The sequence below is a fragment of the Mus caroli genome, unplaced genomic scaffold (assembly GCF_978045245.1).
Source record: "Mus caroli unplaced genomic scaffold, Mus_caroli_1 scaffold_1, whole genome shotgun sequence".
Lineage (NCBI taxonomy): Eukaryota > Metazoa > Chordata > Mammalia > Rodentia > Muridae > Mus > Mus caroli.
Genome location: NW_028227256.1, coordinates 116587100 through 116711898, shown reverse-complemented (window position 1 = coordinate 116711898; position 124799 = coordinate 116587100). Strand labels below are relative to the sequence as shown.

Sequence of the window (124799 nt, the reverse complement as noted above, 5' to 3'; positions counted from 1 at the left end):
AGCATGGTGGGGTCTGTAAAGAGGAGAGAGCCCACAGGGCAGAAGTGGGGTCTGCTCTGACATCTTCTGGGAACGTGGGAAGGCTGACAGCCCAGCTCTCTGACTCCCAGGCAGGAGGCAGGGAAGGGAGCAGCAGCAAGCAGGAGGGCCGGCTGATACCTGAAACACAATATCCTTCTGTATGAGCTAAAGGTGGGAAAGCCTGCCCTCAGCGTCCCAGGAGGGTGCATGTCAGTGTCTGCGGCAGGAAAGCAGCTGCAAAGCAGAGGCTAGGGCCTCACCTTAATGTTTAAGGTTATGCTTGTCTGTCTGTCTGTATGTGTGTCTGTCTGCCAGTCTGTCTGGTAGAGGGAAGGGAACGTGCATGCATGCTTGCAGAAGTCAGTCCTCTCCTTCCATCATGTGGGCCCCAGGGAGCCAATTCACTCTGGTTGCGGGGCTTGGTGGCAAGTGTCTGACCCACTGGGCCATCCCTCGGGCCCTCTTCTCCATACATTTTGAAGTGACATTAGGCCCTGTGGATTATGAAGGAACCTTTTCATTTTTTCAAAAGCCTTCTCCTCTGACATCTGAAGGATATAAATGATAGTATGATTTTTTTTTAAAGATTTATTTATTATCATATATAAGTACACCGTAGCTGTCTTCAGACGTGCCAGAAGAGGGCATCAGATCTCATTGCGGGTGGTTGTGAGCCACCATGTGGTTGCTGGGATTTGAACTCAGGACCTTCAGAAGAGCAGTCAGTGCTCTTAACCGCTGAGCCATCTCTCCAGCCCCAATAGTATGATTTTTAATGTATGTATATGTTTGTTTATATGTACACAGATGTGCATGCATGCGTGTGGGAGTCAGAGGCCAGCTCTGATGCCCCCCTCAGGAATGCCGTCCAGGTCCTTTGAGACAGGGTCTCTAACTGGCCTGCAGCTCACCTACTTGAAGATGCTGCTGGGCTCGGGCTGCAGGGGTCCTCACACCCTTACATTTTAAAGTGAGTTCTGGGTATTGAATTCAGGTTTCTCTACTTGGAATCCAGGAACTAGAAAATGCTACCCAAGCACTCTAACCTGAACCATACCTCCAGCTCCTATAACCAATTCCTATGCTTAAAGCCCACTGCATTAAAAAGAAAAAGTTAAATCGGGTTTATATGTGTGTTTGTGTGTTTAGCCATGGAGAAGTGTACTGCTCACAGAGGCCAGAAAAGGAGGGTGTCAGATCCCCTAAAGCTGGAGTTACAAGTAGTAGTGAGCTGCTATAGGTGGGTGCTAGGAACTGAACTCAGCTCTCTACAGGAGCAGAATGCACTCCTAACCGCTGAGCCATCCCCTCTGCCCACTTCCCATCATCTTCTAATAAGATTTGTTCTTATCTGGAAGCCTCTCCAGCTGTGGTACCGTATTAAACATCTACAGAGTGATAACAGAACTTGGACTGAACACACTGGGCGAGTCACCAGGCTGATGTGAGCTCCACTCTCAGACTCTACTCTTATCTCTGCCTCTGCTCCCTGTCATCAGCCCCACATGGACTGAGAACAGAGGGACGTGGCACTTGGCTTTTACTCTGGTTGGTACTCATGATGGTTAATCCTAACCGACAGTCCAATGGGAGCTGGAACCACTTAGGAGACGCATCTCTGGGGCATCTGCGAGGCCGAGACTGAGGAGCAGAGAGAAGACCTGTCCTTAGGGCAGGTGCCATCGTCAATGTACGGCCCAAACATGAAGAGGTCCACAGCATGTTGTCAGAGTGCCTTCTAATGCCTATGGTTATGCCTGTAGATTAGTGCTGCTCTCAACCTTGGCCAGAGAAGTTTCCTCCTACGGTGGGCAGCTGTTAGTGCAGAGACTCTGAACTGGTCCCAGTACCAAGAGCAAGTGACTATTGAATGCTCAGCCCTAAAGAGGACACCTATGCCAACAAGCTCAAGACTCAGGAAACATCTCAGAAGGGAGGCAGAAAGAAGGAAGGGGGAGGAGGAGAGCCGAGAAATGCTGTCTTCAGGACATGACACACTCAGTGTGCTAGTGAGCTCACTACAGCTGTAGTCAGCACAAGCCCAGTCAGCATGCCAGCAGGCACCACTGACTGCACAGAGTGGGTTACCAGTAAATAAATAAATAAATAAATAAATAAATAAATAAATAAATAAATAAAAGCTGGGGAGGGAGCGAAAATAAAAAGGAGAGTCATTTTGGGGTGTCTAAGAGAAGTAGAAGGGGGAAGTTGGGGTTCAGATAATCAAAATACATTATTTACTTGCATAAAATTGTCAAAGAATACAGAATATTCTATTACTAAATAAATAAAAAAGAGGTCCAAGGAAAAATCAGTATCGCTTGCCTGCCTCTGCCTCTGCTTCTTGCTGGTGAATGCATCTACCCTGCTGTTGCTGATGCTGCTGCCACTCCACCCTACATTGACATCAGAACCCAGCTTCTTCAGACTTTCACTGTGGATGGAAGTCCAGCATCCCTCCTGTGCCCCTCCAGGACCTCAGCTCCAGATGAGGCATGCAGCTTCCTGGAGTGAATACCTGCTGGTTTCCCAGCTTCTCCAGAATGTAGGCAGCCATTACCGGATGGTCCAGCCTGTCATGTAAACCAATATAGTGAATCCCTTTAAATAATATATATTCATTTTTTTTTTGTTCTCGGTTCTAATACACCTCCTAAGTGTGGAGTTTCTTAGTTGTCAAAGTAAGTGAGAGACAAGCACAGGGTTTTTCTACGAGACATGAGTCAGCTGCAGGACCCCTTAGTATTTAAGACCATTTAGCCTTCAGGAAGAAAAGAGGGGGTGTCCCCTTCTTCAGACTAATTCTCATATTCTTGCCACAGGTGTCCCTGTGCCTCCAAAGCTCTGACACCTGGGTACAAGAGGGCAGCTCCCAGATGCCCTGCTAGGCAGGGGTTATCCTGCCATTGCATATGGAAGCAGTTTACCTTGGAACCTCACAGGCCCAAACAATGGAGGTGCACACCTGCGAATACCAGGAGTCATCATCAGGCTGGGGAGCTTTGAGAAGGCGCTCACCCCTTCAGTCTTCAGCTTTGAAATATGATCCTCAGCAGATAACCAGGGCATTCTGTAAAAAATGTTAGCTCATCCTTCACACTCTCGAAGTCAGCAAGATGGGGGCTGGAGAGGATGGCTCGGTGGGCAAGTGCTGCTGTACTCCTATGAGGGGTCAGGTGGGATCCCAGCACCTATGTGAAGTCAGGAATAGTGGTGCACACCTGCAACCCCAGTACAGGAATGGGGTGGAGGTCGGCAGATAACAGAGCTCCCTGGTCAGTGAGTCTAGCCAATCAGTGAACACCAGGTTCAAAGAGAGACTGTCCCAAAAGGCACCTCATGTCAACTTCTACTCCCTCCACAGACTCACACACACATCTGCACACACTTGCACACAAATACACAGACACATACACACACATATGAATACACACACACACACACACCAGCAATAACAGAGACACAATATAGAAGTTGTGCTATGACTTTAGAATAATCAGGTCCTGACTTTTAAATTAAATCAAAGGTTAGACACTAGCCATCCTGCCACCACTTATGAGCACTGGCAAGTGCCACTACAGTCACAAGCTAAAGGATTTGACTTTGAGCTAAAGAACTCCAAGGCCAGCCACCCTCCGGTGGGCCAACCACCCACTCTAGGTGATGAATAGATGACTCACTGGTTCTGCCCACAGCTTCCGGTCCTTGGCAGACTCTGCTGCCACCTGGTGGCTGACATAGAGCAGACAGGCACCAACTGCTGCCTGGCCTCTGTAAGGAATGTGGGCTAAAAGTCCAGGAAGGTATCACTGGAGGATACCACTGATTCGTGGTGGGGCAGCCAACAGCTGGTCCTGAGCTGCGGATCTAGAAAATTCAAACTGAAAAACTGACCTTGCAAGACTATTCTACCCAGAAACCACATTTGGCCTCTCTCTGTAACCATTTGTCCTATACCTGAACTTGAAGCAAGGTTTGCCCAGAGAACAGAGGAAGTGTCTATTGTTCTGCTGTTTGAAGGAGTCTACTGTTCCTAACTGGAAAACAAAGCAGTCAGAAAAGGTAGATATCAGGTTATGTACTCTGGATTGCCTGCATGCAGGTATAATGTGTCCAGAAAAGAAGACAGAAAGGCAAGGGATTCCTGGAAAACCAACGAGTCCTTCCAGGGCTCTGAGATCATCTGGGCCATTGCAGAGCTGAGTTTGACTGGGAGACACTGGCAAGCAGGGTGGTAGAGGTGCCTACCTCACTGGAAGTCCCAGCATCATAAGTGCCTGCGTGTGTGGAATATAACATTGTGTTCAGCATCTACAGATTCTGTGTGTGTGTGTGTGTGTGTGTGTGTGTGTGGTGTGTGTAGTGTTCATGTGTGTGAATGTGTGCATGAGAGTGCACATTCTTGTAGGGAGGACAGAGGTCAATATCATGTGTCTTTCTCAATTACTCTCTACCTGATCTTCTTTCTTTTTGAAAGACTTACTTTTTGTAATTGTTTAGATGTGTGCATGGGGACATAGGTACCCTTAGAGGCCAGAAGAGAGTGCCAAGTCCCTTGGAACTAGAGTTTCAGGCATTTGTGAGCCATCTACCACAGGTAATGGAAACCAGGCTCACATCCTCTGGGATAGCAGTACCTGCTCCTAACTGTAGAGCCGTCTCTCCAGACCTTCCATCTTGCTCTCTGAAACAGTGTCTTTCTTTCACTGAACCCAGAGTTCCCCGGTTTGGCCAGACTGGCTGGCCAGTGAGCTGCAGGAACCTTTGTGTGGGATTATAGACACACACCACCATGTTCAGCTTTTTTTAATGTGGCTGCTACGGCTGAGAACCCAGGCTTTCATGCTTGCGTGACAAGTCCCCTACCAAATGAACCCTCTCCCCAGCAACAGTGTGCACACTGGGGTGCAGTGAGATGAATGTTGTTAATGAAGCATGGACGAGCCAGAATCACATTATGTGTGCTGCACACTTGGCTCGGTTGTTTCACCTGAGCCCAAAGGCAATCTGAGGTCAGCACAGACATCCCACTTGAATGGAATAGAAGACTGAGGCTTCTGCCCCACCAAGGTCAGACCTCTCGGTTAGTGGTGGTGGGTGCTGGCTCTTCGGGCTGCTGCTGCCTGACTGCACAGCAAATGCTCCTCACGCTTGCCTAAAGCAAACACAGCAAGACAAATAGCTCAGCCCATGCAGGAGTGCACCATTTGCCTTTTGTAATCTGTATGATTTTTAATGTCACCACAAGTTCACTTCTAGGTCACTTCTAAGCAAGCAACTTTGCTTGAAGTCGAGTGAGGGAGACCGCACGGTCGTGTGGACGGTCCTAAAAGCCACTATTGAGCTCTCTGCCCCGCTTTCCAGGGACTGTTCAAGAGGAGACAGATGATAGTCTAAGACATTCCCCTTTCTAATGGTGGGAAAATCAGAATAATGTTTTGTTTTCTGGCTGGCAAAAAAAAAAAATATATCCTCACAAGACACAGAACTGCCTCTGGGCATACAGAGAACTTCTAGGCAGAGAAATACATCTGATACCGGGAGTTGCAGATACAGCCCCGACCAGAGGGAGACTGACATAATCTGTATCCCTCCGTCTCTCTCTTTTGTAGACAAGGTCTCATGAAGCCCAGGCTGACCTTGTTATATAAAGGGTGACTCTGACCTTCCGGTCCTCCTGCCTCCATCTCCCACGTGCTGGGATTATAGACATGCACCATCACGCCCAGTTTACATGGTGCTGGGGATTCTACCCCTGGCTTCGTGCATATTCGGCAAGCAGCCCAACCAACTCAGCCACACCCCAGCCCCTCCAACGCAACTCCTAAACATGTTTTCTCAACTCCTATTAAAATACATAAGCATTCAGGAACACTCAGCATGTTTTCCCAGAGCCCAGTCTATTCAAGTTTATGAAGCTGATTATATAGATATATTCCTTTTATTCAGACCCACTGGTTTATTTCGCTATAAAATGAGTGTCAGAAACCTGCCAAACTTTGTTTTAAAATCCAAACCCAGTCTCCAAGTCACTCACTTATGACACCAAGAGCTGAAGTCAGAGAGTTTGTAGCAGAGAGGTGGCAGGAGCTGGCCACCTAGGACCTCTAAGCCTCCTCAGCTTTGGCTGAAAGGAAGGTGGTGTGTGTGTGTGTGTGTGTGTGTGTGTGTGTGTGTGTGTGTGTGTACACCACAGCATGTATGTGAAGGTCAGAGGACAATCTGAAGAAGCCAGTTCTCTTTCTACCATGTAGGTCCTGATGATCAAACTGAGGTCGTCAGGCTTGGTCACACACATCTTTATCCACTGAGCTCTCTCACTGGCCCACCTGGTTTTTTCTTAAAATAAATATTTTATTTTATGTATATGTATGTGCCTAAGTGTATGCATGTGTATCAGCATACAGGAGCTCACAGAGGGTGTTGAATTACCTGAAACTGGAGTTATGGACAGTTGTGAGCCACCATATGGGTGCTGAGAACTGAACCCAGGTCCTCTGGAAGAGCAGCCAGTGCTCTTAACCACTGAATCATGTCTCCAGCTCATCATCTGGTTTTCTTCAGTGAGTTCTGGGAATCTTCACTCGGATGGGTCCTCAGGCTAGTGGTACAGGAACATTACCCACTGAGTCACGCTCTGCCTTTGCTCATTTCAGTCAGTCATATAGCATTATCTGGACCCGAAGTGGATTTTCTCCATCTTCAGTCTGGCTGCCCACAAAAGTCGTTATTGTCTGAGTCAGTACTCAGAGCAGCACAGAACAGGGCAGGCCACACTCTATAAAACACCATGTAAGCAGGGGACACGCATCCTGGATGCCCCCCCCCCCCAGGCCATTATACACTGTATGATCTCTCCAAGAAAGAGATGAGTCTCCAAAAGCCATTACCTAAATTCTTATGTTCATGTTCTCACCCAAAATGCACATCTAGGAGCAGGAGGCTGATCTCAGGCCTGACTCATTGGATAAATGTTTCAAGTGGAGAAAGATGACAGGTACGCCTTCTCCTCTATTCCTGCACTTCCCAGGATGCCGGAAGCACAGAATGAAGGGGAAGGGAAAAGGAAAGCCACAGGTGTCACTGTGGGGTCGCTGTGAGATGCGGGGGATGCTGAGGCCTGCAGAGCCCTTAGCTGCTTGTCCTATGGCAGAGTTCAAATCACTGTTGAATAAACTAAGAAAGCATTTTCCTATTGAGTTAACGTTCCTAATCAGATTCACCGAGACTTTCTGAGGATAACATGAGGTGAGGCAGCCATCATGAACTGAGCCCATCCCATGAACAAGTACACACAGTGAGAGAAGGATGACAGAAGTCCAGCTGCCCGGGTCAGCGACATGGTCCGCCCCATACAGCACTTGCTGCACAAGCACGAGGACTCAGGTTCGAATCCTCAGGACCCACATAAAGTCGGTGGCAGCAGAGCCTGTCTATGTCTCAGTAGTCATACAGTGAAATGGAATGCAAAGACAGAAGAATTGCCCAGAAATGTGCAGGCCAGCTAGCTTAGGCATCAGAAGCAGCAAACAACAGAGACCCTGTCAAAATACGGTGGACGGTGAGGACGGACATCGCTCACATATACATGCACATGCATGTACATTAAATACATACATACATACATACATACAATGTTGTTTAAAAGCACAAGTATCTTGAGTTCAAAGCCCAGAATCTCTAGAAAAGCCTCTAGAGTAGAGGAGACAGGTGGATCCCTAGGGCTCCATGGCCATAGCCTAATTGGCTAATTCCAGCCCAATGATGGAACCTATTTGTGGGTCTCAGCCTCCACATGCATATGCACATGCGTGCATTCATACCGCCTACATGCACACACACCCTCAACAGGATCATGTATGCACACAGGTGTGCACACACAGTTGCTCAGACAAAGCTGCGTCTGGACTTCTCTGTTTACTAAGAAAGCAATCCAGCAACCCCAGAGCCTGCCACAAATGACAAATGTATTGTCAGAAGGAAGCCCTCCCTTCCTATTCTCCTCAGAGACCCCAGGCTGGGCCACATCCTCAGATGTCACATACGGACAGGATCACTGCCATTGCATATATCTGGAAAAGCATTGAAGTAGACACGTCTGCTGTGGGGAAAAGATCCCCCCCAGGCTCGCACAACCCACGTGGGTAGGGCAGGGTCTGTGTGTTCCTGTGACACGGGAAGAGGCAGCAGGTTCTTCCCATTGAGGATGGCAGTGATGAGTGTTAAGTCTTGTGATGAGCATGGTTGGAAGCTGCCCACTGGTGCAGGGTAGACAACATTCCAGTCGTGTTCGCTGAGTGCCCAATGCTGCTATTTTCAAAGCATCCCTGAAAGTGAGGTATGAAGTCAGAAGCAATGTGCATGTCTGTACATGTGTGTATGCTCTGAACATGGCAGTCATAGGACAGCATGGAGCAAGTGATTTTCTCCTTCTACCATGTGGGGCCTGGGGATCGAACTCAGGAAATCAAGCTTGGCAGCAAGCACCTTTATCTGTTGAGCCATCTTGCCTGCCCCAAGTGTACATATCCATTGACCCAGACAACTCAATTCTTACAATGTAAACAAAAAGAAAACCTCTTTGTGGCTCAGCTGGTGCCATCACCCACGAGGACTTGCGGTCAGTCGATCTCCCTGCAACAGTGTTAAACGGGGGATGGCGACACATGTCTGGAATCCCAACATGTGAGAGGAAAGTGCAAAAAGATCAGGAGTTCAGTTCATCTGTGGTAACAAAGCAAGATTAAGGCTAGCCTAGGCTACAGTATATATTGCATATATTTATAATGCTATAAATGCAATTATTTATAAGATTACATATATATTACCTTCAAGATTGCTTCTAAAAAGTAAATATTACTTGTAAAACGTAAATACATAAAATAAGTACTAAAATATTAATATAGGAAGAAACAATTCAGAGGGAAATAATATAGCAAAATATTCATATGTTCATGACATTTACTTGAGTTTCTTTTTTGTTGTTGTTTCTGCTGCTGTTTTTAAATGAGCTGTATATATAGGAGATGTGCTTTTACTGATTTTGAGTGCAGATATATAATCTGGTAGAATTAAGCCTCATAGACAAGACTCTTCGTGCCTTTGTTTCCTGACCCCAGCTTCCTCCTGTGTGTCCTTCTGCGCACGTGTTTGTTGCATAAGTTATATGTCTTGTTGCTGTAACAAAATTCCCAACAAAGCACCTTAAGGAAGGAAGGGTTTATTAGGCTCACAGTTTCAAGGGCGCAGCCCATCTTGGTGGGGGAGGCAGGGCAGCAGGAGCGAGAGGCAGCTGCTCACACTGCAGCGCAGTCAGGAAGAGAGAGATGGATGTTGGGGCTCAGCTCACTTTCCCTTTTTTCTCAGTCCAGGCCCCCAGCCCATGGGATCATGCTGTCTACAGCTAGTGTGGGCCTTCTCATCACAATTAACCAAATCTAGAAACTCAGACACGCAGAGATTTGTCTCCTAGGTGATTCAGTCAGAGTGAAAATCAATACTGAGCATCATAGCAACCACAGTATTTGCAGACGGCTTGTGGGAGTGAGTTCTCTCCCACCATCATGCGGTCCCTGGGATTGAACTCAGGTCACCAGACTTGGCAGCAAGTGCTTTTACCCACCAAGCCTCATGTCACTGGCGCAATGTACTTTTTAAAGATTTTTATCTCATTTGTTTGAGACCTGTGCAATTTCATCCATCATTATGTCTCAATCTCCATATCACTGAACAACACAATGTTCCCCATTGTTGCTTAACTAGGAATCCAGGACACAGAGGTGCGCAGGTTGGACAGCCTCTCTAATTTAGGCTGGTCACAGTTCCCTATTTTTAACTCTACAGTGAATTCTCTTCTTAGAGATTTCTTAGGAAAAGACTCCAAGAATTGGAACTTCTAGGTGCCTGTAATTTGCAGTTATTTCAGCAGACACTCCTCCAAATGGCCCGTTTAAATGACTGTACAAGACTCATGCTCCCATGACAAGCACAGGCACACAGCACTGCCAGTGTGCTGCCAAACCCGCTCCTTTTTGTGAACCAGTTAATGGAAAGTAGTAGCCTGCTATTTTAACTTCAGTTTCCTTGAAAAACGGGATGTGTATCTTCACATTTGTTTACATATGTGTTCCTTTCATCCTCTCCCTCTTCCCCCGCCTCCTCGCTCTTACTCTGTCTCTGCCTGCCTCTCTCTCTCACTCTCTCTCTCTCTGTCTGTCTCTCTCTCTCTCTCTGCCTGTCTTTATGCTCAGTAGCAAGTCTTTTACTTACTAAGCATCTTGTCTACCCCTCTGTATTCCTTTTATACAAATCTTTCTAAACTTTCATTGTACGGTTGTCTTCTTTTCATTGATTTGCAAGAGTCCTTTAAATATTCTAGAAACCAATTCTCCATTTTACATGTGCAAGTAGATTCTTCCAGTCTTTGTGTTTTGACCTTTAAGTGATTTTTTTAATATTCATTTTTAAATTGTATGTATGTATGTGTGTATGTATGTATGTATGCATGTATGGTTGTGTGTAGCTTTGTGCACGTGAGTGCAGTGCCCACAGAGGCCAGAAGAGGGCATAGGATCCCTTGGAGCTGGAGTTATAGGTGGTTGTGAACCCCTGGAGGTGGGTGCTGAGAACTGAACTAAGGTTCTCTGTAAGAGCTGTATACAACTCTTAACTGCTGAGTCAACTCTCCAGCCGCTGTGACTTTCTTTAACCAAGTGTTTCATATTTGTATGTCAGATCTGATGAAGGTCAGAAGCCACTTTTTAAGTCTCCTCTACCCCAAGGTCATGCACTTTATCCTAACTTTCTTCTAAAATTCTAGTCATTTCCCCATATTTATTTCACTCTCTGAAATCACAGTCCCTGTCTCCAGCCCTTGGGACCTGCATTTTCTACTACGGCTCCAAGCTTTCCCATGCCACTTGATCTATGCACCTCTTAAAACAAAAAACACAAACCAACCAAACAACAACAGCAAAGACAAGACACATTCAGGCTGGAGATGTGGCTCAGTGAATAAAGTGCTCACCAGACAAGCCTCAGAATTCCAGTTCAATCCCCAGAATCTCATGAAACTAGGGAAAAATTGACTCCACAAAGCTGTCCCCCGACCCCCTCATGCACATTGCAGCGACACATGCCCAGCAACAAAACCACCACCATCAGCACCACCATCAGCACCATCACCATTATCATTGCCACCATCATCATCAACACCACCATCATCACTATCACCACCACAACCACCAACTCCTTCCCTCACCAAAAATGTCTATTCAGTTTTTGAAGACAAAGCTTAACTAGGACTTAGAAAAGTAATAAAACAAAACTGTTACCATGCAGAACTCATTACCCCCTTGTCCGTGTTCCCGCGGCAGTGTGTCCTGCCATTCTACTAAAAGCACAGCTAGCTTTCCCACTTACTGAAACAAAAATTATCCGAGGCCATGTGTGTATTCAGCACTTCGCTTAATGAACGAATGAATAAGACAAACAATCTCTGTTTTAAAAAAGGACTCCATTAAACATTTCCGAAGAGCAGAGTGCTGCCGACCATGCTAATCAGACTCTGAGCTGATTCTCTTAAAGAGAAAAACACTAAGCTGGCTCCATCACCACAATGAAACCAGTTTGCCCTGTTGGCAAAATAAGAGGCCAGAAGCAGCAGTCCAGAGCCAGCCTGCCCTTCTAGAGTTCTGAGCAGACTCATGCTAGCTGAGAGACCCCCTTCGACACAGCCAGAGCTCAGCCACCCATGAGCTGAGAAGTTATACTGCTCTGAAAGGATGGGTCTCCCAGGATGCAGACTGCCTCTCCACAACTGACTCTTGGAAGCACACATATCCTACCTTCTTCTGACAAAGGAATCTGGTTCTATTAAACTCTGCTATAATAAAAGTCAGGAAATGTCCCAGAAAAAAAAAAATGCTAGCACCATTATTTGTGTGGCCTGATGCAAAGAAAGACTGGGGGGTGGGGGGAGAAAGAGAGAGGAGAGAGAAGAGAGAGAGAGCAAGCTAAGCATCCCTCTTCAGCAGGAGATCTCCCTAAAATAGCTACTACCCAATGCCTTGGGGGGAAGGGTATACAGCTGACACTCCAGGGGTAAAAGATGGCCTTGGCTGTCCCCTCATGTAATAACTGGCAGCCAAAGACAGTAACAGTTTCTCTAAAGACAATCTTAAGAGAAAAAAAAAAAAAACCAAAAACATAGGACAATATAATTTCAGTCGCACCTTTTTCTAAAAACTCTTTTTTTTTTTTTTTTTTTTGAGACAGGGTTTCTCTGTGTAGCTTTGGCTGTCCTGGAACTCACTCTGTAGACCAGGCTGGCCTCGAACTCAAAAATCTGCCTGCCTCTGCCTCCCAAGTGCTGGGGATTAAAGGCATGCACTACCACTGCCCAGCTCTCTCTCTCTCTGTCTCTGTGTGTGTGTGTGTGTGTGTGTGTGTGTGTGTGTGTGTGTACAGGGGCAGGCACCTACCTAACATGCAGAACTCAGCAGTGGATGCTGGGTGTCCTGCTGCCCCCGTGATTCACTCCTCTGAGAAGAGGTCTCTTGCTGACCCTGGAGCTAGGTTAGTTGCCAGCACACCCCAGTGACATTCTTGTCTCTGTCCTCCACAGCTTTGGGGTTATGGGAGCATCTGGCCATGTCCTGCTTTTCACATGGGTAGTGGGGATTTGAACTCAGTTCCTCACACTTGGGCAGCAAGGCTCATAACCATCTCCTCTGCTCTGGTTGTATCTCTTTAGAGAAGCCAACCTGTTGAGTCACCAAATAGTCCCTAATTTAGGAAACAAAACGATATGTATTTATTTTTGAGACAGGGCCTCACATAGCCTCTACAGACAAGGATGACCTTGAACCCGATTCATTTGGTTTTATGTCTCAAGCGCTGGGTTACAGGCATGTGCCACCACACGGGGATTGTTCATTGCTGGGGACGGAACTCAGGACTTCATGGGTGCAGGCAAGCAAGGTCTCTAACCACTGAGCTATGACCCCTGACCATAAGAAGTAATGTTTTTTAAACAAACACTTAATTTCTAAAATCAAATGTTCTGCTCATTTTATAGCAAGAAAGGAAAGAAAGATGCAAGGGAGGGAGGGAAGAAGGGAAGAAAGGAAGGACGGTAGGAAGGAGGGAAGGAGGGAGGGAAGGAAAGGCAGGGAGAAAAGAGAATGGGAGCAAGGAAATTCTAGAGAGATAAATCAAGCCAAGGCTTTTTAAAAAAGATTTATTTGACAATTTAAAAAACACACAAAACTTGTGGAACAAAGGTATGCAAAGGTGTCCGCAGCCGCTTTCACCAGGACGAGATGGGATTAGCTTTGTATCGCTTATAATCTTCTCCGCAGAAGAATGCAATTTCAGTTTCACTGGCTGAAAAGAAAAATGGAAAAGGAGAGAGAGAAAAACGATTTTAATGTGAAACCAGATTTTAAGCAGGTATGGAAATCCGTATCACATTGGTTTGTTATCATAGGTGCTTAAAATGAAAAGACAAGGTGTGGGTTGGGCTGCAATAATAACTTTTTACCAAACCAGCCAGAAGTTTCAGTGTGGCTACAGGAGATTAAAATTCAAATAATTTAAAAATAAAAGAAGGGATAACTCATGCTGGTGAGATGGCTCAGTGGGTAGAGGAGCTTGCCGCTAAGCCTGGCAGCCTGAGTTCGATCCCTGAGCTCACATGGTGGAAATAAAGAACCAACACTCTCAGCTGTCCTCTAAATTACACATGCACACACGCACACTCACACTCACAGACACACAGACATATACACACACTAAATGTAATTATGTAATTTAAACATTTAAAAACAGTAACTCCTAAAATTAAAACCAAGAGTTAACACAAGAGTGAAGGCTTTCAAGAAATACTAACATTTAAACCCCTGGAAAATACAAAAGCCTTGATCTCTTTCAAATAGGCTAGTCAGTTCCGGAAGGGAAGGGACGCCCCCCGCCCCTCCCCCAAATTAGCCTGTAGGTATAATAATTTAATACTTAGAGGATCAGTGGAATATTTTACAGATCACTTTACATTCTCCCTCATGACCCATCAAAATATGTGTCTGAAGAAGTTAATTTTTGGCCCTGCTCATGATTAATTCATGAGGCTTCAGCAATATGCAAAGTGAAAGACACAAATTGGCTTCTATGCAATCCCTTCAAATGCCTCTAATTATTCACAGGGGAAATGGCTCAGCTAAAGGACCCACAGAGGTTCAGGGCGGCCATGATGCTTTCAACCTAACGGGTCAAGGACTCCAGCTTCTGAAACCATAACTCCGCAGCATTAGTAATTCAGATCTGATGGCGAGCCTTCCCATTATTAAACATGTGCTTCTTCAAGGTGTTGGCGCCCACAAGTTCCACGCCGGGTTCTTTTTTTTTTTTTTTTTTTTTTTTTTAAATTAAACCAGGAGTTAATACAGTCTGCTCAGCTTTCACAGAAGGCAAAAGGGCCCTTGCGAAGCTCAACAAGAAAACAGACATGATTATTCGTAATGAATACTGAGTACTCAATTAACATAGGCGCTCCAAAGAGACAAGTAAAACTCTTCAACCCAAATAAATAGGATGAGGAGTGCAGAGGATTATCGCTGCTCCATGCATAAGGCTCTAATCTCATCATTAGATCCTATCACAAAAGGATGAAATTCAAGAGATTAGCATGACATTTCATTAAGAATGTCTTGTTGTTTGCAAGAATATCTTATGTAGTATCTCTCTACCATAAGCTATCCTGTGCTCTAGAGGAAATAAATATTGAGAGGAGAAAACGGATATGGCCATATCCACAGCTCCTCGGTCCAGATGTACTGTGTCCTTGGGATTAAGTGAAATCCGAGCGCTTGATAATTCGATTGGGAACTCTCATCATATTGAGCCTGGATGGAGGAGACCACAGAGGGAAACTGAGACATAGAGGGGCTGGGAACGGAGACTCCTTAGGCAAAGAGTGGGTCAGTGTGCAGCTCAGCAGCTTGGTAAATAGTCACATTTCAAAGAATGGCTAGGAGGCTCCCTACCAAAGGCTGCCTGTAAAAAGGGGCGGCTGTAGGGGCTGGAGGATGGCTCAGGGGATAAGAGCACTTACTCTGCACGCAAGAGGACCTGAGTTTGAATCCTCAGCACTCATGTAAAAGCTGAGCATCATGTGTAAGCCTGTTCCCCCTGACCAGCCAGCTTAGCTGAAACACTTAAACAACAAAACCCAGAGCTTCTGGGTCAGTAAGAGACCCCGTGTCAAGAATAAGGTGTGGCCTAATAGAGGAAGACAGCGGATGCCCTGCTTGGGACTCACACACGGGCACAAGCACACTGAGGACAGGGAGGGCGAGGTTTCAGAAAACTAGTCATTCTGAGAAGGTACCTGGTGCACTGTCCTTACACAAACCAAAGCAAAGTTCCTCTCTGCAGGCAAGCCCACTCAGGGAGAGCTATAAAACCGACACCTCCCTCTCTCCCTTCTTTTCTTTTGGACAAGGTTTTTAGCCCAGGATAGCTTTGAACTCCCTATGCTGTCAAAGATGACCATAAACTAACTTCTGACCGTCCTGCCTCTACCTCCCCAGCTCCGACTCCAAAATACACGCATGTACCATCAGCCCAGCCCTAGGGATGGGTGTCAGGGCTCTGTGTATGTAGTTAGGTACTCTACCCACTGGGTTATATCCCCAGCCTTCTAGCTGTGTTTCTAGAAGAGAAATCAAAGCCAAATGCTCTTAACAATTACAGGGCAAGACTTCCTCTCAGGATAATAGGAAGAACATAACCCCTGGACAGGCAGCTCAGTTTTGAGGAGTCCTTAGTGAGTAACTCAGTATTTATGGCTTTTGTTTGCCTCTGTTCTGACACAAGATCTCAGTATGTAGCCCAGGCTGGCCTGGAACTCACATAGACCAGGCTGCCTCAATTCACAGAGACTATGTTACTCAAGTTTAGAAACTATTTTTCGGTTTGTCTGTCTATTTTGGGTTTTTAAGGAAACGTTGAACCGTACAATGCAGGCTGATGGCCTGGGACTCATGACGCTTCTGCCTCTGTTTCTGTAATGCTGAGATTACAGGTATGTGTTACCATATCCAGCTGTAACTCAGGAATTATAGTGTGCATAGATACAAAGGTGCAGAATAAAATCACTGAAGATGAAGATTTTATTTTCAGATCAATGTCCCCAGTCTCTCTTCAATAAGTGGGTTAAACTTTATGCTTCAAATTACTATTATTTTTTTAAAAGCTCAACCACAACAATCCAGAAAACACAGACTACAATTTATGCTGACAATTCAAAGGTAAAGCATAAAGGACTAGAGAGATGGCTTCGTGGTTAAGTGTATTTTTTATGCAAGCCTGAGTTTGAATCCGTGGCACCATGTAAATAACTTAGTGTGGTCACATATGCCTATAACCCCAGTTCTGTGGCAGGTAGAGACAGGAGGCTCCCTGGAACGTGGTGGCCACCACCCTACCTCCAGTTCTCAAATAAAGTAGGTGGAGATCAATAGAACAGGACACCCAATGTCCTCCTCTGTCCTTCACGAACACCTGCCCTCTCCATACATGTATGTTACACATATGCACACATACAAAGTAAAGTATAAGACAGCTTAATCTCCATGTGCCTGAAATCTCAGTACTGAGGCAGGAGGATTGTGAGTTCCAGGCCACTGGCCTGGATTACACAGTGAGAATTTTCCTCAAAAACAACAACAACAAAAAATGCAAACAACATAAAAAACTTTCAACTAAACAAACAAACAAACAAAATATAGATTTTACACTTTAGCAACATAGTTTCCCAGTGGAAGAAAAGGTGGTTTTTAAAAATCTGGATATCTGACTGCCTGGGGGGGGGGGGGGCTAAGAACCAGAGGCTGGCTAGCCCAGAGACCTAGGATAGACCCAAACACGACTCACACACACACAAAAGAGGTCATGAAATAATTCCTAATGGCATTCTGTTGTTCTCATAGACTGGTGCCTCGCCCAGTTGTCATCAGAGAGGCTTCACCTACCAACGGATGGAAGCAGATGCAGAGACCACAGCTAAACGTCAAGCAGAGCTTGGGGGAGTCTGTGGAAGAGGAGGGGGAAGGATGGAAGGAGCCAGAGGGATCAAGGAACCACAAGAAAAACCACCGAATCAACTAACCTGGGCCCATAGGGGCTCACAGAGACTGAACCACCAACCAGGGAGCCTGTATGGGACTGACAGAGGCTTTCTGCACACATATTACAGTTGTGTAGCTTGGTCTTCTTGTGGGACTCCTAACAGTGGGAGCAGGAGCCGTCTCTGCCTCTGTTACCTGCCTTTGGGAACCTTTTCCCTGCTGGGTTCCTTCCTCTAGCCTTAGTAGGAAAGGAGGTGCTTAGTCTTATTGCAACTTGATATGCCTGTGACTGGCTGTATCTATGGGAGGCCTGCCCTTTCCTGATGAGAAACAGGAGGAATGAGTAGACAGAGGTGCAGAGGGGAGATGGGGAGGAGGGACTGGGAGGAGGAGAGGGGTGGTGTCTTAGTCAGGGTTTCTATTCCTGCACAAACATCATGACCAAGAAACAAGTTGGGGAGGAAAGGGTTTATTCAGCTTACACTTCCATACTGCTGTTCATCACCAAAGAAAGTCAGGACTGGAACTCAAGCAGGGCAGGAAGCAGGAGATGATGCAGAGGCCATGGAGGGGTGTTTCTTACTGGCTTGCTTCCCCTGGCTTGCTCAGCCTGCTCTCTTCTAGAACCAAGACTACCAGCCCAGAGATGGCACCACCCACAAGGGGCCTTTCCCCCTTGATCACTAATTGAGAAAATGCCTTACAGTTGGATCTCATGGAGGCATTTCCTCAACTGAAGTTCCTTTCTCTGTGATAACTCCAGCTGTGTCAAGTTGACACAAAACTAGCCAGTACAGAGGGGAAACTGCCATCAGAATGTCAAAACAAGCAAACAAACAAACAATCTAGATATCTGTTTGAGACATTTGAGGAAATGAGTTTAGGTATTTAAATTATTTAACAATTTAGCAGAAATTACAAATGATTTTCCTTCTGGGACAAAGCCTCCTGTAGACCAAGTTTTTCTACCAGATGAGGATGACTCTCAACTCCTTATCCTGCCTCCACCTGCTGAATGTTGGGGTGACAAGCACGGGCCACCATGTGCCCGCCCTATGCAATGTTGGGCATCAAGCTGAGGCTCTGTGGGGGCAAGCAGCCACTCTACCAACGGAGCTCCACCGCTGCCCCACACCGATGGCTTTATGGCCACTGCACAATCATACACTCTATTAGTGTCCCCTCACCTCTCCCTCTCCAGGCTGCATTGACAACAGCTCTCCAAGCACAGCAGAGCAGACAAGAACCCACAGGATGGGGTCACCCGGCTTTAAACTTATCGTGCTTAGAGTACAGTCAGGTACAGAGGTCTCTGCATGGCGGTCTGAAGAATGTGAGATCTCATATCCAGGTGTATTCATGTCACTGTCAAATGAAACCAAGGAGAGACCCCAGATATACTGTGGGGCCTCTTAATGCTACCATGCTAGTGTCACATGAGCCAGGACACCCTGACTGTGGATATAAATTTAAGAATTTTAACCAACAATTCAGAACAATACAAACAAACAAACAAACAAACAAACAAAAAACCCACCTAGCTGGGTGTGGTGGCACACACCTTGAACCCTAGCACTCAGAGGCAGAGGCAGGTGAAGCTCTGTTAATTCAAGGTCAGCCTCATCTACAAAGTGAGTCCAGGACAACCAGGCTCTGTTACACAAATAAACCCTGTCAAAAAAGCAAAGCAAAACAAAACAAAACAAAACAAAAAAGCAAAAAAGAGTTTTGATACTTCTAAACAGATCTCTTGCTGTCTCTGCCTCTCTCACACACGACCGATTGCTTTCAAGTGCACACGCGCGTGCACACACACACACACACACACACACACACGCATGTGAACATGTACACACTTCTTTAATGGGAAGCTGATGATTACCTGAACTAGGAGAAAGCAAGAATAATCTATTGTAACTCTGAAATATCAAGAAAACGTAAATACAATATAATTAATCCTCTGACCTATCAAAACAAACTTATCAGCTATCGACAAAGACATAGTACAAGCTCTCTCTATACATTCCTGACCCTAGGCTATGACTTATGTAGTCTGAGAAAAATTGACTTATGTGTGCTGGCTTTATGGAACAACCAGGACAGATTGTCAAGTGATGATAAACTGCATTAAAAAAAATAGTTCTCAGAGCAAACCGAGGTCCAAAGACAAAGGTTCACCCTTTCTTCTGCTCTAGGAAAATATCCTAGGCTTCCTTTTGTATGTATGTTAACGTAAAAATATGTGCATGTATGTGGGAATGTACCTGCAGAGGCCAGAAGTCAAGTCAATCTTATGTGTCATTCCTTAGACACCATACACCTGATTTTGAGATTTATTTCTTCTTATGTGGCCTATGAAGGCCAGAAGATCCCCTGAAATTGGAGTCACAGAGAGTTGCAAGCCACTGTGTGAGTGTTGAAAACTGAACCTGGGTCCTCTGGCAGAGTAGTCAGTGTCTTTGATTGTCGAGCCATCTCTGCAGATCCCACCTAGTTGTTTTTGAGACAGGGTCTCTCGTTGGCTTAGAGCTCACCAGGTAGGCTAGGCTGGCTGGCCAGGAAGCCCTAGTGACCTACCAGCCTCCTCCTTCCCAATACTGGGATTAGAAGTGTACACCACCACACCTACCTAGCTTTTGCACATGGATCATCGAGGATCACACTCAGAGCTGTGAACCCAACAGAGGAGAACTCACAGCTGAGTTCTGCTTCTAAACTTTTATCAGTGGGGACCTAAGCGCGGGGAAGTCTGTCTAGACTACTGGGCTCTTCCTGTCACACTTGCTTTGAATATCTGTTTTGGGTTGGCTGTGTATATCGGTCAACAGAGAGTTTTCAGATAACACATCTTAGACAGCACATAATGAAACATGAGTCTTCACATATATATATGGCACATGCCTGCATGGAGCTAGAAAGGTAAAAGCGTCTCTGCAGAATGCAGTGCGGCCACGGAAAGGATGGAATCCTAGCGCCTGTAGCAGCATGCATGGAACTGGATGCATTAGGATAAGGACGTACACCAGCCACATAAAGTACCCGTGGGGCTCACTCCTATATGAGAGCTAAAATGTACTTCTTGGGCATCAGCGGATGGCTCGGTGTGTAAAGTGCAGTGTGGGATCGCTAGCATCTACGTAAAAAGCCAGGTATGGAGGTGCATATCTACAATCCCAGTCCTGGGTGGGGCGGGCAGGGGCAGGAGGTAGAGACAGGAAGGTCTCTGGAGTCATGGGACAGTCAGCCCAGTTGAGTTCCAAGATCAGTGAGACCCTGTCTCAATAAATTAGGCAGAGATGTTCAGTGCTGATCTCTGGCCTTCACTTGAACATGAACACATGAACTTATACCACACCGTGGTGGTGTGAATCCAAATGCCCCCACCCCCAGAGGTTCATAGGGAGTGGCATTCTTAGGAGTTGTGGCCTGTTGGAGTAGATGTGGCCTTGTTGGAGGAACTGTGTCACAGAGGGTGGCCTCCAAGGTTTCAGAAACTCAAGCCAGGCCCAGGAGCTCAGTCTATCTTTCTGCTATCTGTGAGAGACCAAATCTTTTAAGTTCAGACTCCATTTTAGAGAACTTAAATTCAGGTAAACTAATAGGCTGGTACCTAGCATTAGTTTCCAAATTACCCCCCAACAAAACCTGAGCCTAGCTCCAATTTCTAGGCTAACCCACCACAAGACCTGCATCTCCAGGTTAATCTCCCCCAACAAATCCAGGCCTTGCCTAACAACCACCAGTTCAGAGAGAAGCAGAAGTTAAGTTTATGGTTTGACTCCCTGCACCAGCCAGTTATGCTAAAGGACACAGGAGCACTCCAATTAGATGCTTGCCAGGCTAGAAACACACACACACACACACACACACACACACACACCACCCCACCTGGCTTGCTGCTTTCTATAAAACTTTACCCCAATAGATGTTCAGGGCTCCTCTCTACCAAAACCATGTTGGTGGTGGGCTGAGGGGCCCAAGCCAGCTTGAATAAATAAAGGCCCTGATATGACTGCACCGGATCGGCTCCTGTCTGATCCTTTGGGGTTCATAATACTTCCCTGGCACTACGTCTGCAGATCTGGATGTAGAACTCTCAGCTATCTCTCCAGTACCGTGTCTGCCTGCGTGCTGCCATGCATGACAATGGACTAAACTTCTGAACGATCTGTAGCAATCCCCCATTAAATGCCACGGTCATGGTGTCTCTTCACAGCAATAGAATTCCTAACTAAGACACTCATGCACACAAACACATACATATTCTACACACATTTTAAAATGTTGTTTCCATAGAATCAAGGTTGTAGAGGTCAGGATATGTTGGTTTTTGAAATGGCTAGAAGAAAGGATTTGGCATGTTCCCAACATAAAGAAGTGATTTGTTGTCTAGAGTGACAGGCTTGATCATTTTATATACATATGTGTGTGTGGTGTGTATATATGTGTATGTATATGTGTGTATATGTGCATATATATGCATGTGTATATAAAATGTGTAAATATATGTATGCATTTGTGTGTATGTGTTTGTGTATCAAAATGACACTGTACTCCACAGAGTGCACAAATATTTTTATGCATAAATTTGTAAAAACACATTAAAACATTATATGTCAATAAGTGATACTTAAAAAAAAAAAAAAAAAAAAAACGACAACAAAAAAATCGTCAGGGTTAGAGCTCAGTAATGCAGCGCCTGGCAGTGCGTGCAGGGCACCGGGCTTAATCCCTAGCACTTTGAGATAGGAAAACAAACAGCCTTAAAAGACAGACACTTACACTAACAACGGAGGGTGGCTCAGTTGGTAAAGTGGCCGCCTTGCAAGCTTAAGGGGCTGCTTTTTATTCTTTATTCCTTTCCCAAGGCCACAGAAAAAGGCCAGGCTTGGTGGCAAGTGCTTCGAATTCCAGTGCTATGGAGGCCTGGGTGGTGCCCTGGGCTCATTAGTCTGCTTGATGATTTTCAGGCTAGTGAGAGACCCTGTCTCAACAAAGCAGAGTGGGCAGCTCCCGAAGAACAACCGTTGACGCTGTCCTCTGGCTCTGCACTCACAAGCACACATGTGCACACACACATTCGGGTGTACTGTGGATCTTTTTAGAACCCAGCCAGCACTACTGAGTCTTGTCGGTCACTGTTAGAATATTAATATGAAGAAGAGCCACTGAGACAATGCCAGGAAAGCAAACTTGTCTGTCCCAAGATATTAGTCCCCAAGAAAGGGACAGGAAAGGGCCTTGAACCTGAAGGATCTAAGTCCCACCCTGTGAAGCAGTGGGAGCCAGGGCCATCCACAGCAGTTCTGTAAGACAATGTGATGGAGAGGTTGAGGGTGGGGGTGGGGGCAGGAAGCTGATGGCAGAAGTGACATGTAAAATGAAAACTAACCCCAGGGGAGTCACGGGATTATTACAGAACAAGGTTGGTGCGAGTCCTTCCCCAGAGTCGCAGCGCTGGCGTGCTCCACTTTCTTTACAGTAACGCTCAAGCTGCCCTATGAGCGCTACTAAGGCACGGAGTCCTTCTCAAAACGAAACAGATTTTTAGGGGAACAGCAGAAACACAGAGAAAAATGAAACATAAAATATCGCTGCAGAAGCCTACAAATACTTTTCTTTCTGAGGTGAATTAGTCCATGAAACTTCATCAATGATCAAGAACAACCTTTAAGTCATATAAGTTATATGTGTTGGCAAAACTCCCCCTTCCTTCCTGGAAGGAAATCGTATTTCTCTTTTTGATGTATGTCCGTAGGTGTGTGTGATATTTGCATACATTGCACATAGAGGTCAGAGGTGGGCGCTGATGTCCTGTCCCATCATTCTGCCTTATTTGAGAAGGTCTCTCAGTTAACCTGGGCTAGGCTGGAGGTGGGCAGGCCTCAGCAATCTCCTGTCTTTGTCCCCCACAGCTCTGGGATTATAGGTGAGTGTGGGTGGGCACACCCACCTTTCTACATGGGTGCTAGGGACCTCAGGTCCTCAACAAATGTTCATGCTCAGCGAGTGAGCTTCCCAGCCCTGAAGCAAATTATTTTATTCATACAAGTCCACAAACAAAAATGGGTGCCTGTGTCCAGTGTGGAAGGTAGCCCAGGGTCCCAGTAGAGCGGAAGGCTGTAGAGGAACGGAGTCTTGCTCTGCTCTCTCCGTTCCCCTCCCGGCCCTTCTTCTCCAACTCCTGCAGAAAGTCAGAGTGACATATTTATCACTCTGCGTTATTCCCATGGCAACTGGCTGTGATAGCCGACTGACAGCTCTTCAAGAGATCAAGGAGTGCAAGGGGAGCGAGAGCTGACTTTCAGCTCTGCTCTTAAACCTCTCCGAAGCCCAGCCAGACGCAGGCAGGAAGGAAAATTCCCTGGGAAAATCACACTTGACAACTCCACTCCCACTGGTAATTTCCTGTTGCTCTCGGGGGACCTCGTGTCCTCCCCGGGCTATAACCAAGGCTCGCTCCCCAGAGGACAAGAACACAGCTCTAGGAAGCAGAGGAAATTGTTTCTAGGGAGGGACCCACATGCTGCCTTGCCAGCTCTAGAGGGCATTTTGGGGATCCCTGGATCACTCCAAGCCCAGAGATAAACCCACAAAAAGGACCTGATTTGATCAAACTCTGATCAAAGCATTAAAACAAGAATGGGTAAAGTGCTTGCTTTGTAAGCATCAAAACACAAGTTCTATCCCCCAAATCCACATTTTAAAAAGGCCAGATGGAATGGCACATTCTTGTCACCCCAGCACCGGGAGAATGGGTACAGGCAGGTTTCTGGGGCTCGCTGGCTGGCTGCCTGAGCCTACTTGCTTCTAGCTTCAATAGGAGACCCGGTGTCAAAAATAAGATGAAGATTGAGGAAGGTACCTGTCATCAGCTGCTCGCCTCTAACGCACTCACACAACTCCCGGACATGCTCCCATGTGCAGTACGTACACACACACACACAGCTTTTTTTTAAAAAAATGGTCTTAATTATAGGGAAGGATTTAAATCACAAGAATAATCAGAGAACACAGAGAAGGAAAAAAAAATCAGTCATCCAAGACAGCATCTCTATAACTCTGGCATGCGATCCTTCCTCCATGCAGACTTACAGACACGGATCATGTACATTTTGCTATTTTAAAAAAATATCCAAATATTGTTATGTGTGTGAGTGGGTGTACACATGTGTGTCGGGGGGTGGGTACAGGCAGTGGCCAGAAAGAGGGCATTCAATGCCCTGGAGCTGGAGTTCCAGGCACTCGTGTGAGAGCCAGTCAACTGGTGCTGGGATGCAGACTCCAGTCTTCTGGAAAAGTGCCCGGTGCACTAACTGCTGAGCTTCAGCCCCATGAGCCCCATGTGTGAGTTTTAGAGGAGGAAGAGGAGGAGGAAGAGGTCGTCGCACAGTTTATTCTCCATTCATGGACAAATGTCCACATCAGTGAATGTGACTGGGAACACAGGAGGGAACCCTTCCACCCTGTAGGAAGAAGGTAGACCTGAGGAGGCAGGTTTCTATTGACTTAAAAGATATAAGAGGAAGCTGCCCTGACTATAGAACCTGAGAGGAAGTGCGTGCGCTTAGCAGAGGTGCAGGAGTCACCTCCCTGGGGCTCACCAATTTTATGCATGACTACCTGTCTTATAAGGACTGCTCCATATCTGCACACACACAGACACAGGGACAACATGGTTGTCCGAGGTCACCTGGGTGGACATAAGGGACAGACAAGCTCTGAGCCCAAGCCTTGGGGTCTAGGGTGTGACTCAGTTTCTTGGCTCACACTGCCACCCTACCAGTTGTGTGGAGGTCTTTTTGGCACGCTAACTGTTCCTTCACTCTAGGATCTGCAGAGGATCATTTACATTCATCTTTTCTATACTAACTACAAGGCTGTCTGCATGTTTGTCTTATGGTATGTGCACGTGTGTGCAGGTTCATGTGTGTGTGTGTGTGTTTCTTGACCGTGAGTGAGAAGAAGGCACAAGAGTTGGAGCTATAGGAAGCAGGAAGTTGCCAACATGAGTGTTAGGAACTAAACTTGGGTCTTCTATAAGAGCAGTGTGTACTCTTAGCCACTATGCCATCTCTCCAGCTCCTCTACCTTACTTGTCTGAGACAGGACCTCAAGGATACTGGAGCCCAGCATCTGGCTAGCCTGGCTGGCTCGTGAGCCCTAGGGATCCTCCTGTGTCCATCTCTCCAAGTCCTCAAGAGTACTTCAGTCAGCTTAGCAACTTTTTATCTGTCATTTAACATACTGAACGTATGTATTCACAGTTTGTTACCTTTCCTTTAGGTCTGTGCCTTATTCAGGGTTTTCATTACTGTGATGAAGACCATAAGCACATTGCGGGGGGGGGGGGGGGGAAGCAGATTATTTCAGCTTATAGTCTCACATCATAGTCCACCATCAAGGGAAATCAGGACAGGAAATCAAGTGGGGCTGGAACTTAGAGGCAGGACCTGATACAGAGGCCACGGAAGGACACTGCTTACTGGCTTGCTCCCCATGGCTTGCTCAGCCTGCTTTCTTATAGTACGTGGGACCACTAGCACAGGGGGTGACACCATTCACAGTGAGCTGGACCCTCCCACATTGATTATCAATCAAGAAAATGTAGCACAGGCTTGCCCGCAGGGGCCATTTTCTCTCACTTGAGACTCCTGCTTCCCAAATGACTCTAGCTGGTGTCAAGGAGACACAAAACTAGGCAACACAGTCTACGGACCATTTTCAAGGTCATATTTATCACCATTTCCCCTCTGTAGCATCTTCTCTGAGGACACGAACTCATGTTTTTATGAGATGAGAAGATGGCCCAACTGGTAGAGAACATGCTGTCTGAAGTTCTAAATTCCATTCCCTGGGATCCACATGGTGGGAAGGAAGAACCAGCTTCCACAGGTTGTCATCTAGCTCTGTATGGTTACCACAATGCCCATCACTGCACCCCTCACACATACATGCATACATACATATTACACACATGCATGCATACATACATACAAAATTATGTATATTTTTTTGAGACAGGGTCTCACAGTGTAACCCTGGAACTCACTATGTAGACGAGGCTAGTCTCGAAGTCACAGAGATCCACCTGTCTCTGACTTCCAAGAGTTGGGATGAAAGGTGTGTGCCACTACATCCAGCAAGTTAAATAATTTTTAAGAATTATTTATTTATTTTATGAATATGAGTACAGAGTAGCTGTCTTCAGACACACCAGAAGAGGGCATTGGATCCCATTACAGATGGTTCCGAGACACCATGTGGTTGGTGGGAACTGAACTCAGGACCTCTGGAAGAGCAGTCAGTACTCTTAATCACTGAGCCATCTCTCAAGCCCCAAGTAAAAGTATTTTAAAATGATGTTTACATTGTAACATTAATCCATCTAGAATTTCTTTTTAAATAAAAACTGAGTTAAAGATTTGCAATTCATTTCCTAGAAACTCACATCATTTTTTGGCTAATCTATTTCTTTCTTGTTTATTTGCGAGATATTAGCTTTATTTTCTTGTAGTCTTTTCCAGTTTGCATTGGGTTTTGCATTGCATTGCTTCTCATTGGGCTATTCATCCAGTCTCGCATCAATCCCAGTCTATAACATTCATTTGGACTTCAGATTTTAAAGCAAGCCAGGTTTCCTCTGGTTTCTAGAAGTCTCAGTCAGAGAAGTGCCACCTGCTAGAAAGGCAGCGTTTGATACACCAAGTGTCAAGTTAAAAACATATCTCACTGACACAAAATCAACATTCAATACCCATTTAATGGATGACTTTTTCCAAAAGGCAGAAACATTAATTTATTATTTATTCATTTATAGAAGGCTCTCGGCAGTAGTCTAGACTGGTCTAGCACTTGTTATGCAACCCAGGCTGGCTTGAAATCCATGGTCCTCCAGCCTCAGACTCCCAAATGCCAGGATTAAAGGCATTTAATAATCACCACACCCAGAAAGAAGCCATTAGAAATAGTCTCAAACTTGATTTTACTTCTAGGGAACGAGATCCTGGATGAAGTTACAGAAAACAATACAAGCACCAGAAATTACAATTCACAGAGATAGAAAAATGATTTTTAATTTCAAATAACAATAAATCTACAGTATTTATAACACAAACAGGTACTAATTGTAGTAAGTGGCATAGACTTGAGAGATGAAGTTTATGATTTCAGAACCTGCCATTTATTTATTAAAGGGTGTGTGTGTGTGTGTGTGTGTGTGTGTACAAGTGCCCATGCAGATACAAGGGTCTGTGTGCAGAGGCCAAAAGAGGGCATCAGTTGTCAGCGTGCCACCTTATCCCTTGAGACTCAGTGAACCTGAGCTGGGCTGGCAGCCAGCGAGCCCTAGGGACCCTCCTAACTCCACCTCCTACACTACTATGGTCACAAGTGCACACATGGCCACACCCAGCTTTTTTACAGGGGTTCTGGGGTTCAAATCCAGGTCCTCAAGCTTGCACGGCAAGCTTCACTACCTATAGAGACATCTCCCCAGTGCCTTAACCAATTATTTTAAATTCTATTTCATTGGAAAGAGGTGAATTCCTGACCAAACTGAACAGCTTCCCAGCGTAGCCCTCACAGTCCATGTCTCCCACATACTGTATGTGGGGACTCAGGGAGTGTGCACTGCAACCTTAGAGGTGCGTCCCAGGATGCATGTACCTGATACTCAGAACTGCTCACACTCACATACACCAGCTTAGTGAAGGCAGAAGTAGAATAACAGTGACATCTAATGGCCAGGAGTCACACAGCACTTCTATCAAAGAGAACTGCACACACATTCTAGGTTGAAAGGCTAAATCGGGTGATTTTTCCCACTGTACACACCAGGCGTATAGTTTAAATTCCACAGCTTGGCTGGCCCCGAGAGTCTTGAGTGATTATTAGAAGTTATGCTGCGTGTTGTGCAAACAACATCTCATTTCATTATTCTACATTAGTTCCACTAGGTCCATTTCTCTCCAACAGTGCTGTTAGCGGCCCGCAGTTACTGTGCTAACAACCTGTCAATCATTTAAAATGACCCTCGCCAGAGTGCCGGGCAAACCTGAAAAGGACTATTTGCATTTTGCACATATGCAGAGCAAATGCCAGTGCCCTTGGTCAAATGATCACCACACACAGCTTTCTCAGCACAGGGCATTTACTTTGCAGAGATGCTATCAGCCAGGAGGCCTAGCACACAGGTCAGGAAGCCCAGGATCCTCCCCCACTCAGTCCTTCTCACCTACTCCTGAGTCCTTCAGTGTTCTGTCTTCCTTTAGCAGGAGTGTGTCGTCGTCCTCCAAACCCAACACAAGCTCATTTGTCTAAAGAGAAAGAATCCTCATTTGATCAGTAGGCTTGCTCAAGACATCCTGAGGGTGTCACTTGTACGGGGCTAGGGAAACAGTTCATCCAGGGGAGTATTTGCTCTGCAGGGATTAGGACCTGAATTCAGAACCCCGTGCTATGTAACACCAGTGCTGGGGAGGTGGAGATAGGAGGATTCCCTGGAGCTCACTGGCCAGTCAGCCTAATCAAACAGCAAGCAGGGTCAAAGAGGGTAAGTGAGAGACCCTGTCTCAAAAAGGACGGTGAATGGGACTGAAGAGACAGCTCAGAGGTTAGCGCTTGCTTCTCTATAATGAAGACTGGACTTTAGATCCTAACACCAATGTCAAGCAGCTCACATGTAACTCCAGCTCAAATGGATCTAATGCTCTCTTAGGGACTCTGTAGGCACACCCCTACACACTCATGTGTGTATATATATATGCGTGTGTGCATGTGCAAATAACAAACACAGATATTTTTAAAAGTAAGGTGGACAGTGATAGAGGACGTCACCCAACATCAACTTCTGGCCTACCTATGCATGCATGTATACAGGAGGCCAGCATATACACACACCTATGAACATGGACATACAATGCACACACAGCTACTGTATGGAGTCTCAGCAATAATCTAGGTCATGTTGAATTTTACTGTGGTAAAGGGAGAACAGAGTAGACGCAGAGTACAGACCTACTAAGTGCCAATATTGTGCACTAAATGTTACAGACAGGCTTTGGAGTCAAACTAGGATCACTATACAGGTTCCCTCTGCCTAAACTAAAAACATCTCCAAGCTTCAGTTGCCTTGCAGCTAGAGAAGGGGGAAGGAGTGCAGCTTCCTCTTTCCCTGGTCATAGGGGGTGTGTGATGATCAGTCTGGATCCTCAGTGCTAAATAAGCTTTCTGTGTCTGCTGTCACCATGTGGCATCGTCATCAACACAAGAACCTGGGAAGATTTGCAAACATGCAGGCCCAGGGCACGTGGCTCATCAGGGGTGGCATTGGAGACAAGCTCATGATAATGTGACTTCTGAGAGACGCAAACTGACCTTAGGGCCCCAAGGGCACATGTTTAAAAACCGTGCCCAAGTTGACAAGGATTTCAGCCTGTATCTTATTAACTGTTATGTGGTTTGGTGTGACGGTGGATGCTTGTTCTCCAGTGATGTTTACAAATCTAGTCGGACATCAAGGAAAACAGTTTGGAGTTGTTGTCTTCATCTGAACAGCACACAGTGCTACCTGCCAATCAGAATTCAGCTGGTTAGCCGGCTATTCTGGTGCCATGTATGCGTGCTACCTGCCAATCAGAATTCAGCTGGTTAGCCGGCTATTCTGGTGCCATGTATGCTGTGTACGTGAGTGTGCGGGTACACGGGTAATGCAGGCCAGGAGTCAATGCTAGGTGACTTCCTCAATCTCTACTCCTCCTGATTTTTTGCAAAAGGGTCTTTCACTGAACCTAGAACTCACTGACTAGCTGGACTCGCCGGCTGTGAGCTCCGGGATCTGCCTGTCTCTGTTTCTCCAATGCTGATTGCGTGTTTGCCACCACACCTGGCTTCTATGTGAGTATTGGGGACCTAAACTCTGCTCCCCAGGCTTACAAGACAAACACTTTACTGATTAAACAATATCCCAACCCCAGTCTACCCTATTTCCAGAATACATCTGAGACAGACTCAACAGAAAGGTCTCTCCTCTCTCCAAACAGAAGCCCCATATGCCAGACGCCATATCCCACGGCTCATGAACTTCACTCACTACAGACAAAGAGCCTTGGATCTCCCAGCCTCGACTTGTTTCCCCTTTAATGGGAAAGGAAGATGGGGAAAAAAGGGGGAAAAAAGAAAGTAATACTCCAAAAATAAATTTCTAGCATAGGAGATATTTTAGACACAAAGTCCATTTGTTTATTCCCAATTCCAGCAACATTTGTGGAGGTGGTATAGCAGAAACTCCACCCATCAGAGATACCCCACCCATCAGAAACCCCACCCATCAGATACACCCCTACACACACCTTTGCTTTGTGAGCTTGATGAAGAATCTTTAGTGTATCTGAAAGAAAAACAAAACAAGTTTTTTCTTCACACAAATGCATCTAAAAATTTCTGCTGTAATTATTAGATGAAAAAAACTGGAAAACCAGAAACCCTTTCTTTATGAACATACCTATTTAAAATATGTTCAACTGTAAAAGATAATGCATTTTAGCAAATTATTCAAAGTATAGGAGACCAGAGGTAGAGCTTAGTAGTGAAGCCTTGACTGGCATATGAAAGTCCTGGTAGGAGGAAGGAAGGACAAAAGGGGGGAAGGGGAGAGGAGGAAACAGAGGAGAGAGGAACAGAGAGGGAAAAAGAGAGAAAGAGGGAGAGAGATAGAAAATATTTTCAATTGATAAGTGTCCAACCCTTTGACATTGAGTGATATGACACTGTCATCTACAAAGTTCACAATCAGAAACCACTGAACTGCAAAACACAAATCACAGACAATTTGATAATATTTTGAGTAAGTGTCACTTTTGTATTGGGCCTCACGAGGCCTGTGGGTCAGACATGTGTGTATGGGTTCAAAGTTGAGGCCTTTGGCATGGAACAATGGAACACCGGAAGTCGGAAAAGCAAACACATAACTCCATTTTATCTTCTATAGCCACTAAGAGCCAAGAGTGAACAATTATATATTTTTAAAAATCCATAAATAAATCTTAAATTAAGTGAACAACCAGGCATGGCAGTATACATCTTTATTCAGGAGATAGAGGCTCAAAGATCTCTATGAGTTCCAGACCAGCTTGGTCTACAGGGCAAGTTCTGGCCAGGGCTGCATGGTGAGACCCTGTCTGTAAATAAAAAAGACACAAGTGAGAAAAGTGGCTTATAAAGACCAATCAGCCCTCAGGGCAGTTACAGGGCCTGCAGGTGAAATGCTGTTACCTTCAGAATTCAAACATTAATATTTGGATTACCTACATTATCAGCGGTCACGTGAGCAGGCCAGTGCCCAAAAGACACCAATATCTGTTATGTCTTTGCGTGTCCATGTGTGTGCACATGTGCGTACAGGTACATGTTTATGTGCCTACATATGCATATACTATGAGTATACGCATGTGTGTACATGTGCATGCATGTGTGTATGGATGCATGCACATGTGTGTATACGTGTTGCAGGTGTTTGTGCATGGAGTACATGTATCTATATGCACACACATGGAAGCCTGAGATCGATGTCCCCTCTGGCTAGCCATGCAGAGTCTTTCACTGAACCTGGAATTCACATACTCTGCTTACTTGGTCCTCCAAGTAAGCAAGGCTGGCTAAGCAGCGCACTCCAGGACCCTGCTGGTCTCTACCTCCTCAATGCTACATCTCCAGAGCCCACTACCAGGCTGGGCTTTCACATGGGTACCTCAGACAGGCAAAGCAAGCTCCTTACCAAATGGGTTACTGTTTAATGCAAAACATATTCTTTAGATTTATTCGTTTTCTATTATATGAGTGTCTTGGCTGCATGGATGTATATGTACCATGTTTGAGCCTGGTACCATCAAAAGTCTGAAGAAGACATTCAGTCTCCATGGAACTGTGTCAAGGATGGCTGTGAGCAACCACATCTGTGCCGGGAGCTGAACCGGGGTTCCCCCGCAGAAGCAGCAAGTACTCTGACTGCTGAGAATTATCTCCAACCCTCGTGTGAAACAAATGCCACAGTGTGCTCAGCCAGGCCGTACTAGGAAGCTACAGTTTTTAAAACGCAGGTCAAACATGTTTTGAGCAGACATTTTCACCAGATTTTTCTCTTCAATAACATTAGCAAAATCAAAGAAAGCAAAGAAAAATGTCCCTTCTTCTACAGTAACATCATCCCTCATCCTCACTTTGGGGTGATCTGTTTGCTTTTTGCTTTTGCCTGGTTTTGGTTTTTGTTTGTTTAAGACAGGTCTCAGTTTCCCCCGGGGCTGGTTTTGAACTTGCTCTGCAGCCAAGGCTAGTCTTGAGTTCCCGATTCTCTTGCTTCTAGCTCCCCAAGTGCTGGGATTACAGACATGTTTATTTTGACTCCTTAAAAAAAAAATCCCCCAAACCACCTTATTAACAAAACATCTTTCTTTACTAAAACTTCCTTGAGCAGTGCAATTTTATAAACACACTATTATGGGGCTAGGGAGACTGCCTGAGGGTTAGCGTGTGTGGCTCTCTCAGAGGATCAGGACCCACTCGGGTGGCTCATGACTATCACCTGTGACTTAGCTTCAGGAGATCCAATGCTTCCCTCTAGCTTCCACAGGAATATACACACAGAGACAGAGCAGACAAAAATAAGATACATCTTTTTTTTTTTTTTAAGATTTATTTATTATATCTAAGTACACTGTAGCTGTTTTCCGATGCACCAGAAGAGGGCATCAGATCTCATTACAGATGGTTGTGAGCCACCATGTGGTTGCTGGGATTTGAACTCCGGACCTTCAGAAGAGCAGTCGGTGCTCTTAACCACTGAGCCACCTCTCCAGCCCAAGATAAATCTTTTAAAAATATATAAATAGTGGTTGTGAAGGTTGCCCAGCACGTAAGAACACTGCTTCTCTTGCAAAGGACCAAGGTTTGCTTCCTGGTTCCATGCACGCACATGCTGGTTCACAACTGTCAAGAACTCCAGTTATGGGAAGTCTGACAAACTCTGCTGGCTTCTACAGGCACAGCCTGCACGTGGTACACATATATACGCAGGCAAAAACTCATACAAATAATCACACCAACAGAGCAAATGGGGTCGAAGTGCTTAAAATAAATAGCATTTTATATTTGTGGAGTATTTAATATGCTAGCCCATGCATTGTTAAATTTCACACTGCCTCAAAAACACACAATGATTGCCAGGTGCTATGACACACCGTTTTAATCCCAGCACTCAGGAAGCAGAGGCAGGCAGATCTCTGTAAGTTTGGGGCTAGCCTGGTCCATATAGTGAGTTCTGGGCCAGTTGGGGCTACATTGAGAGGCTCTGTCTCAAAAAAAAGCAAATAAACAAACTGTAAAAGTAACTTTTATTCACCAGATGTAACTGTTGTCTCAGAGGCTTACTAAAATAAGCTCATCCTTTCTAGCTCTTTCTGAACTCTGGCTGGCTGGTCCAAATCAGCAGTTCAGGCCTAAAACTCCTCTCTGAGCCGACCAATTCAAACTGGCTTCTCTCGGCTTCTGAGTGAATTCCTCTGAGTGGAAAAACTGCTTCTGAACTCCATGAACTGAACTGCTGTGAACTGAACTGACTCTCCCTGCACAGTTTCTTTTCTTTTCTTTTCTTTTCTTTTCTTTTCTTTTCTTTTCTTTTCTTTTCTTTTCTTTTCTTTCTTTCTTTCTTTTTTTTTTTTTTTTTTGGCAGTTTTTGTGATTTTATTTAAACACAAAACATGCCAAGCCATCTACTCATTTTCTTCGCTGCATAGCCTGGTGTTGGGATTGGTAACTCTGATGGTCATCTGTGCTGCTCTTTCTACGATGGCTTTTCGGTTCTTAGAGGACACGTTGTGAGCTTGTTGCACATCAGCAGCACCTCCAGCTCCTTGGCATTGTGGACCAGAAACTTCCGGAAGCCGCTGGGCAGCACTGCTTGGTTTTCTTGTTGCTCTGGTAACCAATGCTGGGCATCAGGATCTGGCCCTTTAATCTTCTCCGCACCCTGTTGTCTCTGGGTTTCCGCCGGTTTTGCGTAATTTTCACATATCAGTCTGACTGGTGCCTGATGAACTTCTTGGTCCTCTTTTTGACGATCTTGGGCTTCACCAGAGATGAGAGGGCAGCCATGATGCCGCAGAACAGATGGCAGCCACCTCGTAGGCAGCACCGAGGAAGAAGCTCCCAGCACAGTTCTTAAGTAGCCTCTTTCCTGTCTGTTATCATGAGACTTGGGTGTATCCTATCTCTGATCATTCTGTTAAATCGTTCTCTGATTTGTCACTTTGTGTGCCCCTGAATTAGACATCATTGTTTGGGATTAAATGTGTGTGCTAAGGGCATTTCTTTGTTCAGTCGGATTACACGGACCTAGGTCTCTGGATGTGATCCCCTGCCAGGGTAGTCATGTTGCTGGATTAGAATTATTCTACTACAAACAAACAATAAATATAATTTTAAAACTCCCACACATGTTTAGCATCTGCAATGAATATAAAGTCAGGATTACTCTGGGTCCAAATGTATGGTGGCTGAGCCCCTGGGATGAATAGCTGAATCAACAGATGTAGATGCTAATTAAATGGGAGGGTCTCAGAGATTGCCAACTCTGGTGGCTGTAAGAGTGGGTGGGCCCTTCACCCAACAGACGACAACCAGCAGAGAGGAGAGCTGACACTGTCCTCTAACACTCATCAGCACCCAGTGCACTGTCCTGTCCCCACAGGTCAGACAAGAACCAGGGGACCAGGGTAGGTGAAAAGCCAGCACCAAGCCTTTCCTAAGCGGGACAAAGCAACTGTTAGACAGCCACACCCACCCCAATAGCCTCTCCACGCCTGTCAGGACCCAGGGCTTCTGCAATTCCTCCCTGTTTTTCTGCCAGTTCCCCTGAATATGCACACATGCTGTGATGCAATGGGGTTAATGAGTCAGTAATCCAATGATGCATTTTCTACCCCAGTGAGTCTCTGATGGTTACACTAGCTTATTTTATATTGTTGTGGTGCATATGTTTGTGTGTATGTATGTATGTATGTTTGTGTACACAGATATGTAGGATTAAGGTTAGGGTTAGGGTGTGAGTGTGAGTGTGAAAACCAGAGGGCAACATCAACTGTCTTTCCTCAGGAGTCACCCAAGTTTATTTATTTACTTTTGAGACAGAGTTTCTCACTGGCCTTGGGTTCATAGATTACATAGACTGGTCTGGCCAACAAGGCCCAAGAACACATCCCCGTCTCTACCCTCTCAGCGCTGGGATTATAAACGTGCTGCTGTGCCTAGCATGTTTTCCATGAGTTGGGGGTAGTGAACTCAGATCCTCAGTGCTCAGTAAGCACTTTACCAAGTGAGTGATTCCCAGCCCCCAAGCTCTGCTTTACTTTAAAATTTATCTTTTGAAAAAGCTGACATTGTACACATTTGCCTACACACACAGACACACACGTGCCATCACACAATACAATATGCAAAAAAGGGAAACTATATGTAATTTGCAGGTGGATTGAAGGCTATGATTTTGAGATTCTATTCAAGGCAATCTCCTTCAGAAGTGGTGAAAGCCACAATTGAGAAATTTCATATTTACCTCAATCACACTTCTTATTCCTTTCTCTGCTTCAATGTTGAGTATGTAAATGCTGCGGGTCTCATAAATCAAAGCACTTTCCACTCAGGGCCTCCGTCTTCTGCCCGCCTGCCTCTGCGACCTCACAATTAGACTCTGGGTATTAAAATGCAGGCACACAGAGATTGTAATTTCGAAAGATTGTAGGTCATCTGTTGCCCTATCAGATGGGAACGGAATGAAAAGCCACTCTGGAAAGTGACTTAAGGTTATAAAACATTTACACTTTCAAATGTCTGCACTAATTAGCAGAAATCTTTACTGGGTGCTTTGTTATTTTCAAGCAGGGTCTGAAACCCAAGTTTGATGAGTGCTTCTCTACTATGGATGAGGAAGCAGATGGTCTTATAACGCTATGACACAGAGCCTCGGCTTCAGTGTGTGTGTGTGTGTGTGTGTGTGCCTGTGCACGCGCTCCCGTGTGCACATGCGTGCACATACATGTATACCAAGGCAGAAGATGACATGTGACTGTCAGTTCTCTCTTTCCATTATTTGTGGGTCCCAGGGATTGAACTCAGGTGGACAGGATAGACCACAGGTATCTATCTCTACCTGCTGAGCTATCTTACCAGCCCTTATCTATCTACTCCCTTATTTACTTGTAAGACAGGTGTCATGTATCCCAGGCTGGCCTTTACAGCTTGCTTTATAGCTAAGGATGACTTTGAGCTTCGTGTCTCCACCTCCCAGGTGCTAAGGGACTGTCCACCCTAGGCAGCAGTGGCAGGGATCTCAGGGCTGTGTGCATACAAGGTAAGCATTCAAACAACTGACACCCACCCCCCAGCTCCTGCTACTGAATTTTGAGGTCACTACTTGCAACATATAAAACTAGCACATTTAAGTTATTAGCCTTTAAAATGTTAAAGTACCTTTTGAGACGGGGTCATATGTGTCCCAGTTTGGCCTTGAACTCCATATGTAGCTGAGGATAACCTTCCACTTCAGATTCTGCTGTCTCTGCCCTCCGAGTGCTGGACTACAAATGTGCACCACCGTACTCAGTGTTATTCGGGAGAGGGATGAAAGCCAGGGCTTCGTGAACACCAACCGTGCAGTGTACGGATGGAGCCACACTCACAACCCTAAGCGACTTCTTTTAATTCTTAGTCCCTGGCTGGTTTTGTCTTCTCTGATTACTTGATAAAGAAATTTATACACATTTATACTCATTTATACACAGTTTTCCAAGCATGCTACTCCTCACACGCATGCTATTCCCCACACAGTTACAAGTGACTGTCACAGCATGTTATGACTCCTGTCAGTATGATTCCTTAACAAACTTCCATACGTGGAAGCTATGCTTCCTGCCCTCCAAAGTGACTTTATTTATAGTAAATTAATATTCAAACATCACATTTAGATTCATGTCAACAAAAATAATTCAAAATTATGTATCTTTTGAAATAATAAAAAAAATGGTTACCGTATTTGTAATTTCTGAGGGGCGGTGGCAGGCTGGTCCTCAAAGGGACATCTGTAAGAGAAGATGATAATTTTTTTTCATTACAAAATAGCCAAACAGGATTCAGAGTATTTCAGTTCTGCTCTGACCCCTAGTCAAGATTCTTCTTCCTTTCTCCTTTCCTTAAATAAGGTCTGGTATAGTCCAGGCTATATCAGCTAGCTCCGTGTGTGGCCAATAATGATGGGGGACTCTTGATTCTCTGGCCTTTACCTCCTGAGTGCTGGGATTCCCGAAGTGTGTTATCATGCCTGGTTTACACGGTGGTAGGATGGAACTCAAGCACGTCCCCAGTTACACGCTCAGCTGGTCTGAACAATCAGACAAAGTGACGATAAAGCACCATCAAAATCCAGGGGCCATCTACCACAACTAAAGCATCCGTGAGCTGCCGGGCTGGTAGCCACTGACCTGAGAAGTCCCTGAAACTACTGAAAGAACCTTTCCCGGGGCTGGGCAGAAGGCTCAGCCAGAAAAGCACCTGCTGCATAAGCACCACAGGAAATGCCAGAGAACCATGGTCTGCTTGTGTGATCCCAGCACTGGGGGAGGGTGGATCCAGGAGGGCCCTCGGAGGCAGGCAATCATCCTAGCCCAATAAATGAGCTTCAGGTTCAGTGAGAGACCTTTCTCAAAAAAGGAAGGCAGAGAGTGATCAAGGAAAGACATAGACTTCAGGCCTCCCCAAGAATGTGTGCTCACCTAGTGTGCAGCTGAACATACACAAGCATATACCCATACCAACAAACACACAGTCTCACACACACACCACCATACACATGAATGTGTGCTCACCTAGTGTGCAGCTGAACACACACATGCATATATACCCATACCAACAAACACTCAGTCACACACACACACATACACACACACATACACACACACACACACCACACCACCACCACCACCACCACCATCATACACAGGAATGTGCATCTGAACACATGTGCATCACCCATACCAACAAGTACACAGTTACACACGAAATAATAAATGAACAATAGAAAGTATATATGTTGCCATTTGCTTGTTCTTACATAGGGGTGCTCTGCTCAGATGGGGACAAGAGAAGAGAATTTCCATTGTCTTCCAATAGCAGGAACGCATTAGGTTAACAGGGGGATTCTCTGCTGAGTTAAGGAACTGAGGGGTGGCTCTCTGACTAGAGACTGCACAGAAATGACTTCCAGGCAATGGGAGCTGGGGACTGGGCATGGCTTAGTCGGTGGTCTGCTTGCCTAACATGAGTGAAGCTCTTGGTTTGATGTCTAACACGACACAGACCAAGAGGAGTGGTCTAGGCCTGTACTTCAAACAGTTGGGAGGTGAAGGCAGGAGGGTTAGGGGGTCAAGGTCATCCGATTACAAAGTCAGTTTGAGAACAGACTGGGATCAGTGAGAACACATCTCACATAGACATACAGACACACAGACACACACACACACACACACACACAGAGAGAGAGAGAGAGAGAGAGAACAGCTGAGAGGGGAAAGCACACTTTACACAGACAACACATCACACTGCTTCGGGGTGCACACTAACAAGCACAGAGCATGTGCAAAGCAGATGCCATCATAGGATGTGAGGAGAGTGGCTGGATCTCCGTGATCTTCGTCCCAAGAAGCCGCAACTCCACAAGCGCATAAAGACTACCCAGCCAGCTCTAACCCAGCAGCTCTCAACCTTTGTAGATGCTTCCATCCTTTAAGAGAGTGCCTCATGCTTTGGTGACTCCCAACCATAAAGTTATCTTCATTGTTACTGCATAACTTAATTTTGATGCTGTTATGAATCATAATGTAAATATCTGATATGCAGAATATCAGAGATGTGACCTCAAAAAGTCATGGCCCACAGGCTGAGAACTGCTGCTCTAGTCAAAGGGAATCCTCCCATACACCAGCCAGTCCTCAGAGCTGCCAGAAGCATTTGAAGGCAGAGTAACCATCATGGCTGAGAGGAGCCTTAGGACAACTATGGATCTACAGAAAGGCAGGCCAGCTGCTATACATGCCTGCCACACAACTGGATGACCTGAGTTTGATCCCTGGAACTCACGGATAATCTGAAGAAAAGAAATGATTCCATAAATTTGCCCTCTGACCCCACACAGGCCTGCCTCTCCCTTTCTCCCCCCCCCCACCTCTCTCTCTCTCTCTCTCTCTCTCTCTCTCTCTCTCACACACACACACACACACACACACACACACGTGCTCGAGAGGAAACTGGGGGCTATTAAATGCAAAGAAATATGTAAAGATAAAAAGGAAATACTATGGCCTATAGAGATGGTTCAGTCAGCAAAGTTCTTGCCATATACACATGAGCACCCAAGTTCAATAACCAGCATCCCTGTAAAAGGAGAGTGAGCTAGCACAGGGGAAGAGCCTGGGGTATCCCTGGGGTACTGGTGAGCTAGTCTAGCCTGGCCACTGAGCGTGAGCCAGCACAGGGGAAGAGCCAGGGGGATCCCTGGGGTACTGGTGAGCTAGTCTAGCCTGGCCACTGAGCTCTAAGCCAACCAAGGAGAAAGCCTATCTCAAACAAATCAAAAAGAGGGTAGAGCGCTGGAGGGCTGGCTCAGTGTGCTTAAGTACACACACTGCTCTTGCAGAGGACCAAGCTTCAGTTCTCAGCACCTGCATTAGGTGGTTTGTAACTGCCTGTAATCCCAGTTCCAGAGATCCAACACCCTCTGGTCTCCATGGGCAACTGCTACACAAAATGGACATAAACACACGTACATATAATAAATAACCCTTAAAAAAAAACAAGACCAAGGTGGCTATCCAAGGGCGACCTCTGACTGCCACATGCCCATATGCATACATGAACACATACCATCATGGACATGCACACACATGCCAAATACAGGAAAAGGAAAAAACTTAGGATAGTGAGGTTGCAGCGCCCCCTCAGGCTGCCTCGCAAGGCAGCATCACCAGGAGTAATAGGATGTGAAGTAACTCAGAACTCAAAAGCTGGACAAGCCATTCATCACAAAGAATGACCTAGCATTCACAAGTAGGATTTGACATCTTAGAAATACCAAATGCTTCCAAATCAAAGAACATGAGAAATCTCACCTCATCGATACGATATTTTCTGCACTCTTGATTCTATTACAGAAAACTGCTCATTTATAGAAGGAAATGTATCATGGTATTTCTATAATAAAAATATATGATTAAGTGTGTAGGAGGCTGAGGCAGGACCACCTGGGTGTGGTCTCAATATATGTGAACACTTGGTCCCCAGCTGGCTATAAGACCTTTAGGAGATGGGGTTGCTAGAGAAAGCGGGCCACTAGGAGTAGACCTCAACAGCAAGCACTCATGTGCTGAGCCATCTCATTGTCCTGACCTTCCCTGAGTCAGGTCCCTCCCTCATTAGTCTGGAACCCATAAGGCAGGCTATGCTGGCTGGCCAGAGAGCCCCAGGAATCCTCCATCCTCTGCCTCCTCCACCCTGAGATTACAAATGTACACTACCACGTCCGGCTTCTTCACCTGAGTGCTGCGGGCTGATATCAGATTGTCAGCTTGCACACCGAGTCCCTTAGCAACTGAACCATCGTTGCTACTAAATTCCAGCCCTGTATTCTTAATTTCTTTGTTCTTCCTTTCTTCACCTTTATAATGGGGTTACTACCAATCCTGCTCAAACGGGAGGCTAAAAGGGAGAGAGGAGACAATCTGGCCAAGATTCTTAACCCAGCCCCTGACCTACAGGTGAGGCTAGCCCGTGTTATTACTATCCCAAAACTCTTCAATATCAAACTAGATGACCCTTTGTATGAATTGGTGGAGCCAGATAATTTCATTTATGAATTTTATGTGCTCGTGTGCATGCCAACCTGCTTGTGCTCATACATGCAAATGTGTGTACCACAGTGTATACAAATAAGTTGCAAATATGTGGCCCCACCAGCCAGAGTTCTTCAGAACCTTGAACCAGATGAGAGTTTTGGACACAGAGTCCACAACTCAAAAGAGTCCATACCCTAAAGCTCTCCTGTTTTTCAATTGTTTGTTTGTTTTTGACACCAAGTCTCTGTGACACAAACTCCCTAAGTAGCTGAGGGTGACCTTGAACTCCTGATTCTCCTGCCCCAACCTCCTGAGTGCTAGCATTACAGATGTGCACCACCTCCTGAGTGCTGGCATTACAGATGTGCACCATGCCCCACCTCCTGAGTGTTGAGATTACAGATGTGCACGATCCTGCTCAACTCATGCAGTGTTTAAGATGGACCCCAGGACCCGGAACATGGGTCAGCACTCTACCAGCTGAGTAACATCCTCAACACCCCCAAAGTTGACTTTCATAGCTACACTTCCCTCACATACCCAATAGAAACAGGCAGTAGTGGAAGGCCGAGCAGGCAGGCCTGAGCATGCAGCTCTGACAGGCACCACTGTTCTACAGAGGACAGTGGTGACCAATGGTTACTGTGGATGAATCATTCTGTGGTAAATGGGAAGCAAAGAACAGTATGGCCGGGGAAACCAAAACTTCCTGTGCCACCAGAGCAACTGATTCACATCTTGTTCCTAAGGACTTTAAGAGGCACCCATTCTGCCGTACCAAAAATGTCATGGCCCTTGCTGCATTGATACCAAGAAATACTATGACCCTCTAACGTGAACATTTGAAAACACAGGCTGGTGAGATGGCTTAGCAGCAGGTAAAAGCACCCGCCACTGAGCCTGACATGAGTGCTTAATTTCTAGGACCCAGATGGTACAAGGGAAGAACTGACTTCCTACACACATACACACACACACACACACACACACACACACACACACGAGAGAGAGAGAGAGAAAGAGAGAGAGAATATAAATAAAATGCTATAAAATATTAAAATAACTTGAAAATACCTCTGTTTGTAGTTCAAAATCCTAATACACTTTTGTAATAACTTTACAAAAGCAGGCCACTCTATAACTGGCACCAGGGGTGACCAGAATATGCCACCCCAATATATGTCTACCTTGCACAAAGATTATTTAGAAATAAAAGCTGATGTCTAGTGCTCTGGACCCTCCCTGTTCGACTAAAACAAAGCCTCTTGCCCCCACCCCACAAGACCACAGAACAACCTTGAAGACTGCTGTGCCACCAATCAACCTGCAGGGGGCATCAGAGTGAGCCACATTGCAAAGCTTCAGCAACCAGACCTCTGCTTCCCTTGTTCAAAGCTTCCAGGCCTTAGGTCAGGGTCTAAAGACCTCTTCCTTGTCTGGGAGCTTCCCTGAGAAGTTTTCACACCCTAGGTATCCAATATATATGGCATGCACTTAGCAATAAACTGCTGGTTTTTCTCTTGTTCACCTGCCCTTTCATCTGGGGAGACGGCTTGGTGAGTAAAGCACTTGCTTGCCCTTGCCATGTAAGTGTGAATCCCCAGGGCCCACATGAAGCCTGGCATGGCTCTGCATGGCTGTAATCCCAGAGCTACAGGCAGATGAGAGGCAGAGACAAGGAAATCACTGGGAGCTCACAGGACAGTTACAGAGCAGGAAACACAAGACACCCTGTCTCAAACGAGATGAAACTGGCATGGGGTTGTCCTCTGACCGCCACATGTGCTCTGTGACACATGACTCTGGGTGTGCATGTGTGTGTGTATGTGTGTGTGTGGTGTGTGTGCTCGCATGTGTGTACACACATCATACCTAGACAGATTGTTTTTAAGACCTTAAGAGGAAGGAAAAGTTACTCTTAGTATCAAATATCAAAATACCCCTAATAATTAAGAACACAGCAAGAAATAGTCAGTCTGTGATGATGCACACCTTTAATCCCAGCACTTGAGAAGCAAAAGCAGGAGGATCTCTGAGTCTCAGGCCAGCCTGGTCTACAGAGTGAGTTCCAGAACAGCCAGGGCTATACAGAGAAACCCTGTCTCGAAAAACAAACAAACAAACAAACAAAGAAGATGGCAACAGAATTTTGTATTCTGTGTAAGCCAGAAGTTACTTTATGAATGATCATGGTCTTTAAAATGTTTTAAATAACCAAACAAGCAAAGGAAACCAGTTGCCAAACCAAGCCCATTTATTTACCTCTAAAAAAGAGAGCCCTGGGAATTAAGGAGGAGAAGCTGGAGCAAGGTAACAATTTACTCATGGCTGGAGAGATGGCTAGGCAGTTAGGAACACATGATGGCCTTGCAGAGGAACAAATTTCAGCTCCCAGGACCTGAATGGCAGCTCACAACTGTCCACCAACCCAATTCCAGAGAATTGGTGCCCTCTTCTGGCCTACACTAGCACTACATGGATGTGGTAAAAATACAGACATACAGTAAAATAAATAAATCTTTTAAAAACTATTTATTTGGAGCTGGAGAGATGGCTCAGCAGTTAAGAGCACTGACTGCTTTTCCAGAGGTCCTGAGTTCAATTCCCAGCAACCACAAGGTGGCTCACAACCATCTGTAATGGGATCAGATGCCCTCTTCTGGTGCATCTGAAGACATGTACATAAAATAAAATAACTTCTTAAAAAACAAAAACAAAAACAAAAAAACCCTATTTACTCTCTTAATAAATAGACCCCTTTGAGTTCTGAAAAAACAAAAAAAACAAAAAAACCCAAAAAACTATTTACTCAAGATGTCTATACAACCAGGAAGATAGCAGGCCGACGTCTTAGAAAAAGACATCAACTTTTTAGATGACACTTTATTGAGGTATTGTGTATCAGTGTAGTGAATGTGCCATAGCACACTTTCAGTGGCCAGAGCACAGCCTGTGGGAGTTGGCTCCCTCCCTGTACCACATGGCTCCTCAGGTCAAACAGGGGCCTCAGGCTTGCTGTCGAGTGCTTTTCTATGCTAAGCTATCTCCCTGGCCTGAAAAAGACACCTTAACCCAGTGTAAGCGAGGCAAGGGCAAAGAAGGGCTGAGGTAAGCAAGGCATGGGTGACCAGACACTCCTGTGCCCCTTTCCCGTGGAATGAAATGGACCAGGTTGTGAAATCTGCAGTCAGTACATGTGTAATCATAATATCATGGTCTTCATTGCAACAGATATGTCATCTATAGAACAGATATGTCATCTATAGAACAGATATGTCATCTATAGAACAGATATGTCAGGATCAAGAACGGCCTAATCAAGTTAAAAAAGAGTAGAGAAAAATCATAATCATTTTAGTAACTTTTTAAAATTGTTTATGTGTATGTGTGTGCACCTCCTTAGCTGTATAAGCACAACATGCCTGCAGTACCCACAGAGGCCAAAACAGAGCCTCCATCTCCTGGAACTGTAGTCGCTCTGTTCCAATGTGGGGGAAAAGAAACCCAGGTCCTCACAAGAGCAGCAAGCACCCTTAACCACTGAGCTGCTATCCAGCTCCTTAAGCAACTTCATGATTTTGTGTTAGGTTCATTTTTCCACCATCCTGGGGCACATGTGGCCCGCAGGCCACAGGTTAGATACACCCGCTTGAAACCTGGAAAATACCTAGCCACTCCGATCTCAACATCATTTGGCTTTGAAGAGAGAAGAAAGATTGGGTAAGTTTCCTGCAAGCCATTACCTCCCAAGTACACATGAGTGACTGACATGTCTACACAATCTGACCCAAAGTTAGGGAGGCAAAGGGACATAGACAACATGAGTGGAGATCTGTCACCTTGTTTGAGTCACCCAACGGACACCTACACAGACCCAAGAGAAAGGTGAGGGCCTCAAACAAAAGTGGCTTCCAAGTCCCTACAAAGTAACCTTGGTGATCTTCGTCACTATGACACACTCATCTTGCACATGCATGCGGGTGTGCACGTGCACACACACACAAACACAAACTTGAGCGCACACACACGCAGTTGAAGATGACTTCGTGGTTAAAACCCTTGCCACGTAAATATGAGTACCAGAGTTCGATCCCAAGAACCCAGTGGGTGGGCACAGAGGCTGCTTATAATTCCATCCTCAGAAGGCAGAGACAGGGGGTCCCTAGAGGCAGTTGGCTAACAAAATCAGCCATGTCAGTGAGTTCACACATGCACACGCGTACACATAGCATGCATGCATGCACAAAAATGGAAAAATAAGTAAATAAACAGTAAACATATAGATATAACATCACTAGGCTTCCAATTCATGGAACTATATATTAAAAACTGTGCCGTGTACTCTATATCAATTTACTTGACTTAAAAGAGTAAAAGCATATGCAGGATGCTGTATCAGATGCCTTGGGATGCTTCAGTAATGAAGAGCAATAAGGCCCTCTCAGTATGAGGGCCGTACGGTCAGGATGATAAACTAGCACCACCAGAAGATTTTCATTCCTGGGCCAGGGAGATGCTCAGCTGGTAAAAGTGCCTGCTGTCCAGCCTGACGACCTGAGTTTGATCCCTGGGGGAGAATTGGATCCTGCCAGTTATTCTTATTTCCATATGCACTCTGTGACATAAGCACCCCCTACACAAACACACACACACACACACACACACACTAAATACATATGGAAAATGCAAAGAATGTCCCATCTCTGAGACCACAGAGATCAGAGCCCTCCTGATTTCTTCAGCTCCCTGCTCCCACAGCCACACGCCCTGCCAAGACTCCCAAGGGCTGGTAAGAAGACAGTGTCACTGCCTTGCCATTCAGTCTCCAGAGATACAGACTTGCTGCAGGTAAATGTGTGTGTGTGTACATGTTTATGTTACGCATATGTGTGAGGAGACCAGAGGTCAGTGGTGATGCCTTCCTCCATCTCTCTCCACTTTACTTTTAAGACAGGCTCTCCCACTGAGCCTGGAGCTCAGCAACTCTGCCACACAGGTGTAAGGAGCAGAAGCACTACATCCTGAGTAGTGTGTATTCTGACATGAGGGAGGCCTGGTAACGACTCTAAGACCAATTAGACAGCAGTAAACTGACAAAGCCATTACCCATTTGGGCCAGGCTCAAGAGGGATGGCAGAGCTTGGGCATCTGTGTATGGGTATAGATGGTTAATCAGTATGTGCAAAGACTAGCAACTATACTTTCCTCCTCCCAGAAGCTCATAGCCTGGAACTGCTCGCCTACAGAGAGCTGCTGCCTAGACTAGCTAAGCCATACCCCACCCCACCCCCAATCCTGCGCCGTACCATGCTGAAGTGCCAGACGGCAGAGGTAACAGTCAGAGAAGCTCACCTGATCCCAGCTTCATTGTCTGTGTGTCTGTGAGTCTGTGTGTCTACCCTTTTCTCTTACTACCCCTAACCAGGGTTCTGGGACCCAAGCTGTGTCAGATGTAGTAGACAGACTAGACAGTGAGCCCCAGGGATACTCCATCTCCACCCCCCCCCAGCCTTCCAGCCATCCCCCAGGCACCCCCAGAGAGATTAGAGGTACACACCTCCATTCCTGTATTACATGGGTTCTGGGGGATCAAACATGTGTCCTCCTCATGCATGTGTGGCAAGCACTTGCCAGTCACCTCTTCTGCCCTGGACCTTAGTTTGCTTGAAGTTAAACACAATGGAAATAAACCTCTGGGTGTGTGTGTTCACAGTACTCACTAACAAACTGGGGCAGCTGATGATAAGACTCAGGACAAAGGCCAGCCCAGGACATGGGCCAGCCTAGCATCTGCTAGCACCAGCTTACAAAGTGCTTCTGGCTTTGGTGATTTTTCTTAGCTGGTTTTGCTTTGTTTTGTTTTGTTTTGTTTTTGAAGCATAAATATTTCTATGTGCCAAGAATGGCATAAAATTGACTATACATCCTAGGCTGGCCTAAAACTTGCTAAATAGCCCAAGCTAGTGATTATCCTGGCTCTGTGTCCAGAGTGCTGGGAATCTAGGTGGACACCACTAAGCCCAGCCTAATTTTGTGCTTTTCAAAGATTATTATTAACATCATAGTCAGATGTTTTCATTGCCAAGTCATAAATGAAACAAAGAAGCTCTAATTTCCCATACCTTGCTTTAGAAATATTATAAATTCCTTTACAGTTTGATGCAAGTTTACTCCATGATACACTACAGGTTTGAAATTCCGATGCTCAAATGAACGGATGAGGCGAACTGTGAGGGTGGCTTCCTCCGCAGCCATGTGGAGAGATACCTGTGGGAAGACACATGGAGAAAGTGGGTAAAGACACTGCTGCTCTTGGGATCCAGACCCTCAGCATCCACACGAAAGCTGGACACATACGGTGACCTCCTCCTGCCTTCCCAACACTTGGAGTCAGAGCCAGAGACTCCTAGAGCGATCTAGATGGCAAGACTAGCCAGAAATGGGGGCTCAGCCTCAATAATGAAGGAGAGAGCAACTGAGGAAAACACCCAGAGTCAACCTCAGTCCTCCTCTACACACACACACACACACACATGCATACGCACATACATACATACAATAAATACATTAAAGTAAATAAAATTCAGATAAAAGTTGTTTCTTTGGCAACAGCTTTAATAACATTGGCAACATTCTATGTCCTAAGGCAAGATATTAAGTATATGGAGAGTATGCTATTTTTATGCCTTTCAATTTGTCTGAAATAGTCCATAACATAGAAATAAATCATATAAACTTGGCTTAGAAAGTCTCTCTGAATAACTGAGTGCTTGTTCAACTATTTTACTAAATTTAGGGAAAGATACCATACATTAGGCATAAAAATCCAGGGAGTTTACTATTGAATGCATCAAATAATTTATAATTAAAATGAACATATTAGCTATAATAAAAGAGCTTCCATAAAACCTGAAATAGATTTTCCCCATAAAACAAAGGGTTCAGCTAACCTTGTCTCATGGCTAATAAGCCTAATAAATCCTTTGATAATTCCAATATTGGTTATTTCAGCATTCCTCATTAACTCCTTTTAGAATTCTCCTCAGATAAACACAGTCCTAAACTCTACTGAACAGCAGTTCAACAAACATCGACAAAATAAAAACTTTCAACATCGAGAGGCTCTTAATAAGGAGCAACTCTTGAGGAAGAGAGCCTGTTAGGAAAGCAGTATTAAAGCGGCAGCTGGTGGATCAGTGAAAGCACCCGCCATGCAGGCTGAGGACATGAGTTCAAATCCTCAGTACCCACATAAAAGCCAGGCAGGCATGGTGGTGCACCTGTAATGCGGTGCTCTGGAGGTGGGGATAGAGGGGAAGGCAGGATTCCCAGGATACAGTGACAGCTGGACCAGTCAGACTGTCACCATGGTGATGGTCAACAACATTCCTTTTCGGGGATCTGATGCCCCCTTTGTCAGAAGTCCTGACTTGGACCCATGTAAGAGTTCTACACGTGAGTAAAGCCAGGTGGCAGAGCCAGGCATGCCTGCCCTTGTTCTGCATTTGTCCCTTTAGGACCCTGACCTTTGAGTTCAACTGCTTCTGCTCAGGTCTACATGTCAATCACTTATGGGAGGGACATTTGTCTATAGGATAGAAGAGGCTGACTCATCTGAAACAAGACTCATCGTCTTGTTCTTGGTCCCTCAAAGCCGAGACATCAGGCTAGCAGCAACAGATATGTCTAGGATTTCTGAGGCACTGTGACCAACAGATTGCCACTGCTAGTTTTCATAACCTGGCGCCCTTCTAGCCCATAGGAGAGGAATCTGCTAGTCTCTATCACCAATCCCCCATGCCCCACCTTCTGCCCCAAGCCCCACTTCTTTCCCCTGGCCTAAGATGAAGGAGCCTACACTTGGACCTGCAGAGAGGAGAGTTGTCTGCAGTGCTGGCCTACATCTTCTTGGCATTGCTGACATTCTGGTCTTTGTTTCCTGGTTTGATGGGGATATGCTGTCTGTCATGTCTCATAGCAGCACATGACTAGACTGGACCTTACTGTGTAGCTGAGGATGGCCTTGAACTATTGATCCTTCTGCCTCTACCTCCTAAGAGTTGGATTTACAGATGTGCACCACCACGCCTGGTTTATGCAGAGCTGGGAATGGAACCCATGGCTTTGACATGCTAGGCAAGTGCCACCAGCCAGGCCACGTCCCCTCCCTAGCATTCTCAGTGAGTCCTTTTTTCCTTTGTGCCAAGAATTTGTAATTGATTCACTAGAGTTCTTTCCCAGTAATGGTGTAGTATCCTAGTGTGCATAGACCTGGATTTAATGGGGAAAGAAAGTTTACTTAATAAATTTGCATCTAGGAAGCTAAGCAGCAGCAGGGCAAAAGCACACTACACAAAAGAAGAAACCTTCGAGATACAGTCATACAAAAACAGGTTTATACTTTTATAATTGTAAGAAAGGCTTCAAACAATCAGAAAGCAGGAACACTAAGAAAAAGTAGGGATAACAATTAAAAAGTAAAACCAATATCCTAGTACAAATATGGTCAACAGTCATTAGCAGGGGGTTGTCTTAATTGTCGAAACTCAGGTAGCACAGGCTAGACTCTAATGAACTACACAGCCGAGAATAACCCTAAATTCCTGGCCATCCTGCCTCTGTCTAAGTGCTGGGATTATAGGTGTGTGCTTCTACACCCAGCTTTGTCTACATGTTTTAAGACAATAATGTGCATTATTTTTAATTCTAACTAACTTATCTTCAATTCTAACTAAAGATCTGTAGTAGAAACATGAAAAAAGGCAACTGTACCTCTGAATTTGTAAAATTAAAGAACAAAACATTTTCAAAGGCCTAACTAATGGCAAGCAAAAATCTGGAGGAACAAATATTTTTATATATTGTTGATAAGAACATAAAATGGCACAGCTTTGGGGGATGTAAGAAGAGAAATCTATAAACATTTTAAATCTGGGGTGTAGGGTCAGTCAGAACTGAACTTGCCGTGTTAGCTGGAGCTCAGACAGAGCTGCATGCAGCAGTGACCGCTGGAAATCCCAGTGCTGGGGAATTAAGACAGGCAGACCACGGGATGGCTGGTGGGCAAGCTCAGCTAACTGGTCAGCTCCAGATTCAGACAGAGACCCTGTCTTACAAAAGTAAGGAAGAGACTGGCTAAGAAGACACCTGATATTGACACTTCCACCTCCACGTGCGCAAGCATCCATACACATGTACACACCCGTGTGTTCCACACAACACACACACACACACAAACCCTTAATTTGGCCAGCTGTTGATAAAGCAATGTTTCTTCCAAGAATTAACCCTAACAAGAAAATCACATTAAATATTTTTAATCCATAATTCATAGTAATACTTTAATTTTTAAATCTTACATGAGTATGTGTTTTCTTACATGCATCTGTGTATCACCTGCCTGCCTGGTGTCTGTAGAGGCCAGATGAGGGCGTCAGGTTTGCCTAGAACTGTTGTCACAGACGTGTGTTGCCACATAAATGCTGGGAACTGAACCCAGCCAGGTCCTCTGGAAGAGCTGCCAATACTCTTAACCATTGTGCTATCTCTCCATCCCAGTAATACTTTTTAAATTCTCAGAATTTTTTTAAGTGTTTGTGTGCATGCAGTACCTGAAGAGTCCAATAAGGGGCACTGGAGCCACTGGAGCTAGAGTTACAATGGTTTTAAGTCACTAGCTGTAAGAACCTAAACTCCTGTACTCTGAAAGAGCAGCAAGCACCTGTAACCCCTGAGCCAGCTCTAACATATGTGGGTGTTTGATTTTTAGACACTGTGCACACTATGTAGATGAGGCTGGTCGCAGCCTCCAAAGTGGTAAGTAAGATAGCAAGCAAGCACCATCACATCCAGCTAGAAATAAGCTGTTCCTGGGAGCCACATTTGCATAGATACCAAAGGACTTAAATGGAGAAGAAGGAAGGAAGGAAGAAGGAAGGAGGGAGGGAAGGACGGAGGGAGGGAGGGAGCGAGCCAATCACAACAGGTTACATCTGTATCGTTCCCTTTGTCTTTCTTAAAATGAAACCACAGAAATAAAGAGATGGGTGCTGTCATTCTCACCCACTCCCCTTCACTTAACAGTGTGATTCCTGCAACCACAACTGGCAGATCCACAACTGGCAGATCCACAACTGGCAGATCCAGAGGTGGGAAGGGAAACCAGAACAACCGGGCGGGCGATGGAGACAGCTCATTTAACTGGGGAAACAAAGGCTGTTTAAACCTTTGGGAGGGTGAGCAGGGGGTTTGGAGGGTATGTTTCCATCATTGGCTGGGGCCGGGCGCCTTGGATGCCTCATTTGCACGAGGAGGAATTCCAGGTGCTGCTGGATGTGACCTTATAAGGGAAGAGGAAGTTTAACCTGGCTGTGACTACAGGACCTCCTCTGGTGTGCACAAAGGTGGAGGACGAAGGCCTGGGGCAGGGGAATGGTCCCACTCCCTCCTACCACTCTTTCGAGACTAGATGTCCAGGGTTGGACATGCTCCATGAATTCCTAGCCCCACATAGTGCCACCAGGCTAAGTAAAGAGTGGGTACTGGCAAAAGGGCATAAGGGATCTTGTGATCAAATAGTCTAAATCTCTTTTGCATGATGGGGCACAGTATATCTTAGAACCCGGTATATCCGAGGACAACAATCTTCCACTGAACTGCTCCCCACTGGCCCCTGAATGTCCTGTTTGTGTTCATGTATGTGTGAATGCACTGGTGCGTGTATGTTGTATGTATGGGTAGAGGTCAGAGAACAATCTCACGTGCTGTTTCTCGGGTACTGTGGTAATTTGAATAGGAAAATTCCCACAGGCTCATAGATTTGAACGCGTGGTCACCAGGGACTGACACTATTATGAGGTGTGCTTTTGTTGGGATGGATGTGACCTTGTTAGAGAAACTGTGTCTCTGGGGGTAGGCTTTGAGGTTTCAAATGCTCAAGCCAGGGTCAGTTTCTCTCTCTTCCTGCTGCCTGCAGATCCAGATGTAGAGCTCTCGAGCTCCTCCTCCAGCACCATGTTGGCCCACATGCCCTCATTGGCTCCTGCCACGCTAACCCTCTGAAACTGTAAGCAAGCCCCAATTAAATGCTTTCATTTATAGAGTTGCCATGCATGGTCACAGCGTCTTTTCACAGCAATTGGACATTGACAAAGACAGGTTTCTTCTACTTTTTGTTTGGGACACTGATTCTCAGTGGCCTGGAATCTTACCAAAGAGGCCACATTAGCTGGCAATGAGCTTCCTGCGATCCGCCTGTCTCTGAATACAGCACCACTCCCAGCTTTTTAACCTGGGCCCTGGGGATCCAAACTCAGGTCCTCGTGTTTACAAGGCAAGCGCTTTGCCCACCGAGCCATCTCTCCAGCCCATGTTTTTTAGCGTCATTACATGTATTTGTTTATTGTGTATGTGCACTGGGGTACACTGTGCCAGCACCCAGGTGGAAGTCGGAGGACAACTCTTTCTTCCATGTAGCTCAAACTCAGAGTTTGTAGCAAGTACTTTATGTTGGGGTATATTGTGTGAAGGTGTGTCTCTGTATATTCAATTGTTGCTTCTGTACCAGAAGAGAGGTAAATGCCAGCAGGCTTCTGGTATTGCTATTTCTGTGGCCCATTAGCGGGCTTTCTCTTTTGTAAGTATTCATTCTCCCTCATCTGCCTAAGGCAATCTAGAATTGGGTCTGATTGGCTGTCCTAAGAGAGACACTGGGAAAAGAAATGAGAGGCAGGAGATTCAGCCAGGTGACACAGAGGTGAACGAACTGATCAGAGTGGAGCAGAGAGGCAGAACTAGCCACATGATGGGGCACAGTTAGTCAAGTTAAGTTTAAACTAGCTAGGGGCCTACCCTAGCTAAAGGCCTAAGCTATAAAATAATAAAAAGGTCTCTGAGTTGTTATTTATATTGCAGATGTGTCCACTGTAACTCCCACTGTACCTTTACCCATTGGCAATCCATCATGTGTTCTAATCTTGACTGCAATATTATTTATACTTATCTACACATGTGATAAAACTGCATAAAATAAATGCATGCACACATAGACATGTACACGGACACACACACACACAAATGCATGTAAAACTCGTGAAATCTGAACAGAAAACTGAAACCATGGATTGTGCCTCCAGCAGCTGTCTAGTCATGAAGATAGACAATGCTCAGGCCAGGCACCACCAGGGTTATACTGGGTGAGAGAGACAAATATTCTTATCTGCATCATTTCTTATGATCTTGTCAAAACTACAACTATTTCAAAATAAAAACGTTTCTAAATTTGTCACTTCGACAAGTCTGATGGAATTATGAGAGGAGGGGAACACACTGAGAGCACTAAAGCCATGACATATGAAGAGACCTTAGAACAGAGACAGCAATTCAGCCACCAGCTGACTGCATCTAACTGCACCTGCAAACCATGACAACTGCATCAAGTCCAGATCTTCCAGTGGAAAGGTCAGATGCTAAGAAAGTCTACTGGAAGAGTCACCTGGTTTCCTCAGCAAGCTCCCCAGAAATAAAGAAGGTGGTCTAGGGAGACTGCACCTAGAGGTTGTCTGTCCTCTGACCTCCACATGCACACAATGGCAACCAGGTATGCCACTGCACCCATACACATGACCACACACATGCAGACAGACATCATACACACAAAGGAAGAGTATATTAAGAGGGACGGTCATGTATCTAGACTAGTTTGGTTCAGACATGGGTGTGTCCCCTGAGGCTGCAGAAACTTGACCCCAGAATAGCCTATGGAAGGGCTGTGGGACCTTCCAAAGGTAGGCACCTTGTATGGAGATTGAACTCAGTAGCAGAGCACAAGTTCAGCACGGGGGCCAGGGGCGGGCGCTGGGCTCAATTCCCAGCATCACGTGCTTATATTAAAATCCATAGCATTCAGTAGTTGGGGCTCAAGAATCAGGTCACATGACTAGTAGGCGTCTGACCCTGTCTGCGTGGTACTGAAAGCCCACTCGTGCCAGCCTGGACGTCCTCACCATAGCAACAGACTTCATGCATCCTTACAGTCACAATGATAGCTCACGCTTCCCACACTGTCACCAAGTTTGTGCCACACCCTTCTACTATCTGTCTCTTTACCCTCCAACCACGGGACCACTCAAGAAGCAGGTCAGAGCCTCCCTACTGCAGGATAGCTCCAATGTCAGTGCCTCCTCCCTCAGCCTGAGCCCGGCCCTATCTCTCAGGTTGGAGGGTTCATACAAGAAAGCACCCTACATGCTTTCTTTCTTCTAGGGCCATCGACTTGGGCCACGTGAGATATGTTGGGGGCATCAGGAACACTTGCTGGCAGGCAGGCAGGGCTGAGGATGTCCTGCACTCCCCAGGACACACTGGCAGAGCAGTCCTGCAACATCGCCATAGGGCCACAGGAGAGGTATGCAAGCTGAGAGTGGTACACAGCCTGCCTGGTAGGCATAAGGCTGGATCCCCAGCATCCCAAAAGCCATCAGAGAGGGAGGACGGATAGGAGGAAAAGAGGCAAGGAATAAAGAAGGAAGGGGAGTCAAAGAAGGAAGGACACACAGGGAGGAAGGGAGGAAAGAAGGAAGAAGATGGGGGAGAGGGAGGAAAGGAAGACAAGGGGGATATATGAAAGGAAGAGAAAAAGGGAAGAGAGGATGGAGAGGAGAGAGAAGAGAGGACAGGAGGGAAGGGAAGATGGAAAGAGATATAAAGAAAACCTTACTGTTTCCCAACCAAAAACAGCAACTCAATATCTCTGTATTACATGCAGTTCAGCTGAAAGTAGACTGTTCACACCCTAACATAGACACCATTGGGTAGGGCTTTGAAAAGCGAGAGTGCCTGAGGCTTAGGAAGGTCTTTAAACTTGGGCATCTATAAAACCTGTTCTGGCTGGTGCCTGCTGGAGCACCTGGTTCCCTGATCGCCACATCACTGCAGCTGAGATACTCAACAACCCCTCAAAGGCCCTCCCTGGGAACGGAGAGCCACACTGGCCCAGACGCAAGGATGTTTAGGGGCTTGGAGTCAGCAAGCAGGCTTACAACCTCCAGTTGCCAGACTGAGAGACATTCAGGAGCCAAGGAGCATGGGTTGCAGGTTGCCACAACACTCCCGGCCCGCGAAGCGTCCCAAGCTGGCACCTCTCAGCTTGGCAGAGTTCCCAGCCAGACAGCTAGAAACCCAGCAAGGCTGGCTCCTGAGGCAAGACAAGAGGCACAGCCTGATGTCCTCATGGACATGGAAAACACATGTTCACATAACACTGGGTTGTGGGCTTCAGACCGATCTCTATCAGCTTAGGAAAAGCATGTAACTGCATGTAACTGGCTATTCGTTTAGTCTGTGTCTACAAAGTTGGCTGTCAAAGTTACCATCAGGAGCCACTGCTAAGACAACCTGACACGGAGTCAGGTTACCAGAAGCCTCTGGTCCTGGCAATGTTGTCAGTTAATCAAGACATAGACTGTCATGTTCTGTCATGTATGTTTGTAAAATTGAATTCACAGATGACAACACTGTGTATAGAAAAAGCTGCTACCACACCAGTTAGCTCTGTAAGATGTACCGGGCCTTCTCACACTTAGGAACACTCAGTGATTCAAAGCTACGCCTGGGGGTATTACATATAACAAACGATGGGGCCAGGGGATTGGCTCTGCTGGTTAAAGGCACTTGCTGTGAAAGTCTGATGACCCAAGATCAATCCTGGAACCTAAGTGCAGATGAAATGATTCCACAAAGTTGTTCTCTGTCACGTGTACGCTGTGACGCTTTCATGCCCCTCACACCCCATAATACTAACGTTTTAAAAATTAAAAAAAAAAAAAAAAGTAAAAGATGGGAGTGGGGAGATGGTTCCCTTGGTAAAGCGCTTGCCTCTTAATAAGCATGAGAATCTACATAAAAAGACAGCACAGGGCTCATCCCAGTGATCATTTGCAAGTAAAGCTGTGTGGACAAAGGGTGTCCTGTGGGACGCACTGTGACAAACACAGCTTCCAATGACGAGATTTTATTTTCTTTGTGTGTGGGGGGGGGACCTGCAAGGGCAAAGGGCAGATATGAAGGGATAAGGAGATGAGTGGGATTGGGGAGCAGGATGTGAAACTCACAAAGAATCAATAAACATGTTTTTTAAAGCCCTTACCACTGAGTATGATAATGTTAGTTTTATTCTATGATCCCACACAGAAGGAAAAGCCAACTCTTGCAAGTTATGTTCTGACCTCCATCATGTACTCTAACATATACACACATTCACACACATACACACATATATACATACACACACATACATACATACTCACATATACACACATATACTTACACACATACAAGCACATGCACACACAAACACACATATACACACACACATCCATACACACACATACACCTGCAAGCACATACACACACACACATATAATTTTTAAATTAAAAAAACAAAAACAGTTGTGGCTGGGGATGCTGTCAAACCTACTGCGCTGAGTCTGACTCTTGAGACCCACAGTGAAAGAAGAGAACCAATGCCCTCAGGTGTCCTTGGATCCCCACAATGTGCTATGGCAATGCACTAATACACTAATAAATGTGATTTTAAAAGTTAACAAGTCACTTTAGAAGTAATTCTTTAAAAGAATGAAAAGAAAAGGGAGGGAGTGAGGGAAGGAGGGAGGGAGGGAGTGAGGGAAGGAGGGAGGGAGGGAGGGAGGGAAGAAGGGAGGAAGGAAGGAAGGAAGGTAGGTTGGTTTGCCACCCAGTATACCAGTACATGCCTATAGTCCCAGTGACAAGATGGTAGGCTGAGATAGGCAGATCCTAGAAGCTTAAAGGAGAGCTAGCCTAGCCTACTTGGCAAAGTTTCAGGTTATTAAGAGACTTTGTCCAAGAAAAAAGGGGAGACAGGGAAAGGATGGAACCTGAGGAGTGACATTCAAGGTTGCCCTTTGACCTCCAAACATGCAAAGCACACACGCACATGCAGACACACATTAAATAGATTATAAACTGGGTGCCTGCTCAGCTGAGGATCTGAACTGAGAAGACAAAGGGTCACCCTGTCAGACCTGAGCTGCGCTTGTGAGCACTGCATGACTTATGCTTTACCTTGCTCTATAAGAGCCAAACGTGAGCGGAGGAAGCACTTTAGGCATAGCTCTCTGCTTGGGTCACCAATAACGACGAGTGAGCCCCAGAATCAGCCCGGGACTGACCACCTGACCAACGGCTGCACACCGACCCTCTGCTAACTGTTCTGCTTGCCTTCCAAGACAGGGTCTTGCTATACTGCTGGGGCTGATCGTGAATCTGGGCTCCAGTGATCCTTCTGCCTCAGCTTCCCTGGGACATAACACCATGGCTAGCATCACCTTCCAATGTCTGATGCGAGTGTATTTCCAGCCTCTAAGATGACAGAATCAGAACTACAGAATGGGAGACAATCTTGGCTAGCTACTCGTCTGACAGAAGATCAGTGTCTGGAATATATAAAGACCCAAAATATTAAACACCAGAAGAACAAAAAATCCAATCAATAAATGAACAGGCAAATGAACTAAACACAAATCAAACCAAACTCCATTGAGAGAACATCTTCATCTCTGTCAGAGTGGCTGTCATCACACACACACACACACACACACACACACCCCACATATACACATACAAACACCCACATGTTGGTGAGGATGTAAAGACATTGCAGTCCAGCCATGTTAATCAGAATGGAAAATTCCCAAAACAAACCCCTAACACCTTAGAACTGTCACATGAGCCAGCTATCCCCATGCTGGGCAACAACTTGAGAAAACCACAGTCACCTACAATCCAGACACTCACACACATGGCTTACTGAAGCACCATTCACATCAGTGAATTACACAATCAGCCATGGAGTGTGTGTGTGTGTGTGTGTGTGTGTGAGTCTGATGTGGTGGTGGGGTTCTATATGCCTGTGGTGTGTGTGTATGTGATTTAGCCACAGAAGAGTAACAGTATATCTTTTGTAGGAATATGGAGCCAATGGAAAACAATACTGTGTTAAGCAAGATAAAGGCCAGCTTGGAAAGACAAACATTCTGTTTCTCTCACACAGAATCTACGTGGGAGAAGAATAAGGAGCTGAGCGGAAGGGAGTCTATTCAGGGAGGTGAGGAAGAAAAGGGAGACCAGCAGGTGGGTGAGGAGAGGACGGGGATAAAACAAGTTATATACCTGCATGAATGTCCCCAGGGAGCCCATTATCCTACACAATCCTTTCAAAGGGAGAAAAAAAAATATCACAAGTTTTAAGTGTAGGAAAAGCATTCAAACAAAACCAGTAGGGACAGAAGACTTTACAGCTACCAGCAAGACTGCACAGTCCGACCTCCCTCTGTGCCACAGGCAGGTGGTGTCCGACAACTGTCTTCTTTAAGCACCTTCCTTTACTCTCCCTTTTTAAGCTAGCATACAAAGTAACAGATTTCCTAATGACACACTTCATACTCCATACTTCATGTCATATACTGCTTTTATGCACCTGCCTGCTCCTGTGTCCTCCCCCTCCCTCCCCCCCCACTGCACCCTCCCTCCTGTCTAGCAGCTCCCCGCTCAGCTTCCATGTCCCAAGCATTCTCTTCCTGCTTTTCCTCTTTCCCCTCCCTTTAGATCTCTTCCTCCCCTTGCTTGGTCCCCTTTCTGGGCCCCTCACACGCACACACACTCACGCATGCACACTTTAGAGTCAGTGTATAAGGGAAAACACGAAGTATTTGAATTTGTGATCCTGACATATTATCGTAACATAATCACCTCCAGTTCCATCCATTGCCTGCAAATGTCATCATTTTGTTTTCTTCACAGTTAAATAAGATTCCACTGTGTATTCATTACCAATTAATTCATCTACCGACAGACATCTGGGCTGCTGCTCTTTCTGTGAATAACAGCAAGAAACATGGGTGGGCAGTGTCTCTGTGGTATGTTGATTAAGAGCAGCGATTCACAACCTGTGGGTCACAACCCTTTTCTGGGATCAAACAACCCTTTGCAGGGTGTACTGGCTATTTTTGTGTCAACTTGACACAGCTGGAGTTATCACAGAGAAAGGAGCTTCAGTTGAGGAAATGCCTCCATGAGACCCAACTGTAAGGCATTTTCTCAATTAGTGATCAAGGGGGAAAGGCCCCTTGTGGGTGGGACCATCCCTGGGCTGGTAGTCTTGGGTTCTATAAGAGAGCAGGCTGAGCAAGCCAGGGGAGGCAAGCCAGTAAAGAACATCCCTCCATGGCCTCTGCATCAGCTCCTGCTCCCTGACCTGTCTGAGTTCCAGTCCTGACTTCCTTTGGTGATGAACAGCAGCATGGAAGTGTAAGCCGAATAAACCCTTTCCTCCCCAACTTGCTTCTTGGTCATGATGTTTGTGCAGGAATAGAAACCCTGACTAAGACAAATTGGTACCAGCAGAGTGGGGTATTCCTGTGACAACCTGACCATGTTTTGGGGAGGACTGTGGAAGGACTTTGGAACTTTGGGCTTGAAGATCCATTCGTTATTAAGAGCTCTGTCAGATGTTGTGTAGGAGCTTGGAAGATAATGTTGAGAACAGTGCAGAAGATGGAAGTCTGGTTTGTGAAATTTCAGAGGGAAAATTAAAGACTTTTCAGGGCCATTGCTGTTTTGATTGTGAAGATTTTGTAGTTCTGGTTAGCTGGGGCTGAAGAATCAGCTGTGATTAACAAGATACCAGAACTACTAAAGCAAAAACTTTGCATTACTGGGACTATTGATGCTGGTTAGCTGGAGCTAAGAAATTAGCGGTGATTAAGAAGAGACCAGCATCGTTGAGGTGACATCGAGGTGACATCTTCTGGGAAGTGTTTTCTGAAAGCACAAAGAGGCTGTGTTCCAGAGATAGGCAAGGTTGTACTCCTTCTGCAGTGGGACTTGGTAATGTGTAAGGGTCACCCAGTTGGTACTGGTTTTGAAGGCATGAAGGGGTCATGCAGAGGAGCTGAGGCTCGGCACTGTGAGAGGCCATGGAAGGCCATTGGTGAAGATGCAGCCTCAGTTGCAATTGAAGGCCCAGGACTGAAGGGGTCATGCAGTGTTTTGGAGATGCCAGTACCATGAGATGACCACCAAGAGCAGCAGCAGCAGTGGAGTATAGGCATCTGGAGCCTAGAGGACGACATGTGTGCTACAAAGGGCATGGCTGGAGAAGTGACCCAAGCCCTTGGAGGAGCCAAGAAGATAGTGAGTTGGATCCCAGACGTTGGACAGTTGGAGATTGAGTTTTGCTTTGATTGTGACTGTGCCCTGATATTTTCCCCCTTGAAGGAAGAAACTGTTTTAGTGGAACCCACAGTTAAGAGACTTTTAATTGTAAAAAGACTTTGGATTTTAAAAGAGATGTATATTTTAAAGAGATTGAAATTTTAAAAATATGTAAAGACTGTGGGACTTTTAAAGTTATTTAGATCTTGGGGATGAGTAAGAATGTAAGGGTTGAGGCTTACTAGTGATGTGTTTGTGTGTCAAGTTGACAAGGGGTCAATTGTACTGGCTATTTTTGTGTCAACTTGACACAGCTGGAGTTATCACAGAGAAAGGAGCTTCAGTTGAGGAAATGCCTCCATGAGACCCAACTGTAAGGCATTTTCTCAATTAGTGATCAAGGGGGAAAGGCCCCTTGTGGGTGGGACCATCCCTGGGCTGGTAGTCTTGGGTTCTATAAGAGAGCAGGCTGAGCAAGCCAGGGGAGGCAAGCCAGTAAAGAACATCCCTCCATGGCCTCTGCATCAGCTCCTGCTCCCTGACCTGTCTGAGTTCCAGTCCTGACTTCCTTTGGTGATGAACAGCAGCATGGAAGTGTAAGCCGAATAAACCCTTTCCTCCCCAACTTGCTTCTTGGTCATGATGTTTGTGCAGGAATAGAAACCCTGACTAAGACACAGGGGTTGCCTAAGACCATCAGAAAACACAGATATTTACATTATGATTCATAACAGTAACAAAAATCACAGTTATGAAGTAGCAATGAAAATAATCTTATGGTTGGGGTTCACCACAACACCAGGAAACAATACTGTGTTAAAGGGTCACAGCATTAGGAAGGCTGAGAGCCACTGAGCCAGAGTCGTTCGTGTTCATGTTCAAGGCTAGTATAGCTGGATGATTCCTGGTTTTAGCTGAGCAACCTCCACACTGCTTTTACGTTCCCACTAAATGCAAATACTGGTTGTCTTCCCCCATAACCTCACCAGCACTGACTGCCAGTTATCTCCTCGATGAGTGCAACCCTGACTAAGGTGAGATGGAATCCACGATTTCTTTCTACCACGTGAGTCCCAGGGATCGAACTCAGGTCTTCAGGCTTGGTGGCAAGCACCTTGACTTGCTGAGCCATCTTGATGCCTGGGAGACAGAATCTCAACTCTGCTTTGATCTACATCTCCCTGATGACTAAAGATATTGGCTTTTTAAAAAATATCTGTATTGGCCACGCCTGCCTATTCTTTTGAACAGTATTTCCAGTTCTTTAGGATATTTATTAGCGGGATGGTCTGCTTTTTCTGGTACTTTCCCAGTTATTGTATTTCCCAATTATTGTATATCCCCTGTCTGACATTGATAAAGATGTTTTTTCTAATTCTGTATCCTTAGCCATTTCCTCTGCTATGCTTCTAAGTTTATCTAATCCCACCAGTCAATTTTTAGGACTATTTCCTGTTCCTCGAACCCTTCTCAGATACCCACGCCTGTACTTTTTTAAGTGCAGGCCAGAGGTACCGGATCCCCTGGAACTGGAGTTAGAAGTTCTTATGAGCTGCCAGACATGGGTGCTGGGAACTGAATTCAGGTTCTCTGCTCTTCACTGACCAGCTCCCAAGCCTCTGATTGTATCTCTAAGTGTTTTCCTCCCAACAGTCTCCAAGTTTCAGGTCTTCCACTGGGGTTTGTGCATGGTGGGAGCTGTATCTGGTTTCATTGTCTCGCCTTTGGAAATCCAGCTTCCCAGCACACTGTGCTGAAGAGGCTGTCTTTAACCAATGCATGTTTTTGACACTTCTGTCAAAGTTAAGTGGCTGTGGCTACATGGGTTTATTTCTGGGTCCTCTATTCTATTCCATTTGTCTTTTATTCCTGATTTTGTGTATAGCTGGAAATTGACCAGGCACCTGAGTGGAATTATTTTCAAAACCTGATCCATTTTAGAGTTATATTTACTCCATCAATTTTTTTCAAATTTTTTAAAAAGCCAATATCTTTAGTCATCAGGGAGATGTAGATCAAAGCAGAGTTGAGATTTTTTTACAAAACTCAGAACTTCCATAGATGGCGTTTGCTTTAAAGGTATTAACTATATAGACAAAGTGCAGCTTTCTAAAAAGTATGGTTTAACCACAAACCAAAAAAATAATCACATCCATACCACCTTAAATGCTTAGTTTCCTCTATATTTAGAGATTAGTATTGTAAGTGTAAAAGTTTACAGTTTTAAGCTTTTAAGTTTTATTTATTTGGTGGGTGGGTGGGGGTAAGTGGAGGTCTGAGAACAGCCTGCAAGAGTCTGTTCTCTCTTATACTGTGAGTCAGGGATTGAACTTGAGTCACCAGGCTTGGCAGATGGCCACCTCCCTGGCCCTGTTTTCTTTAAAAATAGATTTGATTTGTATGTGCAATACTGCAATGGCTTCTTGTTTTATTTATTCATTATTAATTCACACATGTGTGTATTATGGGGAAGGCATGCCACATGACCGGACAGAGGTCAGAAGACAACTTGTGGGATGGGCTTCAGAGGCGGAGCTCAGGTAGTCAGGCCTGCCCAGCAAGTGCATCAACAGGCTGAGTCATCTCACTGCCAGATGGCTCATTTCAGTTACTAGGTTGATTCAGAAACACCCAGGAGAACAGCAGCACATGTCTGAGGATGTCCACCAGGCGTGTGCATCACAAGGACCATTACATCACAAGGACTCTGACCTAAGGAAAGGATTAGATCAACTCACAAGACGACGGCACCTCAGGAGGCAGTGAAAGGTGGTAGACAGGGCCTGACTGGAAGAAACAGATCACTGGGGGATTTTCCTCTGAGGTTTGTTTTGGCCTTTTTATATATCCCCTCTCTCCACTCCATGTCCCATATGACACAAGCCAATCAGTCACACCCTCCCCATCAGGATGGACTGACTCCTCTGCTGTACCCTCCCTGTGAGGATAGACTGAGCCCTCTGCTGTACCCTCCCTATGAGGATAGACTGACCCCTCTGCTGTACCCTCCCTGTGAGGATGGACTGAGCCCTCTGCTGTACCCTCCCTGTGAGGATGGACTGAGCCCTCTCCTGTACCCTTCCTGCATGTATGAACTGAGCCCTCTGAAGCTATGAGCTCTGGTAAACCTTTCCCCTTGAACTTGTCTCTTAGGTATTTTGGTCACAACAACAAGAAAGTAACTGCAAGTAAGGAAACTAGCAGAATGTCCAGGTGTAAGGATGAAACAGACTAGGGTGTTGGTGAAGTGACAGCCACAGAAGCATGAGGCCTTCGGTTCAATCCCTGCACCCACTCAGGAGAAGCAGAGAGCTGACTCCTCCAAATTGTGCTTTCCACACAAGCCATGGGATATATACCCTCCCACATGCATACACACAGTATGTATATATGTATAATATATGTATGTATATAATATATATAATAAATGTATAGAATCCAAAGACCCAACAATAATAATTAATAATATAAAACTGGGACCATATGACAATCAAATGAACATCTGCAAACTTCCCGCCCTTTTTCTTTAGTTGCTTACATACTGCAAACCAAAATACCAGATCATTCTTCTTCTAACCACCACAGATGATACACCATCAGTTAAGAGCATGTTGCTCTTGCAGAGAACTGAGTTCAGATCCCAATACTCACGCTGGACAGCTTACAACTCTAGCTTCAAGGAATCGAGGGCCCTCTCCTGGGTTCCATGAACACTGTCACTCACATGCACAAATCCACATACAGACACACACAGAAAACTAAAACAAATCTAAATTAAAAGAATGCTTTTTAAAGTTTGGATCATTTTAAGATAAGTTAAAAATAATAAAACCTTCCATCTGCGGGTATTTAAGTAACATGGTCGGCTCAGAATAAGTGTGAGCTAATCTAATAACTCCACACGGGCTCACCCATGCTGCGGCAGCTTCTCACGGTGACCTTAGCAGCTGAGGGTGGGTCACTGTCAATGCCACGTAAGTAAATAAGCACAAGATTCCATTAGCTCTTTCAGTCTCTGACCTGCTGGCATCGACGCCATAGCTCCACAGACCTACCTCAGCCTCTGTCTTTCATCTTGGGCAAATGTGCAAAACCATCACCTGTTTTCTATGCTGAGGGCGTGTGACACTTGAGAAAGGATCCAAGGCAGTGAGTGATCCAGATTCAAGAGGAAGACTATCCATGCATCATGCATGTCTCTGTCTCTCTCTTAAGGCGCTCTCTCTCTTAAGTCTCTGTCTCTGTCTCTCTTTCTTTCATGTATGTCTGTCTGATAGTCTAGGTGTCCATAAGGGCTATTAGGGTGTCTTCCTCAATCACTCTGTACCTTATTTTATGAGACAGGGTCTCTCACGGACTTGGCTTGGCTGGGCTGGCAAGTGAACTCCTTGGTGCCAGGGTTAGAGACTGGGGCCACTGTGTCTGGCTATTTTGGCCTCACTAACTGGCCTGGGACTCATTGTATAGCACAAGCTGCCTCAAGCTCACAGAGAGCTATTTGTCTCTATTTCTGCCACTGCAGTGCTGAGATTAAAGGCATATGGCACCAGGCCCAGAGTGTATCCAGCTCTTTATGTAGGCTCTGGGGATCTGAACTCAGGTCCTCCTGCTTGTAAAGTAAGCACTATACCCACTGAGCCACCACTCTGGCCCCTGCACTGTCCATCAGGGAGAAGCTCCATCCTTCTGTGTTGGGCCTTTTACAGTTTCTATGCGCATTATGAGCCTAGTGGGTAGCTGCTATTGTTTTAAGCTAGCTTTCTAGGATACATGGCTTCTAGCAGATCAGCAAGACAGACATAGGATCTCCTACCAGCACAGCAGGCAGGTCTGGCTACTGTCTGGTAAAATGAAGACAGAATCTCCCTCAGGGGGAAAGAAGATTGTGGTCCTGCTCTAAAGGTTCAGATTACCTAAAATTGGGGTTCTTCAGCTGTGACACAAAGACATGGATGTGTATCCACCTCTGAGCCACAGAGCCCTGACCCATGGGAATTTAGGGCAAGAGAAATTAATATAAATGATAAGTGCTCTTGGCTGTGCCATGAACAACCCAAGCATCTCATGTCTTCCATCGACATCAAGTTTTAGATCATAAGGCAGCAGATGTGGGTGGGTTGGTAGAGTACTTCCATAGCATGCATATGGGTTTGATCAAAGCAGGCATGGTAATAACACCTGCAATCCCAGAATTCAGGAGGTGGAAGCGTGGTAATCAGAAATTCAATATACAGTGAGTTTAAGAACACGCTAGGGTACATATGACTCTGTCAGTGGGGTGTATAGAGCTGATGAGCTGGCTGTATAACTAGTTCTAATTATCAACTCCTCACAATCTAGAATCACCTGGACGACAGACTCAATGAAGGACTGTCTACATGGAGTTGGTCTGTGGGCATGTCTGTGAGGGATTATCTTGATTATGTTAACTGAAGACCTTTCCACTGTTACACCATTGGGTGACACCATTCCCTAGGCATGGAATCCTAAGAGTGGATACTTAACTGAACACTAGCATGTGTAAGTTATTTCACTGCTCTTTGTTCTTGACCATGTACACAGCTGCTTCAAGTTTCTACCATCTCAACTTCCCCACAATGATGGAAGTGTGTCACTGGGGATGGGCTTTGGGGTTTCCAAAGCTCAAGCCAGGTTCAGTGACTCTTCCTGATGCCCATGGATCCAGATATAGAACTCTCAGCTACCATGTCTGCCTGCATGCCACCATGCTCCCTGCCATAAGAGTGATGGAGGAAAACTCTGAAACTATAAGCAAGCCCCAGTTAAATGGTTTCCTTTGTAAGAATCTCAGTTGTCATGGTGTCGCTTCAGCAGTAGAACACTAAGACAATGAAAATGAAAAGCTTACTGTGGCTCACAGACCAAAAGTTCTCAGTCAGTTAACCATCTGTGGCCCTACTACTTATGGTTGAATAAAGGGTCATTCACAGGGGTCACCTAAGACCATCAGAAAGCACTGACATTTACACTGCCATTCATAACAGGATCAAAATTCCAGGTATGGCATAGCAATGAAACGACGAATGGGGTCACCACAACACAAGGAACTGTATTAAAGGGTCACAGCATTAGGAAGCTTGAGAACCACTGTTCCAACATATGGGCTTCCAAGAGATGCTCTGGTGTCTAGTGAGATGGCTCAATGGTTAAGAGTGCATACTACTTCAGAGGACCACAGTTCAGTTCCCAGCACCCAACTGGGCAGCTCCCAATTACTTGTAACCATAGCTTCAGGGAAATATTTTCCCTTTTTGGCCTTAAGTATACAAACAATCTCTCAATCTCTCTCAATCTCTCTCTCTCTCTCTCTCTCTCTCTCTCTCTCTCTCTCTCTCTCTCTCTCACACACACACACACACACACACACACACATACATACACACAATTTTTTAAATAAAATCTTAAAAATTCAAACAACAGAAGGGAAGGAAACTGGCATGCCTAGAGTATAGAGTCATTAGCTAATTCAACACAGTTGACTTCCACACATATGCATACATACCACAGGAAGGGGCATCCATGGATGCTGGTACTACCCAAGCCACAGTGGCAGAGGAGGAGCTACATGTAGAGAGAAATGCTAGCAAGACAAACTCCCTACCATCTGTCATCAGTGGGTGGCCAGGATTTAAGGCAAATGACCCAGCTCTGGATGTCCCAAAAGCCTATTGCATAAAACAGCAAGCTGCTGAGTCACAGCAGTAATTTTGCCATCTCTGACTGTGCTGGGATCTCATCTCTGTCAGCAAGATTTGGGGGTCACTTCACCACTCTGGGGATGGTTAATATTGACTGCCGACTAAACAGGACCTAGAATCACCTAGGAGACAAACAGATGGGTAGTCTTTGTCAGAGTTTCTAGACTGGGTGAATAAAAGCAGGAAGATCCAGCCTGGATGTAGGCAGCACCATCCCATGGACTAGGGTCCTGGACAGAGTAAAATGGAGAAAGCAAGCTGAGCCCCAGCATCCATCTCTCTGCTGCCTGACTGCGGATGCCATGTGAGCAGCTGCCTCACACTCCTGCTGCCGCGCCTTCCCCACCATGATGGGCTGCGCCCTCGAACTGTGAGCCAGAGTTCCCTGAAGTTGCTTCTGTCAGGTATTCCATCACAGTGACAAAGAACTTAACACCATGCATAGCAATGTAAGCTCCTCAGGACTAGGTAGGTAGCCTTACAGTGCCTTTGACCACCACAGAGACATAACCTGTTCTTCAGCTTCTCACCACCCCAAAGGAAACCTGGCACACTGCTGGATTTGTTGTTGTTCTGTTTTTCTGTTTTGTTTTGAGATGGTGGCTCACTATGTAGGCCCAACTAGTCTTAAACGAGAAGTCTGGCTTCTTAAGTACTGGAATTATAGGCACAGGAGCACTGAGACAGCTATTATCCATCGACTCAGGGGGAAGAATGCCTCTTAATGTGCATTTTGAAACCTAACCACCAATGTGACTGGGTTGTGGGAGAAAACCCCCATGAACAAGATTAGAACCTTGTAAATGAGGTTCCAGAGGCTGGGAAGATGGCTTAGTGGGTGAAGCATCTGCCATCTAAGGCGTGAGAACTGGAGTTTAGGTCCCCATAACCCACATGAGTGAGTGGCAGGCATGATGGCCACCTGTAATTTCACACTTGGAAGGTAAAAATAAGGGCTCCCTAGAACAACATGACTCGCCAGATTAGGCCAATTGGGTTCAACTGAGAGATCCTACCTCAGTAAGTTAGGAGGAGAGAGTATCAAGGAAGACATCCAATGTTTACCTCATGTCTCTACACACACACACATACACCTAGGGAAAGAGTGACAGAGGCCTCAAAGAGCTGCCTTGTCTTCTTTGTCATATAAGGACACTGTCCAAAGCATATATGAGTCAGAAAACCAGGACTCACCAGACACCAGACTTGGCCTCTAGTGACATACAACTGAACCCTAATCCAACAAGACTGGTGCCCTCAAGTAAAAAGTCACTTGAGAATAAATACCACATAAAGACAGAATTAAACAGTCCATCTATTAACCAAACACCAAGGTACACAAGAAGCTGGAAGATAGACACAAGCAGATTTTCCTTCAAAGGCCTTGGGAGGCTTCAGTGCTGCTTGTCCTAGTTAGCTTCTCTTGTCAACTTGACAGAGCCTATAGTCAGCTGAGAAGGGAGTCTCAGTTGACGGATGGCTAGCTCAGTGGGCATGGGGGTGGAGGATGGTTTGGAGAGCCCAGCCCACTGTGGGCAACACCATTCCCTGTGTAGGTGTCCCAACCTGTGTAAGAAAGCTAGCTAAGCATGGGTCAGTATGAGAGCCAGCAAGCAGTGTTCCTCCGTGGTTTCTGCTTCAAACTCCTGCTTGAGTTTCTGCCCTGACTTTACTTAATGATGAACTATGATCTGTAGGTGAAATCAACCCCTCTGCTTCCCCAAGTTGTTTGCGGTCCAAGTAGTTTTATAACAGCAAGAGAAAGAAAACTAGAATGCTGCTGATGGCATCTTTCACAAAGGGTGGGCCTGCTGAGCTCTGCGACAGCAGATTTCTGCTGTTTTAAGCCATTCTGTACCTTGTTTCTAAGACACAGATAAAGAGAAGGGGACTCCAGGGCAGAACAACAGCACAGGAGGCATGAATTGCAGGGCCTTCAAGACCTGCACATGTGTGTGGAGGCTGGAGGGCAACCTTAGGTTCACTCTCAGGATTGATGTCCACCTCCTGAGACAGGTTTTAACCCCAGGAAAGAGGGAACTGATACCACAAGATATTCTCTGACTTCCACATACACACCAAGGCACAAGTGTAGTCCCATATACCTGCCCCCCTCTCTCAAATAAATGTGTGTGTGTGTGTGTGTGTGTGTGTGTGTGTGTGTGTGTGTGTGTGTGTTTAAAGAAATGACAATTGATCCAGGGAGATGGCTCAGTAAGAAAAGTGCCTGCAGAAAAACGGTGAGGACCTGAGTTCAATCCCCAGCACCACATTAAAGCTGACTATTGTAGCAAATGCTAGGGGGTGGGAACAGAAGTGAGATCCCTGGGGCTTCCTGGCCAGCCAATCAGCCAAAAAAAAGTGAGCTCCAGGATGAGACACACACACAAATATTTTAAAATACTTAAAAAAAATATTTGTGTGCTCATGTGTGCATGCATGTGAGCGTGAATGCGCATGTGGAAGTCAGAGGACATCTGTCTCCTGGTTCGCTCCCTCCACCATGTGGGTCATGGGGATAGGTTGCCAGGCTGCTGGCTTGGCAGCAAGTGCCTTTACCCCCTGAGCCACCTCTGCTGATTCTGGCATGATAGAAACACACACACACGACTTGACCTCATCTTTTATGTCTGTTCAGCTTCTGCACTAGAAGCCACCCTCGTGATGGTGATGACTGCAGTTCAGAGTGTCCAACTCAAACAGAGCTCCAGGCTCTCTGTAGTCATCCTCACTTGACGGATGGGGAAAGGAGGATGGAGGTGTTAGGGTCACGGGGTCATTCACAAATGTGCAGTGTTTGAGTTCCATCCAGGTCATGTTCCACGAAGGAAGCATCTGACAGGCCAGAAAGAACAAGTTAGCATCCAGGGAACAACAGAGAGAGCACTCAGGAGAGGTCAATTCCAGATATCATCTGGCGATACTCGAGCCAGGAAGGGTGTTTGGAAGATAAGCCACATCTGCTGAACCCTCAAACATGCACATTAAACAGGCTCAGTTGATCTGGTGTCAGGTTTAGTGGACAAACTAGTAAGTAGCTGACCACCTGCATTCTTTTTCATTTTCTTTTCTTTTTTTAAAAAAAAAATCTTGTGTGGGGCTGGCCGTGCTATGGCACACACTGGAGGTCAGAGGATAGACAACCTTTGACCTCTCCTTTCACCGTGATTGAGGGTTTCCTGTTGTCTGGCCATTGCAGAGTCAGGCTAACTGGCCCATGAGCTTCCAGGGATTTTGCTGTTTCCTCCTCCCATCTCCAGTAGGAGTGCTCGAAGTGAAGATAAAGGTGTAACATTTCCACATCCAACCTTTACATGGGATCTGGGGACTTGAACTTAGGTCTTCACCCTTGCAAGGCAAGTGCTTTATCTACAACATCCCAGGACCATCTTAAGTTAGGGTGATGCTCTACCTTATACCCACATTTCCAATAACCACAGTCGCACTAATGGAGATGCTGGAAACTCAAGAGTCTTCGCTGGACTTTTAAGACTTGCACAGGAGGGTGGATGTCCGGGAAGGTGGCGAAATGGCTCAGTGGATGAAAGCATTTGCATCCAAGCCTGAGGAGCCTAGGATTGAAATTCAATGTCCAGGACCCACACGGTGGAAGGGGTGAAGCCACCCTCACAAGTTGTCATCTGACTTCTTCCCCACACATGCCCACTTACATATACATGCACAAAAAATAAAGTGATGGTACAAAAACACTCTAGGGAGGGTTTGGAGAAGTAGCTCCGTGGTTAAAAACATTTGTAACTCCTGCAGAGGACCTGGTTCAGTTCCCAGCACCCACATGGCTGCTCACGATCATCTGTAACTCCAGCTCCGGGGCCCAACTCCCTCTTCTGCCTTCCATGGGCACCAGGTGTGCATGTGGTACACAGACATACATGCAGGCAAATTTATACATATTTTAAATTTTTAAATAATAATCTAAGAAAAACAGAAGATTCACACATTCAGAATCTAGTGTACTTTGTAGAAGTAATTTAAAAGTAAGTTTTATTTATTTATTGTTTTGTCTGTTGGGGGAGGGGTGTTTGGTTGTTTGAGACAGAGTCTAGCTATGTACCCCAGTCTAAACCTCAAACTTGAAATCTTTCTGTCTCATCCTTTCAAATACTGAATTACAGCTATGTCCTACTCTGCCTGGCAAAATCAGATTCGGGGGCTGGAGAGACAGTTCAGTGGTCTCAGCACAGCTCTTCCAGAGGACCTGAGCTCAGTTCCCAGTGCCCACATTGGGCAGCTCACAATAGCTTGTTACTCCAGTTGCAGATCTGACACCCTTCTCTGGCCTCTGTGAGCATCCCTATACATGTGTGCATGCTCGCACAAAGACACACATAGGTACACATAAATAAGAACAAGTCTTAATAATGAGCTCCAAGTGGTGCTGCCCTACATGAAGAGATGATGTTCTTTTCCCTACGTCCTGCTAAGTACAATTCCAAACCCTGATGTTCTGTACAAAACAACGCTCAACTCTAAAACATGGAGGGAGGAGGGCAGGCAAGCTAGGGACCTCAGGATCTGAGGCATACGATAGCGGTGGACTAGTTTCCTGGAGTTTCTTGGGTCTCAGACATCATTGCTTAGCAACTCTCCAATCTCATAAATACCAATGATGAATCGAAATCAGAAAGCTTTAGGGGCTGGAGAGGTGGACCTACAATTAAGAGCACTTGCTGCTCTTGCAAGTTTGGCTCCCAGCACCCATATCAGAGGACTCATAGCCTCCTGTGACCCTAGCTCCAGGGGATCCAACACCCTCTTCTAGCCTCCACAGGCACCCAAGAAGCACATGCACATATGGTCACAAAGGCATACATACCAGAATCATATTCATTCTCTCTCTCTCTCTCTCTCTCTCTCTCTCTCTCTCTCTCTCTCTCTCTCTCTCTCTTCCTCTCTCCCTCTCTCTCTCTCTCTCTCTCTCTCTCTCTCTCTCTCTCACACACACACACACACACACATACAGTTTGCAATTTTTAGACAAAAGTCAGCACAGAAGGAACCTAGCAAGTTAAAAAGCTTCAGGCAGGGATGGCTCTGCTCTAGTAGAGACCACAAAAGACTGCGACCATACCTCTACCTGGATCAGAAACATCAGAAGGATAGTAGGAGTCCTATCCTCACTGGGCTTTAATGGGGCCCCATCATCTGTCAGAGGAGGAAGGGATCTGGGCCACAGGGCACCTTACTTCCATCTTCCCCATGGCTATGAGGCCGCCTGAGTATCTCCAACTTTCACCCCATCGCTGGTTACACACACATTCCTCCCTCTCCACAGAGAGTGGTATAAGAGGGCTAGCACTGTCCCTCTATCCACTATAGTAAGGTGACCCTCCTAGCCCATCTCAACATCCATGGAAGGCAAGTCATAACAGTAGCAAGGCATTCGCCAGCAAGGCGGCTGCAGAGGCCCAAGGAGAGCAGGATCCCTACCTCAGCTCAGCTGCTAATATGAACAGAACATTTCTCTCCGTCTAGTAATAATGTCAGTGATCCCCTTCTTTGTTAAAGTGAGGATATCAAAGAGAGACACTAAGAAAGGGCTAGAGAAATGCCTTGGTTGGTGAAGCCTTGCAAGCACAAGGACCTTAAACAAGGAGCTAAATCCCCAAATCCTGTGTTTAAAAACTAACCCGGACATGGCAGCAAGCACTTGTAGTTCCAGCACTGAGGAGGCAGAGACAAGCAGACCCCTGGGGTCCACTGCTCAGCCAGCCTAGCCTAGTCCAGGGAGCCCCAGTCCAGTCCAGGAAGAGTTCCTGTCTCAAAAGCAAGGTGGGGCCACTAAGGTGACTCAGCAGAGAAAAGCCTTTGCCTCATAAGCCTGATGACCTGAGTTCAGTTCCCAGAGCCCACATGAAAAGCCGGATGTACAGGCTCACAACTGGGATCCCAGCACTCCCACAGTGAGATAAGAGGCAGAGACAGAAGAACACCTGGTACCTCGAGGGGCAGCTAACACTGCGGATGCAGGGGCGCGGCATAAAGGAGGTAGAAGGAGGAAACTCACCCCTGCCAATTGGCCTTTGAACACTCATACTGTCTTAAACACACACACACACACACTGATTTTCAGTAAGAAAAACGGAGCCACTCACAATCATCTATAGCTCTAGTTCCAAAGTGAGCTGATCTCCTCTTCTGGCGTCCATGGGAACGTGCACACACACAGACACACATACATACATAGTTAAAAAAAATTTAAGAACTGTGCAAAACTAACAAAATTACTAAAAGGTAGATGTGCCTGAGGACCACCAGCTGAGGTTGTCCTCTGGCCTTCACACATGCATGCACATGCACCCCCCCACCCACACACACACACACAAACACACGTGAACTCATAAAGGGGCTAAGACAGGGTATGTAGCGGAGGATGACTTAGAACATCCGATCCTTCCCTTTCTCCCAGTGAGTCAAGGACACTTCCCTACCATCTTTCACCCTCAAGCCCTCGTTGGTGTCCAGCACTGGGTACCACTACCCACACTGCCTGGGTATGGAAGAGGAGAAGATGGTAGAAATGGTACCCAGGGTGTGCCGCACACACTCTAACACCTGCCTTGATGTAGCCCCTCTCAACATCTGAGAAAGGAAGAATTCTTGCAAAGAAGAGGGCCATTCAGAGCTCCTGCTAGCAAGCCTCCTCTTACTGCATGGTAGGAAAGTCATCCTTACCTTCCTACTGCACTCTAGGCTCCTACCTCCCTCAACCTTCACAGAGCCCAGGCGTCTGCCCCCTCTCCTATCCCAGAAGCACTCCCCATCCCTTTGAGAACACACTATTCTCTCCACTGCTGTGCTGCTGGAGCCTGGCCAGAAGAGTCACATTCCAGGAAAATGGAAACCAAGCTCTGAGTGTTAACCGGGTGTGTGGGAACACCCTTGCCTTCCACGGAAGCTCTCACGCAGCATTAATTTGTTCTTAACTCTTTTCTTAATGGTTAGGTTACTTTTAGAAATTAGAGGTTTCCTTTAAAGCAAGAAACTCAATCTTAAACTGCTCTTCACACCCAGTGGGCAGGAACAATTTTCACCAGTTCATGTGTGTTTTAATGCTAACAATAAGGCAAACCCGTGGATACAGACACACAGAAATCAACCTCAAAGTGAGGAGAAACTCTATGTGCTGGCTAGCTTAGATAGCCAGAAGGTGCACTGCAAACTGCTAGGTCTTATCCAGTGTTGGATCCTTAGAGTTTCGATACTGACCTGCCTGACAAAATATGCCTATTGATCCAGTAGTGGCATGGTAGTTATAAAATAATCAACTTCTTTCTGATTTGCTTCAATGTCGGCATTTCACACCTGGTAAACCAGGTCAGTCTAACTACGCTAAGCTCAAGGAAGCCTGTGGGCAGCCAGAGTGATGCCTTCTAGACTCATAACCACGAGGACAAGCTACACCACTGGCAACTCCTACTGATGGGCTGAGTCAGTCTGCCTGATAAGTTGGCTGGGTTCCCCATCCTAAATCCTCTGCTTCCAAAGCTGGGAGCGTTACCAAGAGATTGCATAGGCTCTGGCCAGAGTTTACCTTGTTTGTTCTAGCCCACGATCTGATAGTCAGTTCTAATGAAGTCAGTTGGTTTCCAAGTTGGCAGCTAATTAAAAGGAACTTTTTGAATTTCTTCTTTTTGCCATTTTTTGTTGTATTATGTGTATGAATGTGATGTATGCTTTGTGTGTGTGTGTGTGTGTGTGCTTGTGTGTGTGTCAGAGGCTGACATTAGATATCTTCCACAATTGTTCTCCATCTTACTCTTTGAGACAGTCTCTCAGTAAACCCAGAGCTCACAGATTGACCAGCATGGCCATCAAGCAATCTCCTGGGATTTGCCTGTATCAGCCTCCCCGGTGCAGAAAATACATTTTAACAATTATATGGGGCTGGGAACCTTGGTTCAGGTCTCTGCAGAGCAGACGCTTTACCAACTGAACCATCTCCCAAGGCCTTTTCATTTGCTTTCTGAGGCAAGTAGTGCGAGGCCAGGCTGTCCTCAAACTCTCAGGGATGCTCCTGGTTAGGTCTCCCTCCTCCTGGGAGCTCAGTGGGTGTTACTGCACTTAAGCCAGAAGGAGCAAATCTCACAGAAAAAAAAAAAAGCAGGCACTGTACTCAGTCAATAAGGATTTGTTGAGTTCTTAAGAGGAGCAAGCATGAAGAGATGATAGGCGGCCAGTGCATGGTGAGCGCTGCTCTCCTTAGCTCAGGGACGGGAGAGAGCAGACAGTAGAAACGTGACGTCATAACAAGAGTTATGATGAGAGTCCTTCATGAGGACATGAGCAGGCTGAGGACCCCATCATTACTCAAGATTATGAAAACCAATGACCTTTTCCAGTTTTGCACAAAGTTGTAAGTCAAAAAACTTCATGACTTTCCCCAAAGCATTTTATTTTTTTATCATGTGTGTGCATGGACTGTGTGTATGCATACAAGCTCATGCATGACACAGCACACACATGGCAGTCAGAGAGCACTTTTGTGGACTTGGTTGTCCCCTTCCGCCTTTATACGGGTTCTGAGGGTTACACTCACATTGTCAGGACAGCAGGGCAAGGGCTCTCCCGGCTGAGCCATCTTGCCAATCCCTGCAGTTTACTTTTAAAAATTAAATTCCAAATTCTGAGAAGGCTCAGACAATAAAGTGCTTACCTCACAGGCATGAAAATCTTTGAGTTCAATTTCTACAAACCATGCAAAAACAGTCAGGCATGGTGGCATACGCTTGCAGTCCCTGTGCTGGGGAGACAGAAAAAGAAGGGTCCTCGGGGCTCACCGGCCCAGACAGTCTAGCCTGCTTACTTGGTAAGTTTGAGGACAATGGAGTCACTGTCTCCAAAACAAATGGAAGGCACTCAAGGAATAATAGCCCAAGTTTTTCTAAGGCCTCCAAATGCCATCCTAGCTCCCTGGGGAAGAAGCACTAAGGGCAGGCTTAGCGGTGACATTCCCATAGCTGAGACACCAACAAAGAGTTGCTGAGCAGCCAGGGAACGAGGCAGAAGGTGTGCTGAGAAGCATGTCCTCAGACTCACTGACACGGGTGCCTGGGTAACTCTACAAGGATACCTTCTTTGGTCCCCTCTGGCTCAAGAGAGGTTAGCTCCCAAGGGTCCACACCCTTCAGCATGCCCCTCACCCCCTTGAAATAATGTTTGTACCCTCATCTGGAACCACTACCTGGAATTAATAAAGTGAGTTATATTCCTACAAGCAACCAACAACTCAACCTGGAACTACAAACAGACTGGCATACTACATACATACAGATTACATACAGATAACGGCAACACGCCCACTGATCCACTGACCGCATGGGAGTCCAGTCAAAGCTCTGTGGAGTCATTTCCTCTTTCAGAAGTGACAAAGAAAACTACAGTAAGGAATACAAGCTATCCATCTGTGACTTAAGGTCCCCAAACATCTACTTTTTTATACTTCACAGGCAATTTCTCCAAATTCACCTCCAACATTTTTGTTACTTTTGCTTTCTAAGCAAAGTGACTCACAAACTAACAAATCTACCCGTGTTCCCTGCAATTAAAGTTCTCCTTCCCAAACACTCCACAAAACATGACCGAAGCTGCTGGTGACATCTGAAAGCTCTGACTTCAGTTTTCTACTTTTGCGGGGCTGGGAATGGAATCCAGGATCTCACATATACTAGGCAGACAGACTCTCCAGCACTGAGCAGCAGCCCCAGCCCTGCCTTTGCAAACCACTACAGCTGTGATGAGGGGGCGGGTAGACAGGGTGGCAAACTGTGGCCCAGGCCACATTAGGAAGTGAAGAGGGACTGTCTCCCTTTTTAATGACCTCCAGAGAATTTTCTATCACCCCTCTCTTTCACCTTTGTATCCATTGCCAGAAAGTTCTTTCAGCCCTCTAAATCCTCCCGCCCACTTGTGCTGTCCCCCTTCCTCCTTCTCCCATGGAGCCAAGGCCTCTTTAGCACCATCACCTCTGTTGAAAAGTCCCCTCCCCACCCCCATGACTCCATCAGAATGACTGCCTGCATGCCCAAAATGAACAAACTCTGCCGTCGCCTATTCAGCTTACTTCCTTCTTACTTCTGCAGCTCCGTCGAGTTTTACTTAGTTGTACTTCCTCATTGCCCCGCTGTAGTCTTTTGTCCCGGGACACATATTCTTGGATTTGAATGCCGTCTAAACTCAACCCTCGGAACCTGCTGTGCACTCCTAAGCATGTTCTCCCTAACACTCTGGGTTTTCTCAGTTTCTCTGACCTCCATGGCTAGCTTAAAAGGCATAACTTAGGCAGAGGCAGGCGGATTTCTGAGTTCGAGACCAGCCTGGTCAACGGAGTGAGTTCCAAGACAGCCAGAGCTATACAGAGAAACCCTGCCTCAAAAAACCAAAAAAAAAAAAAAAAAAAAAAAGGCATAACTTTTCCTCCATTTCCTCTTCCCAGTGGGTGTCAACATTTTCAGTTTGTCTGTCCTGTGGGTTTTTTACCTCAAACTTTTAATAAAATTGTCCTCAAGCTTCCTTCCGAATCAGTTTTAAAATATTTCACTGAGACTAAGAATTCAAAGGAGACCTCAGTGTCCACAGTAACTCCTGCTTACTCCTGCTCTCTGCTAGAATGCTCCTTCCGACTTGCAGGACTAGCTCAAACAGCATCTTCTCCCCAACCCCTCTCCACACACATCAGTTATAACTTCCAACTCTTTACTTTTTAAACTATATCAACTATGAACCCACTATAAGACGCTGCAAAGTAGCAAAGATTCGTCTGTTTGTCCGCTGCTGCGTGTCCAAGGTCTAGGAGTCCGCACGCATCAGATCACGTGTTTAAAAACCATTTGAAAAGTTATTCACTTAACCAAGGCTTGCCTCTTCTTGTGCAAGTTTGTTATATCACATTGTCTCCGCCTTTATAAAGCACTGATGGAACACAAGACTGCGTAAGGGGTGCAGGACTGACAACTATGGGCAATGTCAAAGAATATGCCAGAAGTTCAGAAGAAAAGGCCTAGATATGGACTTGGTCCAGCGGGCCACCATTGCGCTGTGAACCGGGGATTCTTCCCTGGATTTCCCGAAAGGGGTCCGGGCATCCCATTTTCTAGTCGGAGAATTTACTCAACCAGCGATGCAACTTCCGGCCTCTTTCCAATCCGCATGAGATTTAAAGGGAAAGAATCATACTGATTTCTGCTCTCCTCCCGCAGCACCCCATTTCACGCGTTCTCAGTTCCTGCTAGCTCCTGCCCAACTGCCCTGACCGAGAATGTCCCGTCCGTCCCTTCCCCCACGGAAAAAGAAAAAAACCGAAACGCGTCCCACCTGCTCCCAACGTGCCCCGCGGCTCCTCCCCGCGCGTGCGCAATAAACTCCCTCTTGGGTCGGGGAAGGGATGGAGCGCGCCGCTAGAATGGACACGCCTCCGAAAGCAGATCCGACTTCTGATTGGCTGCTGCCGCTCGCCCGAGCTCAGTTGGAACGCCGGGGTTGTGCTTTTAAAGGCGCTAGCTGGTGCGCTCTGGGACTTGATTGCAGCTGCTTCTGAGCTTGCTCCCGCGCATTCGGCATCCGTATCACCTCACCAGTATGTCTCAGGTACTGCGTGTGCCCCGCCGGGCTGCGAAGATGCAGTGGGTTTAGGGACAGCCGGGTCTATTTCCTCAGATATCCCGCCGCTCTTCTGGGATCCGAGCCCAGCTCATAGCCTGGGGAGCGGAACTTTTTCCCTTGCAGATATGTAAAACTGCCACCCACGCCGGAACTGCCAGAGAGTTGCCGGTGGGCTGAACTCCTGGGTGAAGCAGGAACAGGGTCCTCGTAAGAAAGATGGGGCGTAAGAGGGAAGGAAGGACAGGGAAGATTGAATCCCATACTGGGAAGAACCGAATGGAATTGAGGGGCACTCATGCAGGCCTTGGCTGAAGAGCCTGGAGGTTGGGGAAGGTATTTAGTCTTGTGCCTGGCATGCCCCTGTACAGAAGAGAAGCCTTTTCCTTCCCTCCAGTGGAGACCACTACCTAGGACTGAGCCCTGTAGGACGATCTCTGACTCCTCCCACTTGCCTCTCCCTAATCTGGGCACTGGGACAGAGGTCAAAGCTGAACTCCAGGCCCCTGTAGGAAGGGACCAGCTAGCTGGCTCCAGACCCTGGATTCCACTGCATTCCTGTCCTGAACTCTGATCGACTGTTTTGATCACACCACGTTTCCCCTTACTGCCCAGTCAATCTCCGCAGATCATAGGTCAGGCTTTACTGGAACCCCAGCAATTGTTGGATCAGGGCTAGTGGTAGCCCAGGCAGTTAGTTGGGCAAGAAAATTCTCAAGGGCGTGCACTTCCACTGTGAGCCAAAACTATTCCCAGCACTTGACACAGTGCTGTAACTGCTTGAGTGGACAGGTGGGCCTTAGGGAGTCCTGGCAAGAAGAGGGAGTATGGGAGGCATCCTTGGGCCTCTCCCACTCAGGCAACCTACATCCCGTTCCTCTCCTTCTCCCTCACTTTTAGGCTGAATTTGACAAAGCCGCTGAGGAGGTGAAGCGCCTCAAGACTCAGCCAACTGATGAAGAGATGCTGTTCATCTACAGTCACTTCAAACAAGCTACTGTGGGCGATGTAAACACAGGTATGCCCAGCTTCTCATCAGAGCGGGCCAAGTTGGCTCGGCAGCCGGGGAGTCTGAGAACTTCACCTTCCGACTGCCGGAGGCAGGCTGTGATGGCAGAACATTGGTATTGAGACTTTAAGCTGAGAGATAGTCACCTGCAAAGAACATCTCCCTAAACTCTTAGTGACTCTGGGAGCAGAGCCGGTGTGGGTTAACAAGGACTTTACTGATTATCCCAGCATCTACTCTGAAGGCAGCAAAGGCTCCAGCCTTGTGGCTCAGCAGTCGCTTTCTTGAGCCTCCCGTTTCCATCAGATGAACAGGATCATGGAGTGCTTGGCTGCTTCCCCAAGCCTAATAGATGAGCAGATACATCGTATCTGGTACCCTGGGGCAAGGCGGAAGTGCTGCTGGCCCCAGTCTGCCCTATCCAGGTGACTTTTCTCCCTATCTGTCTTAGTCAGGGTTTCTATTCCTGTACAAACATCATGACCAAGAAGCAAGTTGGGGAGGAAAGGGTTTATTCGGCTTACACTTCCATGCTGCTGTTCATCACCAAAGGAAGTCAGGACTGGAACTCAGACAGGTCAGGGAGCAGGAGCTGATACAGAGGCCATGGAGGGATGTTCTTTACTGGCTTGCCTTCCCTGGCTTGCTCAGCCTGCTCTCTTATAAAACCCAAGACTACCAGCCCAGGGATGGTCCCACCCACAAGGGGCCTTTCCCCCTTGATCACTAATTGAGAAAATGCCTTACAGTTGGATCTCATGGAGGCATTTCCTCAACTGAAGCTCCTTTCTCTGTGATAACTCCAGCTGTGTCAAGTTGACACAAAAATAGCCAGTACAATTGACCCCTTGTCAACTTGACACACAAACACATCACTAGTAAGCCTCAACCCTTACATTCTTACTCATCCCCAAGATCTAAATAACTTTAAAAGTCCCACAGTCTTTACATATTCTTAAAATTTCAATCTCTTTAAAATATACATCTCTTTTAAAATCCAAAGTCTTTTTACAATTAAAAGTCTCTTAACTGTGGGTTCCACTAAAACAGTTTCTTCCTTCAAGGGGGAAAATATCAGGGCACAGTCACAATCAAAGCAAAAAACAATCTCTAACCGTCCAACGTCTGGGATCCAACTCACTATCTTCTGGGCTCCTCCAAGGGCTTGGGTCACTTCTCCAGCCATGCCCTTTGTAGCACACACGTCGTCCTCTGGGCTCCAGATGCCTGTACTCCACTGCTGCTGCTGCTCTTGGTGGTCATCTCGTGGTACTGGCATCTCCAAAACACTGCATGACCCCTTCAGTCCTGGGCCTTCAATTGCAACTGAGGCTGCACCTTCACCAATGGCCTTCCATGGCCTCTCACAGTGCCGAGCCTCAGCTCCTCTGCATGGCCCCTTCATGCCTTCAAAACCAGTACCACCTGGGTGACCCTTACACATTACCAAGTCCCACTGCAGAAGGAGTACAACCTTGCCTATCTCTGGAACACAGCCTCTTTGTGCTTTCAGAAAACACTTCCCAGAAGATGTCACCTCAACGATGCTGGCCTCTTCTTAATCACCGCTAATTTCTTAGCTCCAGCTAACCAGCATCAATAGTCCCAGTAATGCAAAGTTTTTGCTTTAGTAGTTCTGGTATCTTGTTAATCACAGCTGATTCTTCAGCCCCAGCTAACCAGAACTACAAAATCTTCACAATAAAAACAGCAATGGCCCTGAAGAGAGTCTTTAATTTTCCCTCTGAAATTTCACAAACCAGGCCTCCATCTTCTGCACTGTTCTCAGCATTATCTTCCAAGCTCCTACACAACATCTGACAGAGCTCTTAACAACGAATGGATCTTCAAGCCCAAAGTTCCAAAGTCCTTCCACAGTCCTCCCAAAACATGGTCAGGTTGTCACAGGAATACCCCACTCTGCTGGTACCAATTTGTCTTAGTCAGGGTTTCTATTCCTGTACAAACATCATGACCAAGAAGCAAGTTGGGGAGGAAAGGGTTTATTCGGCTTACACTTCCATGCTGCTGTTCATCACCAAAGGAAGTCAGGACTGGAACTCAGACAGGTCAGGGAGCAGGAGCTGATACAGAGGCCATGGAGGGATGTTCTTTACTGGCTTGCCTTCCCTGGCTTGCTCAGCCTGCTCTCTTATAAAACCCAAGACTACCAGCCCAGGGATGGTCCCACCCACAAGGGGCCTTTCCCCCTTGATCACTAATTGAGAAAATGCCTTACAGTTGGATCTCATGGAGGCATTTCCTCAACTGAAGCTCCTTTCTCTGTGATAACTCCAGCTGTGTCAAGTTGACACAAAAATAGCCAGTACACTATCCAAAAATCTTGGGCAGAAATTTTTCTTTTTTGCCAAGTATTCTAGGTTGATGGGCCAGCCTGTCTCTGCCCCTCCAGCACTGCGTTATAAGCACAGGCTGCTGCGTGGCCTTATATTTGTTTCCCTCCCACATGGGTTCCGGGAGTCAAACTCAGACCTTCATACTTTACTGGCTGGCCTGTCTCTCCAGCCCCCTGGTATAGCTTTTGAAACTATGCTGTGGATTACCTTAGTCTATAATACTGTCTCTTCTGCTGCCTTGAGCAGTGGCTATATACTGAGATAGCAGCACGCTGTGTTCCAGCAAGGACTCATGACAGCATAGAAGGAAATGTATGCCTCAGTCACCCACCAAGCATGGCCTCCAATTCTACTGGAGCTGGGGTGGCTAGCCAAGCAGGTCAGAGATTTGAGGGCTTATAAACATCCAGGAAGGAGAAGGCAGTGGGAAGGGAACAGGGAAGTGTGGATGCTTTCTGCTAGATAGTATTTTCTCAGAGCCTGGCCTCTAGCCACGCTATTGGTACTTGCTGGCATATAAGCATCAGTAGACTATCTTGGAATCCACCCTTGCCTGGTCAGGGAACTGGTTGGTTTGTTTGTTTGTTTTTTGCTGTACTGGTTCAATACAACAAAGACTAGCCACAAGTGGTTATATGGGTTTTAGCTGAAAATAGCTAAACCTAAGTAATGCCAAAGGCCAGTCTGTAGCTACGCAAGCTGTGTTTCAAGGGCTCATTGGCCACCGGGGACAAGTGGCTTCTGAATTAGAAGTTGCAGGGATCACTGAAATGGCTAGCAGGTTCTCGCTGCCATGCCTATCTAAAGGACCCACTTGGCGAAAGGAGAGAATTGACTCCCAGAAGTTGTCCACTGGCTTCCACACCTGCACAGTGGTGTGCACACTTGGCGTGTTGGCAAGTATACGCTTCCATCTAAGGAGAACAGACTGGCAGGGAGTCTTGCTCTGAGGTTCTGAGGGTTCCTTTGCAGGCACAGTCTTCCAGTGAGGTTCCTGGAACTTATTTTTCTCAGACTCAGTGCCCCAAGCTGTACACTCTGCAGTTTCTGCTCCTAGCAATGAAATTGTCCCCAAGGAAGGATGGTGAAAGGCCTTTCCAAAGGCAGGTGCTCTGGAAGCAGCGTGGTCCTCAGACAAAACCTCCAGATATCAACAAGAAGGAGTCCAGCGATGTGTGGAAATAGGGCCAGATTATAAAAGACAAGTACAGGCAAGAACGGCAGAGCGCCCCCCCCCGCCCCCCAGATAATAGCAATGCAGCTCGAAGGGAAACCAGCAAGCTGAAAGGGGGATGGGAAGAGACCCTAAAAGCTCTCTTTAGATTTGTTGTTGTTGTTTTAATTTCATGTTCATGTTTGAATTTCACTTGGTGTATTGCCTGCACGTCTCTCTGTTTGAGAGTCATCAGACCCCCTGGAACTGGAGTTACAATTGAGAGCTACCATGTGGGTGCTGGAAATTGAACCTAGGCCGTCTGGAAGAGCATCCAGTGCTCTTACGTGCTGAGCCGCCTTTCCGGCCTTATTTTATTTTATTTTATTTTTTCAGAATGTTTGGATTCTGAACCATACGAATGGATGTTTGTTTATTCATCTTGGTTAAAGTAGACGTTTGGTTTGGTTTTGGGGATTTTTAGTCTCCTCACTCCCCCACCCCCTATTTCGTTTAAGACAGAGTCCCATGTAGCCGAGGCTGGCCCAGATTCACTATATAACCAAAAATAACATTGAATTTCTGATCCTCCTGCTTCCACCTTCCAGATATTAGTTCCCATGCCCAGTTTATCTGGTGCTGGTGCTAGGACCCAGGGTTGGGAGCATGGTAGGCACGCGCTCTGCCAACTCAGCCACATCCCCAGCCCTTGTATACTTAATACTTTTCTAATTTTGAAACAGAATCTCACTAAGCCACTCATTCTGGCTTTAAGCTCTCTTTAAGGCCACACCTTGAGCTTTCCCTCCTCCCAGCCCCACAACCCCTGGCATCATAGGTGTGTGAACACCATGCCTGCCTATTTTTCTTTTATTGTATTATATTTGATTTTTTGAGATAAATCCTCATGTAGCCTGGGCTGGCCTCAAGCCCACTGTGTAGCCACGATGACCTTGAATGCCTGATCCTCCTGCCTCTACTTCCTGTAGTGCTGGGATGATAGGCCTGTGTTGCCATGCCCTGTTGATACACGCTGAAGCTCACCAGGGCCCTGGACATGGGAGGGAGGCTTCTGCCGACTCAGCCTCATCCCCAGCTCCAAGGAAGAATGGGTTTTTTGGTTTTTTTAAAGTAAAACACTGGGTTTTAAACCTTTAACTTTACAGTTCAGAAAACCCTAAGGACATAAATTTTTTTATCCTGTCTTCTCTCAATTTTAAATTTGGGTTGCTATAAACCTGTGTGGGTTTCTTAAAATAGAACCCACTGTATGAGACACTAGGAGTTCTTAAAAACTGTAATAAAAATGCTGGATTGTCGCTCTTCACAATTGATGGCTTCTGACTGGGGGCCACTGGAAGTTTGACTATGCTTCAGGGAGTATCCAGGCAATGCAAATTGGACTTGATTTGTTTGAGTTTTTTTGGTTTTTTGTTGTTGTTGTTTGGATTTTTTTGTTTTTTGGGTTTTTTTTTTTTTTTTTGAGGGAGGGTTGGGGGGAAGCTGGAAGGACTGGGAAGTATAGTTGGGGTTCATGATAATAATCAATAAAAATAATGTTATAAAAACTGTCTTGACACCAAGGGGTGGCAGCATACTCCTTTAAAATCCCAGCACTCAAGAGACAGAGGCAGGTGGAGCTCTTTGAGTCCAAGGCCAGTCTGATCTACAGAGTGAGTTCCAGGACAGCCTAAGCTACGCAGAAAAACCCTGTCTTGAAAAAACAGAAAAACAATAACAATAGCAAATTCTTGGCTTTCCTGGGAAGAGTTGAATGTCCTCCATTAGAACTTGTAGCAAACCTAACAGTGTCTGCTTTTCCCTCGATGCAGATCGGCCGGGGCTCTTGGACCTCAAGGGCAAAGCCAAGTGGGACTCGTGGAACAAGCTGAAAGGTAACACACACATTCTGATCAACTCCCTCCCCTGTGAGGCTGGGCACTGCAGACTCCCTTCGAGAGCGGGGAGAGCAAAGGTCGGGAGGCACATCTTGGAAGCCAGCCCAGCTTGCCCTCACATGGAGAAAACTAGGTCATAGCCTTTCTTTTCCCTCCAAATGTTACTGATAACTTTTCTAAGAGCTCTCTGTCTCTGGGCATAGGAGTTGTCTGGAGGGTAAGCGACTGCGGATGAGGCTGCTGAGAAATAGACTGGGGAGTGATACTGTTGCCATGGTCTTTGGATGTGTCCAGAGTTAGGAGAGTTCTGTCCACACCTTTCTCTCCCCAACAAGGCCAAGCAGTGACCCCTTAGCCGAGTGGCCTTCCCCAGTTCCCTTTCAGCCAGAAGGGCACATGAAAAAGGGGGATGAGGTAATGCAGGCCAGTGAATGGAACTATTATTTGCAAAAGTACAATCATCCAAGAAGTGTCCAGGATCCACTAAATCACGTGTTCCCATGGCTGCAAGCCCCAAAAGCTGGCACCAAAGCCGTTGGCAGCTTTCGTACGCTTGCTAGCCAGTTGCTGAATAAGCCCTCTGTCCTCTCACAAGGGAGGAAGGCGTGAACTCAGGAAGGGCCGCAGCAAACTAAAATGCTCTGCTAGGGGGCCAGGCAAGTCTGGCTGCTCCTTTTCCACAGCATTCTCAGGCCCCTGGGCATGTAGAGCTTCACAATAAGCTCTCTCAGTCCCTGAGGACTTCTTGTTTCCCTAGGGGACGCTAGGAACCAAGTATGTCCCTCGGGGTGTATTCATGGTCCCTGTGCCATGACAAGGAGACAAAGATTTGCTTCATTCCTCTCCAAAAACCAGCTACTTTCTGCTCAGTCCTCAGCTCTTCTCACAGCTTCTCGCCATGGGGAAGAGGGCGGCTGGCTTAGCTTGCTCACAGCCAGTACAGCTGTGGGAGATAAAAAGTCCAAAGCAAATAGTCCATAGGCTAAAGCCAAACATGAGATTATTAGCACCAGGAAGATCAGTGCAGGGACACTTTCCTGCTTGTCCACAAGGCTGGGGCCCCACGCTGTCTGCTGTCCTACTTTCATCGGTGATGCATCATGCAGGTGCTTAGTGCATGGTAAAGCACCCCCTGGAGGGCCCTGAGTCCAGTCCTCAAGCCATCTCTGAGATGTAAAAGGGCTGTACTAGATATGTAAGAAACGATCTCCAAAGATTTAACTGGGATCTCAGCAGATGCATCCAACCTGTAGCCCAACACATGTACAATTTTAGACGGTTAGTTCATGATTATCATGGAAGACAACAGACAGACATATCCCTGCAGTGTCAAAAGCTTAGATATCTGAGATTGCTCAGTCAGCAAGGTGCCTGTCATGTAAGCACAAGGACCCAAGTTCAGATCCCCAGTGCCTGTGTAAAAAGCCAGGTACCGCAGCAGGCACCAGTAACCTAGAAGGGGCAGAGACAAGCAGATTGATCCTCTGAGCTCACTGGCCAATCCATGAGCTCCAGGTTCAGTGAGAAATCTTGTCTCATAAAATAAAGTAGAGGGTCTGGTGAGACGACTCAGTGGGTAAAGGGGCTTGCCACCAAGCCAAACAACTTGAATTGGATCCCAGAACCCACATGGGGATCAGTTCCCACAAGTTTCCTTTCTGATGTCTACCCATGCTGTAGTATGTATATGCCCCCTTCCTCCTGTCTTCGTTACTGTTCTATTGCTGTGAAGAGACATCATGACCAAGGCAATTCTGCTTGCTCAGTTTTAGAGGACAGTCCATGATTATCATGGCAGAAAGCAGACAGACGTGATGGTAAAGCAGTAGGCTGAGACCTTTATATCCTGGTCCACAGGCAGCAGAGACTGACCCTGACATCAGCTTTTCAAACCTTAAACCCCACCCACAGTGGCATGCCTCCTCCTCCTCCTCTGGTAAGGCCACACCTCCTGATCCTTCTCAAACAGTTCCACTAACTGAGAACCAAGCATTTAAACCATTCTCATTCAGATCGCCACCATCACCCCTTGCAAAATACATACATAATTTTTAAATAGGTAGTGTGGGGCTGGAGAGATGGGTAATGGACTAGGGGTACTTAGGGTGCTTACAGAGGATTTAGATTTGATTCTCAGGACTTATAAGTGGCTCACAACTGCCGTGACTCCATTTGGTTTTGGTTTTGTTTGTTGTTTTGTTTTGTTTTGTTTTGTTTTGGGGGGGGGGTTGGTTTTTGTTGTTGTTGTTTTTTTCGAGACAGGATTTCTCTGTGTAACCCTGGCTGTCCTGGAACTCACTCTGTAGACCAGGCTGGCCTCGAACTCAGAAATCTGCCTGCCTCTACCTCCCAAGTGCTGGGATTAAAGGCATGCACCATTACTGGCCGGTGTAACTCCAGTTCTAAGAGATCTGACACCCTCATCACACTCCCACAGGTACCTGCATACATTTGGTACATATGTATACTAATCGTCTTAGGGTTCTGTTGCCATTTAGAGACACCATAACCAAGGCAACTCTTCTAAAGAGACCATTTAATTGGGACAGGCTTACCGTTTCAGAGATTTAGTCCATTCTCATCATGGCAGGCAGCATGGCAGCGTGTGGTCAGTAGTACAGGAAATGAGCGTTCTCCATCTTGATCCACAGACAGCAGAAGGAGACTGACATATAACTCTGACCTCTTCATTTCACATACGTGCACATTTGCTGGCAAACACAGAGACACACATATTGCATCCACTGTGAAGTATGCACACACAAGTTTTTAAAAAAGCAAAGGCTGGTCACCCTGGCCAGCACCTTGCCTTTCTAGCATACAGCCTCCCTCATGTGTATTCCTACCAATTCCTTCCAGGGACTCCCAAGGAAAGTGCCATGAAGACGTATGTGGAAAAGGTGGAAGAGCTAAAGAAGAAATACGGAATATAAATCACCAGATTTGGTGGCCAGCCACACGTGTGACCTGTGAGGACATAATGCCTTGGTTTTTTTCTAATGTAGATGATATGGCTGTGATGCATTAGGGCCAGCGTTAGCCTCTGCTCCTTCTCCCTCTGTAGTTTTTACCTACAATCAATTAAAAGTACATTTGTTACTCTGTGCCTGGGTTACTCTGTTGTCTGGGTGTGTGTGTGTGTGTGTGTGTGTGTGTGTTTAATTTTTATTACCTTTAAATGCATTTTATGTGTGTACAGGTGGGTGTGCGTGCAACAGAACATGTGCAGATTAGAGGAAAACTTGCCAGAGCAGGTTTTCTCCCCCTACCGTGTAGGTCCTAGGGCTCGAACTGGGGTTATCAGGCGTTTTTACCACTGAGCCATCTCACAGCCCATCGTCAGGGTTCTTGAAATAACTTCCCTTCCTCTAATCTCTCATCTCTGCTTCCTCTAATGATGTGCTTTGGGGCTGCGGGTGTGGCTCAGTTGGTAGAGTGCTTGCCTAGCGTGCACAAACCCATGGGTTCAGTTCCCCAACATGGCATAAAAAAATGTCAGGCCTGCTGCTTGTGCACAGTTGTGATCCCAGCACCCAGGAGGTAGATTCAGGCCATCTCTTGGTGACAGAGCAAATTTAAGGCTAGCCTGGACTACACGAGACCCTCTGTCATAAAAGTAAACATAAATGAAGATGTGTTCTTCTGCCCTCTTTACCTGGGTAGACTGTTAGGGAGCGGTCACACTAACTCCTGTGTGTGCACAGCCGTGGTGAAGGACTGGGTTAGAGGAGTAGCCTTCCTTCCTCCTCCTTCCAGCCACCTCAGATGAGATAAACTGGCTGGGACCTGAGATGTTGTAAGAGCCCCATCTTGGGGCCACCCTCGGGTTCTAAGGAAGGCAGGATTAACAGTGTTTGAGCATTGTCTGAATCTAGAACACTATCGAGCAAGGTGGGAGCACCCTTAGAAACAGAATATGCCCTGGGCTGAGGCCTCCCAGGCTGCCTTTCAAAGCTGAGTCACAGTGCAGGCAGGGAAGCGGTTGACCAGTGAGCCAAGGACTTCCCTGGTGGGAAGAAGGGAGAGCCACCGAAAAGTACCGCTGGGCTTTGCCAGGATTGCTGTTCAAAAGAAAAGCTAGCAGGCAAAAGCATGCCCCAGGCGGGACCCTGCTGCGGCCCGGAACATACTGTGGTGCTTTTCCCATCCCATGGGTGGCGATGTTGAGGCTGGAAGGAACTCAGGAATACCCCAAGGGCAAGTAGCCCTCTAAACTTCCCTCCCCAGAGCCCAGGTCCAAAGCCACAGTTCAGCCTCACCCCCCAGAACAACAGTGAGGCCTGAGAGTACCTCACGGGGGGGGGGGGGGGGGGGGGGGCTCTCCTCGCTGGTAAATATACAGAGAAACAAAACAGCTTTTTTTTTTTTTTTTTTGGTTTTTCTACAAAACAGCTTTTAAACACTGCTCTTTACCCTGGTTCCAAAGCCAAAGTCTGAAGAAGGGCGGGAAGGAGGCGAGCTGCTGCTGCCTTCATGCTTGGGTCTGGCACCCTCTGTACCTCAGAACAGGAAAAAGCCGGCTTAAATGTGTGTACTTCTGTTCTAGGCAGTGGGAGCTCAAGGAAGCGAGCAGAAAGGTACCATCTGAGGGCTGAGGAGATGGCACTGTCTATAGGACCTGAGATCAGTCCCCAGAGCCCTTAGCAAGCTGGGTGTGTCAGCAGGCATTTATAATCCCAGCACCTGAGACTCAGAAGCAGGCTGATCCCCCAGGGCTCTCCAGGATCCAGCCTAGCCTACCTGGTGAGTTTTAGGCTAGTGAGAGCCTGTCTTTTAAACAAGGTGGACAAGAGAGGTGGCTCAGCAGTTAAGAACACTTGCTGTTCCTGCAGAGGACCCAAGATGGGTGTGAAGACACAACCCTGTATATTTTAACAATCCGACTTCATTGGCTCCCCTAGAACCTTATCTTGACCTGTTTATCTCACCCACTCCGTAATGCTATCCTCCTGAAGACCCTATCATGAGCATTGTTCACCTGGAGCCTGCTTCCCTAACCTTTATGAAAGATTAACCTACCTTTATGGAAGATGTCATTTGTATCTTAAAAGTGTTGTGATGTAGTCGTATCTTAAGCTTTGTGGTCTTGGGATTGAGTTAATTATCACCAGCAAACTTTTTTTTCCAAATTGTGCTGTGCCTAAATATGCCTAAAAATAAATGACCTGGAATTAGACGCTTGAGGTTTGAACCAACACTGACCACAGAGCCCTGTTGAACCAAATTTCCTTCTAACTTCTCTCAGATGGACACCACTGGCCGTGATGTTAACAGAGACACCTCCCCCATGGTACTCCATCTCAAAAAATCCACAACAGAGTACGCCGAGGGCACATCTCAACAGTAGACAGCAAGTGTAGCATGGAGAGATAGGGAGAGGCAGACAGAAAATTAAGGGGGAAATGCCCTAAGTAAAGTTCAAAATGTCCTTCTCCATCCAGACGTGGCTCAAGGTTCAACTCAGCAAGCTCTCCTGGAGTGGGGAGACAGACTGTGAGCGGCTTCCTCGGAGCTGGCGCCATGAAGATTCCTTATGGAGATCTCGTCTCCCAACAGCTTTTTTTTTTTTTTTTTTTTTCCGGTTTTTTGAGACAGGGTTTCTCTGTGTAGTCCTGGCTGTCCTGGTACTCACTTTGTAGACCAGGCTGGCCTCAAACTCAGAAACCTGCCTGCCTCTGCCTCCTGAGTGCTGGGATTAAAGGCGTGCGCCACCACGCCCGGCTCCAACAGCTTTTAACCACAATCACTAGCAACCTCCAGTCCTATAGTCCTGGAAATCCAGGAGGCCTTGGATCTGGAGCTAATGGTCACTCCGCTGGTTACTCAGCCACCACAGCAGTCTGCCTTGCTGTGGCTCCTGAGGCAACTGGGCTGCAGGGCACCAGGTCCTCCCCTTTCCTGGTTAGGAAGCCTTCAGGCCTGACTTTCTGGCTCCAGGACAGCCTTCTGACCACATGACGATGTTTCTCTCTGGGTGTGGGAAGGGACCATTCTGTGCAACTGAGAAGTCAGTGGCTCTAGGCTACCACTTCGGTGGCCTCCGTCAGTGCCTTTGTGTACTGAGCATTTGATAGGGCTCTCCTGCATCGTCTTACTTCTGTCTTTGCAGGTCACCCCCACGGTCCTTTGGCGTGGAAAGTTCATCTCCTTACAGTGAACTTGCTCTTGGGGAACACATTGCAAGATGTGGCACAGGTGCCTGAGGACACGAGTATTAACCTGTATGCACACTATTCTTTCCTTTATATACATGCCTGTGGTTTAATGTATGAAATATACACATCAAAATTAGCAATAACTAACGAAATAGAAAGGTATAGCCATATACTGGTTAGCTAAAAATTGTAAGTTGCTTACTTGTGGAGTTTTCCACCCCAGCCCTACCCTGTGGTGCGCAGGGCCAGGGGATAGAGGTTGTTCTGGTCTATCTCTTCGTTATATTTCGAGACAGGGTCTCTCTGTAAATCTGGAATTTACCTTTTCCCACTCTGCTAGCTGGCCAGTGGCTCCCAGAATCTACCTGTCTGCTTCTGAGCCCTGCCACACGCCACTTTTCATGGGCATTCTGGTGTTGAGGCAGCAAACAGCTTCCCCACTGAGCCACTGTCCCTTTTAAAAGGTTTCAAATCCTCTGCTTGTTTGTTGTGTGTGTGCACACACATGTGCATTTGTGTGTCCGTGCAGCTCTGGGTACACTTTGGCCACATGAAGGAGTCCGAAGAACCCGTGCCCATGGCCACCTTTCACCTTGTTTTGGGACAGTGTTTCTTTTGTTCCTTTCTACTGTGTCTGCCAGGCTAGGTAGCCCTTAGGCTTCTGGAGACTCTGAGGCCTCTGCCTTTAATCTCTCTGTGGGAGTGCGCAGATTATAGGCACACAACTGGCTTTTGTGGTGCTTCTAGGGTCAATCTCAGGTCTCCAGTAAGCATTTTTACCGACTACCCATCTCCCGTGCAGTAAGAGAGGCACTGCACTGAGCTGGCCTCTCCACACTTTTTTTTTCTGTTATTTGAGACGGTCTCAATAACGTAGCCTAGACTGGCCTCGAACACAGGACCTTCCTGTCTCAGCCTCCCCAGTAGCTGGATTCCAGGTACACCCCCAATGCTTCACAGTACTTTTGGACTTGTTTATCAAAGGTCATGAAACTACAGAAAGCAAAACACAGTTGAAGGGGTGCTGGGGGTACGGGAGATTGCAGTGTTCATTATCCAAATAGGGAGATTATGGCTTAGGTGACTGTCTTAGTCGGGGTTTCTATTCCTGCACAAACATCATGACCAAGAAGCAAGCTGGGGAGGAAAGGGTTTATTCAGCTTACACTTCCTTACTGCTGTTCATCAACAAGGAAGTCAGGACTGGAACTCAAACAGGTCGGGAAGCAGGAGTTGATGCAGAAGCCATGGAGGGATGATCTTTACTGGCTTGCCTCCCCTGGCTTGCTCAGCCTGCTCTTTTATAGAACCAAGACTACCAGCCCAGAGATGGCACCACCCACAAGGGGCCTTTCCCCCTTGATCACTAATTGAGAAAATGCCTTACAGTTGGATCTCGTGGAGGCATTTCCCCAACTGAAGCTCCTTTCTCTGTGATAACTCCAGCTGTGTCAAGTTGACACAAAACTAGCCAGTACAATTGACCCCTTGTCAACTTGACACACAAACACATCACTGGTAAGCCTCAACCCTTAGTTCTTATTCATCCCCAAGATCTTAAATAACTTTAAAAGTCCCACAGTCTTGTATATTAAAGCTCAGTCCCATTAAAATGCCCAATATCTTTGAAAATTCAGTCTCTTAACTGTGGGTTCCACTAAAATACTTTCTTCCTTCAAGAGGGAAAAATATCAGGGCACAGTCACAATCAAAAGCAAAAATCAATCTCCAACTGTCCCATGTCTGGGATCCAACTCACGATCTTCTGGGCTCCTCCAAGGGCTTGGGTCACTTCTCCAGCCCTATCCTTTGTAGCACACACATTGTCTTCTAGGCTCCAGCCACCTGTACTCCACTGCTGCTGTGCTTGGTGGTCATCTCATGGTACTGGCATGTTGAAAACACTGCATGACCCCTTCAGTCAGTCCTGGGCCATCAATTGCAAGTAAGGCTGCACCTTCACCAATGGCCTTCCATGGCCTCTCACAGTGTCGAGCCTCAGCTGCTCTGCATGACACCTTCATGCCTTCAAAACCAGTACCACCTGGGTAACTCTTACACATTATTAAGTCCATCCACAGCACAAGGTACAACCTTGGCTATCTCTGAACACAGCCTCTGTGCTCTCAGAAAACACTTCCCAGAAGATGTCACCTCAATGATGCTGGTCTCTTCTTAATCACTGCTAATTTCTTAGCTCCAGCTAACCAACATCTATAGTCCCAGTAATGCAAAGGTTTTACTTTAGTAGTTCTGGTATCTTGTTAATCACAGCTGATTCTTCACCCCCAGCTAACCAGAACCACAGAATCTTCACAATCCAAAATAGTGATGGCCCTGAAAAGAGTTTTTAATTTTCCCTCTGAAATTTCACAAGCCAGGCCTCCATCTTCTGCACTGTTCTCAAGATTATCTTCCAAGCTCCTACACAACATCCCACAGAGTTCTTAACAGCAAATGGATCTTCTGGCCCAAAGTTCCAAAGTCCTTCCACAGTCCTCCCTAAAACATGGTCAGGTTGTCACAGGAATACCCCACTATGCTGGTACCAATTTGTAGTTCAGGGTTTCTATTCCTGCACAAACATCATGACCAATAAGCAAGTTGGGGAGGAAAGGGTTTATTTAGCTTACACTTCCATACTGCTGTTCATCAACAAAGGAAGTCAGGACTGGAACTCAAGCAGGTCAGGAAGCAGGAGCTGATGCAGAGGCCATGGAGGGATGTCCTTTACTGGCTTGCCTCCCCTGGCTTGCTCAGCCAGCTCTCTTATAGAACCAAGACTACCAGCCCCGAGGTGGCCCCACCCACAAGGGGACCTCCCCCCCCCCTTGATCACTAATTGAGAATATGTGTTACAGTTGGATCTCGTGGAGGCATTTCCTCAACTGAAGCTCCTTTCTCTGTGATAACTCCAGCTGTGTCAAGTTGACACAAAACTAGCCAGTACAGTGATATAAGAGCATTAGAAGGTCCTGCTTGTTCTCTCCTGTCTGTCCCCTCTCTGGACCACCAGCTATCCCTCCGCTCTGCATCTCTACTGAAGCGGGGACAAGAATGACAACTTCTTGTGCTCCTTTGAAAGTCATGGGATCCACTCTGGAGAACAAGCTTGTAAAAGCAGTTCCCCACCCCACCTGTAGGGGTGCTGGTAAGTACTTTTTTTTTTTTTTTTTTTTTTTAACTTGCTTTTTAAGGTGATTCCTCGGGGCTGAGGTAGATTTGTCAGCTACCTGCCTATACCACCTCAACACTCACACACCTGAGAGCAGTCCTACTGGTTCCTCAGGAACATTTACCTGGTGTTCTGAGAAGTCAGCAGACCTTCCCCTCGGGGGTTCTTCTGGGCTTCCACAGTAACTTAGGTCCTGGCCTGGTGCCACAGCGTTCGTTGTGCCTCACCCTGGCAGAACTCCAGAACAATCAAATGTGGGTTGTTCAAACATGTCCTCTCAACACCGAAGTGGTTCCACGATCCAGAAGACAAGCATCTCAAAGGAAAGTGTCACTGAACAGCAAGTCAGGGGTCTTTAGCTGGGCAGTGACCCAAGTCAATGAGACATGGGGCAAACCATGTCACCTCAGGGAGCCTCAGTTTCTGAGCTGAGGGCTGGAGGATGGGGATGAGACCAGCAGATAAGCTCAGGAACCCAAGCTCAACTCCTCAGAGCCCATATGAAACTGGGGCAGGAGCTGGAGACATGGCTCAGTGGTTAAGAGCACTGACTGCTCTTCCGGAGGTCCTGAGTTCAATTCCCAGCAACCACATAGTGGCTCACAACCATCTGTAATGGGATCCAGTGCCCTCTTCTGGTGTGTCTGGAGACAGCTACAGTGTATTCATATACATAAAATAAATATTTTTTTTAAAAAAAGAAAAGAAAAAACCGTGGGGGAGTAGCACAGTTCCTCAATCCCAGTGCTCATACAGGAAAATGGGAGCAGAGACCTGAGGAACCCTGGAAGTGCTCAGGCCAGCCAGCCTCCAGTACACGGTGAAAACAAGAGACTCTGTACCCAAAATGGCAAAAGGCTGAGGTTGTCCTCTGACCCCAACTTTTGCACAAACAAGGAGCCACAGACAAGAGAGATGGCTTAGCAATGAAAAGCACCCACTGGCCTTGCAGAGGACACAAGTGTTCTTCCCAGCACCCATGTCAGATGGCTCCCAACCATCTGTAATTCCAGATCCGGAGGTTGGGGGAGTGTGACCGGATGGCTCTGGTCTCGGGGCATCTACACTCACACGTTCAGATCCACACACAGACACACACACACACACACACCTACACATAATTTTTTAAATAATAAAAATAAATATTTTTAAGCAGTACTAAGCAGGTTATTGTGTCACATAAGCCACAGAAGGGCTAAGCGAAGGCCACAGGTATGACTGGGTTACTGAAGTCCAGTTAGAATGATGGCTTAGTCAGCCAGATGATTATAGGTGTGGAAATGACAGATGCTGCCCTTGAGAATGAGCCCAGAGAAGTCGTCAGGGAGGTAGGCTCTCCCAGAACTTTGCCTTTGGGCTCTGTGTCAGGCATTGTATCTGAAGGGGACAGCGTAAGACTTTGCCTTGCTACTTAGGTCAGTGCACAACTTAAGTGACTTCCGTGACTTCTCTTTGACGTTTGAGGACTGCGACTGTGTGCAGATAACAGAGTCGTGGATGACTGCTCACAGAGGATTGCTGTGGAGACTTCAAAGGTAGAATCTGGTGAGGGTCGGGTGGAGACGTGATCCACCCGGATCGAAGGTGTGGACCTAGCACAGTGACCAGAGGACATATTGGGGGAGAGAGGCAGGAGTCCAGAGACCACATGAGAGTGGGAACAGCTTAGGGTGGTACAGCTCCAGAGCACCCACAGTGAGAGCATGTGTGAGCAGCCGCTGCTGCTGAGTGCACCGAGAGACAGAATACACTGGACACTAACCTGCAACGTAGAGTTACCTCCAGCTGGTCCCAGGACAGCCGGACAGAACCACCAGCAGCTGGACGGACACCTGTGAGCTAGGAACAGGTGGATCAGTGTGATTCTCCATGGGTGGGCCTTTGGAGTTGGTTGGACAGCAGCACTGTGATGGTTTAATTGGCAACACCACACAATCTAGAATGGCAAGAGAGTCTCAGTGAGGGATTTGTCTGGATTAGAGCTGGGCCTGTCTGAGGAGGTGCGTGCTGATTATTTTAATTGACCTAGGAGACTTGTCCACTGTTGGTGGTACCAGTCTATAGGCTGGGAGACTGGATTGTCTAAGAGTAGAGAAGTGAGCTGAGCACCTGCGTGTATGCATTCTTTGTCGCATTCAGCTCTTTCCTGTGCATTCAGTGCGACTAACTGCTTCACGTTCCTGATGCCTTGACTTCCCCTCAGTAGTGTAAACTAACTGTAAACTGGAATTATGAGCCAAATAAACTCTTCTCTCATACGTTGCTTCTGTCAAGTGTTTTATCACAGCAACAGGGAACGTCAGACAAACACCATCACCCCAACTTGGTGCCATCCCTTCCTGCTGCTTTTCACTCATAATGACTCCCTTTTCCCCACTGTGTGTGTGTGTGTGTGTGTGTGTGTGTGTGTGTGTGTTGTGTGAGTGTCCACGTGTATGTATATGCATGCTCATGTGGAGGTCAGGGGTCAACCTCTGCTATCTTTCTCAGTCAGTCTCCACCTTTTCTGAATCAGGGATTGTCACAGGTTCAGCTGGTTGATGATCCCCGAGGACCCTCCTGTCCACACCTCTCCAGCTCTGGGTTTAAGAGCATATACCACCATCACCAGCTTTTATTAGATGTAAATTTGGGCAACGTAACTCAGGGCATCATGATTGCAATGACCCTGCCAAAAAGTGGTTCTGGGAGGCTGCCCCTCACCATAACTCAGCGCAGACTTGGGAATAAAACAAGTCCTCAGAAGGAAGAAGGAAGGAGGGAGAAAGAACAAACAAGATTTTTTCAAAGTCCATGGTCAACAGAATAGTAGTCTCCTTAAAGATGTTTCTGTTCTCATCCCCAGACTAAGAATGCAGATGGAAATAAAGCTATTAATTGACTAAGTTTTTATAGTCCAGAAGGGCCAGTTATAGTCACAGGGAGTGGAAGTAGTAAAGTAAAAAATCAGTGTGGAAGGACCAATATGAGAACAACTCAGTCAGCTGCAGCTGTCGCTGAAGATAGAAGTCACAAGACAAGGCTCATGGAAGCTCCTAGAGACATCAAAGAAACCATCCTCCTGGAGATGCCAGGAGGAAATAATCCTGTCTAGGAAGACATTCGCCCACTGGGACCCATGCAAACTTCCAACCTGCGGACGTGGTGGTGCATCTGTGCAGTCCCAACTTCGTGGGAGGTGAAGGCAGGGGGATCAGAATTTCAAGGTTGTCCTTGGTTACATAGTGAGTTCAAGGTCAGCCTGAGCTACATGAGAACCTGTCTCAAAAAGGTGGAGAGCCTTAGTTATCTACCCCCTGCCTGCCTGAAGTCCCCTAAGATTAGTATATTAAAATACCAATGTTTACTTGTCCACGTGGTTCTGGGATTGGTCCCTGACTTGGCTATGGGCTTGTGTCGCTGCGGTTAGGTGATGGCCCAGGCTTGAACCATGCCCAAGTTTTGCTGAACCTCCCATATCCAAGTCCACTAGGCTGATGGGTGACTCTAGCAGTAGCCAGATACCTACCCATGTCCCTTCATGTGACATAAGCTTTCTCACAGCATGGTGGCTGAATTCCCATGCAGTATGCTCAGAGATCCAGGCAACACCTTTGTGTGTGGAGTGTGGATACATGTGCATGTGAATGTTCATGTCTGCTTGTGTGCACATGTATGTAGAGGCCAGCAGCCACCTTCAGGTGTCCTTCTACAGGCCACAGTCCACCTTGTATTTCAAGACAGTCTCTCACTGGCCTGGAACACAGTGATTCAGGAAGGATGGTTAGATAGCAAGCTTCAGTCACTTCTCCATCCCTGCCCCTCTCACCAACTCTCTTAGTTAGGCTTTCTATTGCTGTGATTAAAAACACCATGACCAAAAGCAGCTTGGGCAGTGTGGTGGTTTGAATGTGCTTAGCCCAGGAAATGGCACTGTTGGGAGGTGTGGCCTTGTTGGCGTAGCCTTGTCAGAGAAAGTGAGTGACTGTGGGGGTGGGTAATGAGACCCTCCTCCTAACACTTGGGAGCCAGTCTTCTCCTAGCAGCCTTCAGATGAAGATGTAGAACTCTCAGCTCCTCCTGCACCATGTCTGCCTGGATGCTGCCATGCTCCTGCCTTGATGATACTGTATTGAACCCCTGAACCTGCAAGCCATCCCCAATTAAATGTTGTCTTTATGAGAGTTGCCTTGGTCATGGAGTCTGTTCACAGCAGTAAGACCCTAACTAAGACAGGGAGGAAAGTGTTCATTTCACCACACAGCTTATAAGTCTATCTATCACCAAGGGAAACCAGGGCAGGAGCTTGGGTCAGAAACATATGCAGAGCATGGAGGGATGCTGCTTCCTGGCAGACTTGCTCCTGTTGGCTTGCTCAGCCTGTTTTCTTATTTCATCCAGGACGACCAGTCCATAGGCAGCATTGCCACACTGAGTTGGGCCCTCCCACAGCATCATTAATCAAGAAAAATGTACCATAGCTTGCCCACAGGCCAATCTGATGGCTGCATTTTCTCAACTGACCTTCTCTCTTCCAAAGAGACAATAGCTGGTGTCAAGTTGCCATAAAATTAGCCACCACACCCACACTAGGGTTACAAGCTTGTGCCACCATTTCCTGCTTCAAAAAAATTTTTTTAATTTGTTTTATTTTTTTAATGTGTGTTTTGGTTGCATGTATGTGTGTCAAATGTCTGCATGCCTGGTGCCCACAGAGGCCAGCTGAGGGCATTAGACACCCCTAGAACTGGAGTTACAGATGTTGTGTGAGCTGCCGTGTCGGTGCTAGGAGTTGAATCTGATCCTCTGGAAGATCTCCCAATACTCTTAATGCAGAAGTACCTCTCTAGCGCACTCCCCAACCCTGGATAGGAGAAATGTCAAAGTCACATTGTAGGAAAGGCCTATGTGAGGGGGGACCTGCTGCCACTTTTTTTTTTTAATATAAGCTGTCTGAGACCCATAACATTCTTCATGAGAAAGGCTCCGATCAGACTGCCCTTTTGATGTAACCACACTGGTTGCTTATACCACCATGAGGTGGATTCCTGTCATCTCCTGTCTGTGGTACAGGATGCATTTCACGAGTCGTGCAAGGCTTAGGTGACTGGTAATGCGTGTGCAGTTTCCATCACAACAGCCAGGAATGAAGACTTCATAATGGGTAGTCTGTGTGCCTCGTCCCTTCCAGTGACCCTTCACTTCCCCTGGTTGTAGAAACTCACCGTTCTTGCCATCTGTGTTGCAATAGAGCAGTGGCAGCAACCTTTGCCACTTGGGCAGCTCAGAGCCTCGCAATGACACTCTGTTGTTTTATAGTGTTTGCTCCAGCCTGCTGTGGACAGAACTCTGCTCAACCCCTCGCCAACCTTTAGCATTTCTGTCAGGAGGACTCTAGACTGGGACCTGTTTGTTGTCGTCGTCATTGTTGTTGTTGTTAATAAACAAAAGGATTATTGCAAATGGATTTCTGGTTTGTTTGGGGTTTTGAGACAGAGTCTGGCGTAGCCCAGGCTGGCCTCCAACTCAGGATGAGGGTGATAATGACTTTGAATTTTACTGTATTAAATGTTAACATGTCTTTGCTCACTTGAGTATCGTTTTAAGAATGGTTTTATTTTCATAATGTAGAAGACAAGATTGATATTTTGCTACTTTCAAGCTTCAGTGAAAATAAAAGTTTGACAGTGGCCTTCTTTATGGGACTCCCTCTCGATCCCTCTCCCTCACGGCTGAACACCGCCTTCCTGTTAGACTTCAGGACTCTCCCTTCAGACTCTTGGGTCCAGCCCTGCTCTCAAAGTCTAACTGTGCCCAAGAACAGCAAGCAAGATGTTTTCCCATTCCCAAGATTGTGTGTGTGTGTATGTGTGTGTGTGTGTGTGTGTGTGTGTGTGTAGAGAGACAGAGAGAGAGAGAGAGAGAGAGAGAGAGAGAGAAAGAGTGTGTGTGGAGAGTGTGTGTGTGGAGAGAGAGAGAGAGAGAGAGAGAGAGAGAGAGAGAGAGAGAGTTACCAAGCACCCTCTGGGGCCGGTGAGAGTGGGCGTTCCTACCCACTCAGGGCCGGATGTGGCAGTCAGTGAACCAAAATAAATGGTCAGTGTTTGAGGAAGCAGGCCTTCAGGGCACACCACCAGGACTCAGGACTCAGATGCTTAGAAAGGAACTGGAAGGGCTCATGTGTGCAGACTGTGAGTCATCTTCAGAGCTCTGAGGAAAGGAAGCTATGTTCTAGTGGACGCCACAAGGGGTCTGAGGAACTGGGCATAAAGCCTTGTTCTAGCTGCTCCACACTTTGTCTCTGATCAGTGGGGTCCCCTTGCAAGCCAGGGTTACCAACGTGGACCACCACTACAGTGACACTCCCAGAGTTTGGGTCTCTAGAGAGCCCTGGCTGTCCTGGAACTTGCTCTGTAGACCAGGCTGGCCTTGAACTCAGAGATCCACTTGCATCTGCCTCCTGAGTGCTGGGATTAAAGGTGTGTTCCCCGTACCCCCAAGGCTCACATATAACTTAACATGGGCTCTGAAGGCTCAAACTCAGGTCCTCTGGCAAGACACTTCACCAGCAGAGCCATGTCCCCAGCCCTAATTGAGACCATTTTATTGTAAAATGTTTCAAATGCCCAGAAAAGTAGAAATAACTCTTCAGTGAGCAGCCATGTGTCCCCTCAGTGGATTCTTATCTTTTCATCCCAGGTGCGTCATCATCTACCAAACTCTTATCTGTTCCACTGTCGTTCCAGCAAGCTGAAGGTACTTTCATGCTTTTCAAAGTAATCAGTGCCCATTGACACACTTCCCCATTGTCTTAAGCATGCGCATCATTAATTAGTGCTATATGTGCATACACATTGTATCTGAGGGACAAAATTTATATGCAACATGTTGAAGGCTTGGTCAACACACGGCACTATTAGGAAGCGGTGGAGCCTTAGGGATTGGTACCTCACGGAAGGATATTAGGCCATTTGGGACTGTGTCTCTGAAGAGGCTATTGAGATTCCCAGCTCCATTCCCCTCCCCTCTTCTCTCCTCTTCAGCTCTCTTTCCTCTCCTCCACTATGATGTGTCCCCAAAAGAAACAGAATCAAATCACTATGAATGGAAACGTCTGGAACTGTGAGCCAAAGTCCCTCTGGTTGTGGCAGTGAGAGTAGAGAAAACAGGAGCCAGAGGAAGACAACCATTGAAACTTTACTTTCAAGGGAGTCTGTAATAACTTTTATCCACTTTGATTATAAATACAAAAACTTTTAAAGGAAGCACTGGTGCGCCCTCTGGAGGTCAGATGGAGAACTACAACACCATCTAAATATTCCTGCATAGTTCGAACTTGCTCAATCCTGTAGCCAGGCTAAAGTACAGAAGCTCTTCTTTTGCCAGCTGGAAAAGGTGCTGTGAGGACAGATTCTTGCTGCATCCTTGGCTTTTCAGGAAAGTTTCTTTAAAAAATTGATTGATTTTATGTATATGAGTACTCTGTAGCTGTGCAGATGGTTGTGAGCCTTCATGTGGTTGTTGGGAATTGAATTTTTAGGATCTCTGCTCATTCCAATCAGCCCTGCTCCCTCCGGTCAACTCTGCTTTCTCAGGCCCAAAGATTTATTTATTATTATACATAAGTACACTGTACCTGTCTTCAGACACCAGAAGAGGACAGCAGATCTCATTACGGGTGTTTGTGAGCCACTATGTGATTGCTGGGATTTGAACTCAGGACCTTCAGAAGAGCAGTCAGTGCTCTTACCCACTGAGCCATCTCCCCAGGTCCTTTTCAGGGAAAATATTAATCTGAGACTCCATCACCTGGCTGATGGGAGACACAAAGGATCTATTTCTCTGGGTCACCTCCTTCTGCTCCACCCCAACTCTGCGCCAAGCTTTGACATTCTTGAGGACTGTCCCCAACTAACTGTCCCTCATCCAAAGATCCTTCTACCCAAGCACTGTGGGTGTTACAGCTCTGAGGGGAAAGTTTTCAGCTCTAACCAGAAATCCCCAATGCATGTGTGTCAGCTCGGAGAGTAAAAGTTTCCCTCATAAGAGTATTACAGTTCTGAGCGAGAAAATGTTCTCAATGCAAGTATTACAGCTCTGAAGGGAAAGATATCCTGGCAGTCAGAAGCCAAGGAATACCACAAAGTCACCCCACACAACAAGCCTCACACAAGAAACTTATTGGGAAGGGAAATCTAGGAGGATGGCTACCTCTGCTCATTGAGAAGCAGCAAAGAACTAAGTAGGAGACAGACTTTAGATACGGTTTCTTTGGGGATAGAGCTTTCTAGGGTGGCTTGGAATTGGTGGGATTTTGTGGCCTGGTTCCGCACCCCCAACCCCCATAGGGTAGAGCTGGCCACTGCAGCAGTTACAGTAGCTTACTTGCGCCCCCATGGACACTTTTCTATTACTGAGATCTGCATACAAGGTGCAATTAGCAAAGAAGACCGCTTCCTCTTTACGGAACCAGCCAGCTTGAGGCCCTTGGAAACAGCAGCCTAGTCCTGTACCTGCAGACATCAGACATAGATCCCTAGGAAATATATGTTTGATGGATGGATGGATGGATGGATGGATGGATGGATGGATGGATGGATGGATAGGTGGGTGGATGGATGGAGTAGATGAATGGATGGATGGATGGATAGGTGGGTGGATGGATGGATGGATGAGTGGGTGGATAGGTGGATTTGTAAAAGGATGAATGAATATCAAAATTTAACCTCCTTTTTTGTTGTTGTTGTTTTTTGTTTTGTTTTGTTTTTCAAGACAGGGTTTCTCTGTATAGCCAGAACTCAGAAACCCGCCTGCCCCTGCCTCCCGAGTGCTGGGATTAAAGGTGTGTGCCACCACATCCGGCTTAACCTCCTTTTTGCCTTCCTCAGTTCTGTCCCTTTCAAAAGATACACACTCCTGACTCAAGGACCCCAGCACAATGGTGTGGCTCAGTTAGTAGAATGCTTGTCTATCGTTCACAAAGCCCCGGGTTCCGTCTCTAACACTATAAACCAGTGGTTCTTGTGACCCTTTTGGGATGGAGCGACTCTTTCATGGGGGGTCACCTAAGACCATCCTAAATATCAGATATTTATATTATGGTTCATAAAGTAGAGAATTACAGTTGTAAAGTAGCAACAAAATAATCTTATGGTTGGGGATCACCACAACATGAGGAACTGTATTAGAGGGCCACAGCATTAGGAAGGTTGAGAACCACAGATATGCCCAAGTGTGATGGTACACACAGGCAATCCCAGTACTTAGGAAACGAAGGCAGGGAGCTAAAAAATTAAAAAATGAAATAAAACAAAGCAAAATCTCCCTCAACTACACAGTGAATTTGAGGTCATGACCCCATCAAACGATGAAAGTTATGTTGAAACGGGTTGACTATACCTTATTATCAAGCATTACATCTAAGCATCTAGCACACGGTGGAGTGTCTGTAATTATAATAATGATTATGTAGCTGGTTGGGTGGTTAAGTGTCCAGCTTTAAGAATGGAGATCATATTTCCCTACCACCTCTCCTCCACCTTCATCAGACTCCTGAACCATACAGACCGGAGAAGTTGTCCTCTGAGAGGCTCCACCCAGCAACTGACTCAGACAGATGCAGCCAAACAGTGGATGGAGCTTGGGGACTCTTATGGAAGAATAGGAGGAAGGATTGCAGGCCCCTAAGGGGACAGGAACTCCAGAGGAAGGCCAACAGAGTCAACTAACCTGGACCCTTGGGGCTCTCAGACTGAACCACCAACCAAAGAACACACATGGGTGGACCTAGGACCATAGAACATATGTAGCAGATGTGTGGGATGTGTTCTAGCTGGGCTGCCTTGTCTGGCCTCAGTGGGACAGGAAGCCAGTGTGGGAGGATACCCAAGGGGGGAGGGGGCCCACCTACTCATAGAAGGGAAGATGAGATGGGGGAAGGATTGTGGGAGGGGTGACTGGGAAGGGGGCAGTGGGGGGATATAAAGTAAATAAGTAAAAAAAATTGAATTAAATTTTTAAAAAATGAAGATTATCTTATATAGTCAGGTAATGATCAAATTTCAAAGGTGGAAGTGTGAGTTCTACTTGATAATTATGTAAAACTTATGCTAATCTGAGAATCAGAAACTAGAGCTCATTGCCTCGCTGGTTTCATAAATGAGGTTTTATTAGCACATAGACACACCCTCGAATGCTGCCTGTGGCTGCTCTGACACCGGGGCAACAGAGATAAGTGGAACAGAGATCTAAGAGGGAGCTTGGGGGGGGGGGGGCGGGTGAGGATGTGGCTTAGCTGGCTGTGTGCTAGCCTAGCATGCATGAAGTTCTGGGTTCCTCCCTTAGCACCACACAAACTGGAATATGGTGCCATATGATACCTATACTCAGCACTAGGGAAGAGGAGGCAGGAGGGTCAGAAGTCTCAAAACAAAAAAAAAAAAATGAGAATCAGGGTTAGAGTGTAGTTTACATATATCTGTTGCATACTGTCCTGGGTTCCATCGTCAGTACCAAGAAAAGAAAGAAAGCAGGGAAACTTGGCAGACTAAGAACCAACCATCACTGCATACTGAAGTATAAAGAGAATGCACTTAGGGGCCAGCAAGGTGGCTCAGTGGATAAAGGGACCTGCTGCTAAACCTGACTCACCCGAAGCAATCCCTCAGATCCACAGGGCAGAAGGGGAGAACTGACTTGGCAAACTATTCTCTGACCCCATGTGTGCACCCCCACATTCACACACAAAGAATAAATATGGAATCGAAACTATAATTTAAAGGATGATACACGTACAGTCTGCTCACCATAGCATGTAAGGAGATTCGTGGAGGGAGTCCGGTAGGGGTAGGAGTGAGGCCAAAAACAAGTCCCCGGCATCTCAGGGCCATTACCTCGTGGGAGAGCAAACCACCATTAGGCTGGATATGAAGAGGGGTGGGCTGCACTAAACAGGTTGCCTGCTTGTGTCTGGCCACCCAGCTGGGCCTCAGGGAGATTTGAAAATCCCTGCTGAGAAGAGTCTGGAGAGGTCTCACAGAGAGCCCGAGATCCAAGATGGTGGCATACAGAGCTGCCTGGGGAGCCAACCTAGTCTGATGAAGAGGCTCAGGAGAGCTCTGAGAAGAAGCAGCTGCAGCGATGCAGAGCCAGGGCTGAGATCTGCGAACAAGACTGTGGACAAGGGCACGAATAATGTAAGCCCCGGACATCATCCTGTGTTCCTGTCCCTCTAAAGGAGAGGTGCGAGGAGAACAGCTCTAAAAAGAGATCTTGACTCTGGAAAGACTAGGTATTTATAGAGATGTTTCTTAAACCAAAAGATACCAGAGTGCCACCACTGGTCTAGTCTTTGGTACCTACGCTGAGCAAGCCTGAGGCCAGCCAACCAGCAAGGCCCTCGCTGCACTTTGGACTCTTGACCACTAGAGGGCGAGCGTTGGCCTTGGTTACCCAGTTGCTGAATCCTATTTCAGCTTCACCAGCCACGCCTCCTGGTAGACTTAATGCAGCACTTCAGGGGCTTGTTTCCCAAATGTAACTATAAATTGATCTAATTTGTGAACCACGCATGTCCAACCCCACCCAAGGGTTCCCTATCCCTACGCGTGTGCGCAGGAAAGCCAAAGGGTGTCACTCCTTATACATTCCACAGAGCAGAGATGACCTCTGAACTTCCAAAGTCTGAGGTTTTTTCCCAGTTATGAAGGGTTGAACATTTAGTGTTTGTCCATTGTTGTATCAAATGGTTTCACTTCACGGTAACCAAAGACCAACGGGAAACAAACGGGGAAGACTTTCCTTGGTTTTATGGTATCAGAGGTCTCAGTACGTCACGGCAGAGAGGGAGTGGAAGAATACAACAGTTCACAATATGGCAGACAGACAGCAGGAGGGAAAAACGGAATAAAGAGTCAGAGCAAGATATAGTCCCCAAAGTCATGCTCTAGTGACCTATATCCTCCAATAAGACCCCACTTCCTGTCTCACCACTGACTAATAATGCCACGATACTATGACCCTATCAGGGTATCTGCCCATTGCAGGTTACCTGGGTCACACATGGACTTCAGAGCAGATTAGCACTTTCTGTTCTATACCAGAGATTGTCAGTGTGGCCCAAACCCATAGGCTCAGATTCACCTGGGAACTTGATCAAAGGCATGTTCTGTAGTCTCAGCTCAGACCTTTGAAACCCAACACAGTGGGACTGGGTCTGGTGATGTGGGAGTTTTGTTGTTTGTTTTTAAGATATACTTTTATTTTTAATCACATTTATCTGCATAAGGGTTTGTACACGTGTCCAAGTGACCATGGAGGTGAGAGGTGTTGGGTCCTCTGGAAGCAGAGGTACTCGTGAGTGTGAGCTGTCTGATGTGGGCGCTGGGACCTGAACTCTGCTCCTCCACAAGAGCGGTAAACTCTCGAAACCCCTGAGCTATCTCTCCTAGCTTCTGGTCTGGGTTTGAATGGCTCTCCTAGAGGTTTTGATGTACACTCAAGTTTGGAGACCTGTAGTGAGAATATTGGGATTTGGGTTTTAAAAGCACAGAAATATTGTAAGAGAGTGTTTTCGTTTTAATCCCAGGTGTGGAATATGGGGCTGCTTCAGATTGTCCACAGCAGGTGACTATGATTTGCCTCATGCTCCAGCAGGGGTGTGATTTTTGCCAGCTGCATATTCTGCAATTGTGTGACATTTGGAATTCTGGGGTCTTTTCAGAGGGTATTTTATATAGGGTTCAGAGAAGTGAGGTGGACCATTGTTGGTTGCAGTTTGTTAAGTTCATGTTCAAGAAAGAAGAAGAAATCAGATATCCTGACAGTGAAGATCAAACTTGCCCCAAGGAATTCAACGTCCCTAACCAGCAGGAAGTAGTCTAAGGATGTCACCCCCTTTCCTTTCTTTCCTTTTTTCTCTCCTACCTAGTGTTGGGGGGCTGAAAGGAAAGAAGAACCTAGAAAGAAGCAAACACTGGCTACAAAGACCCATGCTCCACTTTCTGTCCTCTTTGGCCCTGTCTCACAGTGGCTGTCAACAGTAACCAGCATGGGGGCATAGCTCCGTGCTGCTGGTCCCAGCAGTCCTGGGAGTCACCGGAACCTTGTAAAGACCTCTGCTCACACAAAGCCAGATCCTTGGCTTTGGTGCAGAAAAGGATTTCAGAATAAGCAAGTATAAACCTGAGCTAAAATGTATTAAAACTAGAAAGAGGAACCACAGAGACAGGTTAGTAGGGAGGACCTGTGTTGGGATCTCTGGCACCTACATAAAAATATGTGACAACCAGCCTGGCCAGTCAGCAGACTCCAGTTTCGGTGAGAGTCCCTGTCTCAAAGAATCAAGATAGAAACATAATTAAGGAAGATATCTGTCATCAACATTTGGCCTCCATATTCAGGTGTCCACATGGGCCACACAAATGTGCATGTGCACACAAACATACACAAATACACACATAAGAGACAGGAAAAAAGAAAACGCAAGCACAGTGGGAGGGGCTGAGGCACTCCAGGAGCATGGGCGTAGATGTCTCTGAGCCACAGTTAAGGACCTTAGTGGTGACAGGATACAGGATTTTGGAAACTTTTGGAATTCCATTGCTTATTGGATTCTAAGGGACCCTCTTGTACTCTGTCTCTATTCCCTTGATAACTGAGATACAGGGTGGCTCCAAAGGTGACAGGGTAAGCCAGGAGTCACAGGGCTGCACACAGGACTTAGCTACTATATATAGGAGTGTCCTGGAACAGTGCAGCTTCCCAGCTGGGAAGGGAACAAGCCTGAAGCGAATGACGATTGCGTTGGACTCTTTCTCAGTGGGCGGGGCTTCAACCAGGCTCCTCGGGAGGCCTCCTGTCTTTCCCACGTCCGTCCCATAACTTAGCTTGGCTTTCTCTCCTCACAACCATGCCATGGGGTGGTGGGGATGGGGTAGGGAGCTGAGTGTGTGGCACCTGTAACTCCCAGGCCTATGGGGCAGAGAAAGAGAGGGTAGGAGTGATAAGAGAGGACCCATGTGGAACTGAGACAGAACCCGAGTGCGGGGACAAAGGTCTTTGGTTTATGATGCCTCGATCTATATGCCACTCTCCACAGGGCCTCAGGGATTTTCCACTCGGTATATGAAAGAGGGACCCAGAGACTAAACCTGAAGGCAGTTGAGGTATATTCCTTTCTTCTTTACAGGTATTTTTATGCTCTTCATTCATGCATTCATTTATTCATTCAATCACTCACTTCCATTGGTCCTTCTGTGGAGCCCTTGCTGAACACTGCTGTGTACCAACCTCTCAGTCCCGTGCTAGAACACAAGGATTAACAGTGGGGTTCAGCTGCTTACAGTGCAGCCTCCCCCATTCCTCTAGGCATCTGCTAAACTCCTTCATGGAGGGGTCCCCAGTCTTCAGCTACAAAGGATCAAGGCTACAGTAAGACAGTAAGAAGCATGGTCCTGTGTTGTCAGCTCAAGGTGCGTGGAGAGGGAGGAGCAGCGGATAGGCCTTCTGGAACAAGGACAAGGCTAGCCCATGGAAGGGGCCACCAGACCAGACTCAGAGTCTGAGAGTCCAGCCCAACAGCTCTCAGGCAGTAGACACTGTGTTCTGCATCAGTAGAAGTGGGGGAAAGGGAGGGAGCGAGATGGACCAACACTTAGTCACTTAGTTCCTAGAGTGTGACACCATCTGATAGAGTCTGACAGAATGTGGCCACCCTGGTGAAGAGCCAGAGTCATCTGTCCTCTGTGTGATGGCTACTATGCATCGTGTTTTAAAACCCAATTTATTAAACCTAGGGAGGTCACAACTCCATATGGGGGTCACTTACCTGAATGTGGCAGTAACAAAAGGTGCAGCTCTAAAATGTTTCTGAACATACCAAAAATTCATTCAAAATCAGATATATACCAGATACAAGGTGTTCTAGCCTCACTTTTCACTTTGTGACTTCACTATAGCCTTGGTTCTGACACATGTATACATGCATGCATCTACACACACACACACACACACCCCACATACTACACACACAAACACACACTCCAACCCCCCCCACACACACACACACAAAGATTAACCTCAGATGGTGTGCAGGAAAACAGTTCATCATTGGGTTAATCTCTGGAATCTAAAAGACATTTTTGTTTGGGGGGAACTCTTAAGTATTTGTCCTTAGTCCTTCACTTCCCCCAAAAAACAGGTTTAAAAATGGAATTTTACGGCCATCCCCAAAATACAGGAATTTTTAGGCCTTGATATTGGTACTGGGTATGGAACCCAGGGCCTCACAGATCTTCTCAACCAGCTGGCTCTCTCAGTTGGCTTGTCTGTCTCTGTGCCTTTCCTGGAGGATGGTCAAATCACTGTCCTTTGTCCCCTTCTATATGGGGACATCCTACAGGGCCCACTGTTACCTCAGACAGGAGCTGTGGCAAGATGGTGTACCCCTCCCCCGCTTTGTCTTGCCCAGAAGCCCCGCCTCCTAGTGCAGTCTCTTCAGGCCACCACTTGGTTCAGCTGGGTCTCTCTCCCGCCTCTCTCACTCAGAAAGGTATAAATAAGCGCTCCATTTTCTTCTGTTCACTTTTTTCCCAGGGTACCAGCCATAGCCTCCAGATGTTTTTAAACTCCCTGGTCCTTTGGGCTTCCCTACTCTTCCCAAAGTTTCCTCCCTGTGTGGCTGCCTGCAGCACGTGGAGACCTCTATGCTGGCTTACCATCTCCCTTCTCTGGGAAGCTATGGCATGAAGCTTACCCATCCCGTGGTTTTCCTTAAGCTCTACCAAATTTCCCTGGAGCTTCTGTGTAGGTCTGTTCTTAATTTTGATTTCATTAGTAAGACTAAGCCTAAGGGGGAACCTCGATTTCCCGTGGGTCATAGGGCAGCTCCACCAGGACCCCCAAGATTCTGCTAACACTTCTCATGTGTCATTTTGTTCCTTAATCCACCAGCAAATAGGAGCTGGTCCAGCACCCCTAGACAGCATCACAAAGGCTCGATGCTTTCCTGTGCTCATAGTGAGGATGGGCGGTGTGCATGTAACCACACAGTATTATTATAGCAATAGAGAGCTAATTAAGACACATACTAGCCGGGCGTGGTGGCGCACGCCTTTAATCCCAGCACTCGGGAGGCAGAGGCAGGCGGATTTCTGAGTTCGAGGTCAGCTTGGTCTACAAAGTGAGTTCCAGGACAGCCAGAGCTACACAGAGAAACCCTGTCTCGAAAAACCACAAAAAAAAAAAAAAAAAAAAAAGACACATACTGCCCAGGTCTGTTTTCCATTGCAGTGATAAGCATGGACCAAAACCAGCTTGGGAAGAAGGGGGTTTCTTTGGTTTATGACTTACAGTCCATCCTGGAGGGAAGTCAGGACAGAAACCCCAGGTAGGAACCTGAAGGCCAAGGTTAAGGAAGAATGAGGCTTGCTGCCTCGACTCTCTGGCCCCCTCAGCTTACCTCCTTATACATTCCAGGACTATCTGCTCAAGAACGACACTGCCCACGGTATGCTGTCCCTTCTACAGCAATCATCAATAAAGAAGATGCCCCTCAGCTTCCCTCTTCTCAGGTGTCTCTAGGCTGTGTGGAGTTGACAAACAACCACTCAACACTCATGTCTACGAACACACATGTCTACGAACATACATGTCTATGTGTTTCACAGGGAACAGCACATGCTCCTGGGAGAAGAGCAGATGGACAGCAGGCCAGCTTATGGTTCTGGTTTGTTTTTGTAGGTTTTGTTTGTTTGTTTGTTTGTGTGCATGGGTGGTTGGTGATTATCTCCAACTTCATTATTGCATCCGCTGTCCTGTCCTGTAAATGACGTGACTCTGTTCTTTGTTAGGGCAAAAAAAAAAGTCCATCTTGTATGTGAACATTATCTGAACTCACTCCTGTTGTTGAACACATATGATTTATACCCACAGACAACCTGAGAGAGATGTATGAATCTTTTTTCCAGTGTGTGTGTGTGTGTGTGTGTGTGTGTGTGTGTGTGTGTATGTGTAGGGGGAATATGTATGTGTGTGAATGTGGAGGGTTATCAATGATCCTTCCTAGTTCTTCTCCCTTATTCCTAGAGGCAGGATGTCTCAATCAAACCCAGAGCTCACTGATGATGGCTAGTCTCTCTACGCTTGCCAGCTTGCTCTGGGGATCACCTGTCTCTGTCTTGCAAGGCTAGACTCATAGGAGGCCAACACACCCGCCTGGCATTTACATGGGTTCTGGGCATGGAAACTCCTGTCCGCACTCTTGTGCAGGGAGTGTTTTAACCACGAAATCATTTCCCTAGCTCATACAGTGTTGTGGTATACATTGCATGTCTCCTTCCTGGGTATAATGTAGTAGAAAAAAAAAAAGTATGTTCTTTGCATGGATGGGGCACTGGGTTCAACTCAGAGAGATGTGGTAGTGAGGGAGAGGAGAGAAGAAGAAAGAGGAGGGAGAGAAGAAGGAAGTAACAAACTCTTACTTGCTAGAAGGTTACATTGCCCACTAACGACTCAATCAATGGTCATTGGTTTCACACGCAGCTGAGTTTCTGGTCAGTGGAAGATAGTTGGAGAATGTCAGGTGGGTAGGATTCTAGGGTCAGGTGTGACCCAGCTATAACTCAGAACCTCTGCAGTAGGGCCCAGGGTTTTGTGTGTTTAGAAGTAAGTAAGGGGAGCAGTTCATGGAGCAGTCAGAAGTGGAGAGCACAGGTCAGAGGAGAAAGTCACCAAGATGCAGAATACGGATGCGGGAAAGAGGAAACTGTCTTCATCGTTAGCAAGGAAAGCGTTTCCTCTGCCCTTTCAGGTCCTGGGGAATCTGGGGAAGAAACTGACAAGAGACTTGCAGACTTGGTTTTCATCACATACCCATGGATTCACACCCACAAAAGCAACTCACAAAGCAGCCAGTGCTTGGAATTTATATGCCAGTTTCCAGGGGAGGAGGCTATGGTGGGTAACCTTGTTACCTACTTAATGGGGTTTGACTTACTACAGAAGCAAACCTCTGCGTGCGTCTATGAAATTTCCAGATTGTATTCATGGGAGTGGGGAGACCCGTCCCCGCTGGAGCAGCGTGGTCCACGAGCTGGAATCTCCGGCTTAATGAAAAGGAGTGAGCCTAACCGAACAGAGCTGAGCATGCGCCTCTCTCTCCCCCCCCTCCCCCTCCCCCCCTCTCCCCCCTTCCCCCTCCCCTTTCCTGGAGTGAGTTGAGCAGAGCATGCTCATCTCTCTCTGCTTCCTGGCTGTCGATGGAGATGCCTCTTCCTCCTGCCTCCACCTTCCCACCCTGAGAGATGCTACCCTTCAACCACCCTCACGTATAATCCCAAAGGCTCAAAGGTTTGTTTCCCACCTGATTCTGGATCCTGTCAAGGTCACAGTCACTACTGACAGGTGCCGAATTTGTTCCTATTTCCTGACCTCTGGGTTCATCTGCCTGGGTAAGAAACTCAGAGGTTTATGGCATGTCCCCATGACACAGAACACAGATGAAGGTCAAAGCTCTTACCATTGAAGGCCTCCCAACCTGACTTCAGTGCCCATGCTGGCTCCAGACTTTTCAGCATTTGCTTCAAACTCAAATTCAGCCCATTCAGCAGAAGATGACCTTGAACTTCTGATCTTCTGCCTCCTCCATGTCCAAAGCACCAGGAATGCAGGCAAGCGGCCGGGAGTCAGAATACTAAGATGGGGGAACTTGGCAAAACATGAGAAGAGACAAAAGCCTCTCACCACCAGCAGCAGGGCCAGAATTCTAGCAAAATTAACTGTTTTGGGCTCTCTCTGTTCCCAGCCACAAACCTTAAGTTTACTAGAAACTGTACCAGAAAACCCAGCAGGAACAGGTCGCAGGCTAAGGGCCCATGCAGCACTAGCGACTGCTGGGTTTACTTTATCAGGTTTCTACCCATCCAAGGTATTTCTGGGGCCTCCTGACATACTGCCCTCATCAAGGGTGGGGTGTGTGTTTCTTAGAGACCTTTTGAGATATACCTTGAGAGTCGATGAAATGGGACCATGTGCCTAAAGCCAGGACACTCACTTACTCTGACTTGGAGAAGCCCCGAGGAATCAGGATTCTGAAGTGGATCCTACCTGCAGCTGTAGGAATTGCAGGCGGCAGGGTTGGGTCTAGGGGATTGGAATGGGCGTGGCTTCCAGACCAGTTATAAGGAACAGAGACCTCAGCCTATCAGGGGAGGCAGCTGGGTGGGAGGGGACTGGCACAGAAGTAAGGCAACTAAGTCTGGGTTGGCTTCTGTACTTACCACCAAACTGGGCTTATACACTGTGCTTTTAGGCCGTGTATGTCTGAGAACGCATGTAAATCCAGCATGCCTGAAGCAGAGGCAGGAGGATTATGAATTAAAAGCCAGCCTGGCAATTTAGTGGGATCTAGAAGTAAAATATGGAAGAGCTGAAGACTTAGTGCAGTGGTCAGTGCTGGGATCTCTCAGTAGATTCTTGGCACTGCAGGGCGATATACAGTTTACCCTTTAGCATCAGGCCAGCAACCAGCAGGGGTGGACAAACCTGAGGTGGTCTCTCAGGGCAAGCTTTGACAAAGAGAGAAAGGACCCTAGAGATCCCAAATCATCTTGGTTTTTGTTTTGTTTTAAAGAGAGGTTAAAGTCCAGAGTGGACTATTAAAACCTCTGCTTGAGTTGATATGTTTTTACACTTACATTATGGATACTTTATGGCTAGGCATGGTAGTGCACACCGCTAGTCCCAGCTATTTAAGAAGCTGAGAAAGGATGGTTTTTGAGCCAAGAGTTTGAAGCAAATGTGAACAACATTAAATTAATTAGTTAATCCTACTACTATGTTAACCTAATGGGGGTGGGCAGAGACAGGTGATAGGCAGAGAGAGAGAGACAAAGACAGACAGTTCACGCAGGCCCACTGGATGCTAGGGATACAGTTCAGTTGGGGGATTGCTTGCCTAAAATGCATAAAGACGTGGATTCAATCCCGAGCACTGCAGTAAAGCAGGAAGATCAGAGAGGCAAGAAGCAGAGGCAGACGAATCTCAGTGAGTTCGAAGCCAGCCTGGTCTACATCGTGAATTCCAGGACAGCCAGGACTATACAGACTTTGTTTGAGACTTTGTTTCAAAAAACCACTTTTATATGCAGGGGCTGGAGAGATGTTTCAGTGATTAAAAGCACTGGCTACTCTTGCAGAGGATCCAGGACACATGGTGTCTCACAGCCATAATGAACTCCAGTTCTAAGGGGTCCGATGGCCTCTTACCTCCTCAGGCACCAGGCACTCACATGGTCTACAGACATACATACAGGCAAAACTCTCACACACATACAGTAAAATTTAAAAACTCTGATTTTTAAAAAAGTATATACACACACGCACATGCGTACACATGCATATATAGTGGGGGATATAGCTTTAGTGGAATAATACTTCCCGGTACGGAAGATACAATAGGTTTGCTATCAGCACCTTAATACACACACACACACACACACACACACACACACACGCACGCATGCATGCATCTATCCATCTTTACATAAAGTAAAAGAAGAGGTCTGAGGACGTGTATCAGTGGTAGAACACTTGCCAGGCATGCACAAGGCAAATCAAACAAGGCTTTGATCCTCAGCCCCAGAGGGAAAATGATTATGAGAAGAGGGGAGACAACCAATACCAGGAACCAAAACACCCAGTCCAAGGTCCGGAGGCTGCCCCACCCTTCCAGGAGCACCTCCTCAAGTAAAGTCTGGGGAAAGCCCTTGTCTCTCCCTCCTAGGCTGTTGGACCCAGCCCTGCTTCCCATAAACATAAAACGGTTGTGGCAGTGTCCAGACAAAGCCCTGCACAGGCTCTTGTGCTTCCCCATCACCAACACACTGCTCATTAGACAAGTCTTGCTGCCCGGTTTTACTGCCTGGGCCCTGTGGCTCTGCAGGGCTCCTGGTAAGCGAAGAATGCTGACACATTCCTGGAGGCAATGAGCTGGCAGTCTGCTCTATAGAATAACCCTGGAACCCCAAGTATACAGGGTGTTTCAGGATGTGCTGACAAGGTAAGTGTTTAATGTCTGCACAGGAAAAAGTGATTGAGACCAGGGAGATGTGTCTGTCTTGCAAGCATGGGGACTGGAGTTTGAACCCCAGACCCTTGTGTTACAAAGCTGGGTTTGGTCGTATGAACTCTGACAGCAGCCCATTGAGGAGGTGTGAACAGGGGCAACCCACAGTGAGAGACACTGTCTCAAAGGAACTAGACAGTATTCCTGAGGATAATATTCAACTTTGTCTTCCAGCCTTTCTCTCTGTCTAGCTGTCTGGCTGTCTGGCTGTTTCTCTGTCTCTGTCTCTCTGTCTCTCTGCTTCTCTCTTTGTCTCTCTCCCTTTCTGTGTGTGTGGTGGGGTATCTGTCTCTCTGTGTATGTCTTTGTCTCTGTCTCTATCTCTCTGCATCTCTGTCTCTCTCTCACACACACATACATACACACACAAACACACAGACACACACACACCACACTTCAGAAAAAAAAAAAAGAAAAGAGAAAAAGAAACCAGAGCCAAGGGAGTGGGTGTCACTGTGTCACTCCCGTGGCCCCACCCACTACTGCTTGCAGCTCCAGGAAGGAATGCCCCGGCAGGGTGGGGGGCAGGGTGGGGAGAGGCTCTCCCAGCAGCACTAGAACGCAGTGGAAAATGTCTGTGTTGCAATAAGGTACCTGCAGGTAGGTTGAGAACAGAATGCTGGGCTGGAGGTCAAAGTAGCCGAAGCACAGGGCACCAGGAGGCACAAGAGGAGGGAAAGGAACCTGCCTACGGGGAGCTAGGTTGGGAGAAGATAACAGCCTGGAGTATAGAGGAGGGGAGCGGAGAGGCAAGACATGCACAGCTCTCTCCTAGGCCACACACCCAAGACACCCGGGAAGAGGCCGGGTGAGGATTAGAATCCAGACCGAAGCTCTCCAAACGCTCAAGTGAAGGACTTGAAGACTCTGCATTGACTCCCAGGCCTCTGGCATGTGCCTGCCCCACCTCACCTTGATGCCAGGGGCCCTTAGTTTCTCTCTCCACCTCTATCTACACAGCTCTCTATAACAACTCAGCTTTAAATATCAGCAAATGGTTTATGCCTATAATCGCAGCACACTGGGGTGTTCCACCACTCAGTTTGTGCAGCTCTGGGGCAGTGGAACCCACAGCTTTGTGCATGTAAGGCAAGTGTGCTGAGCCCCGTCGCCAACCCGGTAAATGGCTACTGAAAGGAGTTAAAGATATTATAACAGTGGGTGGCCCCTTCTCCACCCCTCTCTTACCTTTCCACCTGCTCTTTTCTCCCTCTGCAACTCTGAGATGGACTCCAACTGCCCCCCACCAGAGAATGAGTAATTCTCTTGCATCAGAGTTCCAAGTGATTGAACTAACACCCCCTCCTCTGGCTAACCTGGGCACCACTGTCATGATGTCAGCCAAGGTAAGGCACTGAAACTTCTTCGGAGAATTTCAGTTCATGCACCTCACATCTTAAAGGGGAACCCCAATGCCCAGATCGCCTCCCCAGACTAACACTCAGGACAGATGGGCTCAACTCTCTTATCTACGGTTCCTGGAAGACAAGACCATCCGATGCTGAATGTCCTGGGCAGTTGGATGGCCAAGATCTAAAGGTCCCTACTCACAGGGTGGAAGGGGCTGCTGACAGTTCTTATGTGCTGTCTCCCATGGTTCTCACATCATCAGGAGAGTCACACGTCACTGGACAGAACCCTGAGGCTCCGAAAGGGAAGCATTTCTCCAGAACACATTTGCAGTTTGTCTATCAGTAAGCCTTGTTCACAGGTTCCACTCCAGGGCCCAGACACAGAACAGTGAGAGAGGGAGAGAGTCCCATCGCTCAGGGAGGTCAGTGTGTTTAGAAAGGACAAGAGGCAGTGTTGTGGTCCACTCCTGGAATCCCAGCTAGTTAGGAGGCTGAGGCAGGAGGACAAAGAATTTGAGGCCAGCCTGGCCTATGTAGGGATGGGAGGAGGAGGAAGAGCGATGAGAATGGAAAGGAGAGGGTGGCGGCAGGAGAGAGGGAGGGAGGAGGGGAAGGAAGAAAGGGAAGGGAAGGGAACAGATGGGGAAGAGAGAGACAGGAACGGAAAGAGAGAGGGAAGGGAAATAAAGTAAATATTCAGTATTCAGCTGGTGACCAAGAGTATCCAGAGCTGGCTGTGGGTATGGCTCAGTGGGAGAGCACTTACTCAGTATGTACAAAGCAGAGGTCCTGAGCTTGATTTCCAAGAACAAATATACCATACCATACATGTGTACATGCACACACACAAACACATACACACACACTATACACACACACACCACACACATATGCACTATACACACGCACAAACACATACACATCCCACACACCACACATACGTGCAACACATACACCATATACACAATACACACACCACACAGAACATACATACACACAGCATCACACACACCACACACAAACACATACATACACACATACCATGTGTACTGGCTAGTTTTGTGTCAACTTGACACAGCTGGAGTTATCACAGAGAAAGGAGTTTCAGTTGGGGAAATGCCTCCACAAGATCCAACTGTAAGGCATTTTCTCAATTAGTAATCAAGGGGAGAGGACCCCTAGTAGGTGGGCATGTGCCATCTCTGGGCTGGTAGTCTTGGTTCTATAAGAGAGCAGGCTGAGCAAGCCAGGGGAAGCAAGCCAGTAAGAAACACCCCTCCATGGCCTCTGCATCATCTCCTGCTTCCTGCCCTGCTTGAGTTCCAGTCCTGACTTTCTTTGGTGATGAACAGCAGTGTGGAAATGTAAGCTGAATAAACCCTTTCCTCCCCAACTTGCTTCTTGGTCATGATGTTTTGTGCAGGAATAGAAACCCTGACTAAGACACCATGCATACATACATACACTATACATACACTACACACATATGCCATGCACTCACACAGCACACACATGTATACCATACACACACACACACACACACACACACACACCACACACTCACACTGATATACAAAGGCAGTAGAGAAACAAGTCTGGAAGAAGTCATGGGGGTCCCCACAGATGTCCAAGGAAGGTCAATCACACAGAGAGGTCAGCCCTGAACCTCTGAGATCACTTAGAGCTCTGTCTGGAGTCTGAGCAGACAGGGCCAGCTGGAGCCTTGCTAATGAGGTACTTGGGTCAGAGATGAGTCATATGCCTGAGGGAAAGGTCCCAGTAGCCTCAAGGGCCTTGGCAAAGAGGAAGTGAAGATGCCCACAGGCCATGGAATAGAAGGTGCTACACAGGTACCTGTGTTAGGAGATGAGGGTCCGGCCATGGGCAGAGGCTGGGCGGCTAGATGGTCAGAGAGGAGAGGGTAAGAGAAAGAAGGAGGAAAAGCATGGGGCTAAATTAGTGTCTTTTTTTTTTTTTGGATTTATTTATTTATTATTTGTAAAGTACACTGTAGCTGTCTTCAGACACTCCAGAAGAGGGCGCCAGATCTCGTTACGGATGGTTGTGAGCCACCATGTGGTTGCTGGGATTTGAACTCTGGACCTTCGGAAGAGCAGTCGGGTGCTCTTACCCACTGAGCCATCTCACCAGCCCCTAAATTAGTGTCTTAGTTAGGGTTACCATTGCTGTGATAAACACCGTGACCAAAACTAACTTGGGAACAAAAGGGTTTACTTCACTCACAGTTCTATTTAATAGTTCATCAAAATCCGTGAGAGCAGGCAGGCAGGGCAGGCAGGGCAGGCAGGGCAGGAACCTGCAGGCAGGCACTGATGCAGAGGCCCCAGAGGGGCACTGCTTACTGGCTGGCTGTTCCAGGCTTGCTCAACCTGCTTTCTCATAGAACCCAGGACCTCCAGCCCAAAGGTGCCCCACCCACAACAGGCTGGGTCCTCCACCAATTGGTAACTAAGAAAATGCCCTACAGGCCTGCCTACAGCAGGGCATATTATGGAGGATCTCACACAGAGACATTTTCTCAATTGAGGCTCCCTCCTCTGATGACTCTAGCCCTGTCAAGGAGACATAAAACCAGTCAGCACAGTTGGGGAGACAGAGACGGAACTAAATGAAAGGGAGAAGATACTAGATACTTTCAAGGATCATTTCTGTCGTTCAGGAAAGTGTGTGTGTGCACACGCGTGCGTGTACGTGCATATGTTCATGCTTGTGGGTGTCCATGTTCAAATGAGAAGCCAGAAAAGAATTCTAGCTGTCTTCTTATATCACTCTCAGCCCTCAACTTAAAAAAATATTTTAAACTAAACTACAAAAGAGTCACTACCCATTTTTCTTCCCCTCTAATCCCGACTCTTCTCTCTGTATTGTTGCATACATTCGTATGCCTCAGCATACAAACCCGCCCTGTTCAGTCTCGGCTCAGTGTTACTGCTGTGTACACCACCTCGGGGCTGGCTATCATATTTGGTACTAGATAAGCAGTTAGGGGTCTCATCCCAGGGAAGACTGTTTCTCCTGGTCTCAGCAAGCCTTGGTTGCCTGTACCTCTTTGTCTATGCTGGGACCACAGGAGATTACTCTCTTCCAGGTTAGCGTGTCTATTGATCTTCAGGTCTTATTCAGCCATGCTGTTGAAGTATCTTGAGCAAAGCTTCCCTGTCATGTCTAGGAAACACAGTCTCACAGCAGGTCCTCTGGCTTTTAGAGTCTCCCCACCCTCTTTCCACGATGTTCCCCGAGCCTTGGGACTAGGACTTGTGTGGTAGGTAGATGGCCGTACAGGGCCCGAGCACCCATGATCACACCCTTGCTACATGTTCACTGGTTCTGGTTTTTTATTCTGGTCGATGTCTGTTGTAAAAGGCAGTTTCCTTGATGAGGGGTGAGAGCTACTCTCATCTGTGGGTATAAGAGGAAATATTTAGGATGCAGCTACACACCCAGCAATTTTATGTAGCTGCTGAGGATCTGAATCCTGGTCCTCACCTCACACAGCAAGCACCATTACTCACGGAGCCATCTCTCAGCCCTAAGAGAATTTAACTCCTAAAACCAAACATTTGTCCCATGGAGACTGAATTTGTCTTCTGTCCCATTCCCCTGCTGCTTACTTGGGGTGTGAGTTCCCTGGCCGCACAGTGTGGTAACTGAATGATCAATCACTTATTCAATTGCTGTTTTATTAGGTACTCACTGTGTGCCTGCCTCTGTTACAGCTCAGCAAAGTCTTTGGCCTGTCTGAGGTGTTAAAAAGCATAGCTCCAGGCTGAGTGACACAAAGCTGTCCTTCTAAGCCACCGAGAAGCGTCAGAATCCTCAACTGATAGACCCCATGAATTCCAGACCAATCCGGACTAGCGAGATCCAGTCTCTAAAGTATAATTAATTAATCTTGCGTGTATCCATTCTTGTGACTGTGTATATGCAGAGAACAACCTCAAAATTTTGTTCCTCAGGAGCCGTCCACTTTATTGGTGGTGGTGGTGGTGGTGGTAACGGTGGTGGTAGTGGTGTGTGTGTGTGTGTTAGGGGTGCACTTGTGTGACAGAGTGCATGAGCATATCAGAGGACAGTTCACAGGTTCTGGGAACTGAACTCAGGCAGTCAGTCTTGCAAGGCAAGTCCTTTAACCACTGAGCCATCCAGGAAATTGAGGCCCCACCCTTCCCCAACCCCACCCTTCCCAATCTTGGGTTTTGGGTTTTGGTGTGGGGGTTATTTTTTAGGGGGATCACTGAGTAGGCTGACTGGCCAGCTAGCCCCGGGCTCTCTCTACCTCCCAGTTCTTGGAAACACAAACTCAGGGCCTCACTCTGACAACAAAGATGCCTTACTGACCGAGGCATCTCCCAACTTCAATTAATTAATGAATTGTTCAAGTTGCAGGGCACCCACCCAAAATGAACCTGTTAGCTGCCTTCTAAGAAATAATGATTAGAGAAACAACAGCCCAACTCCCAAACCAGGCCAGCTTCCGGTGTCATCCTGATAATGAGGCTTCTCGTAGCGCTAATCCTTACCCATAATGCAGCCTGGAGTAATTTGATGCTAAATTGCTGCCAGTATTTTTCTACTGTTCCCACCTTACAAGGAAGACACACTTTGGAACTAACAATCTGCCTTTTTGTTTCAAGTTTCTGTTTTCCTTTCTGCCTATAAGACCAACCTCCCTAGCTCTGCTTAGTTGGGGGGTGGAGGTGGGGGAGGGGGGATTCGTCCTCTCTTATTGGATGGGTGTCCTGATTTGTGTGCTTTTGTTCCCCGGGCAGACCTGACATTGTGAAGGAAGAGGGTGTGTGAGATGGGAGAGGGAAGGGAAGAGAATGGAAGAGCTGTTGTAGACGTGGTGGTCTTCATCATCTTTTCTCGGGGGCACCTGACCCCAGAACTCCACAGGGTGGGTGGTGGATATTACAAAGTAATAGTTTTCTTTTCCCTTTCTTCTTTCCTCTCTTACATTTTATTTATTTATGTGTGTATATGCATAAGTGTGTATATGCATAAGTGTGTGCATGCATGTGTGTGTATGTGTGTGTGTGTGTGTGTGTGTAACTGAAACATTCCACCCTGCATTCACCTTGTCTTTGAGACGAGGTCTTCCACTGTCCTGGAACTCACCAAGTAGGCTAAGCTTGCTGAGAGTGGATACCTGACTCTGCCTCTCTGGTGTTGGGATTACAACTGGGTCATAGTGCCTAGCTTGCTTTATGTGGGTTCTGGGTATTGAACTCACATCCTCGTGCTTACCAACAGAATCATCTCTCCAGCCCTCTGGTTCTTTTTTGTTTATTTGTTTTTTGTTTTTGTTGTTGTTTGTTTGTTTGTTTTGTTTTGTTTTTCCGAGACAGGGTTTCTCTGTATAGCCCTGGCTGTCCTGGAACTCACTTTGTAGACCAGGCTGGCCTTGAACTCAGAAATCCGCCTGCCTCTGCCTTCCGAGTGCTGGGATTAAAGGTGTGCGCCACCACGCCCAGCTCTAAAAGTGCACAATTTTTTTTTTGTTTGTTTTTTGCCTCTGGTTCTTCTTAGGTGTGGTGCTGACAATTGAAACCAGGGACCTGTATACACGTGTGTCCGTGACAGGCAAGCCCTCTCCCACTGACCTGCACTCCTTGCTCAGATATGATGTCTTAAGAATTTTTGGGGCAGAAGAAGCTGTGGGAGAGTGCTTGTTGACTAACAAAGTTAATGTGTTTTGATTACAGCAGTTCACCTGGGAACTTTAAATCACTGTACCTGGGTCTTATCAAAGAGTAGTGGGACATGGGGGATAGGGGGGTTCTCTTTTAAGCGCATTCCTTTTTCTCTAAGTCTGAGCAGGTTTACAACTGGGAGGAGGGGGCAGAGCCTCACACCTGTCAGACCATCTGGAGAAAAGGCAGACAGAGCATGTCAAGGAACAGAGAGACTGTGTGCTGTTTCAGAGCTCACCCTACCTATCCAAGCTGCCCCTGGCTCTGACACCCAGGCTCTACCCTGCCTGTTCCTGTCTACCATGGACTCCTTCCTAGGACTTTCCTGTTGTTACTGGAGTTTTGAAGGTCACAGCCTGGACCCTGGCAACCCTAACAAGCCAGACTCTGCCACTGGTCCTCAAGGGGCTGATTCAACAGACAAGTGGGAAGTGAAAAGCAGAGAGTTATTCACTGGCCATTCCCCAAACAAGAGGAACACCTGACTCCAGCCTCAGGGTCCTGACATGAGCTTCAGGTTTAAACAGAGGGCAAGAGCTGTGCATAGCCAAGCTGTCCTGGCCAAGGTGTGGCCATGCCCATCACTGACCCAGCCTTGTCTCAGCATCAGTCTCTCCCACAAGGTGATCTAACAAGTTACCAGGGTTGTTTAAAAATCTCTTCCCAGGGCTGGAGAGATGGCTCAGTGGTTAAGAGCACCGACTGCTCTGCTGAAGGTCCTGAGTTCAAATCCCAGCAACCACATGGTCACTCACAACCATCTGTAATGAGATCTGACACCCTCTTCTGGTGCATCTGAAGACAGCTACAGTGTACTTAGATATAATAATAAATAAATCTTTAAAAAAGATTGTCTCTAGGAGACAAATCTCTGCTCTCGATGGTACCAGGCCCAGTCTTTCCTTCTCTAGCATGGGCTTCCTCTAGCACGGGCTTCCTGGGGAAATTCCAATTCCTTGGTATCCATGTCTGAAAGTCAAAGGGAGAGAAGCACTCGACCTCACTGAGTAACCCAGGCTAGCCTATGTGATCAGCATGTCTCTGCTTCTGCCTCGGGATAATGTCTGCCTCTGTTGTGGCACTGGGAAGAGGGTGTGTGTGGGTTCCTCAAGCCTAGGGTGCCAGATCTTGGCACAAGCCCCACCCAGACTCCAGGCGCTTGCTCTGCACTCCCTTTGGGAACTGGACAGACACTTCCTCATTTCTGCTTCTTAGACCGCCTTGTCAGCAAGAAGGTCTTTAGCTGTTGTATAAACAGCTAAAAGGCACCCTACCCACAGACACGTACACTCTCAGAAGGCACGAGATGGGAGCAGATTATGAAACTGGACAACTTTTTTTTTTTTCCTCTTTTTGAGACAAGGTCTCACGAGGCCCAGAGTAGCCTTAAACTTATCATGTAGTCAAAAATGACTAAACTTCTGATCCTCCTGACTCCACCTCCCAAGTGCTGTGATCTCAGGTGTTTATAACATCACACCTCACTTATGTAGTCCTGGGGATGGAATGCAGGCACGGGCCATGCACAGATCTGGTGAAAAAGAGCAACCCAGGTTCCTCCAGAGAGTATTCTAGAACTGCTTCAAGGGACAGCCAGGCCTCCAGGCTGGGGAAGAGCTAGGTGCTCCTTGCACTGGAGAAATGAACACCTGGCTTCTAGAATCCTGGACTGGGGAGAAAGCAGGTAGTACCATGGAGAGAAGGCCGGTGGGTGGAGAAAAGCCAAGTGGCTGGATGGACCTGGCCAACTGCCCTTGGTCTTAGTTCAGGCTCTAACCCAGAGCTAGCAATACCTAATGCCACTCACGGCAGGTCTCAGCCTGGTCCCACTGGTCAGAAGTTCCAGGGAGGGGCCCAGCAATGTGTGTTTGCAGCAGCCAGCATCTCAGCTAGCCTTCAGAGTGGGAAAGCAAGAGGAGGCAGGTCCACACCCCATCTGTCTGCCCCAGGACTGGCTCTGGGGCTGATCAAAGCTTTCTATGGAAGCAGAGAATGCATGTGAGGCCGCATCTTCCTGGTCTCCCTCATGGCTCCTTCCAGAGGATATAAGTGTATTCTTTTCAATGTCCATAGGTAAACCAGAGAGCAATCTGCTGGCCAGAACAAGATAGATGATTTATTCCATCTAATCTAATCCTTAGTCAGCATCTTATTTTATTTTATGTAGGACCCCACCCACCTTCTTCCCCAGGCTGGAGGAAGGAAGTAGGAAAT

General features: G+C 46.8%; 2 protein-coding genes and 1 pseudogene across 2 annotated transcripts; 1 reads left to right on the top strand and 2 right to left on the bottom strand.

The window, feature by feature from the left end:
• Positions 1-13247: 13247 nt before the first annotated feature.
• CUNH2orf76 (chromosome unknown C2orf76 homolog) lies at positions 13248-78414 on the bottom strand. Its single transcript, XM_021169550.2, has 6 exons — positions 78385-78414; positions 47203-47347; positions 37226-37276; positions 30500-30537; positions 28384-28465; positions 13248-13407 (listed from the first exon to the last, which is right to left on the bottom strand). The coding sequence occupies exons 2-6, from the start codon at positions 47333-47335 to the stop codon at positions 13331-13333; spliced, it is 381 nt and encodes a 126-aa protein (XP_021025209.1). The 5' UTR covers positions 47336-47347; positions 78385-78414; the 3' UTR covers positions 13248-13330.
• LOC110299739 (large ribosomal subunit protein eL32 pseudogene) lies at positions 33914-34755 on the bottom strand (annotated as a pseudogene).
• Positions 78415-78517: 103 nt separating the features above from the next.
• Dbi (diazepam binding inhibitor, acyl-CoA binding protein) lies at positions 78518-88190 on the top strand. The gene is made up of 4 exons (XM_021172868.3): positions 78518-78657; positions 79570-79687; positions 85021-85083; positions 87946-88190. The coding sequence occupies exons 1-4, from the start codon at positions 78649-78651 to the stop codon at positions 88017-88019; spliced, it is 264 nt and encodes an 87-aa protein (XP_021028527.1). The 5' UTR covers positions 78518-78648; the 3' UTR covers positions 88020-88190.
• Positions 88191-124799: the final 36609 nt, after the last annotated feature.

Bases quoted from the DNA above. Each gene is read 5' to 3' on its own strand.
- CUNH2orf76 (XM_021169550.2), bottom strand. From the start codon at position 47,335: ATGGCTGCGGAGGAAGCCACCCTCACAGTTCGCCTCATCCGTTCATTT. The intron at 37,277-47,202 runs GTATGGGAAATT...CTTCTCTTACAG, and splicing joins TATAATATTTCTAAAGCAAG to ATGTCCCTTTGAGGACCAGC. The intron at 13,408-28,383 runs GTGAGAAGGACT...TTTTCTTTTCAG, and splicing joins ACTGAAGGACTCAGGAGTAG to CCAGTGAAACTGAAATTGCA.
- Dbi (XM_021172868.3), top strand. The intron at 79,688-85,020 runs GTATGCCCAGCT...CCCTCGATGCAG, and splicing joins TGTGGGCGATGTAAACACAG to ATCGGCCGGGGCTCTTGGAC. The intron at 85,084-87,945 runs GTAACACACACA...AATTCCTTCCAG, and splicing joins CTCGTGGAACAAGCTGAAAG to GGACTCCCAAGGAAAGTGCC.